Source organism: Oncorhynchus keta, chromosome 11 (assembly GCF_023373465.1).
Source record: "Oncorhynchus keta strain PuntledgeMale-10-30-2019 chromosome 11, Oket_V2, whole genome shotgun sequence".
Taxonomy (NCBI): Eukaryota; Metazoa; Chordata; class Actinopteri; order Salmoniformes; family Salmonidae; genus Oncorhynchus; species Oncorhynchus keta.
This window is the reverse complement of record NC_068431.1, coordinates 39,096,659-39,215,105: the sequence shown is the minus strand read 5'-3', so window position 1 is coordinate 39,215,105 and position 118,447 is coordinate 39,096,659. Positions and strand designations below refer to the sequence as shown.

At 43.5% G+C, this 118,447-nt stretch overlaps 9 protein-coding genes across 16 annotated transcripts; 7 read left to right on the top strand and 2 right to left on the bottom strand.

The window, feature by feature from the left end:
- Positions 1 to 732: 732 nt before the first annotated feature.
- LOC118390237 (centrosomal protein CCDC61-like) lies at positions 733 to 8,355 on the top strand. Of its 3 annotated transcripts, none has more exons than XM_035780592.2 (13): positions 733 to 1,394; positions 1,842 to 2,019; positions 2,111 to 2,193; positions 4,232 to 4,392; positions 4,491 to 4,643; positions 4,737 to 4,944; positions 5,191 to 5,291; positions 5,412 to 5,641; positions 5,857 to 5,935; positions 6,172 to 6,375; positions 6,506 to 6,539; positions 6,628 to 6,697; positions 6,864 to 8,355. In XM_035780592.2, the coding sequence occupies exons 2-13, from the start codon at positions 1,872 to 1,874 to the stop codon at positions 6,950 to 6,952; spliced, it is 1,560 nt and encodes a 519-aa protein (XP_035636485.1). In that variant the 5' UTR covers positions 733 to 1,394; positions 1,842 to 1,871; the 3' UTR covers positions 6,953 to 8,355. The 3 variants fall into 3 exon arrangements, with proteins under 3 accessions (XP_035636485.1, XP_035636484.1, XP_035636486.1); XM_035780591.2 differs by having other exon boundaries at positions 1,037 to 1,394; positions 6,861 to 8,355; XM_035780593.2 differs by having other exon boundaries at positions 1,185 to 1,394; positions 5,191 to 5,273; positions 6,861 to 8,355.
- A 1,748-nt stretch (positions 8,356 to 10,103) lies between these two features.
- On the top strand, positions 10,104 to 34,473 carry LOC118390236 (inositol-trisphosphate 3-kinase C-like). 2 transcript variants are annotated; one of them, XM_035780589.2, is made up of 7 exons: positions 10,104 to 10,848; positions 17,107 to 17,206; positions 17,622 to 17,835; positions 20,669 to 20,873; positions 31,150 to 31,251; positions 31,542 to 31,643; positions 31,751 to 34,473. In XM_035780589.2, the coding sequence occupies exons 1-7, from the start codon at positions 10,492 to 10,494 to the stop codon at positions 31,955 to 31,957; spliced, it is 1,287 nt and encodes a 428-aa protein (XP_035636482.1). In that variant the 5' UTR covers positions 10,104 to 10,491; the 3' UTR covers positions 31,958 to 34,473. The 2 variants fall into 2 exon arrangements, with proteins under 2 accessions (XP_035636482.1, XP_035636483.1); XM_035780590.2 differs by having other exon boundaries at positions 10,105 to 10,848; positions 31,572 to 31,643.
- A 1,417-nt stretch (positions 34,474 to 35,890) lies between these two features.
- Positions 35,891 to 43,498, top strand: LOC118390235 (signal-induced proliferation-associated 1-like protein 3). 2 transcript variants are annotated; one of them, XM_035780588.2, is made up of 8 exons: positions 35,891 to 35,995; positions 36,965 to 37,393; positions 37,916 to 38,275; positions 38,519 to 38,675; positions 40,391 to 40,619; positions 40,770 to 40,896; positions 41,134 to 41,209; positions 41,325 to 43,498. In XM_035780588.2, exons 2-8 carry the CDS (start codon positions 37,062 to 37,064, stop codon positions 41,481 to 41,483), a joined length of 1,440 nt encoding a protein of 479 aa, XP_035636481.1. In that variant the 5' UTR covers positions 35,891 to 35,995; positions 36,965 to 37,061; the 3' UTR covers positions 41,484 to 43,498. The 2 variants fall into 2 exon arrangements, with proteins under 2 accessions (XP_035636481.1, XP_035636480.1); XM_035780587.2 differs by lacking the exon at positions 35,891 to 35,995 and having other exon boundaries at positions 36,004 to 37,393.
- Positions 43,499 to 43,550: 52 nt separating this feature from the next.
- Positions 43,551 to 50,727, bottom strand: LOC118390233 (uncharacterized). 2 transcript variants are annotated; one of them, XM_035780581.2, is made up of 13 exons: positions 50,596 to 50,727; positions 50,444 to 50,474; positions 50,121 to 50,172; positions 49,901 to 50,003; positions 49,631 to 49,742; positions 49,424 to 49,537; positions 49,005 to 49,247; positions 48,766 to 48,916; positions 46,818 to 47,047; positions 46,401 to 46,483; positions 45,100 to 45,356; positions 44,906 to 44,995; positions 43,551 to 44,819 (listed from the first exon to the last, which is right to left on the bottom strand). In XM_035780581.2, the coding sequence occupies exons 3-13, from the start codon at positions 50,162 to 50,164 to the stop codon at positions 44,666 to 44,668; spliced, it is 1,581 nt and encodes a 526-aa protein (XP_035636474.1). In that variant the 5' UTR covers positions 50,165 to 50,172; positions 50,444 to 50,474; positions 50,596 to 50,727; the 3' UTR covers positions 43,551 to 44,665. The 2 variants fall into 2 exon arrangements, with proteins under 2 accessions (XP_035636474.1, XP_035636476.1); XM_035780583.2 differs by having other exon boundaries at positions 48,766 to 48,898.
- Positions 50,728 to 50,782: 55 nt separating this feature from the next.
- On the top strand, positions 50,783 to 67,580 carry LOC118390234 (glutaminyl-peptide cyclotransferase-like). Of its 2 annotated transcripts, none has more exons than XM_035780584.2 (7): positions 50,783 to 51,808; positions 52,102 to 52,248; positions 52,423 to 52,725; positions 53,220 to 53,381; positions 53,486 to 53,585; positions 53,983 to 54,099; positions 58,222 to 60,296. In XM_035780584.2, the coding sequence occupies exons 1-7, from the start codon at positions 51,575 to 51,577 to the stop codon at positions 58,365 to 58,367; spliced, it is 1,209 nt and encodes a 402-aa protein (XP_035636477.1). In that variant the 5' UTR covers positions 50,783 to 51,574; the 3' UTR covers positions 58,368 to 60,296. The 2 variants fall into 2 exon arrangements, with proteins under 2 accessions (XP_035636477.1, XP_035636478.1); XM_035780585.2 differs by lacking the exon at positions 58,222 to 60,296 and adding an exon at positions 65,091 to 67,580 and having other exon boundaries at positions 51,032 to 51,808.
- A 3,215-nt stretch (positions 67,581 to 70,795) lies between these two features.
- On the top strand, positions 70,796 to 73,835 carry kcnk12l (potassium channel, subfamily K, member 12 like). Its single transcript, XM_035780579.2, has 2 exons — positions 70,796 to 71,238; positions 71,865 to 73,835. The coding sequence occupies exons 1-2, from the start codon at positions 70,902 to 70,904 to the stop codon at positions 72,878 to 72,880; spliced, it is 1,353 nt and encodes a 450-aa protein (XP_035636472.1). The 5' UTR covers positions 70,796 to 70,901; the 3' UTR covers positions 72,881 to 73,835.
- A 415-nt stretch (positions 73,836 to 74,250) lies between these two features.
- ppm1nb (protein phosphatase, Mg2+/Mn2+ dependent, 1Nb (putative)) lies at positions 74,251 to 88,058 on the bottom strand. Its single transcript, XM_035780580.2, has 6 exons — positions 87,182 to 88,058; positions 84,553 to 85,124; positions 76,477 to 76,594; positions 75,385 to 75,499; positions 75,250 to 75,313; positions 74,251 to 75,134 (listed from the first exon to the last, which is right to left on the bottom strand). Exons 1-6 carry the CDS (start codon positions 87,576 to 87,578, stop codon positions 75,105 to 75,107), a joined length of 1,296 nt encoding a protein of 431 aa, XP_035636473.1. The 5' UTR covers positions 87,579 to 88,058; the 3' UTR covers positions 74,251 to 75,104.
- A 1,157-nt stretch (positions 88,059 to 89,215) lies between these two features.
- Positions 89,216 to 99,047, top strand: LOC118390733 (reticulon-1-A-like). The gene is made up of 7 exons (XM_035781449.2): positions 89,216 to 89,380; positions 96,693 to 96,903; positions 97,172 to 97,310; positions 97,606 to 97,675; positions 97,889 to 97,935; positions 98,053 to 98,111; positions 98,344 to 99,047. Exons 1-7 carry the CDS (start codon positions 89,368 to 89,370, stop codon positions 98,456 to 98,458), a joined length of 654 nt encoding a protein of 217 aa, XP_035637342.1. The 5' UTR covers positions 89,216 to 89,367; the 3' UTR covers positions 98,459 to 99,047.
- A 278-nt stretch (positions 99,048 to 99,325) lies between these two features.
- LOC118390229 (ras-related protein Rab-4B-like) lies at positions 99,326 to 110,168 on the top strand. Of its 2 annotated transcripts, XR_004826925.2 has the most exons (9): positions 99,326 to 99,480; positions 99,824 to 99,904; positions 101,610 to 101,724; positions 105,086 to 105,148; positions 105,254 to 105,408; positions 105,495 to 105,590; positions 105,712 to 105,878; positions 108,163 to 108,271; positions 108,348 to 110,168. XR_004826925.2 is itself a non-coding variant. In XM_035780578.2 (8 exons), exons 1-7 carry the CDS (start codon positions 99,459 to 99,461, stop codon positions 105,828 to 105,830), a joined length of 651 nt encoding a protein of 216 aa, XP_035636471.1. In that variant the 5' UTR covers positions 99,326 to 99,458; the 3' UTR covers positions 105,831 to 105,878; positions 108,163 to 110,168. The 2 variants fall into 2 exon arrangements, 1 of the variants encoding a protein (XP_035636471.1); XM_035780578.2 differs by having other exon boundaries at positions 108,163 to 110,168.
- Positions 110,169 to 118,447: the final 8,279 nt, after the last annotated feature.

Sequence of the window (118,447 nt, the reverse complement as noted above, 5' to 3'; positions counted from 1 at the left end):
AACTTGTTCTCAACTGGCCTACCTGGTGAAATAAAGGTGAAAAAAAAAAATAACAACGTTTTTTTTATTTATTATTGACCTGTAATTTCTGTCACTTGTGTAGTATTAAAAAAGATTCTGCTAATATGTAAAATTACGTGTAATAGCTAGAAAAAAATGTAAAGGCATTTTTTTTAATAAATCAAATTTACTTCCTTAGCATGCTGATGATTTCAAGTTGTATTGGATTTATTTTTTATCTGTTGACATTCAATTGTTTAGTACATTTAGTATTTTCTGTTTTCTCTGTGAGAAGCAAGTACATTAAAGTTTTAAGTGATATGGTTTATGTAGATACAATGTTAACACACAGTAACCAAAAAAACGGATCTAATTTGCATATTCATACTGAGTTTGCAGCAAACAGTAGAATGTTCTCCACTAGTTTCCCATAATTGTTTGCCAGAAGTTCACAAGTCGCTGCAAATCTGCCGCAACAGTTGGCAACACAACTCATTTGCATGTGATAATATGAACTCGCAGCAAATTGGCCAAAGGTTTGACACAACTGTTTGCCAGTCTCTGCTCTATGCCTACTTTAGTTCAAGGACAGCGTGCCTGCCTGGTGATCCAGATACACTCACTTTGGATGACTGACTCATTAAAATAAATAAATAATAATAATTTCACCTTTATTTAACCAGGTAGGCTAGTTGAGAACAAGTTCTCATTTACAACTGCGACCTGGCCAAGATAAAGCATAGCAGTGTGAACAGACAACACATTCTAGTTATGTGCTTGTATCACAGTATTAAACACACACAAACACAATAACAACTAAGACACTCGTGAATTATTAACATGTTTATTAATTCACTCTTCATTTCCCTGACATGGGCTGCAGGTATTACAGGGTTTTAATGAGTTCCGTGCGTGTTGCAATGAAATAATTCCTACTGGCCAAAAGTGCCCCAACCGCTAACTGCATATTTTCTTGTTGAACATACTACTACAGTTTAGCTCGTTGAGGATTTACATTTACAAAGCCGTGTCGTTACCATGGGGCTCAGCATCACTTCCACTGAAGGGCCTCGGAGCTGATGTTGAGCACCAGCGATACCGTCACAGCTTTTACATATTGACGGAAGCTCCACCCAATCAGACTTGCTTGTATCTTATTTTCGACCAATACATTCAGTTGACATTGTGTAGGGGGCGGTACTTATACGTTCTCGGTTATTGAACCGCTACATTCAACAGTGGCGGCGGCTTCCAATCTTGTCAGGTATCGAAGAGAGGTGTACTCGTTCATACCAGAGACGCGATTTGACCTCATTGGATATATTTTCATTTACGAATTATAATGCACTCCAAGGTGTAGGAATTGGGTTCCGTTTTCGAGCACATCACCACAGGTATGTCTCTAACCTTAGCAGAGTACTGTAAGCTAACCTTAACACGTTACTTAGCTAGCTACAAGATATAGAAGCTAGCTAGCTAACAAGCGTTTACCAACACAGAATAGCCAACGTGCCAGTTGTAGTGGAATTATACTATCATACGGTATGATAGTTAGCACTGCAGAAAACATCATTTTGTTTGCTAGCCATATCGCTAGCTAGTGTGTAGTTAACCAGATGTTGTTGGCTAGCTAAGTTCTGGCCGGCTAAACTAGCTAACGTTAATGCAAAGAGACACTCTTATCTTCATCTGTGGTTTCAGTACCTGAAGCGCACTGATTATTGCTCAAGTTAGTTACTCAGTACTTACTAGTCCGACATTTAGTTTTGTCGACATTGATGGCTGTGGTGTGCATGTGCAAGATGTTGTGATTAATGGACTGTCTCTTTCTTGTAACTTAGGTCTGTGGACATTGCGACCAAAGCAGAGAGATGGAGGCGGGTTCAGTGGTGCAGGAGGACATTACATTCCGAGGAGTGGAGTTTGCTGTGAAGATAGAACTAAAAGAAGGATTGCTAATAGTTGAGATCTCTGATGCAATGACAGCTGACCAGTGGAGGGGAGGGTTTGACCCAGCATGTAAGTGAAGCATTGTGAAATGACATAGTTAATTTACATGGATATTATAGACATCACTATTTATTATTATAATGTTTTCATTGTGTCCCAGACATCGAAGACCTATCCCGCAAAACAGGCAACTTCAAGCAGTTTCCCATCTTCTGCAGCATGTTGGAATCTGCTGTTAGTAAGGTTAGTCTGCGAGGCAGTAAAGGAAGCTAAAACATGTTTAAAAGTGTTCTGATTAGAGGTCGACCGATTAATCGGAATGGCCAATTAATTAGGGCCGATTTCAAGTTTTCATAACAATCGGAAATCAATATTTTTGGGCGCCGATTTCCGATTATTATTGAAATATTTAAAATGTTTAAAAAAAAATATATATATATATTTTATTTAACTAGGCAAGTCAGTTAAGAACACATTCTTATTTTCAATGACTGCCTAGGAACTGTGGGTTAACTGCCTTGTTCAGGGGCAGAACGACAGATTTTCGCCTTGTCAGTTCAGGGGTTTCAATCTTGCAACCGCACAGTTAACTAGTCCAACACTCTAACCATTGCACTCCACGAGTAGCCTGCCTGTTACGCAAATGCAGTAGAGGCCAAGGTAAATTGCTAGCTGGCATTAAACTTATCTTATAAAAAAACAATCAGTCATAATCACTAGTTATAACTACTAATCCAGTTTAGCAGGCAATATTAACCGGGTGAAATTGTGTCATTTCTCAGGGTATATGCAACAGATTGGGCTGCCGGGCTCATTGCGAACTAATTTGCCAGAATTTTACGTAATTATGACATACATTGGAGGTTGTGCAATGTAATAAGAATATTTAGACTTAGGGATGTTAGATAAAATACCGAACGGTTCTGTATTTCACTGAAATAATAAACGTTTTGTTTTCGAAATGATAGTTTCCGGATTCGATCATATTAATGACCAAAGGCTCGTATTTCTGTGTGTTATTATGTCATAATTAAGTCTGATTTGATAGAGCAGTCTGACTGAGCAGCAGCAGGCCCGTAATCATTAATTCAAACAGTACTTTCATGCGTTTTGCCAGCAGCTCTTCGCAAGCACAGTGCTATCTATGACTTCAAGCCTATCAGCCTAATGGCTGGTGTAACCAATGTGAAATGGCTAGCTAGTTAGCTGTGTGTGCGCTAATACCGTTTCAAACGTCACTCGCTTTTAGATTTGGAGTAGTTGTTCCCCTTGCACTGCAAGGGCCGCGGCTTTGTGGAGCGATGGGTAGCGATGCTTCGAGTGTGGCTGTTGTCGATGTGTTCCTGGTTCGAGCCCAGGTAGGGGCGAGGAGGGGGACGGAAGCTATACTGTTACACTGGCAATACTATAGTGCCTATAAGAACATCCAATAGTCAAAGGTATATGAAATACAAATGATATAGAGAGAAATAGTCCTATAAATACTATATTAACTACAACCTACAACCTCTAACCTTGGAATATTGAAGTCTCATGTTAAAAGGAACCACCAACTTTCATATGTTCTCATGTTCTGAGCAAGGAACTTAAACGTTAGCTTTTTTACATGGCACACATTTTTACATGGCACATATTACTTTCTTCTCCAACACTTTGTTTTTGCATTATTTAAACCAAATTGAACATGTTTCATTATTTATTTGAGGCTGAATAGATTTTATTGATGTTTTATATTAAGTTAAAATAAGTGTTAATTCATTATTGTTGTAATTGTCATTATTACAGATAATATATATATATCTATATCCCCCCAAAAATCGTCCAATTAATCGGTATCGGGTTTTTGGGTCCTCCATTAATCGGTATCGGCTGTGAAAAATCATAATCGGTCGGCCTCTAGTTCTGATTAGGGTGAGTATAATTTGTGGAACGTTCCAACAGGAATCGGTACCATAAACTTTGTAAAGTACAAGGTTGCCAACAAAATTCACCTAGCTAACTAGCTGCCAAATAGGCATCAACTCACCACGTAGCTTAATCTTGATGTTTGTCCATCGGCTACCAGAGTAAGGACAGACATTTTCTTGGGATAAACATTGGGAGTGAAGAAAGTTATTAAATAGCCCACGCCCTACCCGGTATCTTATTCTGCCCCTATACAACTTTGTATGCATGTTTGTTGGGAGCCTTGTTATTTACAATGTTTTTGCAACAGATTCCTTTTGGATCGTTCCACAAATTATACCCACCCTTCTGATTATGGTGCATGCTTTTTCTTCAGACTAGTGAGTCTGTTACCCTTGACCTCTTGACCTATGCTGACCTGGAGCTCTTGCGGAACCGGAAGGCTGGAGTCGTTGGTCGTCCCCGAGCCCAACAGCAATCTCCTAACCTCAGTGCCAAAAGATACCTAATTCTTATCTACACTGTGGAATTTGACAGGTTTGTCTATCTTTTAGTGATATCACTACCATAAGCTTGACTCAAACTCTGCTTGAATTGTACAACTGCGAAATTGCCATGTTAACCTTTCCCTATAGAATCCACTACCCCCTGCCCCTGCCCTACCATGGCAAGCCTGACCCTGCCGCCCTGCAGAAGGAGATCAGAGCCCTGAAGACTGAGCTAAACGCCCTGGCCAACCATGTAGGTCACAAACCAGCAGAGCCAGAGATACGCCGGCTACGGACAGAGTAAGTTATGACTTGTTACACTGTATTAATCAGGACAGTGTGTTGTTTTCTTCAGGTCAGAGGTTAAGGGCCCTGACTGTTCTTTGTTGTTAGACTCACATTGGTGAGAGAGGAGAAGGAGGCCCTGGCCAAGGCTTTGGAGCGTCTGCAGTTAGTGGGGTCTGCTTCCACCCCTGGAGGAGGGGCTCGGGGGCTGAGAGAGGTGGTCAGGAGTTTAGAGGACCAGCTCCTCAGAGAGAGGGCCAAGAGTCAGCACACAACCAGCAAGAGGGGCCAGGAGCAGCGCCTCCAACTGGAGCAGGTTGGTCCTTGTTTGCATCATATTTCAAATAAGCATGTACTCTGTAACTTTTATAACTTTGAATAATTTAGAATGCCTGGCCATCAGTTGATGCAAATAATGTAGTAACATAGATTCCTGCATATCAAAAAAATGTATTGTGTGCATGTCAACACTTGGAGTAGTCATTTTAGCGCCATTATAAGTAGGATTGCTTGGAGCTGATTCCATTGTTCAGCTAATTCTGATGTTTCCTGTCTCTCCTAGTTGGAGGAGCTAAGGGCATCAGAGCGAGCTCTACGGATTCGCGTTAAGAGTTTGACCAATGAACTGGCGTTGCTAAGACGAGGGTTAGTCAATCTAAGCATGTATGTCTTTCCTTTTTCTTTCTCTCTTTTACTTTCACTCACTCCCACCTACTTACTCACTCACTCCTTACGATACTCTCCCTGTGGCTAATGTTGTATACTATGTGTGTCTGTTTTTAGTAGGATGACCAGTGGGGTGACCCCTGCCCTCTCTGGGTGCAGTGCCTCGCGGGGTGATGGGGAGATCAGGCGTTCACTGTCTCGGGAACGTAGTTTGGGACGTGTTGTAGTTCGGGCTCGCTCAGGGTCCAGAGAGAGGACAGAAGAGAGGGGTCGGAGGTCAGAAGGCCAGAGGGCAGACTCCTCAGGGCCCCGCTCGTATGTCTCCAGACCCTCACCTTCTCCCACAGGTATCTTGTTTTTTCTGTCTCCCATAGGAGTTTGGAGTTGACTGGTAATTCAGCTTCAGGATACAATACAATTAAAGTTATCAGGGCTTGATTAACTGCTTGATCTGCTATCTTCAAGGAAAAATCCACTCAATCTTTTTGTAACAAAATATAGTTTGAGTGGATTTTCCCTTTAAGTATGAGCTCCCAGCCAATCCTGTCGTTCCTGTTTTCAGGTTCGCGGACGCCACGCTTTGACCCCACTGCATATATCCAGGACAGACAGCGCCGACTGAGAGAGGCGGAACTCAAAAAGTCAGTCTCATCTCCCTCTATCCATTTCACTCTCATAACTGTATCTGCAGTGCAAGCTTCTGCCAATTATAAGTGTATTTTGCATGTGAGACACAGGTATAGTGATTTTCATGTGTTGAAATGTTCAAGGATTTCAAATGGCAACCCATTTTTATCTTGTGCTAAACCAATACTGAGTGAAACGTTCCCTGTAATCATGACTTAACTTGGCCTCCTGTGTTCTCTCTCTCCGTCAGCCAGAGAAAGGTCAGAAGAGAAATGTTAGCGTCACCTGTTCTGGAGAGGGGCCTAGAGAGGGGGCGGTCTCGGTCCAGGGAGGCTTATCCCCAGCTGACCAGGGCAGGCAGTGGGAGCAGAGGGAGGAGCTTATCAATTGAGAGTAGGAGAAGCAGACAGTCCTCTGATAATTCATTGGTGGAGTTGGATGAGTTGACAATCAGGTAATTTATGCTTTACCATGCTATATCACATGGTATTACAGTCCAAACTGGGTTTGTTTAAGTAAGTGAGAGATATTCTATTGCTTTACTGCATGTCCCAGACAGTTCCTCATTTTGTTCTGTGTTTCAGAGGAAGGAAGCAGACCTACAATGGTCCAACCATGGTGAGTGTGGTGTGTTATTTTTTTTACAGCTTGTGATAGACCTTGATTTAACATATTTGTGTTGAGTGACAGTTATTTATTTTTGTAGCCCAGAGGAAGACATTTGACCAGGAAGCCCCATTGTAGCACTCCCACACACAGGGTACGATCAGACAAAGGTAACCGATCAATGCCTACTCTTCAATCTAAAGTTTAATCAGAGTCAGTTAGCTCAAAAAATGAATGTACTTTTAATATGAGCCCTGGTGACACATTCTGTGTGAGAACCTTGCTGAAACCAATGATTTACAATTGTCTGTGCATTGCTTGTCCTTTACCCAGAAGGCTCCATAGATGGGGCTGACCTGTCAGAGATCGATGCCCGGCTGCAGGCCCTACAGGACTACATGAGGGACCTGGACACGGGACACTAAACCCGAGGCAGGAAAAATGTGTTCATAGACTTTCCTGTGCTGCAAACTTAGACCAAGGTCGACTACTAATCGACATTACTAGTCGAACACTGTGACTAAACAAGATCACTGCACTACACTGTGATATTTTAGCACACATTATCAGCTGACAGGCTTATGCAAGTGCAAACACAGATGGATGCACACACTGCTTATTTTGTCACCCTCTGGGAGACGGTGCCTGATCTGTGGATAAAGATACCACTGTGAAGGCTGTTAAGCCACTGTTAGTGTATTGAACTAAAACTGAGGAGTATTTGGTTTTATACTACGGTTTTATAACTTATGCATTGTGTCTGTTGATGTGACCTTAATACCCCATTTCCCCCACCTTTTTTTAACGAGTGATTGATGAATGTGATTTGAGATGTTTTAGTCTGTAAATATAACTTTATTTGAAACATTCTGGAGGGGGTGGTTGCTTTTGGTGAGAAGTATCTTTTTTTTAATATAAATGAAATGTAGTTTCTCATTTAATTTTATGGAAGAAATGTCATCCCATGCTCTGTTATCATTACTTCCTGTCTAGCTGTGTTTGCTGAGTGTCTGTTCAAGTGTTTTGGCCCATTGGATCAGAGATGGATTTTCACCAAGTGCTGCATGAGGATTTATTGCTTTGTTTTTGTGCCATTACTTTTCTAATAGGTATTTAGCCAAAATATTTTTTTTTCTACTTTTACTAGACATATCTTCTCTATTAATAATCACTGCAGCAGCTTTGTCGCTCAGTAATGTGGTGTGAGTGAGTGCACTGGGTCCTCCCCCTCTGCAGTAGAGTTAGTTGGTTGGGTGGGCTGAAGGTTCTTCCCTAGGGCTTTACTTAAAGGGCTGCAGCTCCACTACAGCTGACCGAGTCACATTAATTAATAGCTAACCTACCCGGCCTGGACCCTTCCTCTCCGGGGTGAGCAACTGGGCCGCATGAACAGCTGCTTCCATCTGCACTACTGTAGGAGGATGAGAATAGTGGAGGGAGCTGAGAGACTTTTTGTGCTGTTTTTAGATTTGACCTCAGCTGCTAATAAAATGTAAGATGCTTTCCACTTAACCAAAACACCATCTATCAGAATTAAAACCAGGCACCAGAGGCTGAAATTAAATGTACCTATCAGTTTTGGGATCTGTTGGTATTTTTTTACATTAATATTAGTATTTCCAAAATGTAAAAAACTTCATGTATATTTTCTTTAGATTATCATACTACTGTCAACAGTTTTATGAATTATAACCACTTTAAAATGGACATGCATCAATACTTTCAAATCTGTTGAATTACACAATTTCAAAGTCCATTTCATAGAGAATTTACAAACTGGACCACATTTAGTAACTTATTCTGAATAAATTAGGATGTGTTTACATAAGCTTTTGCTGTTTGGAAGTCATAATTCAGTGTACTTGTCTTTAACTGCCATTTCCCAAAAGTCAGACTTCCCACAAGCCAACTAATTTTTCTCAGCTTCAGAAGCATTTGTTTTTACCAAATTTATATGGGGGGAACGTGTATCCAAAATCTGTGCTGGACAAGTCTGGTCCTGGAGCGTTAACAAAATTAAACAAAAATAGTTAGGCTGACTTCATCCAGTGTCCAGAACAATGCAGTTGTGTACAAATATGCACACATTTAATGAGATTGCCTCACTTGCGTATTTTAATAAACATTTTCTGAAATAGTATTATACAATGAAGTATTATACTTGTCTATATTCAATTGGGACACGTGTGTGATATGATTGAGAAAAAGTCCCTATCAGGGTTTCGTGCCTGGCCTTAAAAGGATCAAATCACAATTTGACACATTCAATCTCTTTCAATGGGTCATAGTGATGAAGGCAAAATTGTGTGGTTGTGTAGCACTTGCTAAATACTTTATATTGTAACCAAAGATATGCTAACCCATAGTTGATCTGTGTCGTTTCGAGCAAATTAAGCATAGTGGGCAGAACAAGCATGGAGGTGGGCAAAGCCAAGCACGAGTCAGCGAGATCCTATTGGCGCGTTGTAGCATTATAATCATATTTCCGTTTTAAAAACTTTGGAAAAGCGTCATGTATATAAAACTTAGCTGTGTTCGTAACAGATTTTAGTTTTGGGAACAGAACTTTTGAGATCCGATGTTTCATCGATGACAAAATTAGCAGAATCTCGGCCCAGTTTCGTACTCAACTACCCGCGACTGGACTTCCTCTCACTACCATATTTGGTGGTAAGAAAACGTTCTAAACTGATGTTTCAGTTTATAGCCCCTGTCTCTGGGTTTCCCTTTATGTCTGCTAAAATTGCTTCTTCAATAGAAATCCCCGATCACACTTGTCATGGCGAGGTGGGTTCGTTTAGCGCATGCGCAAAACATGTATTGCGGTCTTCATCTCGCGCCGAACTGCGCATGCGTAAACCAGAGGCACTTTCGATATCTTTTTTGACGAAAACCCCGAAATCGTTTTTAATTTAACAAATTAATGAGAGAAGTGACACATTCTTCCTTAGTTGTTAATTTTCTCGAAATCTTAAGGCACAACCTAGATTCGAGCAAATGTCTTGGTAGTTGAACATATTACTACTCCAACCTCATGAACGTGACAAATTGACACGTTCCTTTTCGTCAAAAACAACTATTGAAGGCCTTTGATTTGACGGCGTGCACACGCGCAGTTCGGCGCAAGACGATCGTTATACCCCATGACCTTTCTGCCCATGAGTTTTAGCTAGCCAACGTTGCCATGGCGTGATCAGGGATTTCTATTGGAAAAGCAGTTTCTGCCCATCTTCATACTGTACTGTCTTTTTTAAATTTTTATTTTATTAACAACAAATCAATACATAAAGCACATGAGGGAACACAAGCATACATAGATTACAAACAATGGACAATCGAGCTAGGGGGTACAATATCACATTACAATTACACAAGGACCTTAAGGGACATGCATATACTTACAATTTTAACAGCTTTTTTGTTAGTAGAGCATTTACATACTGTACTGTCTTTGCTACGGCTACTCCTCGACGATTGACATATACATATTGATTAACGGACAACAAATCATTGTCGTTTATGGGTGGGGCTAACAATAGCTAATGCAATTCTAGCCCCCCCATGTGGTGACGAAGTATTATTTCAAGCACCTGGTTGAAAATATTTGGTCGTGGTTTGGTGAATGGCGTTAGAAATGATAACTTCTCGGAGACTGGCATATCTGCATTATCGCACGTGTAAAAGATAATGTAACTAGCTATTGGTTACGTTGGTGGTTAAACTGGTTTGAACGGTTAAAAAGGTGCATCAAGCGGAGATCAACCAGTGTATTGTCCGTTCAATTATTGCTTCAATCCGAGATTAAAATGTACAGTGGGCGTGGCTCCCTATTTTCGTTTGGACTAGCTAACTAACATCGGCAGCAGCTAAATCAGGTGAGGCTGCACTCATTCACCACAACAAATCTGATGAGGATGAGTAAAACTCCAGTGACCACAGCTCGAGCCCGAGGAGCAAGGGGGATATGAACCACAGTTGCTCAAACGCTTCGGAGGAGCCAGTGTGGTCGGCGAACGGGAAAACAGACTCCACAAAATATGCTGATTTCCCCTCACATTGCGAAACCGTACACGAAAATGTTCCACAACTGGTGGTCACGTGTGACTCGAGCCGAATTGAATTGGAGGCCATGAGGATTAGCGGGCTCTCCGTTGGATCTCATCCCGACGAGGAGTCGTTTTGCTCGGACAGTGGGTTCGGGGGCTCCCCCGCGTCTCTTCTCCTCAGAAAACTGTCAAACGCCTCATCGTCTGTGTTGTCACCAGCCTCGTCTTTTGAAGAAAATGAGGACGACCGCGGCTGTCCTGATGAGGTCCCTCGGGTGAGTGTTGGTGGTCATGATAATGATTATAATGCTCTATCAGCTGCCATATGATTGGACCAATCGGCATGAGTCTATGTAACGTTCTGCTCAGGAAGATGCATGTGTCATTAGAATATATCATACCAAAACATCTTTGATTGTATGATTAGAACTGGTTTTGGTTCAACAGTTCTGCTTAGTTTAGTCTGAACTGATGGAAATGAGGGCAAAGTGTGACTTCTGCAGTCCCAGTAAATTTCCATCTGTCATGATGCCTGTAAATCTTATGCTTTAAAAACATTTTTTAAACTGCTGTGGAAGCACTAGTGCTGGGTGGATCTGTAAACATTGACACAGAAACTGTAAACACTTGTATCCTAGGTGCCCACTCTCCCTACCCCTCTCCTCATCCCTCTATACACAGACAGAGGCTCAACGCCTGAGACTGTATAGGCTGAGCTGGGGATAGGATAGGTTTATCACAGAACAAGGAGCCACGGGCCTCCCGAGTGGAGCAGCGTTCTAAGGCATTGCTAGAGGTGTCACTACAGACCCGGGTTCGACCCCAGGCTGTGTCGCAGCCTGCCGCGACCAGAGACCCATGAGGTGGCGCACAATTGACCCAGCATCGTCTAGGTTAGGGTAGGGTTTGGCCGGCCGAGATGTCCTTGTCCCATCTAGCGACTCCTTGTGGTGGGCCGGGCACATGCATGCTGACTTTGGTCGCCAGTTGTAGTGTTTCCTCCGACACATTGGTGCGGCTGGCTTCCGGGTTAAGCGAGCAGTGTCAAGAAGCAGTGCAGCGTTTTAGGGGACGCATGGCTCTTGGACCTTTGTACAGGAGTTGCAGCGATGGGACAAGACTGTAACTACCAATTTGGTATCACAAATTTCGTGATAAAAAGTGTTTTAAAAAAATAACAATGAGTCAGATATTTCACTGGATGTATAAGTGTGAAGCATCCGATTGGCGTTTCCACTCACTACTAAATATAGTGATGAGAGGAAGCCCAGTGGCGGCAGTGGGGGAAGATGGCGTGAGTGTAACGAAGTTCGTCTGTTGTTTGAAGAGAGTCAGACCGAAATGCAGCGTGTAGGTTACTCATGACTTTTACTCACGCCTGGTGCGTGGTGCTGGAACTGGTGGTACTGGCGCGAGGACACGCCCAGGAAGCCTGGTGCGGGGAGCTGCTACCGGAGGACTGGTGTGTGGAGGTGGCACAGGATGGGCTAGACCGTGAAGACGTACTGGAGATCTTGAGAGCAGTGTAGGCACAGGACGTGCAAGGCTAGGGATGTGCACAGGAGGCCTGGTGCGTGAGGCTGGCTCCAACTTCACCAGCTGACTAACACGCACCTCAGGTTGAGTATAGAGCGCTAACTCAGGTGCTATTAAATCCCTGACACGATCCGTCGGACGAATATTATATCTATAGCACCAAGCTAGCAACTCCCTCATTACTCTCCACTCCACTTTCCCCATTAACTCCTTCACAGTCTCTGCTTCGTTCACCTCTAACACTGGCTCTGGTTCAGGTCTCCTCCTTGGCTCCTCACGATGAACAAGGAGAGTTGGCTCAGGTTTATCTCCTGACTCAGCCATACTCTCCCTAAGCCCCCCCCCAATAAATTTTTTGGGGTGACTTTCCGGTTTCCTTGGGAAGGCGATATTCTCCCGGCTGCGCCCAGGGTCCTTTACCATCTAATATCATCTCCCAAGACCAGAAGTCCTCATATTGCTGCTCCTCACAATTAACAGGGAGAGTAGGCTCAGGTCTGACTCCTGACTCTGCCACTCTCTCTCTCTGCGCTTTCCCCCGTTACCTACGGTTTTCGCTCTGTAAAGCCGTGCTCTCCTTTTCGATTCCATACGTGTATAGCCCTCTTCGCATTGCTGTAGGGAATCCCAGGCGGGCTCCTGCACTCGCTCTGGGTCAGCCGCCCACCTGTCGATTTCTTCCCACGTCGTATAATCCCTGCTTCTGCCGTCCATAACGTCCTCCTTTAGATCCTGCCAGTTCACACGCTGCTCGGTCTGTGAATGGAGGTGGGTGATTCTGTAACGAAGTTCGTCTGTTGTTTGAAGAGAGTCAGACCGAAATGCAGCGTGTAGGTTACTCATGACTTTTAATGAAGATAATGCGGTACATGAAATAACTGAAAATACAAAAACAACAAACGAGTGAAACTAAGTACAGCCTATCTGGTGACTAACACAGAGACAGGTACAATCACCCACGAAATACAACGCGCACTCAGGCTGCCTAAATACGGTTCCCAATCCGAGACAACGAGAATCAGCTGACTCCAATTAGGAATCGCCTCAGGCAGCCAAGCCTAACTAGACACACCCCTAATAATACACACTCCCAATTAATACAAACCCCAATACGAAATACAACATATAAACCCATGTCACACCCTGGCCTACCCAAACATATAACAAAAACACAAGATACAATGACCAAGGCGTGACAGAACCCCCCCCCCCTAAGGTGCGGACTCCGGGACGCACCTCAAGAGCATAGGGAGGGTCCGGGTGGGCGTCTGTCCATGGTGGCGGTTCTGGCTCGGGACGTGGACCCCACTCCATAAATGTCCTAGTTCCTCCCCTTCGCGTCCTAGGATAATCCACCTTCTCCGCCGACCATGGCCTAATAGTCCTCACCCTGATCCCCACATAACTGAGGGGCAGCTCGGGACCGAGGGGCAGCTCGGGGACAGAGGGGCAGCTCGGGGACAGAGGGGCAGCTCGGGGACAGAGGGGCAGCTCGGGGACAGAGGGGCAGCTCGGGGACAGAGGGGCAGCTCGGGGACAGAGGGGCAGCTCGGGGACAGAGGGGCAGCTCGGGGACAGAGGGGCAGCCCGGGACAGAGGGGCAGCCCGGGACCGAAGAAGCCCGGTACTGAGAGGGAGCCCAGTATAGAGAGGAAGCTCAGTACTGAGAGGAAGCTCAGGGAGGTAGTAGGCTCTGGTAAATCCTGGCTGGCTGGCGGAACTGGAAGATTCAGGTTGACGGGCAGATCTGGAAGATTCAGGTTGACGGGCAGATCTGGAAGAGACTGGTTGTCTGGCAGATCTGGAAGAGACTGGTTGTCTGGCAGATCTGGAAGAGACTGGTTGTCTGGCAGATCTGGAAGAGACTGGTTGTCTGGCAGATCTGGAAGAGACTGGTTGTCTGGCAGATCTGGAAGAGACTGGTTGTCTGGCAGATCTGGAAGAGACTGGTTGTCTGGCAGATCTGGAAGAGACTGGTTGTCTGGCAGATCTGGAAGAGACTGGTTGTCTGGCAGATCTGGAAGAGACTGGTTGTCTGGCGGCGCTGGGCTGACTGGCGGCACTGGCGGCGCTGGGCAGACTGGGAGCACTAGCGGCGCTGGGCAGACTGGCGGCGCTGGGCTGACTGGGGGTGCTGGGCAGACTGGGAGCTCTGGCGGTGCTGGGCAGACTGGGAGTTCTGGCAGTGCTGGGCAGACTGGGAGCTCTGGCGGCGCTGGGCAGACTGGGAGCTCTGGCGGCGCTGGGCAGGCGAGGCGCACTGGAGGCCTGGTGCGTGGTGCTGGAACTGGTGGTACTGGCGCGAGGACACGCCCAGGAAGCCTGGTGCGGGGAGCTGCTACCGGAGGACTGGTGTGTGGAGGTGGCACAGGATGGGCTAGACCGTGAAGACGTACTGGAGATCTTGAGAGCAGTGTAGGCACAGGACGTGCAAGGCTAGGGATGTGCACAGGAGGCCTGGTGCGTGAGGCTGGCTCCAACTTCACCAGCTGACTAACACGCACCTCAGGTTGAGTATAGAGCGCTAACTCAGGTGCTATTAAATCCCTGACACGATCCGTCGGACGAATATTATATCTATAGCACCAAGCTAGCAACTCCCTCATTACTCTCCACTCCACTTTCCCCATTAACTCCTTCACAGTCTCTGCTTCGTTCACCTCTAACACTGGCTCTGGTTCAGGTCTCCTCCTTGGCTCCTCACGATGAACAAGGAGAGTTGGCTCAGGTTTATCTCCTGACTCAGCCATACTCTCCCTAAGCCCCCCAATAAATTTTTGGGGTGACTTTCCGGTTTCCTTGGGAAGGCGATATTCTCCCGGCTGCGCCCAGGGTCCTTTACCATCTAATATCATCTCCCAAGACCAGAAGTCCTCATATTGCTGCTCCTCACAATTAACAGGGAGAGTAGGCTCAGGTCTGACTCCTGACTCTGCCACTCTCTCTCTGCGCTTTCCCGTTACCTACGGTTCTCGCTCTGTAAAGCCGTGCTCTCCTTTTCGATTCCATATGTGTATAGCCCTCTTCGCATTGCTGTAGGGAATCCCAGGCGGGCTCCTGCAGTCGCTCTGGGTCAGCCGCCCACCTGTCGATTTCTTCCCACGTCCTATAATCCCTGCTTCTGCCCTCGGTCTGTGAATGGAGGTGGGTGATTCTGTAACGAAGTTCATCTGTTGTTTGAAGAGAGTCAGACCGAAATGCAGCGTGTAGGTTACTCATGACTTTTAATGAAGATAATGCGGTACATGAAATAACTGAAAATACAAAAACAACAAACGAGTGAAACTAAGTACAGCCTATCTGGTGACTAACACAGAGACAGGTACAATCACCCACGAAATACAACGCGCACTCAGGCTGCCTAAATACGGTTCCCAATCCGAGACAACGAGAATCAGCTGACTCCAATTAGGAATCGCCTCAGGCAGCCAAGCCTAACTAGACACACCCCTAATAATACACACTCCCAATTAATACAAACCCCAATACGAAATACAACATATAAACCCATGTCACACCCTGGCCTACCCAAACATATAACAAAAACACAAGATACAATGACCAAGGCGTGACAGAGAGATGGATTTTGGCTGACATGATTCTTTTTATCTCATTGATGAAACATTTGATCTCAGTTTTCTGTTCCCCAAGCTATGATCTACAAACAGAGTAAGTTTGTAGATTTTACCCATTGCCCCAAAAATGTAAAATGGCTTTGTTTAGAAGAAGCGCAAGGGCGAATTGAGTTCCTGTTCACTTCAGAGTAGGCACCAATAGGCTCTTGCTAGCTCGTGCTCGGCTCTGCCTTCCAACTTGCTTGTTCTTCTGCCCACTGACTAATGTGTTCCTATTGGTAATGACAGGCTGTGGTCTGTCTTGTTATAACACATCTTTGGTTTTGTCATGCTAGTAGGCCTTTTAGGGCATTAGAGTATTAGACTATATGGATAATATTAGAGACTGGACAAAGATGGGACAGGCATTCTTTGAAATCTCATTGTATTTATAATGGTAAACATGTAGTCTAGGCAACTAAGGTTTGAAGTACAATAAGGTTTGTTCAACTCAACTTGAGGTGTGGCCTCTCCTTGCCAGGGGGTTGTGTAATGTTTAGTTTCAGGTGTAGCTGCAGGCCACTGCATACATAGAGAACAGGTTGGGCAAGTATTTCCACAGATCCCCATCTGTACATATTTCCAGGGGACACGTTTAGAGTATTGTCAAACTACAGAGACTTAGAGCAGAAGAATAGAAACTCAATAAAATAGAGACATGTTAGCACCTTTTTTTATAAAAAAAAAATGTAATAAAAAAAATGAAAACGTTGATGTAAACAATGCCAGTGCTGCTGACAATTCCCTATGAAGTGACCTGCTGTAAAGAAGCAAAAAATAACAGCAAATTTAAGATGGGTTTTATTGATTAGCGTTTAGGATAATGTTAATCCAAGTCTGTTGTGGTGTCAACAGACTTGGATTCTCATGAAAACCATGAGAAATAAATAGCACAACGTGGAAGCGTCAATTATCACTTAGCAACGGCCATGGAGGAAAAAGTGACGCTCTCAGAACATTCAGACAGAAACAGCGTTGGCCGGTCTGTCCTGTTTGTCTGTCTGTGAATGACTCTGCACATACTCACTAGGCTACTTTAACGTGTGTTGTGGTCCAGAATTTTCTCAAGTTCATCACAGCTTTCAACAAAACAAGTCTAGCAGCCTGTAAATGATTGAATGTGTGCAGATGTTACACAAGATCCCAGCCCAACCCCTCTTACATGTCTTGGCTCAGTCTGATGGCCAATGGTTGTTTCCCTAGAGACACTCGGCCATAGGTCAAAGTTGTGTGATGGAGTTTGAGGTTGTCGCTCTCATGACAGTGTCTGTCAGTAAAGTCACAGGGGAGCAGGACAGACAGGAGTGAATGTAAGCTGGAGGTGTTGTACTGTACACTAAGGAATGAGGTGTAATTGCACGATTGATTGCTCTCCCCATGCAGAGTGTCACATGGAAGAAACCGAGAAGCACAGGGACCTCGTCTCCCCTCTCAGTGCCCCCCAAGAAGCCACAGCCCTGGGTGCAAGTAGTCGGACATGCAGGTTGGTTCTTTCTGTCTGACCTTTTCTTTAATTGATAAACCTTTTTAACCATTATTTAACTAGGCAAGTCAGTTAAGAACAAATTCCTATTTTACAATGACGGCCTACCCCGGCCAAACCCTCCCCTAACCCGGATGACGCTGGGCCAGTTGTGCGCCGCTCTATGGGACTCTAGATCATGGCAGGTTGTGATACAGTCCGGGATCGAACTAGGCTCTTTAGAGACGCCTCTAGCACTGAGATGCAGTGCCTTAGATTGCTGCGCCACTCGGGAGCTGACTTCTGCCTTTCTGTATAGTTAAGTTAGTCTTTCTTGCTGGCTTACTGCTAATAAGAGATGGCTGTGTAGTACCAATGTGTTTTGAGAGTATAACATGCCTCCCCCCCTTGCCCCCTCTCGTGGCTGGTGGTCCAGGGAGTTTCCATGCAGGGGACTATGGGATGCTGCTGAAGCGCTACACTGAGGGAGAGCAAAAGTGCCTGCAGAGGCTAATGGAGGACTCTCTGAGACCCTTTGTGCCAGGCTACCATGGAGTGGTGCAGCGTGCCGAGCAGGACTACAACATGATGGACGACCTGCTCACACACTTCAACTCCCCTGCCATCATGGATTGCAAGATGGGCACCCGGTGAGTGACTGTGATTTAGAGACACTGGGGGCTGGAAATATTTGCCAAAAAAAACAACTTATTTATGTAAGTTTTCAGACCCGTTGCTATGAGACTCGAAATTGAGCTCCGGTGCATCCTGTTTCCATTGATCATCCTTGAGATGTTTCTTCAACTTGATTGGAGTCCACCTGTGGTAAATTCAGTTGATTGGACATGATTAGGAAAGACACACACACAGGTCCCACAGCTGATAGTGCATGTCAGAGCAAAAACTGAGCCATGAGGTTGAAGGAATTGTCCGTAGAGCTCCGAGACAGGATTGTGTCTGCACAAATCTGGAGAAAAGTACAAAAAAATGTCTGCAGCATTTAAGGTCCCCAGGAACACAGTGGCCTCCATTCTTAAATTTAAGGAAGTTTGGAACAGAGAAGGTCCTTGATCAGCCAGGTGACCAAGTACCCGATGGTCACTCTGACAGAGCTCCTCTGTGGAGATGGAGAACCTTCCAGAAGGACAACCATCTCTGCAACACTCCCCCAATCAGGCCTTTTGGTAGAGTGGCCAGACAAGCCACTCTTCAGTAAAAGGCACAGGATTGCCCACTTGGAGTTTGCCTGAAGGACTGAGAAACCAGATTATCTGTTTTGATTAAATAAAAATTGAGCTCTTTGGCCTGAATGGGAAAAATGAATGTACAGAGAGATCCTTAATGAAAACCTGTTCCAGAGGGCTCATGACCTCAGACTGGGGTGAAGGTTCACCTTCCAACAGGACAACGACCCTAAGCACACAGCCAAGACAATGCAGAAGTGGCTTCTGGACAAGTCTCTGAATATACTTAAGTGGCCCAGCCAGAGCCTGGAATAGAACCCAATCGAACATCTCTGGAGAGACATGAAAATAGCTTTACAGCGACGCTCCCCATCCAACCTGACAGAGCTTGAGAGGATCTGCAGAGAAGAATGGGAGAAACTCCCCAAATACAGGTGTGCCAAGATTGTAGCGTCATACCCAAGGAGACTCGAGGCTGTAATCGCTGTCAAAGATGCTTCAACAAAGTACTGAGTAAAGGGTCTGAATACTTACGTAAATGTGATATATATGTTTAATTTGTCTCAACCAGTTTTTGCTTTGTTGTTATTGGGTATTGTGTGTAGATTGACTGAAGGGGGGGCAATTTAATCAATTTTATAATAAGGCTAAAATGTGGAAAAATTCAAGGTGTCTAAATACTTTCCGAATGCACTGTATAAACCAAAACATATGATATTTTTAGAACTATTGTTTGATTGCATTTTCATGCAGGTCTATAGGGAAGGCCTAATGTAATTTTTGGTAGTTAAAAATTACACAATGCACATCAGGTCACACTCAAATTAGTTCATTTCAACTGGACACTAGAAAAGTCCAGAAACATCGGACTTGGAGATGTTTTCTTTTAATTCATTTTCTTAGTGTCTCATGTGAGCTGCACTGCAACTCAGTTTCCTGTATTGTAAAGTGCACCAGTATATAGGCCCTTAGTTGACTATAACATGTAGACCACTAAACCCATTTAAAGAGAAACAAGTTATTAATGTGTTATTAACATTAAAGTCTCTCAGGGGACCCACATGGGTCCCTGACCCCAAGTTTGGGAACCACTGCAATAACCTCTCTGCTTGCTTCCTCTCTCTGTGTATCTCCTTTGCCTCCTGCATTGCAGCGCAGCCTGCCATTGGCTTTCTCACTACTCTGTAAAGAAAAGTTATTTTGTGAGAATTTATAGTAGCCTTTTTTTAAAAGATTATAGCTAGCTTAATTTCTGTCAACTGCTCCTGCTGAGGTCAGGCTCCGTTTAACGTTAACTTGTAACTTCATCCTTCTAGCCAGCTAGTTGTACAGTGAGCTATCTGGCTAACAGTAGCCAGGGCACCGTTAGCTAGCCGTCTGACTGAAATATCAGCAACTATTTACCAATTGTACACCCATTCCCTGAAGTCAGGTTTTTTGTTTGTTTGGGGGATGTCTGTTGACACGGCAGGAGTCAAGGGACGTTAAAAGAATCACCGTAGATCCCTGTGTTACTCAGGAGGCTTAACGTGCTTGAGGCGTCACTACAGACCCGGATTCGCAACCAGGAGATGGCACACAATTGGCCCAGCGTTGTCCGGGTTAGGGGAGGGTTTGTCCGTTTTGGGATGTCCTTGTCACATCGCTTTCTGGCGACTCCTGTGGCGGGTCGGGCGCATGCACGCTTCCAGGTTTAGCGAGCAGTGTGTCAAGAAGCAGTGCGACGTGGCAGCGTCGTGTTTCTGGGGACGCATGGCTCTCGACCTTCGCCTCTCCCGAGTCCCATCGCTGCAACTTCTGTACGGACAAGACTGTAACTACCAATTGGGGAGGAAAAAATCAAATGTATTTTTAAAAAATCCTTATGTCTGGCATTTCGCAAGACCATTGTCAGCAGCGTCTCTCTCTGCCACTTGCCAGCATTGGTCTGGCCAGAGGTAGTTTGTTTCACATCTCGGCTTGTACCTTGGGCATTGTTTGCCGTTGGGCAGAGTGGTAAATGAAATGTGCTGCTGACAAGGCACATGCCGGGGGAGCAGGCGACCATAACGAGCATACCTGAATGATGATTTCACTCGTTCGCAGAGGCAGGTGTGTCTAGAATATTAGCGTTCTGAGATTTGATCAATGCTGGGAATGCAATAAGTAGGTAAACTATAATTAACAGAATAATACGGTTAGTGAACACTTTCACAATTTTTTTAAAAAGTGCGGAAATGGTGATTATATGCGTTGACCCTTTAGTACATCCCTGCTTGTGTTGAGTATTTATGTGATATTAAGCTGTCTGCTCTGTTAGGACATACTTGGAAGAGGAGCTGGCGAAGGCTCGGGAGCGGCCCCAGCCTCGTCAGGACATGTATGAGAAGATGGTGGACGTGGACCCAGAGGCCCCCACTACAGAGGAGCGAGCACTACAGGCAGTACTCAAGACCAGATACATGCAGTGGAGAGAGACCCTAAGCTCCACCACCACTCTGGGCTTCCGCATCGAGGGACTCAAGGCACAGACACACAAACACAGACACACAAACACAGACACAGACACACAAACACAGGCAGTCTGGGGAAAGTGAACTGAGCAAGTTGAGCCTGCTCTGAGGTTGCCCAGGTGTAAAAATCCCCATTGTTTAAGTCACATGTGTCAAACACAAGGACACATTTCTATCAGGCAGCAAGCACTGCCAACTGTCTGTGTGCCAAATGGCAGCGCGTTGCCACACATGCCCCTCCTCCCAGACCCACACACATGAGCCAGCCAGTGTGCCATTCATATCATTACTATTGAGACTGACCGAATCTTCTACCAGCTAAAAGTCATTGCTAAGTTTAATTTCCGTGTGAATAAAGGATTTGCACGCTAGTATAAATTACTACTAAAGGACACACGCTAGTATAAATTACTACTAAAGGACACACGCTAGTATAAATTACTACTAAATGACACTAGGGCACACGCAAGTATTAAGGAGTCATAAATTGTCATCTACTTTATGTAATTACAGCCTGAATTCAATGTGGCTTTCACTCGCCGTGGAGTGAAAGTGCACAGACATGCCACAGTCCTAGGTTTCTAAAGCTTAACAATGAACAACCAAAAGAACAAACCTACAACAAAACACCATTGCGAAGGAGAAACATGTAGGCCTATTACAGCAACATTTGAGCAGTAGCCTCTGCTGACTACTCAACTGCAACAAGTTGAGCAGTACACAGTACACTGTACGGAACCTTATTCGCTGTCACTAGCCAGCTACCTCCCGGTACTCAACCCTGCTCCTTAGACTGCTTTGCCCTATTTATATAGTCATTGAACACTGGTCAATTTTAATAATGTTTACATTTTTACCCACTTCATATGTATATACTGTATTCTAGTCATGGCTCATCCTATATAACTCCTCCTGTACACACCTTTACTATTCATATACTATCTCTACAGTGCCGTCAAAGTATAAATACCCCTTGACTTATAGCACATCTTGTTGTTACAGCCTGAATTCAAAATTTATTAAAATAAAATAGCACCCATCTACACACAATACTCAAGAATGACAAAAGTGAAAATATGTTATTTCAAATTTGATAAACCAAATATAGAAATATTTAATTTACATAAGTATTCACACTGCCTGAGTCAATGCATGTAAGAATCACCTTTGGCAGCGGTTACAGCTGTGAGTCTTTCTGGGCAAATCTCTAAGTGCTTTGCACACCTGGACTGTACAATATTAGCCCATTTATCCTTTAAAAAAATTATTCCAGCTCTGTGAAGTTGCTTGTTGATCATTGCTAGACAGCCATTTTCAAGTTTTGCCATAGATTTTCAAGCAGATTTAAGTAAACTGTATCTAGGCCACGCAAACATTCAATGTTGTCTTGGTAAGCAACTTCAGTGTATATTTGGCCTTGTGTTTTAGGTTATTGTCCTGCTGAAAGGTGAAAATATATATTCAGACTGAACCAGGCTTTCCTCTAGGACTTTTCCTGTGCTTAGCTCTAATCCATTTATTTTTATCCTAAAAAAAACACCCTAGTCCTTGCCGATGACGATCATACCCATAACACGATGCAGCCACCAACCATGTATGAAAATATGAAGTGGTACTCAGTGGTGTTGGATATTCCTCAAACATAATGGTTTGTATTCAGGACATAATGTTTATTTCAGTGCCTTTATTGCAAACAGGATGCATGTTTTGGAATATTTTATTATTCTGTACAAGCTTCCTTTTAACTCTGTCGTTTAGGTTAGTATTGTGGAGTATTCTGTTGATCTATCCTCTGTTTTCTCCTATCGCAGCCTTTAAACTCTTAACTGTTTTAAATTCACCATTGGATTTGTGGTGAAATCCCTGAGTGGTTTCCTTCCTCTCGGGCAACTGACTTAGGAAGGAGGCCTGTATCTTTGTAGTGACTAGGTGTATTTATACACTATACAAAGTGTAATTAATAACTTCACCATGCTCAAAGGGATATTTATCTGCTTTTTTATTTTTACCCTTGGGTGTCCTTTGAGAAGGATTGGATTGGAAAACCTTGTGGTTGAATCTGTTAGAATTTCACTGCTAGATTGTGGGGTATTGTATGGTTGAAGGGGGAAACAATTATGTAATCAAATTTAGAATAAGGCTGTAACATATCAAAATGTGGAAAACAGAAGGGGTCTGAATACTTTCCACATTTTGTTGTCACTGGCCTACACACAATACCCCATGTTGTCAAAGTGGACTTGTGTCTTTAGAAAGAAAGAAAAATTAAAAGCTGGAATATCAAGTATTCAACCCCTTTGTTATGACAAGTCTAAATATGTTATGGAGAACAAATGTGCTTAACAAATCTCATAAGTTGCGTGGACTCACTCTGTGCAATATTACTGTTTAACATGATTTAAAAAAAATACCTCATCTCTGTACCCCAAACATATCTGTAAGTTCCCTCAGTCGAGCAGTGAATTTCAACCACAAAGACCAGTAAGATTTTCCAATGCCTCCCAAAGAAGGGAACCTATTGGTAGATGGGTAAAATAAAAAAGCAGACATTTGAATATCCTTTTGAGTATTGTGAAGTTATTAATTACACTTTGGATGGTGCATCAATATACCCAGTCACTACAAATATACAGGCGTCCTTCCTAACACGGTTCCCGGACAGAAAGGAAACCGCTCAGGGATTTCACCAGGAGGCCAATGGTGACAGATTTTGAGTGTATGAGCAATACTCCATCACCTATTCTGTCTTCCTCTTGTGATGATTTAGTTGAACTTTAGTAGCAAATTAAGGGCAACCATTGATGCCATATCCCAACGGAGAGGCCCTTGGATGAGTGAGGAAACTAATACATTGAAGAGCAATTGCAGAAAGGCAGAGATGAAGTGGAGAAAGGCAGAGATGAAGTGGAGAAAGGCAGAGATGAAGTGGAGAAAGGCAAAAGTTACAGGTCCGTTATGATATTCTGAGACAGCAACTTGGCATATATAACAGGAAAATGAGAAATGCCAGACGGGCTCATTTTCCTCACTTGATCACTAAATAATTAGAATAATATGAAAGTGCTTTTCTCGACCATTGGTCTGATAAATCCTACCCCTGCAAACCTATGTGAACTTTCCTCCACATCTGAATGTGATGAGTTTGCGGCATATTTCAGAGATAAGAAACATTAGGCTGGGTATCGGTCAAACAAGACCTGATGAGGAGTTTGACCTGTGCCCTAGCCTACCACGCAAAGGCACTATGGATTTATTTTCCCTGGTTGACACAGACATGCTCAGGAAAAACATATCACAATTTAAACCTTTTACCTGCCTTCTCAATCTTATCCCCACCACCTTCAAAAGTGTTTAATTGCATATCTGAAGAAATGCAAGCTATTATTAATCACTCCCTGTTCACAAGCACTATTCACAACAGCTATTGTGAAACCCCTTCTGAAGAAAATCTAGATTCTCCAGCCTTAATGTGGTAAATGATCTTAGAGCCAACACAGATGCCAAACAGCTCTGTCCTTGTACTCTTGAATTTAAGTTCTGCATTTGATACTGTTGACCACAATGTCCTTCTGGACAGACTGGAGAGGTGGGTTGGCCTCACCGGTCCAGTTCTAAATTGGTTTAGGACCTATTTAACTGGTCAAGAGTTTTCTTTGTCACCAACATAACTCAGAAAATACATATCATGTGGCTTTCCAAAAGGTTTGATTTTTGGTCCGGTACTGTTCAGTTTATATATGTTACTTCTTGACAGCGTTATCGGACAGCACAGCATTGATTTTCACTGCTACGCTGATACACAGCTTTACAGTTCTGTGTCACCAGAGGATTTTAGCTCCACAGATAAATGATTAGACTGTATTATTAGTGATTTAAATACTTGGATGGTTCAAAACTTCCTACAGCTAAATCAAGACCAGGCCGAGGTATATATTGTTGGAGCCAAAGCACAGCGAGATAATCTGTCCGCACATTTTAATTCACGGGCAATAAAGATAAAACCCCATGTAAAAATAAAAATAAAACCTAGGTGTGATAGAATTTACACGTTAGGAACGTGACCAAAATAGCTTTTTACCACCGGAGGAATGTTGCCAAGGTGTGTCTATTTCTCTCAGGCTGATACAGAGAGACTCATCCATGTTTTTATTACAAGCAGGCTTGACTACTGTAATGCTCTCCTGTCTGGTCTACCCAAGAAAGCCATTGGTCATCTCCAAAACATACAGAATGCTGCAGCACTGGTCCCAAGACCAGACGGAGAGCACACATCACACTGGTTTTAAGGTCTCTGTACTGACTGCCTGTGAGTTTTAGAATTAATTTTAAGATTCTTCTATTGGTTTTTAAATCAATCCACGATTGGGCCCCCCGATATGTCAGACAGGCTTTTAAGATATGTACCCAGTAAGTCCCTCGTCCTCCGGCACTGGCCTTTTAACTGTCCCAAAGCCTAGGACCAAGAGGCATGGAGAGGCAGCCTTTAGTTACCATGCCCCCAGCCTCTGGAATAGCCTGTCAGAGAACCTGAGGGGAGCTGAAACTGTAGACCTAGTTAAATGAGATCTTAAAACACACCTTTTCTGCTTTGTTTTTCCTTAGGGTGCTTTTAGATGTTCAGTTTGTATTATTCTTGTTTTCTTATCATGTTTGTTGTAGAGTAAATATTTCAGTGTATTTTCATTGTTTTGTATTTTTTTTCCTGTGACGCACCTTGTTGCATTCCATGTCTGAAATGTGCTGTGTAAATAAAGCTTGATTTTATTTGACTTTAAAACAGTTTAATAGCTGTGATGGGAGAATTTAGTTACTCCACAGTACTAACCTAAATGACTGACAAGAAGGACGCCTGTACAGAATACAAATATACCAAAATCTTGTTTTCAGTAAGACACTAAAGTAAAAACTGCAAAAAATGTGGTAAGGAAATTATTTTTAGGATAAAAATAAACTGAATAGAGCAAAGCACAGGAAAAATCCTAGAGGAAAACTTGGTTCAGTCTGCTTTCCACCAGCCACTGCGAGATGAATTTACCTTTCAGCAGGACAATAACCTAAAACACAAGGCCACGTGTTGCTTACCAAGATGACATTGAATGTTCCTGAGTGGCCTAGTTACAGTTGACTTAAATCATCTTGGAAAATCTGTCAAGACATGAAAATGGCTGTCGAGCAATGATCAACAAACAATAAGACAGAGCTTGGAGAATTTTAAAAGAATAGTGTGCAAATATTGCATAATCTAGGTGAGCAAAGCTCTTAGAGACTTCCCCAGAAAGAGCCACGGCTGTAAACCCTGCCAAAGGTGATTCTAACATGTATTGACTCAGGGGTGTGAATACTAATGTAAAGGATATATTTCTGCATTTGATCATTAAATTTGCAAAAATGTCTAAACATGTTTTCACTTTGTCATTATGGGGTGTTATGCGTAGATGGGTGAGAAAGAAATCTATATGAATCCGTTTTGAATTCTGTCCAACACAGCAAAATATGGATTAAGTCTAGGGGAAGGAATACTTTCTGAAGGCACTATAGAGATAATATGGACAGTATATTTATATAAAAGGTGTGCAGTAGTTTTTAGTGAGCCATGACTAGAATACAGTATATACATATAAAGTGGGTAAAATGGTATGTAAACATTTGTTGAAGTGACCAGTGTTCAATGACTATAAGGTATAGCCGTCTCTAAGGTGCAGGGTAAAGTACAGGGTGGTAGCAGGCTAGTAACAGTGACTAAGGTTCAGGGTACTGTACTGGGCGTAGGCCTGGCTTGTGGTCAATGTTTAACAGTTTAATCGCCTGGAGATAAAAGCTGTTTATCATTCTCTTGATCCCAACTTTGTAGATCCCAACATGTAGTCTCCTCCTTCCTAGATGATAGTGGGGTGAACAGGCCGTGGCTCTGGTGGCTGAGGTCTTTTGACGATCTTCTTGGCCTTCATGTGACACTGGGTGTTTTAGATGTCCTGGAGGGCAGGCAGTGTGCTTTGATGATGCTTTGGGCTGACCGCACCATCCTCTGGAGAGCCCTGCGGTTTAGGACGGTGCCATTTGTATTTTTTATTTAACTTGGCAAGACAGTTAGGAACAAATTCTTATTTACAATGACGGACTACGCTGGGCCAATGTTGCGCCGCCCTATGGGACTCCCAATCATGGCCGGTAGTGATACAGCCTGGAATCGAACCAGGATGTCTGTAGTGACGCCTCAAGATGCAGTGCCTTAGACCGCTGCGCCACTCGGGAGCTCCAATTGCTGTACCAGGCTGTGATACAGCCCGACATTATGCTCTCACGGGTGCCTACCTTCACCACTTGGGTGAACTGCAAATTTTTCCTAAGCTATAGTTTTATGAAAGAAGTTAAGCAAAGTTTCTATTCTTTAAAAAGGTTATTGGAAATGTTCTTGAAATATTTCTTATGTTTATCCTTAAGCAAGAAGTTACGAAATTAGGATCTTGAAAATAAAGTTATTGGATTTGTTCTTTATTTCAATATAGCTAAACCCTTAAACTCAGGGCAGTGAGAGAATAAGATCATGAAAGCAAATTAATTGTTTAATTCACCCACAAACTTTGTCTGAATGTTTCAGTATTGATTATTATAAACCCAAGAACATGTTTTAGAACAGTACTCTCAGTACAAATATGCTAAAATGATTGCCAGTGCTAGCTAAGAAGTTCATAAGAAAATTATTAAATCTTAGTTTAAGTGCAATTCATCAACAACATCCTATCTTTTTCTTAAGAAGCTTCTTAATTTTTTTTGCGTAAAAAGTGTTTTCTGTGAGTCTAGGCCCAGGACCCAGTTCCACAGGGATGTGTTCAGACCCAGGCCCCTGAGCTTAGTGATGAGCTTGGAGGGAACTATGGTGATGAAGGTTGAGCTGTAGTCAATGAACAGCATGATTACATAGGTATTTATATTGTCCAGGTGGGATAGGGCAGTGTGCTGTGCAGCGGCGATTGTGTCGTCCGTGGATCTGTTGAGGTGGAATCCTTAACTAGCCTCTTGAAGCACTTCGTGATGATAGAAGTGAGTGCTACGGGGCGATAGTCATTTAGTTCAGTTACCTTCACCTTCTTTGGTACAAGAACAATGGTGGACATCTTGAAGCAAGTGGGTACTACAGAATGGGATATGGAGATTTTGAATATGTCTGTAAACACTCCAGCCAGCTGGACTGCACGTGCTCTGAGGACGTGGCTTGAGAGGCCGTCTGGGCTGGCAGTCTTGCGAGGGTTAAAATGCTTAAATGACTTACTCACGTCGGGCAAGGAGAACGAGAGCACACCATCCTCGTTAGTGGAGGGGGCCCACGTTGGTGGCTCCATGTTTTCCTCGAAGCAGGCAAAGGTGTTTGTTTAGCTTATCCGGGAGCGCGGTGTCGGTGTCCGAGGTGGCTGGCTATCCCTTTATAATACATGATTGTCTGGAGTTCCTGCCACATTTCTCGTGTCGTTTTGCCTCTAGATGGAATGCTGCCGTCTGTCCAGGGTTGTTGGTTTGGATAAGTTGTAATCGTCACAGTGGCAACAACATCCTCTATGCACTTCCTGATGAACCCAGTGTATACGTCGATACTATTCTCAGAGGCGACCCGGGAAAATGTTCCGGTCCGCGTGATCAAAACAATCTTGAATCATAGATTCCAATTGGTCAGACCAATGTTAAACAGTCCTTACCACGGGTGCTTCCTGATGGAAGTTTCTGCCTATAGGTGTGATATGATTTTCCGAAGAGAGGGCGGGGGAGGGCCTTGTAGCTGTAGCAATGGTCATGAGTGTGTGAGTATAGCCCAGGAGATGTTGACAGAATTTCGGTAGCGTTTTCCTCAGATTTTCTTTGTTAAAGTCCCCATCTGCATTACATGCAGCCTCAGGATATGCGGTTTCCAGACCTAAATGTCATTCCCTGAGGATGTGTAGCCTAAAGACCGGTGTATATAGAGTTACCCGTTTGGGCTTGAATGTCTAATCCAGTTGGCACATAGTCCAGGGCAGTTCCTTGAGAGCTGTCGTGGTGTCTGCTTGGGGGGGAATATACACGACAGTGATGATGACCAAAGAAAATTATCTTTGGAGGTAATGAGGTCGGCATTTGATGGTGAGATATTACAGATCGGGAGAACAAAAGGACTTGAGTCCCTGTACGTTACCACAATGCTATTTGTCTTTCTCACTCATGATTCATGATTCATTCATGATTATCCGTAATCATGGTAGCATCCACATTAGTGTTGGTCTTCAGAAACATATTATATTCTTATATTCAATAAAATTAACTCCAAAATGTCACAATACATTATTTACCATTAATTTCTACTGGCACAACATAATCTGAATCACAACCAAATCAAACTGCAAATGCATCCAACAACTTTGTAGAGTCACAATCTTGATATAGTCATCACGTGCCAGGAATATGTGGCCAAAATATTAAACTTTTGACTACTTTAATATACATTTAAGTGAATTTGTCCAAATACTTATGACAAATTCAAAATGCATTCATTCCTAAATGGTAAAACGTATATGAAAATGCCCTCAAATAAAAAGTGACAATCTGTAATGTCGCCTCATATGAAACATTTGAAACAGCATCCAAAATGCTGTAGTATAGAGCTAAATTAAACTTTTTAGTTGCACTTGTCAAATAAATATGTAGGGGAGTGTATCACAGAAGTTTTACCTGCTGTACTGGAAGTGTAACTTTTGTTCAATGTGAGTCACTGTGTTATTGTTCTCCAGTGTGAGTCACTGTGTTATTGTTCTCTAGTGTGAGTCACTGTCTTAATGCTCTCCAGCGTGAGTCACTGTCTTATTGCTCTCCAGTGTGAGTCACTGTGTTATTGCTCTCCAGTGTGAGCCACTGTCTTATTGCTCTCCAGTGTGAGTCACTGTCTTATTGCTCTCCAGCGTGAGTCACTGTCTTATTGCTCTCCAGCGTGAGTCACTGTCTTAATGCTCTCCAGCGTGAGTCACTGTCTTATGGCTCTCCAGCGTGAGTCACTGTCTTATGGCTCTCCAGCGTGAGTCACTGTCTTATTGCTCTCCAGCGTGAGTCACACTGTCTTATTGCTCTCCACCGTGAGTCACTGTCTTAATGCTCTCCAGCCTGAGCCACTGTCTTATTGCTCTCCAGCGTGAGTCACTGTCTTAATGCTCTCCAGCGTGAGTCACTGTCTTATTGCTCTCCAGCGTTGAGACACTGTCTTATTGCTCTCCAGTGTGAGTCACTGTGTTATTGCTCTCCAGTGTGAGCCACTGTCTTATGGCTCTCCAGCGTGAGTCACTGTCTTATGGCTCTCCAGCGTGAGTCACTGTCTTATTGCTCTCCAGCGTGAGTCACTGTCTTAATGCTCTCCAGCCTGAGCCACTGTCTTATTGCTCTCCAGCGTGAGTCACTGTCTTAATGCTCTCCAGCGTGAGTCACTGTCTTATTGCTCTCCAGCGTGAGTCACTGTCTTATTGCTCTCCAGCGTGAGTCACTGTCTTATTGCTCTCCAGCGTGAGTCACTGTCTTAATGCTCTCCAGCGTGAGTCACTGTCTTATTGCTCTCCAGCGTGAGTCACTGTCTTAATGCTCTCCAGCGTGAGTCACTGTCTTATTGCTCTCCAGCGTGAGTCACTGTCTTTTGGCTCTCCAGCGTGAGTCACTGTCTTATTGCTCTCCAGCGTGAGTCACTGTGTTATTGCTCTCCAGTGTGAGTCACTGTCTTAATGCTCTCCAGCGTGAGTCACTGTCTTATTGCTCTCCAGCGTGAGTCACTGTGTTATTGCTCTCCAGCGTGAGTCACTTTCTTATTGCTCTCCAGCGTGAGTCACTGTCTTATTGCTCTCCAGTGTGAGTCACTGTCTTATTGCTCTCCAGTGTGAGTCACTGTGTTATTTCTCTCCAGCGTGAGTCACTGTGTTATTGCTCTCCAGCGTCTTGAAAATGGAACCAGAGTTTAGTTATATGTTCGGGCAGCGCAGGTATTTTAGGATTTTATGGAGCTGACCTGCTCACTTCCAGGTTTCGTTGAAATTAATAAAAGCATCTCATGCGCTGCAAAAGTTGGTCCAATGTTAGCAAGCCAGTAAAACTGTTTGCATGTGAACAACTATTTTCACATCTTGTGACTATAATCTTCGGCATCCCAAAAATACTCCGGACTTGCCCGTTGGGAAAGTGCCTTTCAGATGTAAATGTCCCTGAGGATGTGTAGCCAAAAGACTTGTGTATATAAAGTTACCCGTTTGTGCTCGCATGTCTAAACCATTGTTAAATCCTTGTGTAGAAGGCTGATGGTCTGTGCAACACAGACTTTAAAAGGACCAAGAGCAGAGAAGAGGTGATGCAGGCACTGCAGGACTTTGTGGGTTGCAACACCCTCATTCTGGTGAGTGTTTCTCTTTCTCTTAAAGCTGAAATTTGCTTAAGGTGAAACAGAGCCACTGTTAATTAAACAGAAGAGCAGAGCATCTAGCATTGTGATCAAAAATATTTTCAGTACCTTCTCTGTTCTATTGCGCATATAATGATGTGCAATGACGTCAACGGGGGGGGGGAGTGTTTGTTGTTTGGAGTAACTTCTTTTTTTGTAATATCGCAAATGGAACGTGGCAGTTTTAACAAGTATATATTCCAGCTTTAATCTTACCCCCTTTTACCTTTGTCTTCCTCTCTCAGGATTATAGATCTCTCTCTCTTCTCTTTCAGAAGGGATATCTGAGACGAATGAAGGATCTTCGACTGGTGTTGGAGACATCCATCTTCTTCAGAACACACGAGGTAAGCCATTTTCCACTGCTTTCAATGGTATAATGCATATGCTTTGCATGTCTTGATGCTGGTCTCTGAATGGCGAGGTGCACACTGACATCTGTTTCTCTCTACAGGTGGTGGGCAGCTCCCTACTATTTGTGCATGACAGTACAGGGAAGACAGGAGTATGGATGATTGATTTTGGGAGGACTGTCTCCCTGCCGCCGCCTCTCACCCTGGACCACCGCACCCCCTGGATAGAGGGCAACCGAGAGGATGGGTACCTGTGGGGGCTGGATAACCTCATTGATGTCCTGACCGATATGCTGCATCTCACCTGAACCTCACTCTTGAATGATTGACACAGGACCTCATCCCAACCAAAACACCCTTTCCCACATGAACCAAATCCGAATGGCCATTTCAACTTTTAACTGAGAGGGTTGACAAACGAGAGACTGTTCACATATTGGACTCGGATTCTGTGTTGGGCTTTAGGGGGTACTGGACTACCGTCTGTGGCTATAATGAAGGCAATGGGAGAGGAACAGAGGTGTATGTGGTGGACAAAGGAAAATAGTAGCACTAGTTCCTCAGAAGAATTATACTACAGCAATGCAAAATGAAACACTGCCCTTTTATCATCTTCCACATAATTCCCCCCCCCAAACAAATTCTGCCATTTTGTTCCATTACAATTGTTCTTAATACTCATTAGCTCTAAGTGTTTCTTACTCCAGGTTTGAGGGCTGTAGGACCTAAACAATTAATGTTGATACTATACTATTATACATAATGGAGTGGCCCTTAATAGAGGACTCGTAAAACCTCTTGAGAACTGTGTTAATGAACACTGCCTTCAAGTTTGTTTATTAGTCATATACTCATGATATACAGTGCATTCGGGAAGTATGCAGGCCCCTTGACCTTTTTCCACATTCTGTTACATTCCAGCCTTATTCTAAAATGGATTCAATATTTTTTTCCCTCAAATCTACACACAATACCCCCTAATGACAAAGCAAAAGCAGGTTTTTAGAATTATTTGCAAATGTATAAAAATTAAAACGTATATCACATTTACATGAGTATTCAGACCCTTTACTCAGTACTTTGAAGTACCTTTGGCAGCGATTACAGCCCTCGAGTCTTCTTGGGTATGACTCTACAAGCTTGGCACACCTGTATTTGGGGAGTTTCTCCCATCCTTCTCTGCAGATTACCTCAAGCGCTTGGGTTCAAGTCCGGGCTCTGGCTCGTCCACTCAAGGACATTCAGAGACTTTTCCCGAAGCCACTCCTGCGTTGTCTTGGCTGTGTGTTTCGGGTCGTTGTCCTGAACCTTCGCTCCCAGTCTGTGGTCCTGAGCGTTCTAGAGCAGGTTTTCATCAAGGATCTCTCTGTACTTTGCTCTGTTAATGTACCTGAGGATGTACCTGAGCTCTATTTCGAGTCTCCTAGCAAAGGGTCAGAATACTTATGTAAATAAGGTATTTATTTTTTATAATTTAATAAATGTGTCATCATGGGGTATAGCATGTAGATTAATGATGGAAAAACATTTTATTTAATACATTTTTGAATAATGCTGTAATGGAACAAAATGTGTGAAAAGGAAAGGGTTCTGAATACTTTATGAATGCACCGTACATAGTGCAACGAAATACTTACTTGCAGGTTCAGCTCATGACAATATAAATTAAGTGAATCATTTTTTGGGGGGCCATAAATATAATTCAAGGCGGCACTCTGACAAATTGTGAATTTACATGTGCCAGGGAATTGTGCAATAATAAATAGACATTGTGCAGTAATATAAATAGGTGTGCGTGTGTGTGTGAGTCCATGTGTGGTAGGGTGCAGGGAGTCTGTTGTTCCGGCAATCAGTCCCGGTTCAAGAATGAAGTAGTCTGTTGGCTTGTGGGTAAAAACTGTCTCTGAGATGGTGGTCCGGGAACAGACGGTAACGGAGTGAATAGTCCATGGCTGGGCTGAGCGGGGTTCTTGTCCTGTATGGAGGGGAGCACGGTTCCAGTGATGTACTGGGCAGTCTTCACCACCCTCTGAAGGGCCTTGCGGTCGTGAATGGAGCAGTTTCTGTACCAAGCCGGGATGCAGCCGGTCAGGATGCTGTCGATGTTGCTGCGGTAGAATTAGGAGAGGACCCGGGGGAGCGTGCCGATTTTCTTCAGCCACCTGAGAAATTAGAGACGCAGTTGCACCTTCTTGACCAGGGCTGTGGTGTTGTCTGTCACTGTGAGGTTCTCTGATGTGGACGCAGAGGAACCTGAAGCTGCTGACTCCACTGCAGTGTTGTTGAATCCCTGCTTCCTGAAGTCGGCAATCAACTCCTTTGTTTTGCACCACACATTTATCCGCTTGTTTGAGAGAGAAACAGCCTAGTTATCCTGTAAGAATGTGTGACTTTAGAGGGCAATGTAGGACCCAAATAACATGCTTCCAGGCGTAGAGCCTAGTGGGGTATCCTGCAGGCTGAAACAATGACAGCATTTGTGAATCTTAAATATCCAAAATATAATCCGACAAGGGGAGTTCTTCACTTGCACAAAGTGCCACTGCACAAATACTTTTCTATTGATGAGACTGTTATGCCCCCCCCACCTTTGCTATACAGTACAACTAAGATATGAAGGCAAAGGCCAAATGTACAACTATAAGTGTGTTGATGGATTTCGTAATATTATGTGAGTAGCAGTTTATCAAATTGGCAGATTGAGATGTCCTGGAACTGAGTTGAACAACTGTGATATTTTGAGCAATGTCTGCAACTGGTTTCTTAGACCAGGCTACCTAAATGGAAGCCATTAAAATGTGGACCAACTCTTGTCTTGCGGTAATTGCTGTCCTGTGTTATTTGTCAGGTTCACACCAGTTTCAGTCAGCTGCTATGACAAATGCATACTGAAGAGGTTGCTGTACAAAAATAATTTAGTTTGTAACTGGTTCTAAATGAAAAATAATGCTAGTTAACTTTGGTAAGAGATGAGGGCGTTGCTGCCGCTGAAGCCGGACAGGATGTCGCCCCACGCTTTAGCAAAACACTTGGCCAAGCCCAGTCTAATTTCCCTCAGCATGTTGTCACAGCAGTCCCAGATCTCCACGTTCCTCCCAGGGCCAGACCTTGATCAACAGCTTTCCCCCTCAGTTCCACTCCTTCACCCAGCCGCACACTGAAGACGTCAGCAAGCATGTTGGCGCAGCAGCTCGGACCTCATTGGCTGGGCGTCAAACTTATTTAGCAGGCTGCCTATGTCCCAGCTCCATGTCTACACGTAGCCTGTGGCATTACCTGTGTAGCAGTAGCGTTCGAGCCAGTCTGTTGATACAGTGCAGCATAGCCCGGCTGCAGCCAGTCTGTTGATACAGTGCAGCATAGCCCGGCTGCAGCCAGTCTGTTGATACAGTGCAGCATAGCCCGGCTGCAGCCAGTCTGTTGATACAGTGCAGCATAGCCCGGCTGCAGCCAGTCTGTTGATACAGTGCAGCATAGCCCGGCTGCAGTCTGTTGATACAGTGCAGCATAGCCCGGCTGCAGCCAGTCTGTTGATACAGTGCAGCATAGCCCGGCTGCAGCCAGTCTGTTGATACAGTGCAGCATAGCCCGGCTGCAGCCAGTCTGTTGATACAGTGCAGCATAGCCCGGCTGCAGCCAGTCTGTTGATACAGTGCAGCATAGCCCGGCTGCAGCCAGTCTGTTGATACAGTGCAGCATAGCCCGGCTGCAGCCAGTCTGTTGATACAGTGCAGCATAGCCCGGCTGCAGCCAGTCTGTTGATACAGTGCAGCATAGCCCGGCTGCAGCCGTGGAACTGTAGCAGCTCACGCTGGCCCGTGAACTCAAAGCTCTTGACGTGGTGGTTGCACAGGTCGTAGATGGAGGTCTGGCGCTATGTCACTAGGGCCCCACCAGGGTATCCATGTGCAGGGAGCAGCCGTTTCAGTCCCGCACTCTCACCAGCCCCAGGGGTGTCTGAGGGGACATCGGGGGCAGAAGTGTATGCCAACTCCAGAAGCAGGGCAGGTGGTTCTGTGAAACACGGTCATCTCCTGGGGGGGTGTCAGTGAAGACACACAGAGACAGATCACTGCAGGCCCCCACCAGAATACGCTGGGTCGGCACAAACATAGAAAATAGAAAATTATGTCAGCACACACACACACACACACACACACACACACACACACACACACACACACACACACACACACACACACACACACACACACACACACACACACACACACACACACACACACACACACACACACACACACACACACACACACACACACGAAAAGACAAAGAGCACTGTGAGCCCATTGAGGATATGTGAACTGGCTCATTGACACTTGGGAGAGGTAAGTATTCTTTTTTTCCTCTACAAGTTATACCCAGATTTCTTTAGAATGTGTTTTAGCATGTGCTGGTGAGGGCTGACAAATTGTCTGTTTTATTTTGTTGCCTTGCATTCAACCGCAGATCATCAGTGGTGACTGATTACATAGTCTATGTACTTGACAAAAGGGACTGATTACATAGTCTATGTACTTGACAAAAGGGACTGATTATTTAGTCTAAGTACTTGACAAAAGCTATCCTACTGTTTTGCGAGTGGTCATGATTGAGGGATGCTTTGGGGAATTTTGCTGGTAGTCTTGACCACCTGCTATTTGTTATGTGCTGCTATGAGGCCTGTGGGCACTAACCTGTGGGGGTGAGTCAATACACTTTGCAACAATAACGTTTTACAACCTGTTCACTAAAAATGACCAGAAGAATGGTCACTGATTTGGTTGATACATGCTTTGTGGTTGGGATGTTAAAATTGACTGGAAAATAATGGATTGATATTAATGCAAAATACAAGGTTAAGCAGAAAGAAAGCAATTGGTGACAATGTATGAACAAATTCCTTAAACATTGATTTGTTCAATCTGCTATTCAGTGCAATCCAGAGCTGTGAATCTAAGTGCAGTACAATGCAGCTTGGTGTGAACAAAGGGAGCACTGACTGACTACACTCACATGAACAATCAGCCCTTTATTCCTCAGGCCCAGAACATATAGCCGTGCCTTTTCTAGGGTGGCTCTGGACAGCCCCTCCTCTCATATAGCAAATGAGACGGCTATATGAGACTCCTAAAGACTGTACAAGGTTAGGGCTGAACAAGGCTGCTTCGTACTGCCACACACACACACACACACTGTTAGAGGTTATATTGTACATGCATGTTTTACATTTTACCGTTGGCTTTTGCTTATGTATTTCTCTTTCCCTCACTCTGTTTTACACTTTCAAACCAGTCTGGTCGTACATTCCCCCATAGGTGCTGTGGAACGTACCAACCATTACCTCTGTCAAACACTCACTCTTTCTCAGTTGGAGGTGCTGTACTACCCCCACCCAGCAGTGACTCTCTCTCCATGATGGCCTCCTATAGCCCTACCCACAAGGGCTGGTTTGGTGAGAGGGGGGTTCACCAGGGGATTGGGCTGGACATCCTCTTCAGTGGCAGAGACTTTGACACATCTAATCTGTACTCCCAAAATGACACTCAACAACTTCAGGAGGCCAAGTCCCATTATGCCTGTCCCAGGGCCCCCCAGAGGTCCCTGCATGGCTGGGGCTCATACAGCCCCCCTCCACAGAGACCCAGCACTGGGAGCAGAGGGGGGACCAACCAGTGTCAGAGCTACCACGCCCATACCCTGCCCCTGCCCTTGCCCTGCAGAGCACTGCCTGTCTTCAGACCCTGGTGAGTAACAGACAGGGGGAGTGAGGGTGGGACACCCTGGTGGGTGAGACATGGGGAGTGAGAGACGGGAAGAAGGGAGGAAAGGGACACCGGTGGGAGACAGGAGTAGTGAGACAGAGAGCCTAGTGGGAGGGACCTTGGTGGGGTATAGATTTATATGTGTGCAGATTCCGGGTCAGCTGAGAGCCGCAGGGTCCCAGGGAGGGGAGGATTAGGGGAAACGTGGGACACACCCTCCCCTCTACCATCACCATGTGACACATAACTTATAAAAACACACTGGGTGGGGCATCATGGCAGCAATAGACTATTGGATTAATGCTTGGGTAAGTCTCAATGGTGTTGAAATTTGATTAGAAAGTGTCTATGCATGCCGTGTGTGAGTTTGCACGTCACCACTGTGTGTGCATTTATTTGGTGTGTGTCTGTCTGCTGTGTTTGTGGTGTGTTTTTGTATGTGCTGCTCTGTGTGTCTGTGCTGTACCCGTGGATATGGTATGTGTGTGTTTGTTTTGCCTTCAGTGTCTACAGCAGCCCTCAGGGATATAACGCTACCACAGTGGACAAACCTCGCATGCTTAGAGCCACTATTACATCCAGCCCCTCGGATTCCAACCACCCTGTCCAGCACCAGAGCCAGCAACCCAAACCAAACCAGCAGCAGGTCATTAAACAGCAGCACCAGAGCCAGCAACCCAGACCAAACCAGCAGCAGGTCATTAAGCAGCAGCACCAGCCAAGTCGCAGTCAAAAGCCTGTCTACCAGCCAAGCTTCAGTCCCACTCCAATCTATAGGAGACTCACAACCTGGCAGCACAAGGACAACACCAATACAGACAACACCGTCAAGACTAACAGCCCTCACAGTAACAGAATCAAGAGGTGAGTGTTTGTGTGAGTTTGAGCATGAAGAGAGAGTTATTCTATATTAATGCAGTTGTTGTATAGTGCCTTTACCAAATACTTCATTAATGTGTAATTCATTGATTTAGAATCATTTTAGTTCTATAATATTTAGATATTTTAAGATCTGAGTTGACAGGAGTATTTCTATTGAGTTGATCCAGACAGGAGTTGCAGTGTGTTGAGATTGATTACTGAGTAACTGTACCACTCTGTAATCAGACAGGTGGACATGACGTCCCAGAACGTGTTGGGTCAGCCGCGTGTCCTGGCCTCTCTGCGCGGACCGCCCTCTCCACGACAGACCCACAAGACAACTAACCTAGAGGAGGAACTGAGGCTCATCATACTGGACACAGAGGACTCAGGGAGGGATGCAGTGAGTTAGGCACACATCAGCTGCGTTTACACAGGCTGCCCAATTCTGATATTTCTTCCACTAATTGGTCTCTTGACCAATCACGTCAGATCTTTTCACAGCAGATATTTTTCAGAGCTGACCTGATGGTCAAAAGACCAATTAGTGAAAAAGAGTGGAATTGTGCTGCCTGTGTAAAGGCTGCCATCTAGAAACATCATAGATGCACAAGTGAGGCGATAGAAAAATAAATGTAGCCAATTCTACACCACAGGTTTAGTTAAACAAGAGCATTGGGAGCTCTGCCTCCGATAAAGATGTCAACAGGTTTTATTTTCTCCCCCACCATTAGTCAAAACCACAGACTTCTCTTTAAAACTTAGTTAAAGGACAAGAAGCACACAATGAAATATACAAACAAAAACAGGTTCTGGGCCAGTGCAGGGTCGAGGGAAGAACTACCTAAACATTCATTCATAATTAAATCAAGAATAATCAAATATATTCTCTCAACGTAGTCAGACAGTAAAAACTAACAACCAGCCACATGAAAAGTCACACTCTTACCTGCACCTTCCCAGGTGGATGCACCTCAAACAAAAAAAGATAAACATATTAACAGCAACATTCACATACTAATGCTTACAAATGATATACAAACACACGCCTTCGGAAAGTTATGGGATCCCTAGACTTTTTCCACATTTTGTTACATTACAGCCTTATTCTAAAATTGATTTCAATAGTCCCCCCCATCAATCTACACATAATACCCCCTAATGACAAAGCAAAAACAGGTTTAGAAATGTTTGCCAATTCATTAAAAATAAAATACTTAAATATCACATTTGCGTACGTATTCAGGCACTTTACTAGGTACTTTGTTGAAGCACCTTTGGCAGTGATTACTGCCTCAAGTCTTCTTGGGTATGATGCTACAAGCTTGGCACAATCCTGTCTCTGAGCTCTACGGACAATGCCTTCGACCTCATGTCATGGTTTTTGCTCTGACATGCACTGTCAACTGTGGAACCTTATATAGACTGGTGTGTGCCTTTCCAAATCATGTGAAATCAATTGAATTTAGCACAGGTAGACTTCAATCAAGTTATAGAAACATCTCAAGGATGATCAATAGAAACAGGATGCACCTGAGCTCAAATTCGAGTCACATAGCAAAGGGTCTGAATACTTATGTAAATAAGGTATTTCTTCTTTTTATTTGAATAAATTTGCAAAAATGTATAAAAACCTGTTTTCACATTATATGGATATTGTGTGTAGATTGATGAGGAAAATGTTTATTTAATCAATTTTAGAATACGGCTGTAACGTAACAAAATGTGGAAAAAGTCAAGGTGTCTGAATACTTACCAAACGCACCATGAATGTGTATAATTATATATATACAAGATAAATGTAAGTCACAAAAATATATTTTCATTTATGAGCTGTGCTGATGATGGTACTAAACTTTTAGTGGCTCTTGCTTTTTGGAGGTGAAGACCTGAGTCTGTGCCCTCATTCAGCGAATGAAATTACAGGATCAATCATTCAATTAGTAGTTTTTTTCTCTCAAAGCAAGGTAGGGTGCACAAGAAAATAGAGGCTCATTGTCAGACCTGTAACACACAGATGTTGAATATTCTAACATACTCATATTCAATGAGTACTAACCTTAAAGTTACAGAGTATGTCCATGTACTCATTTAACTGACCACAGCTCTGTCCCCTAGTCCTGCCGTCATAGCCTCTCTACAGAGATCAGCCTCGGCAGTGGTCCCCTGGATTCCAGTCTGGCATGTTCCCCTGTCTCTGACTGCCCAGAGCTGGAGGGGCTTGAGGATCTGTCTGCCTCTGAGCTGTCTCTGACAGAGGGCTGGGACCCTGGGCACATCCCCCTACTGGCCCCTGCCTGGGGCATGGAGTGGAGCAAACTTGTCAATGCTGCCAAGGCCTATGAAGGTAGGAGACTGTGTGTGCAAGAAGCATGTCTATGTGCCTGAGTTTGCCTATGAATGTTTGTGAGGAGCAAGGCATTTTAGACCAAATTATAATATGCAATGATTTTTTTGTGATATCAGTGAATGTTGCGTTAATTTTTTATGCTTGTAGCAAAGAGGACAGTGGAGCCCATTCCTCCCAGCATGTCCAAGAAGCATGGATCAGAGGGTGGACCTGCTGCTTGCCCACCTAATCACTACCCTCCTCAGGGCTACAATGCCCAGCCCACATTAAGAAGGTACAGTACACACACTCTCTCTCTCTCTCTATGGTCCCATTCCCTTTACTGGACACACACCCATAATGGCTGTACTCCGACTTAATGACCCTAAGTCCTGTAAGATATTAATTCTCAAACAGACATGGATAAGTTTGGAGTGTGCATTTTAATTCAGCTTCAGCACATTTGTTTTTTCCCTCATGAAGTTTGTGTTGAAGTTATTCTTTATTAACAAGATGTTTTGCTTCTCTACAGTGAAGTGCCCAGTGATCTGTCAAGACTTCACCACCTGGAGGCGCTGCTGAGACACTTGGAGAGCAACCTGGAGAAGGTGCGACACGTCCGCCTCAGATACACAACCCCCATTTCTCATCATTAAATCAATTTCGACCACTTCACCATCTCTTTTTAAATAACCCCATGACCTCTCTCTCTATGACGGTCAGGAAAGGGAGGATAAAGTAGCCCTGATGGAGGAAGTGACAATTCTGAGAGAGACCAACCAGCGCCTGTGGGAGGAGTCTCTTTCATCCAACGAACAGCTCCGTAAACTCAGCCTGTTGTTCAACATGGCCCCAGGAATGATGCCTAGAGAGAGAGAATGACCAGCGACACTAAGAGGAGAGAGAGATTATTTGAAAAGAGGAGTAGAGGGAAGAAATGGTTTCAACAAAGATAGTACCTTGAAACAGAGTTTACAAATGTAAATTGTCTTCAAAATGTGATCAGAGAAAGAGGACAGATCACGACGAGTTAACAGAGTTTGCTTGTGGAGGTTACTTATGCTGGGACAGTGACATGTACAAGCTGGCTAAATGCTTGAGTTGTTAGCCAGTTCAGCTTTACACAGTTGGTACGTTTTAACTCCATGACATTGGAATATTTCAGTTGTGTAATTCTCATGTCCTCTCGCCTCTCCTGCTTGTCAAAGCCCATTGGATGAGAAAACCAGAGGTCCATCCCCTCTGACCTTCTCCACCAATGGGTACAATAAAATATTTAAGAAGGCACTGCTGAGATTTGAACTCAGGATCTCTTGTTTACTAGACAGGTACTTTAAACCAACTAAGCCACAGCACCCATAGCTGTAATTTCTATTGTGGGTATGAAAACCCACAACTATTTTGAATCAACCCAGTAATTTTAATTTAACCCATAACTCTGTCTGCAAAATTACATGTCAAAATAACAGATGTAATTTCCTAATATTGTAATCGATACGGACACCTTAAATTGACTAGCAAAAGTGTTTCTTAAACTATGGTTTGGGAACAAAAGTGGGCCCTGAGCATGTGAGAGGTGTGTAGCGAGTTATGAGTAAACATTTAGAACCATACCCTATTTCTTCTTCATTTGGGTTGTACGAGGACAGTACATTTCCCATTTGGGTCTTGATTTTAAAAATCATAAGAACTTTTGAAATAGCAGATTAATCAGTTTGTGTAAGTCATTAAGCTACCATGAGCTGGGGGACTTTATCAAATGGCAGAGTTTCTTAGTTTACACAGTAAGTTTAAACTCATTCAAAGGAAGGGCCTTTCGTCATGACATTCTGTATAGCAATGCCGTGACCGGGATTCGAACCAGGATTTCCGAGGCCACAATGCAGAGTACTGACCACTATAAGATCACAGCGAGCTACAGGAGTTTGCTTATAGGGGATATTTATGCTGGGAAAGTGACGTGTACAAGCTGGCTAAATGCTTGAGTTGTTTGCCAGTTCAACTTTACACAGTTGGTACGTTTTAACTCTTTCAAAAAGTGCCCCTTTTCGATGACATTGGAATATCTCAATCGCATATTCCTCACGTCCTCTCCCCTCGCCTACTTCTCAAAACTCAGTGGATGAGAAAACCAGAGATCCCTCCCCTCTGACCTTCTCCACCAATGGGTAAAAAAAAGGCACGAAAAGGCACACCTGCGATTTGAACTCAGGATCTCCTGTTTACTAGACCAGCTAAATCACAAACCCCACGCGTTGGAGATAATGTCATTTCTATCGCGGGTATGAAAATCTGTCTATTTTGAATCAAATCAGTCTCATTCATTTTACCCATATCTCTGTCTAGCGAAATAACATGTCACAAAACATATGTAATTTCCTAGTATTGTAATCGACACGATACCTTGAATGGACTAGCAGCAGGGTTTCTTAAACTATGGTTTGGTACCCAAAGTGGGCCCCGAGCAAAATAGTTGGGTCGCAAGTTATGAATAAACATTTATAATCGCACACTATTTCTTCTCAATTTAGGTCATTTGAGGACAGTACATTTATCATTTGGGTCTCGAGCTTAGAAATCTTAAGAACCCCTGGGCTAGAGACCTGCTGCTCTGTACCTTGATAGATTGCCTGTTCACATTATTTCTCGTTTAATACATTCGGCTATGAAAAAGGCTAAGTAATAACTACCTGATTGTATTACCAGGGCTTTGAATATACTGCAACCTGAGATTCCCAAAATCAAGCGATAATAACTTCTAAACGACTACCATGTAGTTTGAGGGCACAGTGGTCTTCACTTTAGATGAAAAACTGAGCCGTGCAATATGACTTTTATATGTTGTTTTGTTTAAAGAATGATTGTTATATTTGTAATAATCTAAAATAAAATAGTGTATGTTATTTCAGATGTTCACTTGTTTCATTTGTCTCAAATAACTCAAAGTAGTAACAATTGAATAACTTTAATTTACAGAACATCTTAACATATTTTGACACCACACATAGAAACACTTCAGCAAACTTCCAATTGACAATTTGAATAACTCAATACAATGGTAAGACTTCAGTTCTTACCTGCCTTGTAAAAAAAAGGAATTTACACAATGTGTAATAGAGAAACACAGACATTCCACACATATTAATAAATGCAGTGTGTATAAATAGGTAATAAATAAAATGGTCAGTCCATGGGGCAAGTGATTTATGTGCTGCATACTGTGTAGCCTGGAATTTCTTTGGCCCTTATGATCATAAATATAGACTGATTGATGAAATAAAGTTCAGGATGACATGACTAGTAAAACACTGCCTTGGCATTATAACCCACGGGAAGACATCACTTCATGTAAATACAAAACTTCCTACTAAAATGGTTCTCAATAATATCTGTAGAAAACCACGTTTGAACATGTTGTATAAATAACTTTAACATGAGTCAGAAAACAAAAAGTAACAGTTAAATGTGGTGTGCTATAGACCAGGGGTTCCCAAACCTTTTCACTCAGGCCCCCCTGTCAGCATTGGGGAACAGCTTATTTTTTGAAATTCTATACATTTTGTCATGGGGTGCAAAGAAAATGTTGCAGTTTTAAGACAAATTATCTTGCACTTCTATACATTTTGCCATGTATTGGAGTGACAAAAAATTACAACAAAATCTATGGGCTAAAAAACCTAAATAAAAAAACATTAGCTGACATGGGCTAGTTGATCTGGACATTTGACAAGTTATAAATAGCTCTATAAGGTATGCAATGACTGATATGACAAGAGGAACTGATGATTCACTACCTCATTTCAGTACCTAATTCTACTATTACAACTTCAAGAGTCAGTTTAAAGTTGGACTGACTTCCTTTAAAAAACGTATATAATTTGAGAACCAGTGTCTGCGTTTGAGAATATAATTTAAACTCCAAAGAACTTCATAATTAACTCATACGGTTTTCTTAAATAAACAATATTGTTGGTTTGAATATGGACAGATACAGTATAAATATGGACATCCAATGCTAGATGCATATGGTCAGTGAAGGGTCAGTGTGTGTGGAGGTAGCTACTCTAGGGGCCTCCTCTGGCTGCAGCACACAGGTCTCTCTGGGCCAGCAGCATGTGGAGGGGGCTGGGTACACAGTCCTCTTCCTCCCCGCCTCCCTCCACCAACTCACTCCTCACGTTACGGTTCTGCTGGCGGCTGAAGTGGCGAGCCTTCAGACTGAGAGAGATTACACAAGCTCCTCTGTAAAACTGAGAAATTCCAATTGTAAGTAAAGAGACAGACACAATAAGAAAGTTACTGACCAGTAGACGTGCCTCTCCTGCTTGGGCATGATGTGCCACAGGCTGGCCAGCTCCTTGGTAACCACGGTAGACGGGGTGCCAGGGTGGGTACTGTTCAAAGACATGGCATCCATCTTAGTTACAGACACACACAGAGGTACAGTACATCAAGCTGAAATACAGGGTTATGGGGATAAAGGTCAGGAGTCACTCACCGGAGGTAGGTCTTCCTGTTGATGCGGCAGAACATTATGAAGCCGTTGACACACTTCTTCTTCAGGTTAAGAGGTGTGCGAGGGGGGCCCTTGGTGGAGGCATTGGCTCTGCGGTGCCGTCCTGTGCTACTGGTCTTTGACTTCAGAGGGACTTGCTGTTGCTTGGGGGTCCAGGTGACGTCCCCTTCCTCCCCCTCACTCAGGGAGGACAGCCACCCTCCTCTGCCATGCCTGACTTCAGCTTCACCCTCCGACATCTAGGGGGAATAGTGGCTTTATCATTAAGCTGAACATACCCATTTCCTTAATTGTTTTGCACGATATACCGACACTTCTGGATAGTAGAACATGAAAAACAGTTCAGTAGTACAATGTTTATTACTTTCGGTACTGCTGTCAAATGTGTCTCACGGATTAAGCCTGTCTACTAGCACAGCCGACCCCTTATAGTGCGCACCGTACCTGATCCACCTACTCACTGCTAGCCTGCACTGAGAGTCTGGGCTGCATCATTTTAGCTCTGTTTGCAAAACAATGTCCATACAGGCAAGAACACTTTACAATGCAAGATACCTGTAGCTCCCAGCTTTGTAGACTAACTTTCCTGGCTAGCTGACAGCTAAAGGTAACATCAATTCATTACCCTTGTACTTTGTTTGTGATAATATAGAAACAATAACGCAAAAGCTGATTGCCACCAAAAACCTTATTCGGTCTCTCTCACGTCTCTCCCAAAGATGATCTATTGCCTCAGCAAACTGACTCTGCACCAAACCTCTTGCATTGTGAATGACGCCATTACTGGTTAAAGAGACAGCGCACATTTTTTAAATAAAATATGCTACTTCTATGCAAATGTTGTTGATCAGTATAATAAAATAAGTCCCAAATGGAAGGGAACCAAATTGTTTTTCATCTGTAGCCCCATGAAATCAGCAAAAACAACCTCAATAACTCAATGCATGCACACACTCCTATTGAATATGAATTCACCTGTATGGTGGATAGGCCTAGGTTACATCCTGATTTACCCAGTTTATCAATAGAGATGTATCATTTATTGTGATATTGACCTCAAAAGATGCCCAGCGATTGAACAGAGCAGTAGCTGAGTTTATCTGTCCGAATCAGGTGCCATTCTGTGACTTTGGCTAATATGTTGTTGTTTTTACACTGTTCTATCGTTTTGGTATCGAGTATTGTGATACTAAACCTGGTATTGATATTGAACACAACACTAGTACCTAACATACTATACACTCAACATTTGTGTTGTGGAAACATGATTCTATGAGGCTTACTGAGTCATTGGGGTCATGGCAGGGCAGGCAGGAGACTTTGGTGTGGGTCGTTTTAGGGGTGACCCAAACATCCTCGAATAGCACTGCAAAAAGATGAGTGTGTGTTGGCCTTTGGCTATGTTTCACTCTCTCTCTCTCGCACCAGGAACTGAAGACGTAAGTAGGAATTAATATGATTAATAGCTGGAGGAATCCTTCCAATCGAGTTACAATTAGGTTTTACAGACTGCACTACTTGGTAGACTACACACTACACCAAGCGTCCCGTAATCTATTTGAAGTCATACACTTCAAATATACTTCAATGGCAGGCAGGGTCTCTCTTGTATCCAACAAAATAAAGCAGCAATACCCTGGTCATTAAGATGATATTAAATCAGCTTAATATTGAGCGTGTGTTATTAAAAGGAGTGTTACCATGGAGCTCCTCCTGGCCCTCAGGCAAGAGGCAGTGGCTGAGGCCCCGGGCAGGGGATGTGAGGAGGGAGGGGCTGAGGTTCAGACTGTCCCCAGTCCCAAACAGAGGCAGCAGGGGGAGCAGGGTAGGGCGTTGGGGCGTGGCAGCAGGGCTGTGGAAGGGCTCCCTTCGCCCTCGCATGGGTGGGATTACCCCAAGCATTTGGTCCTTCAGGAAAAGTGATCCTGGCCTGGAAACACATAAAGTTGAAGTCGGAACTTTACATACACTTAGGTTGGAGTCATGAAAAGTCCTTTTCCAAACACTCAACAAATTTATTGTAAACAAAGTATAGTTTTGGAAAGTCCGTTAGGACATCTACTTTGTGCATGACACAAGTAATTTTTCCAACAATTGTTTACAGACAGATTATTTCACTGTATCACAATTCCAGTGGGTCAGAAGTTTACTAAATTGACTGTGCCTTTAAACAGCTTGGAAAATTCCAGAAAATGATGTCATGGCTTTAGAAGCTTCTGATAGGCTAATTGACATAATTTGAGTCAATTGGAGGTGTACCTGTGGATGTATTTCAAGGCCTACCTTCAAACCCAGTGCCTCTTTGTTTGACATCATGGGAAAATCATTAGAAATCAGCCAAGACCTCAGAAAAAAAAATGTAGTTCTCCACAAGTCTGGTTCATCCTTGGGAGCAATTTCCAAATGCCTGAAGGTACCACATTCATCTGTACAAACAATAGTACGCAAGTATAAACACCATGAGACCATGCAGCCGTCATACCGCTCAGGAAGGAGAAGCTTTCTGTCTCCTAGAGATGAACGTACTTTGGTGCAAAAAGTGCAAATCAATCCCATAACAACAGCAAAGGACCTTGTGAAGATGCTGGAGGAAACAGGTATAAAAGTATCTATATCCACAGTAAAACGAGTCCTATATCGACATAACCTGAAAGGCTGCTCAGCAAGGAAGAAGCCACTGCTCCAAAACCGCCATAAAAAAGCCAGACTATGGTTTCCAACTGCACATGGGGACAAAGATTGTACTTTTTTGGATAAATGTCCTCTGGTCTGATGAAACAAAAATAGAACTGTTTGGCCATAATGACCATCGTTATGGTTGGAGGAAAAAGGGGGAGGCTTGCAAGCCTAAAAACATCATCCCAACCGTGAAGCACAAGGGTGGCAGCATCATGTTGTGGGGGTGCATTGCTGCAGGAGGGACTGGTGCACTTCACAAAATAGATGGCATCACGAGGAAGGAAAATTATGTGGATATATTGAAGCAACATCTCAAGACATCAGTCCAGAAGTTAAAGCTTGATCACAAATGGGTCTTCCAAATGGACAATGACCACAAGCATACTTCCAAAGTTGTGGCAAAATGGCTTAAGGACAAAGTCAAGGTATTGGAGGGGCCATCACAAAGCCCTGACCTCAATCCTATAGATAATGTGTGGGCAGAACTAAAAAGGTGTGTGGGAGCAAGGAGTCCTACAAACCTGACTCAGTTACCCCAGCTCTGTCAGGAGGAATGGGCCAAAATTCACCCGACTTATTGCGTGAAGCTTGTGGAAGGCTAACCGAAACGTTTGACCCAAGTTAAACAATTTAAAGGCAATGCTACCAAATGCTAATTGAGTGTATGTAAACTTCTGACACACTGGGAATGTGATGAAAGAAATAAAAGCTGAAATAAATAATAATTTTATTATTCTGACATTTCACATTCTTTAAATAAAGTGGTAATCCTAACTGACATAAGACATGTAACTTTTTCTAGGATTAAATGTCAGGAATTGTGAAAAACTGAGTTTAAATGTATTTGGCTAAGGTGTATGCAAACTTCCGACTTCAACTGTATATATGGGTTGAAAACACATTCACATGAATACTATACTAAGTTACACTAAAAAGGGCAGGCATGCGGCTACAGGGATGTAAACCCACCCAGTAATTGGAGTAGTTGGAGTGTCTAGGACCCCGCTCCCTGATGGGATGCTCTCGTTGCCTGTGCGGTCCTCACAAACAAAGCAGTGGCCTCTCTCTGTTGGGGATGGAGTCCACAGAGTCCCACTGCTCCCTGTGGGAGACCAAAAGACTGAGGCATCAACTCAGTAACATTTGTCCCAAACACACCTGTCATGTATAGCCCAGAGAACACTTAAGGACCCTCCAGCCTAACTCACCCTCCAGAGGCGTGCTCAGGGGGAGCAGCTGATTTAGGCTGAAGCCTGAATCCAGGGAGCTCGGCTGGGAGTCGCTGTCATACACAGGCCACGCCCCATGGCTATCGCTAGCCTGGAGCTCTGACCAATCAGAATGCACACCCCACATGGGGACAGACACACCCTCCCCTGGGTAAACTATTTTTCCATTGGCTACAGCTTTGTACAATCTCCTTCTGTTCACCTGAAGCTCTGCCTTCACCTCTGAGTTAAGCAAACAGAAAAGCACCATTCTGGTTAGTGTGATGTTATTACACACAAAACTAGTTTGTAATCATACTTGAAGTAACTAACAGAACTACTCTCGTCACCTTACAACAGTCTTTGACAGTGTTGAACATAATGTCATGGGTAGTTGGGGGGAGGTGTGGGTCTGGTACCTGAGGTGGGGGCAGGTCTCTTGCGGGAACGGCTGAAAAAATATTTGCGCTTGGCCTTTAGAGTGTGAGGGGGGGTGCAGGGATCAGAGAGGGTGTTCTCTTCACTCTCAGACCCTGTACATGCACACACACATACAGTGTAAATGCATTGATATGAAAGTCAGGTACGTAGTCTGTACTTGTCTTGATGCTTGGCTGAGGTTGTACCTGTGTCGGGTTCCTGCTTGGGGATGCAGTGGGGGGGCAAGCGGCTCTGCAGGGTCTGGATCCTACTCTGAAGAAAGTCAAAATAGCGCAGCATGTGGACCAGAGTCTCCTTCTGAAGATAGATTAGAGGTGAGACACACACAGAAACACCCACCATAATGTAACCGTACTGTATTCAGACATACTGTAGCCATGCACCCACATACGGACACAAATACTCATACAGGGAATCCATTAATACAATTAAATCAAGATCGTCCTTGCACAAACCTTGGTGAGTCCTCGGCCATTCCTAGGCTTAGCTATGGGCAGGAGGCCTGCAATCTCTTTCAGACTGTTGCTCCAGCATGTGCTCCAGTCCAGCTGATCCTTACTGTAATATAATGTACCCATTACTTAGCTACAGTAGATCATTTTCATGTCTTCAAGTCTATTTTATCATTCTTATTGACAGTGACGTGCAACAGGCCATTTAAGTAGCTAAAAGTACCTTTTCCTGCGAGTCGCGTCTCTGCCTGCGGGTCCTTGTGCCATGCTCAAATCTGCCACAGGGGGCGTCAAAGACGCAAAATTAACGTTCAGTCCCTTGCGCGGTAATGTTCGTTTGCTGGCCAGTTAACTTAGCTAGCTGAAGTTTGCCATCCATCAGTCTAGCTAATTATTTTCACGCCTTTAACCAACGAGTGTCTATCTACATGCTTCGCCTCTTGCTCTCTGCTTTAACTAAAATATATTAACAAAGTTACGTTGAGCTAATTGCATAGCAAAATTGATATAACGTTAGCAATCCAGCTAACTTTAAGGGTAACTTACCCGTTTTTTGTTAGCGAGGGCGAGCCAATGACTGTATATGAAGGGTGAGCAGAGATAAGCAAGATAAATATACATTTGAATTTTTAGACACTATAAAAATATTAATATCTGTGGAAATAATTGTTAGTGACAATTTATGGCCAGTCACTTACCTAGAAGAAGTTTAGCAGCAAAGAGAATGTTGGCTATCTATTTTTTTAATGATTGTTCTCTAGCCAGCTAGTCATGTCACCTCATTGGTTAAGAAAGGACCAATCCCTTCGCACGAGGCAGGTCATTGGTTAGACACAGACCTATCCTAGCGGGTACATTGAATGTTCTTCAGACTTTTAAGAAATGTGATTCTAATGCTACCATGCGGAAATATTTTGCCGACAAGACAAACCAATCAGTGGTTTGGTTCACTAGATATCAATCAATAAATCAATAAATCAATAATTGATTAATTCGTTCAGCAATGTACATATATAGATGGAACAATACACACATAAATTCATATTTTTGGGTTAACGTGTGACTTTAAAAAAAATTCTAGTCTATTGTCATTTTTCGAATTTCTTCCAAATAAACAAGGCACATTTTCAGTCTCATTTTTCCATCAATTGATAGCCTTCTCCTGAATCATTTTCGCGTACAATTTTCACAGCAGGCGGTCGGAGCTCATGCACCAACTGCAGACACAGAACACCGCGTGTGCACTAAAAATGGGGCCATAACGAAACGACGACATGGCGGGGGTCAATATGCGATTAGTGCGGACGTTGATAGTTTATTATACCTCAGTGGTTGATAGATTTGATTGGACAGATCCGCCGCTGCATGTATGTCCCAACATGACTGCATGAGTGCTCCATTCGGGTAAAATAGCCTGTATCTTGTTGTTAAATTGTAGCCTATCCTGATGAAATTGTGTTAAATGAAAATCATAGATGTCATATATTGTTTCATGTTTATTTGCCCACGCTCGGCTCGAGTCTAAGCAGCCTGTGGCCTCATTAATTCAATCGGTCATGGACGTTATTCTCCATTGCCATACGCTAGCATGGAATCATAAGCACTACAACGCACATAGTTAAGAAAGGCTCTGTACCGGACTGAACTGTTGTGTGAATCTAACGGTTCTTCCAAGTTATGAGAACCACCCGGAAGCCCCGATCTTCTCCAGGCACCAAGCTGCTACTGGGACGCTGCTACCGGCTCCGGATGTCCCGAGTTCGGGTGCTTCTCGTATGCCTATGTGGGATGCTGGCTATAGCTCTGACACTTGGATTTTCTTTCTCGAGTAATGATACAAGCGATGATGATGACAGTATTCATATGGACGATAACACACAATTTCGTGTGCCAGACCTAATAAGGGACAAGGTAGGTGATGGCTCCTGCACTGTAGCCTCCGGTTTTCCAATATTGGACTAAGCCTAAGGAGTAGCCTACTTTTTAGGTGCTGCTGCCTACATACCCCAGCCAGCTGGAACACTTAACCCAGTATGTTCAACTATATACACTTCACTGATGGCAGACAATTTACCTCAAGTCAGATCTTTGATTGCTCAATAATAACAGTATTTTCTGCCTGGTGACTGACGGTTTTCAAAATGCATATGTGAAAAAAACTACTGCAACTGTCTCCTTTCTCCTGGTGTCCTCCCTTTCTGCAGTTGACCCATAACCCCCGTCGGGCAACTGTGGCCCAGATCAAGCGTCTGGTGGGCCAGGTGAATTCAGGTAGACTGTGGTACTCTCTCCTGAGGCCCATCCTGGTAGAGAGACTGCCAGGTACCAGGGGCAGCCGTAGGGTGCGTGAGGTTAGGATCTCTACTGACTCCAGGAAGAGACATCAGGGTAGAACGTCTGTAATTAAAGTGGAACTGGTGTCTCTTTATCCCAGTCTTACATGTTATTGTATCAATTTACATTTTGTTTTCTGAAATAATGTCCTTAGATTAAAATCACACATTTTTTTTCTGTGAATGCCACAGCATATCTACAGCCATCTAGAGTTCCTGTCAGCGGGTTGGTCGTTGGAGGTCGACTCCTTCAACTCTGCTACCCCAAAGGGAATAATCACCTTCTCCAACCTGCTGGCAGTCCTGGACCCCTCGGCCCCGCGCCGTCTGCTGCTGGCCTGCCACTACGACTCCAAGGCTATGCTCCCAGCTTCCAAAACCCCCGACGGGCCTCTCAGGAGGTTCCTAGGGGCCAGTGACGCGGCCGTCCCCTGTGCCATGATACTGGAGCTGGTGACTGCTCTGGACGTCCACCTGAAAGTGCTAAAACAACAGGTAAATACTGTCTGCTCTGCTACTGTAGGACAAGGCTACGCTTCAGAGGGCAAGGATGAAAGTGATGACTTGACAGATCCTTTTAAGTTCCTGGTTGCACTGGGAATATAAGTTGTTGGATTTGCAGAAAACTGATGACAGGATGAGGCTTTAGTGTGTGGTTGGGCTACCCTCTGACATGTTTGCCTCTCTCCCGGGATGTCAGACTATTTATAGATCTGGAGTCTGACCCATGCAAACACATCAATTATTCAAACATTTATATCCAAATTAAACTGCAGACATTTGTGGGTTGAGGCACAGACATCATTAACACTCACCGGACATCTCCCATGTTGGCATCAAAAGCAATGCATTTTAAAGGATATTGTATGATAGTCACATATTACTCGACCAATATATATTTTTCTAAGCATTTTTGTTATATTACAAGAATATGTATCACTCCAACCCCTGTATCAGTCTTTCTTTCTGTCTGTTTTTCTCTCTGGTAGAAGTCACAGGTGACTTTGCAGTTGGTCTTCTTTGATGGTAATGAGGCGTTTGATCAGCCGAGCCCCTCCGACTCTCTGTATGGCTCACGTTACCTTGCTGAACAAATGTCCCGTACACCTCACCCTCCAGGAGCTGAACATACCACCCTGTTACATGCTTTGGTGAGGCTTTGTTAGTGTTTGTTATAATGTTCCATTGCCACATGCCTTATGTAGTATGCAGTTAATTTTTTGCTTAGCTAAGTGTTCTGTATGTTGAATGGCAGGACCTGTTTGTTCTTTTGGATCTGATTGGTGCCCCTGACCCTATGTTTGTCAACCACTTTGACGACACTGTACGCTGGTTTGATGAGCTGATATATGCAGGTACGGCCCCCACCTCTCTTCTCAAAATGTATACTCCATATACTGTATCACAAAAATTGCCTATATTGCCAGGTAAATTAATTCATTATTATCACGCTCATTGCTCACTGTAATCGTAACGGGGCAAAAACATATTGTAATGGAGATAGTGAGGTAGAGGGACACTAGAATGACAGAAAGAGCCAGGGAGCAAGGCAGAGAGTTTTGTAGGTGGATGACTGACTCATGCTAATACAGGACCAGGCTCTGCAGTGCTGATCTGGCTATAATTCCACTCAGGCACAAGTAATAAGACACCTGAAATGAGCCTGTCTTCCTCCATAATTTTTTCTTTCCTCCCTGCTTACCCCTTCTCCACCCCCCATGGCCCGCGGTGGCTGTCATGTTCGTGTGCTAGAGAGGAGGCTCCATAAGCTGGGTCTGCTGTCCTCCCACCCCAGAGAGGTGAGCTACTTCAGGAAGGACATAAACCTGGGCCCTGTGGAGGACGACCATGTGCCATTCCTCCAGCAGGGTGAGAGAGCACACCCACATAGATAGGCAGATGGTTAGAGGGCACATTTACTGACTAACAAGGATGGACGTTTAACAGTACACCATGAATATATAAGTGGAGGCTCTTAAGAGGAGGAAGGGGAGGACCATCCTACTCAGTGAATTTAATTTAGTTTTCTAGTGAAATATTAAAGATGCACTATGCGGAAATCGCTTGGCTATTTCCTGGTTGCTAAAATTTGAATAGTTCGCCTAATTTCAGTTTATATAAAATCAAATGTATTTATATAGCCCTTCGTACATCAGCTGATATCTCAAAGTGCTGTACAGAAACCCAGCCTAAAACCCCAAACAGCAAGCAATGCAGGTGTAGAAGCACGGTGGCTAGGAAAAACTCCCTAGAAAGGCCAAAACCTAGGAAGAAACCTAGAGAGGAACCAGGCTATGTGGGGTGGCCAGTCCTCTTCTGGCTGTGCTGGGTGGAGATTATAACAGAACATGGCCAAGATCTTCAAATGTTCATAAATGACCAGCATGGTCGAATAATAATAAGGCAGAACAGTTGAAACTGGAGCAGCAGCACGGCCAGGTGGACTGGGGACAGCAAGGAGTCATCATGTCAGGTAGTCCTGGGGCATGGTCCTAGGGCTCAGGTCCTCCTGAGCCCTATGTGAAGTATAGTGTAGAGCCCTCAAACTCAACTCTGGACCTCAAAGCAATTTCCACTGCAATGTGCACTTAATTATCAGGTAGAACAGAAAACCAGCAGGTTTTACAACCCCTGGTGTAGAGAATCATTGTACCATATAAACTGTGGTGAAATATATTTTACATAAACAAAAATATTATATTTTCAGCTGTTTAAAGATGGTGTACAAAACCTAAAGTAAAAGATGCAAAAAGCATAGAAATTGTGCATATAGAACAGATCTACTGCTTCTTAGAGTATGACATATCTATAACTCACATTTCTATGAAATGTTTGTCAAGTCACCCAAATAGATACATATTGCAAGATCTCCTTTTTAGGTAAAACTATACTAAATATATTCACGTCACCAAATGACTGATTAAAACACAGTTTTGCAATGAAGGTCTACAGTAGCCTGTAGGGTAGCACCATAGTGTAACAGAACAGCTCGCTTCCATTCTCCTCTGGGTACCTTGACTTCAATACAAAACCTAGGAGGCTCATGGTGCTCACCCCCTTCATACACTTACACAGTAATTATGACGACTTCCGGGGGACGTCCTCCAACCTATCAGAGCTCTTGCAGGATGAACTGACATGTCCATCCAATCAAAGGATCAGAGAATGAATCTAGTAGTGAAAGCATAAGCTACAGCTAGCTAGCACTGCAGTGCATAAAATGTGGTGAGTAGTTGCCTCAAAGAGAGAGAAAGACAATAGTTGAACAGTTTTGAACAAATTCATTTTGTACAAAATTAAGGAGAAGCAGCAGAGCAAAATATTTTTTTTTCTTTCAGTTTCAGTTTGACTTACACTAGCCAATGCAGCTAATTTAGCGTCTTCAACAACCTGACTCAAACAGAGAGGAATGATATTTATGTTAGCTAGCTGGCTAAGGCTATCCGAACTGTCCAATTCAAGGTGAGCTTTCGGTTTTATAAGTGTATTGTCACTGGGCCCCGCCAGTGTAACTACTAAACTGCTCGTTGTACACTACTGCGTGATTGTACACATGGATTGGATTGTGGGTTTACTAATGCGTTAGTTATAGTAGCTATGTTGACTATGAAGTTAGATAATATGGTGACAACAATGTAGGCTGTGTGTAGCAGCTATGGTATGACAGCTGTTGTGTTGTGCACTGAACTCCACAAGTGAAGGGAAAATATGAGAAGAGAGCATGTAAATGTGATGATGCTGTTTGTGTGGCTGCTATGAAAGTGAACTGTGTGTGCTTATACGGGCACAAGGCGAGACCCAGATGCAGACACAGGAGGCAGATGGTTTAAGTCCTTGATATTTATTATATCCAATAGGGGAAGGCAAGAGAATGGTCGTGGAAAGGCAAAAAGTCAAAATCAGTTCAGAGTCCAGGACGTACAGTGTGGCAGGCTGGCTCGAGGTCAGGGCAGGCAGAATGGTCACGCAGGCGGGTACAGAGTCCAGAAAACAGGCAGAGGTCAAAACTGGGAGGACTAGTAAAAGAGAATAGAACAGGCAGGAGCATGGGAAAAACACACTGGTTGACTTGGAACATACAAGACGAACTGACACAGAGAGACAGGAAACACAGGGATATATACACCAGGGATAACAAGTGACACCTGAAGGAGGTGGAGACAATAACAAGGACAGGTGAAACTGATCAGGGTGTGACAGTGTGGCTGAACAGGGGTGTATTTATTCCGCCAATTCTGTTGCAAAATGTTTCTTAAATGGAAGAAAACGGAATGAAACGTGTACAGCACTTTGAGATATCAGCTGATGTACAAAGGGCTATATAAATACATTTGATTTGATTTTGATGATTTGATTTGGATGGATCTACCTGAATTTGTCCACTAGAAACTCTTGTTTTAGTTTTGCAACTGTTTGGACTAATGATTACACCCTAGATCAGCTATATGCAGGCAGTACTCCAATTTGTCTTTCGACCTTTGCACCTACGTTATAAACTTCATTTGTAGGCTAGGTTGTAACAACCTCATGATGGGTATAGGGCAAATATGAGTATCATGTAGTAGCCTAAACATATCAATGTTACATTGAACTGGGTGAATGGAATATGAAAGACAGACAGTCATCCAATATGCTGTAATAGAAATAAGGCCATGCTCATTAAAAAAAACCTGCCTCTGATATCTACACCGCTGATTAGACTATGACCTTATGACTGTACTATATCTGCAGAGAGTTCTCCCTCTGCTTTAGTTTTATCCCTGTAGAACTTAATCTACCATCTGCCTTTTTTTATCTCTCCGTCTATTAACCCCTGTCATCCCCTACACTCTACCCTATCTCATTTGTCTTCTCCCCTCCCCTGTCTCTCTGTCATCCCCTACACTCTACCCTATCTCATTTGTCTTCGCCCCTCCCCTCCCCTGTCTCTCTGTCATCCCCTACACTCTACCCTATCTCATTTGTCTCTCTGTCATCCCCTACACTCTACCCTATCTCATTTGTCTTCTCCCCTCCCCCCCTGTCTCTCTGTCATCCCCTACACTCTACCCTATCTCATTTGTCTTCTCCCCTCCCCTCCCCTGTCTCTCTGTCATCCCCTACACTCTACCCTATCTCATTTGTCTTCTCCCCTCCCCTCCCCTGTCTCTCTGTCATCCCCTACACTCTACCCTATCTCATTTGTCTTCTCCCCTCCCCTGTCTCTCTGTCATCCCCTACACTCTACCCTATCTCATTTGTCTTCTCCCCTACCTCCCCTCTCATTTGTCTTCTCCCCTCCCTCCCCTGTCCCTGTCTATCTCATTTGTCATCTCTGTCATCCCCTACACTCTACCCTATCTCATTTGTCTTCTCCCCTCCCCTCCCTGTCTCTCTGTCATCCCCTACACTCTACCCTATCTCATTTGTCTTCTCCCCTCCCCTGTCTCTCTGTCATCCCCTACACTCTACCCTATCTCATTTGTCTTCTCCCCTCCCCTGTCTCTCTGTCATCCCCTACACTCTACCCTACCTCATTTGTCTTCTCCCCTCCCTCCCCTGTCTCTCTGTCATCCCCCCTACCCCCTGTCTCTCTGTCATCCCCTACACTCTACCCTATCTCATTTGTCTCCCCTCCCCTCCCCTCCCCTGTCTCTCTGTCATCCCCTACACTCTACCCTATCTCATTTGTCTTCTCCCCTCCCCTCCCCTGTCTCTCTGTCATCCCCTACACTCTACCCTATCTCATTTGTCTTCCCCCCTCCCCTGTCTCTCTGTCATCCCCTACACTCTACCCTATCTCATTTGTCTGTCATCCCCTACACTCTACCCTATCTCATTTGTCTTCTCCCCTCCCCTGTCTCTCTGTCATCCCCTACACTCTACCCTATCTCATTTGTCTTCTCCCCTCCCCTGTCTCTCTGTCATCCCCTACACTCTACCCTATCTCATTTGTCTTCTCCCCTCCCCTGTCTCTCTGCCATTCCCACCCACTCCCCTCTATGCCCGCAGGGGTTCCAGTCCTACACATGATCACAACGCCCTTCCCCTCCTTTATGCACACTCTGGAGGACACTGCGGAACACATCCATTCTCAGACTATCGAGAACCTCACCAAGGTGCTAGTGGTGTTCCTTGCTGAATACATAGGACTCTGACTGACGTTTCCTCCCTTTACTGTTGCTCATAGACATGTATCCTTTAGACTTTATGCCACAATCACCCAGCTGCATTTTATAATACCAGCCAGTCTCCCTCATAATCAATTTACAATCATCAAAGTCCTATCATACCATGCCTTTTCTCTACATCACCTATATCTCTCGTTCTAGAATCTATACCCTAGTAGTCTTGTTGTTTTAAAAAGAAATCCATTCTGGAGCCATACTAGAAAACGGTTGAAATTAGGATTGTGATTATAGAGGCCTTTTATATACCCTGTCCCTCTCATTCCCATAATCCACGTGGAACTCAGACTTATGCAAAAACAGAATGACGAACTTGATTAGGTGCCTTTTCTCAATACGTTCAGTAAATGAGGTTGTGAACACTAGAGTATATAGTGTTTCCCAATGAGGGAAGTTCAAGCTAGATCATGTGGATAAAAAAATATTAAAATGCTAAATAAAGAGGTGATATACAGACATAACTGTACATATTTGTTCCCCAAAAATCACTTATATGTTTAGGACAGACAGTCCAGTAATAATATAGCAATAAATATGTGCTTTGGGAAGTGCTAGATTATATGGGATATAATTGTGTATTAACAGTGCCTTCAGAAAGTATTCACACCCCTTGACTTTATTCACATCTTGTTGTGTTACAGCCTGAATTTAAAATGGATTGTTGCCACTAGCCTACCTACAATACCCCATAATTTCAAAGTGGAATTAGATTTTTTGAAAATGTTGCAAATTAATTACAAATGAAAAGCTGAAATATCTTGAGTCAATAACTATTCAACCCTTTTATTATGGCATAAATACGTCGCATGGACACACTCTGTGTGCAATAATAGTGTTTTACATGATTGTTGAATGACTACCTCATCTCTGTGTCCCACACATACAATTATCTGTAAGGTCTCTCAGTCAAGCAGTGAATTTCAAACACAGATTCAACCACAAAGACAGGAGGTTTTCCAATGCCTCACAAAGAAGGGCACCTATTGATAGAAGGGAAAAATACAATTTAAAAAATACATTGAATATCCCTTTGAGCATGGTGAAGTTATTAATGACACTTTGGGTGGTGTATCAATACACCCAGTCACTGTAAAGATACGAGCTTCCTTCTTAACTCAGTTGCCAGAGAGGAAGGAAACCGCTCAGGGATTTCAACATAAGACCAATGGTGACTTTAAAACAGTTACAGAGTTTTTTGGGGCTGTGATAGGATAAAACTGAGGATGGATGTATCAACAACGCTGTAGTTACTCCACAATATTAACCTAATTGACAGAGTGAAAAGAAGGAAGCCTGTACAGAATAAAAATATTCCAAAACATGCATCCTGATTGCAACGAGGCACTAAAGTAATAATGCAATGAAATGTGGCAAAGCAATTAATTCCTTGTTCTGAATACAAAGTGTTTTGTTTGGGGCAAATCCAATATAACACATTACTGAGTACCACTCTCCATATTTTCAAGCATAGTGGTGTCTGCATCATGTTATGGGTATGCATGTAATTGTTAAGGACAGGGGAGTTTTTCAGGATAAAAAGAAACAGAATGTAGCTAAGCACAGGAAAAATCCTAGATGAAAACCTGTTTCAGTCTGCTTTCCACCAGACACTGGGAGATTAATTCACCTTTCAGCAGGACAATAACCTAAAACACAAGGCCAAATCTACACAGGAGTTGCTTACCAAGATGACAGTGAATGTTCCTGAGTGGCCGAGTTAAAGTCTTGACTTAACTTTACTTGGAAATCTATGGCAAGACTTGAAAATGGCTGTCTAGCCATGATCAACAACCAACTAGACAGAGCTTGAATATTTTTTTAAAGAATGTGAAAATATATAATACATATACAGTGGGGCAAAAAATATTTAGTCAGCCACCAATTGTGCAAGTTCTCCCACTTAAAAAGATGAGAGGCCTGTAATGTTCATCATAGGCACACTTCAACTATGACAGACAATATGAGAATAAAAAAAATCCAGAAAATCACATTGTAAGATTTTTAATTGATTTATTTGCAAATTATGGTGGATGAAAAGTATTTGGTCAATAACAAAAGTTTATCTCAATACTTTGTTATATACCCTTTGTTGGCAATGACAGAGGTCAAACGTTTTCTGTAAGTCTTCACGAGGTTTTCACACACTGTTGCTGGTATTTTGGCCCATTCCTCCATGCAGAACTCCTCTAGAGCACTCCTCTAGGACTTTCAACTCCCTCCAAAGATTTTCTATGGGGTTGAGATCTGGAGACTGGCTAGGCCACTCCAGGACCTTGAAATGATTCTTACAAAGCCACTCCTTCGTTGCCCGGGCGGTGTGTTTGGGATCATTGTCATGCTGAAAGACCCAGCCACGTTTAATCTTCAATGCCCTTGCTGATGGAAGGAGGTTTTCACTCAAAATCTCACGATACATGGCCCCATTCATTCTTTCCTTTACACAAATCAGTCGTCCTGGTCCCTTTGCAGAAAAACAGCCCCAAAGCATGATGTTTCCACCCCCATGCTTCACAGTAGGTATGGTGTTCTTTGGATGCAACTCAGCATTCTTTGTCCTCCAAACACGACGAGTTGAGTTTTTACCAAAAAGTTATATTTTGGTTTCATCTGACCATATGACATTCTCCCAATCTTCTTCTGGATCATCCAAATGCTCTCTAGCAAACTTCAGACGGGCCTGGACATGTACTGGCTTAAGCAGGGGGACACATCTGGCACTGCAGGATTTGAGTCCCTGGCAGCGTAGTGCGTTACTGATGGTAGGCTTTGTTACTTTGGTCCCAGCTCTCTGCAGGTCATTCACTAGGTCCCCCCGTGTGGTTCTGGGATTTTTGCTCACCGTTCTTGTGATCATTTTGACCCCACGGGGTGAGACCTTGCGTGGAGCCCCAGATCGAGGGAGATTATCAGTGGTCTTGTATGTCTTCCATTTCCTAATAATTGCTCCCACAGTTGATTTCTTCAAACCAAGCTGCTTACCTATTGCAAATTCAGTCTTCCCAGCCTGGTGCAGGTCTACAATTGGCCATAGTCTTGGCCATAGTCTTGGCCATAGTGGAGTTTGGAGTGTGACTGTTTGAGGTTGTGGACTGGTGTCTTTTATACTGATAACAAGTTCAAACAGGTGCCATTAATACAGGTAATGAATGGAGGACAGAGGAGCCTCTTAAAGAAGAAGCTCTCTGTGAGAGCCAGAAATCTTGCTTGTTTGTAGGTGACCAAATACTTATTTTCCACCATAATTTGCAAATAAATTCATTAAAAATCCTACAATGTGATTTTTCTGGATTCTTTTTCTAAATTTGTCTGTCATAGTTGAAGTGTACCTATGATGAAAATTACAGGCCTCTCATCTTTTTAAGTGGGAGAACTTGCACAATTGGTGGCTGACTAACTAAATACTTTTTTTGCCCCACTTTAAATATAATACAATCCATGAGTGCAAAGCTCTTAGAGACTTACCCAGAAAGACTGGGTAAGAAAGACAGCTGTTATCGCTGCCAAAGGTGCTTCTGCAAAGTATTGACTCGGGTGTGAATTCTTATGTAAATGAGATATTTCTGTATTTCATTTTCAATACATTTGCTCAAATTTGTCATTATGGGGTATTGTGTGTAGATGGGTGAGAAAATCCCTCGATTTAATCCATATTGAATTCAGGCTGTAACAGGACAAAATATGAAATAAGTCAAGGGGTATGAATACTTTCTGAAGTATCTTCTAGTAGCTTATGCAAGTAATACCAAGTTATGCTTCCGATTTTACATAGACCCAACAGTTCCAACTCTGTTTGTTGAAATACATGTACTATATATTAGGATGAAGATAAAGATTAATCAAATGTATTGGTATGACTTTGTATATTGAGCATTACGGTATGTAGAGATATTTATCTAGAAGTAATACTATGTTCAGTGCCAATGTGTCACATATTATTTGTATACTGAAAGAGTCGCATCCACCAGTTAACTGGTCAAAAAAATCACCCATTCATTATTATTATTAATAGATTATTGTGTACTGTATGCATCCACTATTGTAGCACAACAATGGCTTTCACATGATCTCAGCCAGCAGAATCTAATAATGCATAATAAGAAACTATTTTATGCGCAATACTTGCTACAGCGAACTCAGTGACAACATTATTATACTGAATTAACCAGACTGTGTGAATGGATGCTGTAACTGTCACAGTGTTGTTACATAGCCTGGCTGACAGTCTATTTCTGCTAGCCAACATGTCCTATAATTGTTTTGCCGAAAGAAACAAGACACTCAGAATGGTTCATGCACAACGGGCTTCCATTGGAGTCATGCCATCTTCTATGTGAAAGATTGATTGAGGCTATTCAGTACCTCAACCCTCAACCCAATATTTTATTGCACTACTTTCTGACATCGACTCATATTTTAATTATGTTTGTATTATTATTGAACTGTATGAAAAATGTATATGAAATGAATGATTGCTTGCATAGAATTCCACACAGAATGTTTTCCTAAATAAAGATTAGAAACTTGTTTGATTTGTTTAATTTAATGTGTGAGAAATTTGTTGAAACATGTTAAGTTCACCCGAACGTTTGAGCCTGTACTAAACTGACAACGTAATTGTGAGGTGAGATCCAAGCCAATAGAGGGCAGTGTAACTAGCACCCATCGCAACAGCTCCGTCGCCTTTGGCTTTCGTAACATAAACATTTAACCACAGAGTTTCTAAACTCAGAGGCGCAACATCGCGAAACTTCCGGGAACGCTTGCGAAACAGACTTGACCTGGGTTTCGCAAAGGTATCGTAGCAATAACCATCTTAATTCCATTGAAACTAAATAAACGAAAGATCATTTTAGTGCTACGATGCTTTTGGGAAAATCAGCCCAGGCCTGGGTTTGAGAAGTGAAAAATTAGTTGTTCCTTTTCTCGAAATCTAAAGGCACAACGTGGATTTGAGCCAATACCTCAACGAGTTTAACATGTTATTACGCCAACCTCGTGAAAGTAACAAACTGACACGTTTTCATCTTCATCAAAAACAACTTTATATGGACCTTTGATTTGACGGTCTGGGTCAGTCCTACTTTTCGGTACCTTTTCTGTCCCCAGGAAATATCAGTTCTTATTTAGTGTAATATGTGGATTCCAGAAGGTTTTAAATATAAGGCCAGGTGTCCTTAACCTTAAAAAACATACAAATATGGATCCTGAAAGGGAGTTTTATGCAAGTTTTTTTTGTCAGTGGATGTTGGCGTTTTTGCCATGTCCCCAGTTATCTACTTACACAATAAATATGCCATAAAATAATACACATTTTAAAATCGTTCTTCCTTATGTTATAGTCCTAGTTAAAGTCTCTTTCATCAATAAAGTATTTTTCATAATTATTTTATTTAAGATTTTCCTAATCACTTTCCCTGTTTGTTGAAATTCTCCATTTAAGAAAACAACCCCTTCCTACAATGACACCACATTTAGGAAGTGTCGTAATTTCTTTGGTGGGAAAACTATTTTGCAAAACTCAATAAATATAAATACTCAGTTGTTAGTCCGTATGTCCCACTCAAATGTCAACTATGTTAGGCTAAATTATGGAGAAAATGTAAATATGTTTGATAGAGAAGTTAAAATCCTGTTCATGTGTTCACCATTTTGCTTGCCAGCTCAATCTTGCTCACTCAGAGCTATGGCTAATTTAGGCTCAACATTCCCACCCAGTTAGGATTATGCGCCTAACAAATTGGAAAATGCACCCAATATTTTTGTAAGTGCCTGAGTTTGACCAATTTGTTTTTCTGAAAGTCAAACATGCTCATTTACCATTTAAAATATATATATTGGGGTTTTTTTCTCCAAAAGTTTTGAGGTCCACATGGCACCGCAAGAGAGGAATGACCCTCCTGCTTATTACGTGTTTAGCTAGCAAATGTCGCCGTGACATCGCCTAGAAGTCTGATATGGGGAAGCAGTTCTGGCCTATCTTCATACTATACTGTCTTTGATTACATAGCTAACATGAGTTATCATAAAGGTCGTGCTGTGTTAGCTAGCTAGTGTTTAAGCAATATGTTCCTCAAACGGTTTAAGTGGTAAATAGGTTATTAACGGGAGTTTCACACTTGATATGAAACGCATTTCACTATCAAATACAGGCAAAGTGACTATATTTTCGAAGTTGACACTGACTGTGAAGGTAGGTTAGTTTGCTGGTTAGCTAGCGAGCAGTTCTAGCCCAGTAAATTCGACTAGCTAGCTAGTATATAGCTACATGACTTTAAACCATATTGTGGTGTTTTAGTATCAGCCTGTATGTGGAATGTCTTGTAAAGTGTTCAACTTTGTGGTTTGTGTAGGTTAGGGACTAGCTATAAGTTTTATTGATGTGACTCACTAATATAATACTGTTCCTGTAACGTTACTGTCCACTGCCTGGGATGAGTTCGGGTCCCTGACTGTCCAATCTGAGTTTATTTATCATCTGGGATATTGGTTTCATAGGCTATCATCACGAGGCTAATCAAATCTTCAGAAACACACCTATAATCATAAGATAATATAATGACAACTAACATGGCCAGATATAATTGTTTCACCAGCCACTATGATGTCTTTCTCCCATAGGTGTAGGAGACACTTCATCTACACCCTGATGCATGTGTTGTGACTGAGGCTGCTTCATTCTCTGTCTTCTGGTAGGTCGTCTTCCCTGGTCATCTGTGTTGCTGTTGCCCTGTGTTCCACACCATGGCACGCCACAGTAAGCTGCAGAAACAGGTGTTGTCTCTGTTCCGCCAGTTCCTGCGTGCTGGCCAGGACAAGCCAGGCTTTCTACCCAGGATCCGGGATGAGTTCCGAGAGAACTCCAGCATCAAGAAGACTGATGTCATGCACATAGAATATCTTTACCGGCGCGGACAGAGACAGCTAGACCAGCTGAAAGATGTGAACACAAAGCAACTAGGAACTTTCTCCAAACCCAAAGCAGAGAGATGACCAAAACCATTTCCTTCTCTACCTCTAACTGGATACGTGGGCATGCGCTATGTAATTACATTAATCATTCACTAGTCAGATTACTACTCCTTTCAATCTGCAGCTGAGTAAGTGCAGTCATTGTCCTAAGCAATGGCCATGGATCTGAACTGTATGACATCACTATTGTCCTCTGTCAGAGAGGTGGACACCACTGATGAGGATGTACATTTGAAAACAGTCTCTGGCCAGTGAGTTTGTTGGGTTGAGCAGACCAGTTGCTCTGGTCATTGTTGTAAAATACTTTCATCTAGCTACATTAACCTGTTGAGTGTTTTGGATTTAAAGATGATATCATCAGTATGAGAAGTGAATTTTACTATTATTTTAAGTCTAGCTAATATTAGTATATGCTTACGTGTCACAAGAGGTCAAGTAATGACATTATATAATGCTTATGAAATGTACGGTAAATAAACATGTATTGTCACATATACCAGATAGGTGAAGTGAAATATGTTGTTTTATAGGGTCAGCCATAGTAGTATGGTGCCCCTGGAGCAAATTAGGGTTAAGTGCCTTGCTTAAGGGCACATCGACAGGTTTTTCACCCTGTTGTCTTGGGTATTCAAACCAGCGACGTTTCAGCAGCTGGCCCAACGCTCTAACTTCTAGTCTACCTTCCACTCACAGGTGGCATCACACAAATTAGAAATGCCTGAGTAATTTAGATATTGACTGTCAGAACCAGAAAGTAGCTCAAGCTAACAGCCCAATCCCAAATGGAACCCTTGACCCTACTCCCTATGCACTTGTGGAAATCTGAAATTATTTGGTTGGTATAAGCAATATGGTGAAACTTAGCATATGAGAGGGCAAGGTGCAGCTATTGGCATATTGGTTGCACCTGTTAAATCCTCTCAGATCTCAAGTGTGTAGGGTTTACTATAGGGGGATATCTCAATTGCATTTCCTTGACTCCTGTCCTCTCTCACCTCATTCTCAAAACCCATTGGAGGAGAAGGTCAGAGGGGTGTGAGGAGAGAGGACATGAGGAAGAAATGCAATTCATATTCTCCCTAGGGGTCCATTTGAGATTGGGTCATAATCTTGACAGCTCAATTATGTAAGGCTCTCGCTTTAGCCGCTAGGTGGCGGTAATATGGGTAGATCTCAGCACATGTACTAGAAGCAGAAGCAAAGATGGTGGACAAATGAAAGATGCCGTTTACCATTGAGAAAATGGTCAGTCCCGGTCTGGTTAACGGGTTGACTCTAGGCACCAATGCATTAGCAGCTGGCTCTGGTCTGTTTATTTCAGGGATGGGCAACTGGTGGCCCCTTTAATGTCCCCCAGATCAATCCCCCCCTCTAAACGTATCATGGTTGAATTACTTTGTTAGTAATTTCACTAAGATATCATATTAAAAACTGCAAACATTTCTCTCCACCCTATGGCAAAATGTGTAGAATTGCAGGAAATTAGCTGTAAAACTGTGGCACCTCATGATGAATTCAGATTTTTTTGTGGCCCCCCACCCCCATCAAAGTTTCCCATCCCTGGATTAGTTAATTGACTGTGTAACACTGTATAGGACCATCTGCTCTTTTCATGACATAGACTGACCAGGTGAATCCAGATGGAAGCTATGATCCCTTATTGATGTCACCTGTTAAATCCATTTCAATCAGTGTAGATGAAGGGGAGGAGACTTTTGAAATGAGGATGTTAAGCCTTGAGACAATGGATTGTGTTTGTGTGCCATTTAGAGGGTGAATGGGCAAGACAAAAGATTTAAGTGCCTTTGAACGGGGTATGATAGTAGGTGCACCGGTTTGAGTGTGTCAAGAATAGCAACGCTGCTTTGTTTTTCACACTCAACAGTTTCCTGTTTGTTTTAATAATCCAACCAACTTGACATAACTGTAGGAAGCATTGAGGTCAACATGGGCCAGTATTCCTGTGGAACGCTTGACACCTTGTAAAGTCCATGCCCTGACGAATTGAGGCTGTTGTGACTACAAAAGAGGGTGCAACTCAATATTAGGAAAGTGTTCATAATGTTTTGTACACTCAGTGTATATAGCCTTATTTAAGGTAGATATAATTGTTGTCTATCCATTGTATGTTGTCTTTGTCTATTTTCTAATATGATACATATTGCCTTTAATTATTGTAATGAATGTATATTAAAAGCAGTGGTGGAGAAAGTACCCAATTGTCATACTTGAGTAAAAGTAAAGATACCTTAATAGAAAATGACTCAAGGTAAAGTGAAACTCCCTCAGTAAAATACTACTTGAGTAAAAGTAAAAAAATATTTTGTTTTAAATATACTTACGTTTTAAAAGTAAATGTAAATGCTGAAATATACTTAATCAAAAGTAAACATAATGATTTTAAATTCCTTACAAGGTTTCACAAACTCTGTGCACGTTTTATTTTTTGCCCTAGCACTACACAGCTGATTAAAATAATCCACTAATCATCAAGCTTTGATCATTTGAATCAGCTGTGTTGTGTTAGGGAAAAAACAAAACGTGCACATTAAAAATGCTGTATTAAGCATACCAGACTACATGATTTTCTTGTGTTTTTTAATTTATGGATAGCCAGGGGCACACTGCAACACTCATCATTTACAAACGAAGCATTTGACCAGAGATGTTTTCTTGATAAGTGCATGATTTGGACCATTTTCCTGTCCTGCTAAGTATTCAAAATGTAATGATTACTGTTGGTTGTCAGGGAAAATGTATAGAGTAGAAAGTACATTATTTTCTTTAGGAATGTAGTGGAATAAAATTACAAGTTCTTAAGAATTTAAATAGTAAAGTAATGTACAGATACCCCAAAAAACTACTTAAGTAGTACTTAAGTATTTTTAAGTGCTTTACACCACTGGTTTAAAGGGAGACTGTTCTGATGCTTTTTAGGCAAATTATTGAACACAAGATAACTCATGTCTTCATTCATATGACCTAGACTTCATACATCAGGTTTTTGCCAAAAGATAGAGTGGGTTGTGATTTAGCGACATTGCCATGTTTCATTCTGTCCATAGCACAATGCATGATACGTGTGGTAAGTGCTACATGAAAAATTGAAGAGCAGCATGAACACAAGACTACAGCACTAAACATCATATGCTCTTAAAATAGTCTAATGAACACAAGACTACAGCACTAAACATCATATGCTCTTAAAATAGTCTAATGAACACAAGACTACAGCACTAAACATCATATGCTCTTAAAATAGTCTAATGAACACAAGACTACAGCACTAAACATCATATGCTCTTAAAAAAGGCTTGACTACACACACTTATATGTGATCTGAAATCACTAGAAGTGTATTTTGCAGGTGTAAATGCAGGTGTCACTCTTTCATGCATGGCCTCTTTCTTCTGCACCTGGACACTCAGTGCTCCAGTGTCCTTGCATGAAGCCATGCCCCTCTAGTACCCCTCAGCCCTCATCCAAGATTAAAGGCAGACAGACAAACACAAAAGAGAACAAAGCCCTCCTTCCCACACAACCTACAACAGAGAGGATTTATACCTGAGGCATTTGGGACAGAAACGAAGGAGAGAGGAGAACATACATTGTATGTTGGTTGTCTGAAAAATATACTTAGTTAATCACTTGGTAAACTCCTGATAAGAGTATCATCAATAAACTGTGAACCACTTCAAACGCCACATTTGCAATCAGATGTTGCAGGGATAAATACCATGCAAAACTTTCTCTAAAAGGAATTGAGCTGTTGAATAAGAAGTCGTTGTGTTTTAATCAGTTTACAGTCCAGATCCAGTGTTTTAATCAGTTTATATATTTGCATATCAATAATATATTGAAGACCACCAGTCTCACTGCCCAGTGAGGAGGAAATGCTAGATTGAATGTTGATTACAGGTTGGAGGACCTGAATAGAAAAGCTTCTAAAATCAAGAAATGATTATTACACCAATCAAGGTATGCTTGCACACATGGGTTTTATCCCTCTGATCTCACCCTGCCTCTCCCTGCCTCTTCCCTTCTCTCTCTCTCCATGCCTCTTTCTCTCTGCCCCCCCCCCTCTCTCTATCTCTCTCTCTCTCTCTCTCTCTCTCTCTCTCTCTCTCTCTCTCTCTCTCTCTCTCTCTCTCTCAATCTCTCTCTCTCTCTCTCTCTCTCTCTCTCTCTCTCTCTCTCTCTCTCTCTCTCTCTCTTCCTGCTTCTCTCTCTCACTCCCTGCCTCTCCCTCTCTCTCTCTCCATGCCTCTTCCCTTCTCTCTCTCTCCCTGCCTCTTCCCTTCTCTCTCTCTCCATGCCTCTTCCCTTCTCTCTCTCTCCATGCCTCTTTCTCTCTGCCTCCCCCCCCTCTCTCTATCTCTCTCTCTCTCTTCCTGCTTCTCTCTCTCTCTCTCTCTCTCTCTCTCTCTCTCTCTCTCTCTCTCTCTCTCTCTCTTCCTGCTTCTCTCTCTCTCTCTCTCTCTCTCTCTCTCTCTCTCTCTCTCTCTCTCTCTCTCTCTCTCTCTCTCTCTCTCTCTCTCTCTCTTCCTGCTTCTCTCTCTCACTCCCTGCCTCTCCCTCTCTCTCTCACACACACACACTTAAACAACGAATATATTTAAGTCTGTGATGGAAACATTTACGGATCAGATTGCTTCTCCACATCTCCATGGTCACTGATCATCAGATCCTCGGAAATGTGTACCCAGCGCAGGTAGGCTACCTGGAACCGCAGATCAAGTCTCACCATGACGATGGGCAAAAACTATTTGAATAAATTGTGGAATCATCGGATTAATCAAGATATATAAAATCAGGTATGTTTTTTCTAATATATGAAATTAATATATGATATTAATTATCAAAGAGCCTTATGAACATTTCATGTAACAAACAAAAAAATCAAAATTATGAGAAGTGTAGGCTTTTGTGATGTTTTTGATTTTCAGGCATAGTAAAGAGCTCTAGTGGTTCATGATGGTTTTACTTTACACGACAGATGTCAGTAAATGTATATACACATTTTGAGAAAAGATGGAAAAATGATTTGCACTTGTTGATTGGAAACAATGCCAATACCAAATGAATTGCCCACTGGTACCGATATCTTGTTCACAGACCAGTGCAGGATTCCAGAGTCTTACACAGTGACCAAACAGTCAGGAGTTCTCTTCTATCAGTGGGCACATCATCACACAGCTGACAATCTGTGAAACTGTTCATCAGATTCGGAACTCATAAGGAACGTGAATGACCACTCAGGACATTACACCACATTGAGAGCTCTGGATGGACCAACCATCAACGTCCTCTGGCCTTGGGGGCCAGCTGTGTGTAGGTTCTCTGTGTGGGTACCCAGTTTGCTTTAGCACATTAGGGCTTGTTAAGCGTGTGTGTGTGTGTGTGTGTGTGTGTAGTTTGTAGTTTGTGTGTAATGTATGTGTAGTGAGTGATCTGAGTGGTGTTAATAAGCAGGCTCAGACAGGCAGTGTATGTTAGTGCAGTGGTTCGTGTATCTGTGCCGGGCCAGCTGCACTCATGGCTCGTAAACGGGATGGTGGCTGCTGCCCCCTGCCCCTCAATGAGGACAATGCCCGCTTCTGCCTGCTGGCAGGGCTCATCTTGCTCTATCTGCTGTGTGGGGCAGCTGTGTTCTCCGCCCTAGAGCGTCCCTCTGAGCTCCGCGCCCGCCTCCTCTGGGACCAGCAGCTGGCCAACTTTACCCTGAGCCACCGGGTGAGCCTGGGAGCCCTGCACGCGCTGCTGCGTCAGTATGAAGAGGCCAACGGGGCCGGGATCAGAGTGGATGCTCTTAGGCCCCGCTGGGACTTCTCTGGAGCCTTCTACTTTGTCGGCACGGTGGTGTCCACCATCGGTGAGTTGGACAGCTGCTCTCATTGAGGGTCAGAGTCAGGCTATTTTAGATGCAGTTCTTTGTTGTCATGTAGATGCAAACATCCGAACACAACTGTCTCAACAGATACACAGTATAATGTAGAGGATGTATTGAGTAGATGATGGGGGTGAAGAGAGGAGGCTACGGGGATTAGCTGGATGATCGGTTCGACTCCGAGACACTATTGTCAAATTAGTTTAATTTCAATTAAATGTCAGCATGTGAGGTTGATGTGCTTTACTATGACTTTTTCAATGTGATCACTACTCATGACTGAACAATGCCCCCATTTTTAACAGACAACAGGATTGCCATCTCATCCCTTCTCTCCCTCAGCTCCTGTCTTCATGACTGATTCAGTCTCCCTTATTTTTAGTTTATGTTAACATAATTTGGAAGTACCCAGTACTGTGAAATGATTATCCCTCACTAATATCAGCTACATTCATAGCATGAAGCCAAAATGCTAATATCAATATCGATGCTAATATCTCCACGTCTTTTGTCATCTCGACATGTAGTGCTAATTAAGAACAACTGTAAGGGCACTTAATTGACAAACAATTTTCACATTGACCCTTCTCTTTTGTACTCTTTCCCACCAGGCTTTGGTATGAACACCCCAGCTACCATCCCTGGTAAGATATTCCTGATCTTCTACGGCCTCATCGGCTGTGCCGCCACCATCCTCTTCTTCAACCTCTTCCTGGAGAGGATCATCACCATGCTGGCCTACATCATGCGTTGGTGCCACGAGCGGAGGATGAGGCGCTCGGGGTTGGGGGCTGTGTCAGGGGCCGAGGAGCCCCGCAGTGAGGAGGACAGTCTGGAGGGCTGGAAGCCCTCTGTCTATTATGTGATGCTGATCCTGGGGGTGGCGTCTGTGCTGATCGCCTGCAGCGCCTCCTCTCTGTACTGCTCCATGGAGGACTGGAGCTACATGGACTCCCTGTACTTCTGCTTCGTGGCCTTCAGCACCATCGGCTTCGGGGACCTGGTGAGCAGCCAAAGGGAGCACTATGAGGCCCAGGAAGCCTATCGCCTGGGCAACTGCCTCTTCATCCTCATGGGCGTGTGCTGCATCTACTCGCTCTTCAACGTCATCTCCATCATCATCAAACAGACTCTTAACTGGATCCTGGCCCGGCTGGCTTGTCCAGGCCGACGCTGTCCCTGCTCGTGCCCTAAGAGAGGCCTCCGCAGGCGGGTCTGCTGCCCCTGCCTCCATAAAAAACACTCTGGCTTGAGGCCTCCACCTGCACGACTCCGCCAGCAGCACTTCAAACGCAACGCCGTGCAGCCCACCCCGTCCCAAGTCCCCACAGGGCGACATCGCTACACGGACGCCTCGGTGGAGACAGTGTGCGACAGCGAGACGGACGCCGGAGCGGGGGTGGACGGGGTCGCTGGGGGCCGGCGTCTCTCTGGGGAGATGATTTCGGTGAATGACTTCACAGCGTCCAATAAGGTGTCTTTGGCGCTGCTGCAGAAGCAGCTGTGTGAGACGGCCCAGCAGGGCCCCAGGCAGAGCCACGTTCCTCGCCACAATGGCTTCTCTGGGGGGGTGGGTGCATTTGCCATTATGAACAACCGCCTGCAGGAGACCAGTGTGGACAGGTAGTCCCACCTGACCCCAACCAAACCTATTCACACCAACTCAGAAATAGAGCACTGTTTGTGTGGGTTATTGAAATATGACTGCAGCTTGACTGGATGCTGGATCTTCTCCTGTTATGTCTAAAAAAAAACTAGCAACGTTTCATCCTCAGAATGAGCATTGTTTGTAGATCAAACAGTAGTGAAACAGAACAGTTGGATGCCACGGCTGGCCATACATATTTGCCAAATTTGTTTTCAATGTAAATCATATTGAGGTCAGCTAGATTTCTAGTTGTAGACATGATTATAGCCCACAGCATATCCCTGTTCTGTCTGACAGCTTCTCAGAATACCAGACATTCATGACAATCACTGATCTCCTATTGAGACAGAATGATCCCGTTTGGTTCTGTGGGGGAGATGCGGTGGACAGGCACCTTCCATTTCAACAGCATATGTCTGGAGAGGGTTTGAGAGGCTCAAGTGATTGGCAGGAATGCAATGCTGAACGCAATCAGGCTTTGTGTGGAGTATGGAGATGTGGAGGGGGTCTGGAGGAGACCCACTGATTTACGAGAGCCTTTCAGATGTGTCCTGAGCTCCTCCACAACACAATGGATTTGCGTGGGGTGGCATCAGTGAACATAGAAATGTACCCATATTCTGTATTTGTATCCTGTCACCTAATGTCTAGGGCTCTGCTAGAGAACCTGTTGAATATGTATCATGGTTCAATTGTGTTGCGTTAATTAGATAGAAAGCCCTCAGACACACAGTATGAGAGCTGTAAAAGGAAGATAAAACCTCTTCATCTTCTGAAGGCTGAGATGGAGGTCACATTAAAATGCAATGCAATCATCAAGATAACTCTGACAAATAGGATATTGAAATAAAGCACATTTAATCAAATATAGCATTTGGAAAGGTATTTATGTCAATAAATGGTGTGAGAGTGTGACTATCTCATCCAATTTTTATGGATTGCCAATTTTCTGTGTTCATTTTAACAGTGATCAGGGCCCCTCACGCGTATGCAGGTATTTCCCACAAGAGTCACCTTGATCATGCATACTTATCTCTTTACAACATGAACATCATGTACCATATTATCCTCACCAAGGTGTTTCATAGCACATTTTTAAACAGGGAAGTTCAAAAATAAGAAGGCTGAACACTTTTTTTATTTAGAGACAACTCCTCCTGGTGGACATACATGAAATGAAGTCTCTTCGTTGTCTGTGATTTACCATCCGGCAGTAATCATTTAAAACACAGTAAAACCTTTAATGATCTGGCATATCAAAATATTTGTCATTATAAATATGTAGTTGAAAGCTACTTGATGGAGATGTAAGTGGATGCTGTGGTGCTCTCTAGTAAAATCTCTGCAAGTTCTTATTCGGTCAAATCATCTTTATTTAGGCTGAAAACAGTCATAACTTTTAACATGTAGTGTCTATACACACACTACACAGTATGTAAGTAAAGTACATACTCATTTAAATCACATGTGACACGTTCATCAATCTACTGACCTTTCTTGGGTTTGTCTTGGTCATGTCACTGTAACAGGTTATTAAATCCACTGTCATCAAGGTCGGTAAGGCAGCACAGTACAGGTCATGCCAACCAGACCAAACACAGTACAGGTCATGCCAACCAGACCAAACACAGTACAGGTCATGCCAACCAGACCAAACACAGTACAGGTCATGCCAACCAGACCAAACACAGTACAGGTCATGCCAACCAGACCAAACACAGTACAGGTCATGCCAACCAGACCAAACACAGGACAGAGAGAGAGAGGTTTGATGACTCAACACTAAACATCAACCTGAAATCTATACCTATAGAAGTTGTGCAAAGAATACTGGTGCTAATTTTACCTCATTGAATTCCATTTTTAAAGAATATAACAATTCGAATTTGACATTATTATCTATATGGGATAAATATATGTCAGATGGGTTGTCAACTACTGGATCATATTGCTGAGCCAGAATCTCTGAGTTTAAAAGTGTCAGGTCCTATAAAATAAAATTTTCCCTATATTGTAGAAATATAAAATCTATAGTCCACAAATTGCATTATACTTGTCACATCAGGATGTTGCTTGGCAGGAGGGATGCGACAATATTCCTTCGTCAGCTTCCCCTTTGTGATCGATTGAATTGCCACATAATGAAAACAGTTTTTATTTTGTCATTGGTTGTGTTCCTGAGACGTTTCCCAGACAACAGAGCCTAGACGAGCTTCTCAGAAACACCAAGCCCCTGGAGAAAAATGTGGACTGCTGTTAAGTGATTGTGTATAAATACTGACCCGCTCAGAGATGACGTAGTATTGGTATAGTAACTGAGACAGTTTGATATAAATACAAACACTTACATTAGGTGTAGTAGGTTTGTGTGCCTCTTTCTTTTCGTAATAGGCAGAGATGATACAGTTCCTTCTGCAACACACAGGAAACAGGTTTGAGGACAAGCAGTGTCTCTCTACTCAGAGGATCCTTATTGCACTTACTTGCTCTGCAGACCGCCTCCAGGTGGTAAACCTGGGACATCAGTGTTTGCCAGAACAGTGAGGACAGACAGCAGGTCAGGATCCTCCCCCTGGGAACTCAGCTCCTCATAAATCTCTATCAAAAGGGAAGAGGGGAGTATTTGAAAGAAAAACAATGATTGAAATGATACATGTAGCGTACTTGACAATAGTGCACCTGTCCTCTCTGTATCAATGAACTGTTTCACTCCACAAAATGAGTGCCTTTTGCATTCCTTTGATATTTGAAGTAGAAATGGTGCACAGATATTGAATTTTAAAAGCCTGTTATATTCAATGAAGTTGCCTTTAATATAGACCACATGGACAATTCAATAAATCTGTTTTTTTTATATTAATAAAGACTTGCTAAAGTGCCCGACATTCAGCATTTGTACATGTCCTTTTAAGCATCCTCTGTGACTTATAGGACTATTTTAACCCCCTTAACCCCAACATTTCTCCAAGTTGTCACCATCATTGCAAAGCCCTAGTTATTTTGTTGCATTTTGTCAAAACTGTTACTTGAACTGAGCTCTTGTTTTAATATATTTTTCAAAAGAAACAGTGTAAAAGCAGGTGAGCTGGTTCTACTCCTTTTGGCTATTTTTTTATGCTTCGTGGTGGGAAACTGAGCTGGTCGATCACACCACGTCAACCCTGTTAGCTATGAACAGACAAGCTAGACATTTTTTTACAGAAATGTTTTGGGGTGAAGCTTGCATTCAATCGCCCCTCCTTGTTGTACACAACAAGCTTCTACTCCTTCTGTCACAAGGGGATTTATGGCTGATTTAAGAAGTCGTCAACCCTGTTACTTTATTTGCACTTAATAGGCACTTACTATAGTATTTCTTTTATTTAACCTCTTGAGATGGGAAAACATGTTTTTTTATTAAGTTTAACGTTCTCTTTATGACTGTTGGTGTTTTTAGGTACTCAAAATGTGACTAATTTGTGGAATGACCCAACTATAGTTGTGTAAATCTTGTTGAAAACTGATTTGGGGTTAAAATGGATAAACTGAAGTGAGTGAATATAATTATCCTCACAACGACCCCCACAATACTGCACCTGCCACTTTAGACTCCAGCAGATCTTCAAGTGCTGCCTCCTGGTGTAGGGCCTCTGCTGAGAGCTGGGGGGAGCCAGGGAAGCAGACCAAGATTATGCTGATGTTGTCCAGACTGCCCTGCAGAGGAGAACAAGCCAACCAGGGTTAGGACAGTCCCAGTACACAGAGATCCCCTCATGGTAGGATACAGTACAGACCTGACATAAGTACATCTTACATTTGTAAAGAGGGTTGACTGTTGTTAGCACATTTTTGTGATGTGCCCTCTGAACAGTGTGTGAGATAGGATAATCTTTCCCTCCATTATAATAATGGTGAAAATGTATTGAGCTGTAGATATTGTTGTTGGTCAAGTGCCAAATCAGGTGAGTGCCAAACAAGGCTTACTAGAAGGCTACTAGCAGGATTACAACAGCCCGCTAAGTAGTGACCTTTGACCTCCAACTACGACCACTTCTCTTCTGTGTTTGTCTGATCCTTACAAGATTAGGCCCCCTTTGTTCTAGAAGTTACCCCACTCTCAAATGATAGAGTACTGTCTGTCTTCCCTGTAGCCTACGTGGTGCATGAACTGCTGACTGTTAATAATTTACAGATGATTGTTGACACCTCAACCAGGATTAAGGGGCAGGGCAATTTGCGACTGTTGTTGTCTTTGTAATCAGTGGCTGTATTGGAGGGGGAGTGGTTTCTCCTCTCATAGGCAATCAGCAATTGGTATCATGGAGGTGTGCTCTTTACCTCTGCAAGGCAATTATTGCTAGCGCTTCAGTCTCCCATGTTTTCTCAGTGGCGGTCTGGTCTCAAATCTAAGACCATCGCTGAAACAAAGAAGGTGCTGTAGAGTTGTTCTGCTGAGTTATTTGAGGAAGGAAAGAGAGGAAGGCTCCACACCACTCTCTTACTTGAGTGTCTTACCTCCAACTATGACCACTTCTCTTCTGAAAAACAGCTTGTATCTCAAGGCCATCAGACTGTTAAATAGCCATCACTAGGCACCTTAGAGGCTGCTGCCACATATACATAGACTTGAAATGACTGGCCACTAATAATGGAACACTAGTCACTTTAATAATTTTTACATATTTTTGCTATACTGTACAGTACCAGTCAAACGTTTGGACACACCTACTCATTCAAAGGGTTTCTTTATTTGGACTATTTTCTACATTGCAGACTAATAGTGAAGACATCAAAACTATGAAATAACACATGGAATCATGTAGTAACCAAAAAAGTGTTAAACAAATCTAAATATATTTTAGATTTGAGATTCTTCAAAGTAGCCACCCTTTGAATTGATGACAGCTTTGCACAATCTTGGCATTCTCTCAACCAGCTTCATGAGGTAGTCACCTGGAATGCATTTCAATGGAATGCATTTGTATTTTATTTGATTTATTTCACCTTTATTTAACCAGGTAGGCCAGTTGAGAACAAGTTCTCATTTACAACTGCGACCTGGCCAAGATAAAGCAAAGCAGTGCGACAAAAACAACACAGAGTTACACATGGGATAAACAAACGTACAGTCAATAGTACAATAGAAAAAAATATATATACAGTGTGTGCAAATGTAGTAAGATTAGGGAGGTAAGACAATACATAGGCCATTGTGGCGAAATAATTTCAATTTAGCATTAACACTGAGGTGATAGATGTGCAGATGATGATGTGCAAGTAGAGATTCTGGAGTGCAAAAGAGCAAGCGGGTAAGTAATAATATGGGGACGAGGTAGTTGGGTGGGCTATTTACAGATTGGCTGTGTACAGGTACAGTGATCGGTAAGCTGCTCTGACAACTGATGCTTAAAGTTAGAGAGGGAGATATGACTCCAGCTTCAGAGATTTTTGCAGTTTGTTCCAGTCATTAGCAGCAGAGAACTGGAAGGAAAGGCAGCCAAAGGAAGTGTTGGCTTTGGGGATGACCAGTGAAATATACCTGCTGGAGTGCATGCTACGTGTGAGTGTTGCTATGGTGACCAGTGAGCTGAGATAAGGCGTGGCTTTACCTTGAAAATACTTATAGATGACCTGGAGCCAGTGGGTTTGGCGATGAATATGTAGTGAGGGCCAGCCAACGAGAGGACACAGGTCGCAGTGGTGGGTAGTATATGGGGCATTGGTGACAAAATGGCGCTGTGATTGACTACAAACAGTTTGCTGAGTAGTAGGTGTTGCAGGCTATATTGTAAATTACATCGCCAAAGTCAAGGATTGGTAGGATAGTCAGTTTTACGAGGGTTTTACGAGGAGGTTTGGCAGCATGAGTGAAGGAGGCTTTGTTGCGATTTAGGAAGCCGATTCTAGATTTAATTTTGGATTGGAGATGCTTAATGTGAGTCTGGAAGGTGAGTTTACAGTCTAACCAGACACCTAGGTATTTGTAGTTGTCCACATATTCTAAGTCAGAACCGTCCAGAGTAGTGATGCTAGTCGGGTGGGAGGGTACGGGCAGCAATCGGTTGAAGAGCATGCACTTAGTTTTACTAGAATGTAAAGCAGTTGTAGGCCACGGAAGGAGTGTTGTATGGCGTTGAAGCTTGTTTGGAGGTTTGTTAGTACAGTGTCCAAAGAAGGGCCAGATGTATACAGAATGGTGTCGTCTGCGTAGAGGTGGATCAGAAAATCACCAGCAGCAAGAGCGACATCATTGAAATATACAGAGAAAAAAGTTGCCCCAGAATTGAACCCTGTGGCACGTGAACCCCTAGAGACTGCCAGAAGTCTGGACAACAGGCCCTCCAATTTAACACACTGAACACTATCTGAGAAGTAGTTGGTGAACCAGGCGAGGCAGTCATTTGAGAAGCCAAATTTGAGATTTTTATTCCAACCGCCGTGTCTTTGTGAGATGCAGAGTACGTGAACGGATTATCTCAGCATGTGTGGTTCCCACAGTGAAGCATGGAGGAGGAGGTGTGATGGTGTGGGTTGCCTTGCTGGTGACACTGTCTGTGATTTATTTAGAATTCAAGGCCCACTTAACCAGCATGGCTACCAAAGCATTCCGCAGCGTTATGCCATCCCATCTAGTTTGCTCTTAGTTGGACTATCATTTGTTTTTCAACAGGACAATGACCCATAACACACCTCCAGGCTGTGTAAGGGCTATTTGACAAGTGGTCCTTCTGTGGCTCAGTTGGTAGAGCATGGCGCTTGTAACGCCAGGGTAGTGGGTTCGATTCCCGGGACCACCCATACGTAGAATGTATGCACACATGACTGTAAGTCGCTTTGGATAAAAGCGTCAGCTAAATGGCATATATTATTATTATTATATTATTATAAGGAGTGTGCTGCATCAGATGACCTGGCCCCCACAATCACCCGGCCTTAACCCAATTGAGATGGTTTGGGATGAGTTGGACCGCAGAGTGAAGGAAAAGCAGCCAACAAGTGCTCAGCATATGTGGGGACTCCTTCAAGACTGGTGGAAAATAATTCCTCGTGAAGCTGGTTGAGAGAATGCCAAGAGTATGCAAAGCTGTCATCAAGGCAAAGGGTGGCTACTTTGAAGAATCTCTAATATAAAATATATTTTGTGTTATTTTACAGTTTTTGTCTTCACTATTATTCTACAACATAGAAAATAGTAAAAGTATAGAAAAACCCTTGATTGAGTTGGTGTCCAAACATTTGACTGGTACTGTATATAATGTATTCTATTCTACTGTATTAGTCTATGACACTCTGACATTGCTCATCCTAATATATATATATTCCTAAATTCCATTATTTTACTTTTAGGTTGTGTGTATTGTGTGTATTGTTGTGAATTTGAGATACTACTGCAATGTTGGAGCTAGAAACACAAGCATTTCGCTACACCCGCAATAACATCTGCTAAATGTGTATGTGACAAATCAAATTTGATTTTATTGAGTTATTTTCAGATGATCTCATTTTGCTCTTTTGTAGCTTTGCCAACTATGTATGTGTTTTCTATACCTGTTTTCTCCTCTCCCTGTAGGCTTTACAGATGCTTCCCACACCTTGGCTGCAACCCTCCTAATTTAGTGTACCTTGCGCGCACAACAATGTGGGATTCCTGGTCTGTCTCTGGCAGTGTTTTGAACTATTTCTTCCCCTCCTTGCCTCTTTTGACCTCACCTGTTCCCAGTCTCCTCCCACTCACAAGGCAGGCAATACGCTTGACCTCATCTTCACCTACCTTCCATCACTGTAAATTTCAAGCTTCTGGCTCTTTTCGATCTTCACCGCCCTCCGTAGCCCTTTCCTGCAGTCAATGACCAAAACTACCCTCTTTGGCCTCATGGATGGAATGTTATTCATATTCATACAACTGTCAAACAGTTGTCATATTCTGTGATGTACAGTATATAAAGTGTAATGTTGGAATGTATTACATTTCAACTCTATTTGACACAGTACAGGTGTTTTCTTTTTTTAAAGCCAATAACCATATGTGTAAAGGTGTATACTTCTGTTTCAAGGTAAATGTGTTAAAGATGACCAAGATACACTCTTTGTGACCCTGATTGAGCCCATTGCAGTAAAAGATTAAACCTCCCCTCCTCTTCCCGTTCTGCGGATTACTTTGTCAAACACGTTGAAAAGAAGGTCGACGACATCTCCTCCTCATTCCCTCAGCCTTTTGAGTCCACTGGTCCCACTCACACAGAACTACCCTACATCTTGACCTCTTTCTACCTCTCTTTTCAGATCAAATCCTGCGATTAGTGTGGTCCGGCCGCCTGACAACCTGCTCTCTTTACTCCATCCCCTTCTCCAGACAATCTCTGGAGACCTCCCATTCCTCATAAACTCATCCCTGACCACTGGCTGTGTCCCCCCTGACTTTAAAATGGCCAGGGTCGTTTCCCTCAAGAAACCAACACTTGACCCCTCTGACGCCAAAAATTACAGACCGGTATACCTGTCTTTTGTTTCCAAAACTCTTGAGCGTGCTCTCTGACTAACTCTCTCTCTATCTCTTTCAGAACAATCTTCTTGACCCTAACCAGTCAGGCATCAAGACGGGTCACTCAACCGAGACTGCTCTTCTCTGTGTCACGAAGGCTCTCCTCACTGCTGAAACTGACACTCTCTCCTTTGTTCTCATCCTCCTAGATCTATCCACAACCTTCAACAATGTGAACCCTCAGATTCTCCTCTCCACGCTCTCAGGGCTGGGTGTCTCAGGCTCTGCACATTTTTGGATTGCATCCTACCTGGCAGGCCACTCCTACCTGGTGACGTGGAGTGGATCTGCACCACATACTTTCAATACAGGTGTCCCTCAGGGCTCAGTTCTAGGCCCTCTCTTCTTCTCTCTATACATCAAGCCACTTGGTTCTGTCATATCCTCGCATGGTCTCTCCTATTACTGCTATGCGGATGACACCCAGGTGGCGACACACATCTCTGCGTGCCTGGAAGATACACTACATGACCAAAAGTATGTGGACACCTGCTCGTCGAACATCTCATTCCCAAATCATGTGCATTTAACATGGAGTTGCTGCCTCCACTCTTCTGGTGAGGCTTTCCACTAGATGTTGGAACATTGCTGTGGGGACCTGCTTCCATTCAGTCACAAGAGCATTAGTGATGTCGGCACTGATGTTGGCCGATTAGGCCTGGTTTGCAGTCGGCATTGCAATTCATCCCAAAGGTATTCGATGTGGTTGAGGTCAAGGCTCTTTGCAGGCCAGTCAAGTTCTTCCACATCAATCTCGACAAACCATTTCTGTATGGATCTCGCTTTATGCACAGGGGCATTGTCATGCTGAAACAGGATAGGGCCTTCCTTAAACTGTTGCCACAAAGTTGGAAAAACAAAATAGTCTAGAATGTGATTGTATGCTGTAGCATTAAGATTTCCCTTCACTTGAACTGAGGTGCCTAGCCTGAGGTGCCTAGCCCGAACCATGAAAAACAGCCCCAGACCATTATTCCTCCTACACCAACTTCACAATTGGCACTATGCATTAGGGAAGGTAGCGTTCTCTTTGCATCCGCCAAACCCAGATTCGTCCGTCGGACTGCTAGATGGTGAATCGTGATTTATCACTCCAGAGAACGATATTCCACTGCTCCAGAGTCCAAAGGCAGCAAGCTTTACACCACTCCAGCTGATGCTTGACATTGCGCATGGTGATCTTAGGCTTGTGTAGGGCTGCTCGGTCATGGAAACCCATTTCAGGAAGCTCCTGACGAACAGTTATTGTGCTGACGTTGCATCCAGAGGCAGTTTGGAACTCGGTAGTGAGTGTTGCAAAACCCGAGAACAGACGATCTTTACAAGCTTTAGCACTCGGCGGTCCCGTTGTTTGAGCCATCACTTTGCGGCTGAGCCGTTGTTGCTCCTAGACGTTTCCACTTCACAATAACAGCACGTACAGTTGACTAGGGCAGCTCTAGCAGGGCAGAAATTTTACAAACTGACTTGTTGCAAAGGTGGCATCCTATGACGGTGCCACGTTGAAAATCACGGAGCTCTTCGGTAAGGCCATTCTACTGTCAATATTTGTCTGTGGGGGTTGCATGGCTGTGTGCTCGATTTTATAGACCTGTCAGCAACGGTTGTGGCTGAAATAGACTAATCTACTAATTTGAAGGGGTGTCCACATAATTTTGTATTATATAGTGTGCCTCAGCTTGGATGTAAGCCCACCACCTCAAGCTCAACCTGGACAAGATGGAGCTGCTCTTCCTCCCAGGGAAAGCTTGCCCACTCCAAGACCTCTCCATCAAGGTTGACAACTCGAGTGTCCCCCCCCAGAGTGCAAAGAACCTTGGCGTGACCCTGGACAACACCCTGTCGTTCTCTGTAAACATCAAAGCAGTGACCTGCTCTATAACATCCATAGAGTACGACCCTACCTCACACAGGAAGTGGCGCAGGTCCTAATACAGGCAGTTGTCATCTCCCGTCTGTATTCCTGCAACTTGCTGTTGGCTGGGCTCCCCGCTTGTGCCATCAAACCCCTGCAACTTATCCAGAATGCTGCAGTCTACCTGGTGTTTAACCGTCCCAAGTTCTCCCATGTCACCCCGCTCCTCCACACACTCCACTGGGTTCCAGTTGAAACTCGCATCCACTACAAGGCCATGGTTCTTACCTACTGAGCAGCAAGAGGATCTGCCCCTCCCTACCTTCAGGCTATGCTCAAACCCTACACCCCAACCCGAGTACTCCGCTCTGCCACCTGTGGTCTCTTGGCTCAGAACCAGCTTCCCCCTGAAGCTACGACAGCAGAATCCCTGCTCATCTTCCGAAAACTTTGAAATTCTACCTCTTCAAAGAGTATTTTAAATAATCTCCTCGCACCCCCCCCCCCCACGTCCGATCCTGATGTGACCTGGGTGGGCTAATAAAAGCAGAGTCTGATGTACAAATGCTGTACGCAACCTTGTCCTTTGTATAAGACTGACCCTCCACACAGCAAAGCTAAAGCACATTGTCTCCCTTCAGGAACATGAATAGCCTACTTCCTCCTTCATGCACAACTGAACTCACTCGTCGCGCCTTCATGCACAACTGAACTGACTATGACGGTGAAGTGTGTGAGAGCATTAGAAACTGTGACATTTTCAGGTCATTGAGCAGAATCTCTAAACTGGAACACTGTTATATAACCGCCAAGCCATACTAAAGTGAGGATATGGTAGTCAAAGCCAGCCCAGCTCTGCTCACAGAGTATGTTCAATAGGTGTGTGCTAGTGGGTGTGTGTTTGTAAAGGTATTGTGACGTCATACATTCTCATGTCCCAGTGGTCTGTCTAAGCCTTGCGAAGGTCAGAAGGTACTCTTTGAGTTCTGGTATATCCTCGATAATCATATTTCATGGGATTATTATTATGTAATGGAAAATAAATCCATAGCCTCTGCCAAAATAATATCACGTTTTATTAACTAATGTTCAGTCTGTGTGGCTCATGTTTAACCAGATCAGAACATTTTGCCCTGTCTACATGGAGGATAGTGCATCCACATGTTGACAGCGAACTGATACACTTATGCACCAACATGTACATGAAGGGACTATTTGAACAGATGACTGATGTGGTCCATATGTAATGATCTACAGGTGACCTTGGGTACTGACCTTATAGAGGCAGAGGTCAATGACCTGGGAGCAGACGTCCCTGAGGTCAGTGCAGACGCGCAGACGGCTGCGGATGAAAGCACACAGCTCCTCGTTGGAGACCGTGTCCCACACCCCGTCACAGGCCAGCACCAGGAACTCATCCCCGGGCGACCGTTCCACCACACACACCTCTGGCTCCGGAGACACCATCTGCTGGGTGGGTGGCCGGTTCTCTGCCCCCTTGTAGCTGAAGTCCCCCAGGGCTCGGGACACGGCTAAGGAGCCGTTGATGCGCTGCAGGGACACGGAGCCACCGGCGCTCTCAATGCGCTCCCTCTCCAGAGGGCTGTAGGGCTTGTGGTCCTCAGTGGAGAAGCACACTTGCCCTGCCCGGCACAGCATGGCACGCGAGTCTCCACAGTTGGCGAAGTAGAAGTATCGTGGTGAGATGAGAGTGGAAGTCACGGTGGTGCCACCCCGCTCCCAGCCCTCACGGCGGGCTGCAGTTAGCAGGTGTTTGTCTGTGTGTAGGAAGCCATCTGTGAAGCTCCCTCTCACCCGATCAGGGTGGTCCTCTGGCCCGATCCCTCCTACAGGACACACCCGTACAGTTAGTACACACATACCATACAGTTGGTACACACAGGCCATACAGTTGGTACACACAGGACATACAGTTGGTACACACATACCGTACAGTTGGTACACACATACCATACATTTAGTACACACATACCGTACAGTTGGTACACACAGGCCATACAGTTGGTACACACAGGCCATACAGTTGGTACACACATACCGTACAGTTGGTACACACATACGGTACAGTTGGTACACACATACCGTACAGTTGGTACACACAGGCCATACAGTTGGTACACACAGGCCATACAGTTGGTACACACATACACAGTTGGTACACACATACGGTACAGTTGGTACACACATACCGTACAGTACATTTGGTACACACATACCAGGCCATACAGTTGGTACACACATACCGTACACACATACAGTTGTTACACACATACCGTACATTTGGTACACACACCGTACATTTGGTACACACAGTTGGTACACACACACACCATACAGTTGGTACACACAGGCCATACAGTTGGTACACACAGGACATACAGTTGGTACACACATACCGTACAGTTGGTACACACAGTTGGTACACAGGCCATACAGTTGGTACACACATACCATACATTTAGTACACACATACCGTACAGTTGGTACACACAGACCATACAGTTGGTACACACAGGCCATACAGTTGGTACACACATACCGTACAGTTGGTACACACATACGGTACAGTTGGTACAGTTGGTACACACATACCGTACAGTTGGTACACACATACCGTACATTTGGTACACACATACAGTTGGTACACATACCGTACAGTTGGTACACACAGGCCATACAGTTGGTACACACATACCGTACACACAGGCCATACAGTTGGTACACACAGGACATACAGTTGGTACACACATATACCATACAGTTGGTACACACAGGCCATACAGTTGGTACACACAGGCCATACAGTTGGTACACACATACCGTACAGTTGGTACACACATACCATACATTTAGTACACACATACCGTACAGTTGGTACACAGGCCATACAGTTGGTACACACAGGCCATACAGTTGGTACACACAGGCCATACAGTTGGTACACACATAGTACATTTGGCCATACAGTACACACAGGCCATACACATACCGTACAGTTGGTACACACAGGCCATACAGTTGGTACACACATACCGTACAGTTGGTACACACAGGCCATACAGTTGGTACACACAGGCCATACAGTTGGTACACACATACCGTACAGTTGGTACACACATACCGTACAGTTGGTACACACAGGCCATACAGTTGGTACACACATACCGTACAGTTGGTACACACATACCGTACAGTTGGTACACACATACCGTACAGATGGTACACACAGGCCATACAGTTGGTACACACATACCGTACAGTTGGTACACACATACCGTACAGTTGGTACACACATACCGTACAGTTGGTACACACAGGCCATACAGTTGGTACACACATACCGTACAGTTGGTACACACAGGCCATACAGTTGGTACACACAGGCCATACAGTTGGTACACACATACCGTACAGTTGGTACACACATGCCGTACAGTTGGTACACACAGGCCATACAGTACACAAGCAGTAAGTACACATAGGAAGTCAGTACACACTGCACACAGGCAGTAAAAGCAGTGGCTAAAATGATTGGTGTTATTGGTCAGCTACGTATTTATTTTACCACAACACTGCTACTTTATCTTGCTAATCTCCAGGAACCTAAAATGTAGTGATCATTTATAGTTATTAACAGGTATACACCTCTCTAACATAGGCTATTCAATACATCACTGAGGAGTCACATGCTTTACCTCGATGAGCTTAATGTTACATATAAATATCTGCTCTCGAATGAGTCATCAACTCAATATATGAAGATCTGTTCACGCATCTCTTTTGTATCAAGCATCTATTTAAACTATGAGATGAAACAGGCTGTTAAGTAACATGAGAAGTATGTCAAACACAGATGATAACATTTTGTCTAAGTTTGTCTCACCTGTAGCTAGGACCTGATCCAGCAGGTGTTGTGAGGCATACTGTGCCACTTGGTTGCCCGCATGCCCATCAAACACAGCAAAGAAGCTCCAGTCTGCCAGCCCTGCGCCCAGCTGAGGCACACAGTTGTGGTAGTCCTCCATGTTGGCCCTCCAGCCCTGCATGCTGCCCAGGGCGTAGGTCAGGCCCCAGCGGGAGCAGCCCTCCTCAGTCAGCTTGTCCAGGACGGGACGGTCCAGGTAGGGGCTGGGGATCACCTCCTCCTCCTCCCCCTGCATGTGCTCTGCCCCTCCACGGCCCCCTCCCTTGAAGAAGGAGCTGACCCTCTTCTCTGTCTCCTTCACCAGCTGCCGGACAAATGCAGGCATCTCCACACTCCCCTTCCGTGTTGTCCTCATGGCTACAGCAGCTGACAGTGTGTTTCTGGGTGTCTTCTTTCCCTCTCCCCCCCGCTGTGGGCCTGTGGGCCTGTGGGCCAGTGGGCTGTTGGCTAGGCCTGTGCCGCGCCGTGTGGTGCCTGCGTAGCCCCGCTTCTCCAAGCCTTTCAGAGCATGGCTTCCCAGGCTGATGCTATTGGTCTGGCTGATTGATTTTCTCTGTGCTGCTGCTTGCTGTTTACACCCCTCTCTCTGCCCATATCCTTCCTTTCAGTCCTCTCTTCTCTCTTCCTGTTCTCTCTGGAGATCTCACTGATCTGCAGTCTCTCCTGTATTCATCGCTGCTCTGTGTTTGTTAGCTTTCCTCTGTAGTCCTGTGATTTCACCTTCTCCCTCTCTTTTTCATAGCACTTCCCTCTTTCTCCAGCTGTCCCCTAGTCTTTCTGTTTGCCTCATCTGTGATTGGTTGGCTATTTATGTAGACCAATCCCTGAGCAGCATAGCTCATCCCTATCATGCAAGCGCTGTCACTTCTCCCTCCCTCCCGGTCTTCCTATCTGTGCCTCTGTTTTCCATCCCTCCCCATCCAGCTCTCTGCTAATCTCGACCTTTGATGAGTCTGGATTATCAGGCTTCTAGCCTGCAGATTAGAGGAGCCAGAAGCATCAGTCTTTTATAACAGCAGCACAGACTACTGCATGTGAGAGGAATGGACTGGGAGAGAGGGAAGGAGGGAGGGAGTAAAGGAGGGAGGGAGGGTGTAATGGAGGGATGGAGTAAAGGGAGGGAGGGAGTAAAGGGCGGGAGGGAGGGCGGGAGGGAGGGACAGGAAGAGAGAGAGAAGGCTCATCTATATTATGCACACTGATGCTCCCTTTTAAATCCACTATGAGTCATGTGATGGTGCATTTGTAGTGTTTTACTTTGCCTTGAGCTGAATATGTGTATGACGCACTTAGCTCTGGCCATGGCCAGTCTATATTTAGAACAACCTGCCCGACACTATTTATACTCATAATTCATATGCAAATAAAAACGGAACAGATTTGAATGACTAGTTACAGTGATTTTAAGTGATTAGACTGTACTCAGCAGTAATTAGAGTTTTAAACTGACCTAAATCTACAGCGCAACAATTTTTTGATTTGTGAGATTTATGTGAAAACGCATGATGATTTGTAATAGAACACAGTAATGATGGAGAACCTTATTTTGTGTCTTCATGCGAGTGCTTTTCTATATGAATGTAACACGAGGGATTTGTATTATTTGGGCTATGTATTCTTCAAATCCTAATCCATCAACCTGTAAGTCCTATAAGGATTAAATGCCTATACATAAATACTAACCTCTGGTGTGATCTAATAGAGTGGTAGGCCTACTTTGAAAACCTGTTCCTTTGATTGACTGAGGTTTTTTTTTTTTGCATAACAGACAGGCCAATGAACCAAGGATCTCTCTGGAGACCAAGGAACTGTCTGCACTAAAACACATACTGACGTCTCAGGTTCCCCAAGTTACGTGAATGTGGGTTTGTGTGTTAGTGTGTGTGGGAGTTTTCATGTCTCTGTGTGTGTCTGTGTGTGTGTGTGCGTGTGCGCGTGCGCGTGTGCGCGTGCGCGTGCGCCCTCAAAGAGGGGGTATCCAATTGGCAGGATAAAAGTAGGCCAGCCGGGCCCTGTACTGCTGACAGGGATGGTAAGGACAAAAAAAGATCCTAGCGAGGGCCATAGGAGTGCAGGGGGTCTAGGAGATTAGTGAGCAGCAGAGTAAGCTAGTGGGGTGGTTTGCAGAGTGATCCGCTGCCGAAATGGCCACCAAAGGTAAGACGGTGTAAATGTGTGACTTTTCCTTAGGTGGCCTCTGTGTATGGGCTGATGTGACCAGGTGGCTGTGGGACCAGTGAGAGGGGAGAAGGACTCCTCTGTGATCCCATGCCCACCTCAGGGGCTCTACTAATGGGCAGGTGGGCAGGAAGATTAGTTCTAATCAGGTCACTGATATTAGGCAAAGAGACCTACAGTTAGTGGAGAGAGGCACAGACAACAAAAACAAAACAAGTTGCTGACAGAATGGTGCTGAGCAAGCCTCTTTCTCCTGATCTGTCTTTGAGGAGTGATTACTCGTCAAATATTTGATCTGTTTTGGCCATGTTGGTGAATTATTATGGGCACAGCTGCTGGGTATTTAGGGTTAAGGGTTGGGGTGTAGGAGGGAACTCGGCTCTATCTGTGAGCCTGGATGTTAGTTTGAATCAGATCATTTCCCCTCTAAATTTACACTGGTTAGTGTTAGTGGGCTCATTGGGAGTTTCAGCTGCTGCCGAAAGGACTCTTCAGCATTACTGCAGATCTGCTGTGCGTTTGCACAATCTACTTAATGCATTGTGTGTGTGTGTGTGTGTGTGTGTGTGTGTGTGTGTGTGTGTGTGTGTGTGTGTGTGTGTGTGTGTGTGTGTGTGTGTGTGTGTGTGTGTGTGTGTGTGTGTGTGTGTGTGTGTGTGTGTGTGTGTGTGTGTGATACCCTAAGAGGTCATGTGTTGTGAACAGAACCATAAATACAGTACATGTCTCTGTAAGCTATGTGTTGTGTACGTGTGGCATATGGAGTGGAGACCATATATCTTCAACTCGCCTGTTGACGTTTGTTAATTCAAGAAGCATATAGGCTACTGGTACTGTAGGCATTAGACACACAATAAACAAGCCATAAGTTCAAGTTCAAGTTTGTTTCTTCGTCATATACAGTGGGGCAAAAAAGTATTTAGTCAGCCACCAATTGTGCAAGTTCTCCCACTTAAAAAGATGAGAAGCCTGTAATTTTCATCATAGGTACACTTCAACTATGACAGACAAAATGAGAAAAAAAATCCAGAAAATCACATTGTAGGATTTTTAATTAATTTATTTGCAAATTATGGTGGAAAATAAGTATTCGGTCACCGACAAACAAGGACGATTTCTGGCTCTCACAGACCTGTAACTTCTTCTTTAAGAGGCTCCTCTGTCCTCCACTGTATTACTGGCACCTGTTTGAACTTGTTATCAGTATAAAAGACACCTGTCCACAACCTCAAACAGTCACACTCCAAACTCCACTATGGCCAAGACCAACGAGCTGTCAAAGGACACCAGAAACAAAATTGTAGACCTGCACCAGGCTGGGAAGACTGAATCTGCAATAGGTAAGCAGCTTGGTTTGAAAAAATCAACTGTGGGAGCAATTATTCGGAAATGGAAGACATACAAGACCACTGATAATCTCCCTCGATCTGGGGCTCCACGCAAGATCTCACCCCGTGGGGTCAAAATGATCACAAGGACGGTGAGCAAAAATCCCAGAACCACACGGGGGGACCTAGTGAATGATCTGCAGAGAGCTGGGACCAAAGTAACAAAGCCTACCATCAGTAACACACTACGCCGCCAGGGACTCAAATCCTGCAGTGCCAGACGTGTCCCCCTGCCAGTACATGTCCAGGCCCATTTGAAGTTTGCTAGAGAGCATTTGGATGATCCAGAAGAAGATTGGGAGAATGTCATATGGTCAGATGAAACCAAAATATAACTTTTTGGTAAAAACTCAACTCGTCGTGTTTGGAAGACAAAGAATGCTGAGTTTGCATCCAAATAACACCATACCTACTGTGAAGCATGGGGGTGGAAACATCATGCTTTGGGGCTGTTTTTCTGCAAAGGGACCAGGCAACTGATCCGTGTAAAGGAAAGAATGAATGGGGCCATGTATCGTGAGATTTTGAGTGAAAACCTCCTTCCATCAGCAAGGGCATTGAAGATGAAACGTTGCTGGGTCTTTCAGCATGACAATGATCCCAAACACATCGCCTGGGGCAATGAAGGAGTGGCTTTGTAAGAAGCATTTCAAGGTCCTGGAGTGGCCTAGCCAGTCTCCAGATCTCAACCTGATAGAAAATCTTTGGAGGGAGTTGAAAGTCCTAGAGGAGTGCTCTAGAGGAGCTCTGCATGGAGGAATGGGCCAAAATACCAGCAACAGTGTGTGAAAACCTCGTGAAGACTTACAGAAAACGTTTGACCTCTGTCATTGCCAACAAAGGGTATATAACAAAGTATTGAGATAAACTTTTGTTATTGACCAAATACTTATTTTCCACCATAATTTGCAAATAAATTCATTAAAAATCCTACAATGTGATTTTTCTGGATTCTTTTTCTAAATTTGTCTGTCATAGTTGAAGTGTACCTATGATGGAAATGACAGGCCTCTCTCATCTTTTTAAGTGGGCGAACTTGCACAATTGGTGGCTGACTAAATACTTTTTTGCCCCACAAAAGTACACAGTGGAGTTCACAGTGCAATGATTTACACAACGAGTAACGATAACTTGGCTATATACACAGAATACCTGTACCGAGTCAACTTGCAGGGGTACAAGGTAATTGAGGTAGATTTGTACATACAGTGCCTTCAGAAAGTATTCAGACGCCTTGACATTTTTTGTTAGGTTACAGCCTTATTCTAAAATTGATTAAATAGTTTTTTCCCCCCTCATCAATCTACACACAATACCTCATAATGGCAAAACAAAAACTGTTTTTAGAAATCTTTGCTCATTTATAAAAAACAAAAATCACATTTACATAAGTATTCAGACCTTTTACTCAGTACTTTGCTGAAGCACCTTTGGCAGCAAATACAGCCTTGAGTCTTCTTGTGTATGACGCTACAAGCTTGGCAAACCTGTATTTGGGGAGTTTCTCTCATTCTTCTCTGCAAATCCTCTCAAGCTCTGTCAGGTTGGATGGGGAGCGTCGCTGCACAGCTATTTTCAGGTCTCTCCAGAGATTTTCGATTGGGTTCAAGTCCGGGCTCTGGCTGGGCCACTCAAGGACATTCAGAAACTTGTCCCGAAGCCGCTTCTGCATTGTCTTGGCTGTGTGCTTAGGGTTGTTGTCCTATTGGAAGATTAACTTTCTTCCCAGTCTGAGGTCCTGAGTGCTCTGGAGCAGGTTTTCATCAAGTATCTCTTTGTACTTTGCTCCGTTCATCTTTTCCTCAATCCTGACTTGTCTCCCAGTCCCTGACGCTGAAAACCATCCCCACAGCATGATGCTGCCACCACCATGCTTCACCGTAGGGATGAGGTCAGGTTTACTTCCAGACATGATGCTTGGCATTCAGGCCAAATAGTTCAATCTTGGTTTCATCAGACCAGAGAATCTTGGTTGTCATGGTCTGAGCGTCTTTAGGTGCCTTTTGGCAAACTGCATATCGGCTGTCGTGCGCCTTTTACTGAGGAGTGGCTTCTATCTGGCCACTCTACTGTAAAGGCCTGATTGGTGGAGTGCTGAAGAGATGGTTGTCCTTCTGGAAGGTTCTCCCATCTCCGCAGAGGAACTCTAGAGCTCTGTCAGAGTGACCATCGGGTTCTTAGTCACCTCCCTGACTAAGGCCCTTCTCACCCGATTGCTCAGTTTAGTAGGCCGGACAGCTCTAGGAAGAGTCTTGTGTTCTTGGGGACCTTCAATGCTGCAGAAATACTTTGGTACCCTTCCCCAGATCTGTGCCACGACACAATCCTGCCACAAGTCTTCTTTGGTATGACTCTACAAGCTTGGCACAATCCTGTTTCTGAGCTCTACAGACAATTCCTTTGAAGGTCAACTGTTGGACCTTAAATAGACAGACTCCAATTAAGTTGTAGAAACATCTCAAGGATGATCAATGGAAACAGGATGCACCTGAGCTCAATTTTGAGTTTCATAACAAAGGGTTTGAATATTTATATAGATAAATTAGTAGATTACCGAGGATTGTTTTCTTTCATCCATTTTAGAATAAGGCTAAATCGTATGAAAATGTGGGAAAAGTCAAGAGATATTTGTCTTGCTGACGTTGAGGGAGGGGCTGTCTGATCGTTGTCGGTGATCAGGCCTACCACCGTTGTGTCCTTAGCAAACATAATGATGGTGTTGGAGTCGTGTGCAGCCACACAGTCGTGGGTGAACAGGGAGTACAGGATGGGACTAAGAACGCACCCCTGAGGGGCCCCCCCATGTCAGCGTGGCGGATGTGTTGTTGCCTAACCTCACCACCTGGGGGAGGTCCATCAGGAACTCCAAGATCCAATTGCAGAGGGAGGTGTTTAGTCCCAGGGTCCTTACCTTAGTGATGAGCTTGGAGGGCATTATGGTGTTGAACACTGAGCTGTAGTCAATGAACAGCATTCTCACATAGGTGTTCCTCTTGTCCAGGTGGGAAAGGGCAGTGTGGAGTGCAATAGATATTGTGTTATCTGTGGATGTGTTGGGGTGGTTTGCGAATTGGAGTGGCTCCAGGGTGTTTGGGATGATAGTGTTGATGTGAGCCATGACCAGCCTTTCAAATAATTTCATGGCTACAGATGTGAGTGCTACGCTAGGCGTTCTTGGGCACAGAGACTATGGTGGTCTGCTTGAAACACGTAGGTATTACAGACTGGTTCAGGGAGGTTGAAAATGTTAGTGAAGACACTTGCCAGCTGGGTACGCATGCTCTGAGTACACGTCCTGGTAACCTATCTGGCCCTGCGGTCTTGTGAATGTTAACCTATTTACAGGACTTACTCACATCGGCTACAGAGATCACACAGTCGTCCGGAACAGCTGGTGATCTCATGCATGGTTCAGTGTTGCTTGCCTCGAAGCAAGTATAGAAGGCATTTAGCTTGTCTGGTAGGCTAGCGTCAATGGGAAGCTAGCGACTGTGTTTCCATTTGTAATTCGTAATAGTTTACAAGCCCTGCCACATCCGACAAGCGTCAGCTGGTGTAGTAAGTTTTGATCTTAGTACTGTATTGATGCTTTGCCTGTTTGATGGTTCGTCGGAGGGTGAAGCGGGATTTCTTATAAGCGTCCAGATCAGTGTCCTAGTCCTTGAAAGAGGCAACTCTAGCCTTTAGCTCAGTACAGATGTTGCTCGGAATCCATGGGTTCTGATTGGATATGGTATGCACTGTCACTGTGGGGATGACTTTGTTGATGCACTTATTAATGAAGCCGGTGGCTGATGTGGTAAACTCCTGAATGCCTTCGGATGAATCACGGAACATATTTCAGTCTACGCCAGCGAAATAGTCCTGTAGCTTATTGTGTGCATCACTGGTAAGTCCTGTTTGAGTTTCTGCTTGTAAGCAGGAATCATGAGGATAGAGAAATATATGATAAAATAAAAACTCAGTGACATCAAATAGAACAGAATATAATTAATCAATAAGGCCCGAGGGGGTATGGAGTATGGCCAGTATACTACGGCTAAGGGCTGTTCTTACGCACGATGCAATGCGGAATGCTTGGATACAGCCCATAGTCGTGCTTTATTGGCTCTACTGTATACCACAAAGCACTGAGGTGCCGTATTGCTTAATTATATTATTGCTAAATTACTATTCTATTTGATCTCATTGAGTTTTATTTGTTCAAATAAACAGGTTACCAACATAATTAGAACAGTAAACAAGCGTTTTGCGTTATACCAATGGTATATTTAAGCAATAAGACCCGAGTAGGTCTGGTACATGGCCAATATATTACGGTCTTCAACTAATCAGCATTCAGGGCTCGAACCAACGAGTTTATAGTTATAGTTATAAAGTGGGTGGTTCGAGTCCTGAAGGATGATTGGCTGAAAGCTGTGGTATATCAGACCGTATACCACAGGTGACAAAACATTTATTTTTACTGCTCTAATTACATTGGTAACCAGTTTATAATAGCAATAGGGCACATCGGGATTTATGGTATATGGCTAATATACCACGGCTAAGGGCTGTGTACAGGCACTCCGCGCTGTGTCGTGCTTAAGAACAGTCCTTAGCCGATGTATATTGGCCATATACCACACCCCCTCGGGCCTTATTGCTTAAATATGCCATAGCTTTCAGACAATCAGCATCCAGGAGCCAAACTAAATAATATAATATAATACAAGAAGGCACTCAATGAATTAAGATGGCTATTAACAAAATGTGCTGGGGATATCTCCTTTGTAACTCCCTTGTTGTCCTCTTTTAATCCACACTTTCAGTGTTCAACTAATGTAATTGACATATTTCAAACTTGTATTGCCAACAGTCAGGGCTGAGGCAATGGTATCACTGCCCAATGATGTAACTTGTTACTTAATTATCAAAGACTTGTTGCATGTATCCCTTGTTTGACCACAGCATTCACCACAGTTCCAATATTACAAATGTAGGATCTTAATTTGAACCAGTTTGCTACAGCCGGAAAAGAGTCCTGCAGTATTAGGAAACGTGAATTATTATGTGGATTATAATTAATGGACATTTTTGTAGGTGTTGATACATTTTCTGTGAGGGAAAATCAAGTCTGAAATTTCAAAGTGGAAATTACAAACTTCAGAAGCCTTTTTAAACCTCAAATAAACTACAAGTTTGACATTTCCTGCATTGCGGAAAAGTTCATCTGCAACAGGGTGGTCAAATTAAGATCCTACATTTGTAGATCACCACCAATCTGGAATAGATATCTAACAAATTAAGACAGCCCAGCTGAAAACAAACACATGAAATATCTAAGATAGACCACTTCTCTTTCCATCTATCTCTGTACATAATTCTATATTAAGAGTGGTTTGAACTTCTCTGTCACTTTTCCTTCCAGACATCAGATGAGCTCAATTGCTCTCCATACAATTGTATGATCTTAATTTGAGCACTCTTTAGTTGCTGAGAATTTATCTGCACAGCAGGAAATACAAACGTGTAGTGTATTCAAAGTTTAAAAAGGCTTCTAAAGTTTATAATTTCCACTTTAAAATATCAGACTTGATTTGCCCTAACGAAAAATGCCTCAACCCCTACAAAATATGTTCATTAAGTATAATCCACATAATAATGAACATTTTCCTGTTGCTGCAAGATTATTTTCCTGCTGTTGCAAACTAGCTCAAATTAAGCTCCAACATCTGTAAATCGCTCATCCAGATCAGTCTGAGTACCAGCCCCGACATCCACACTTATTCATCTGTACAACTCATCTATCTCTCCCTTCCATCCACTTGTTGTCCTCCACCACTTACTAATGAATGAATGAATTAATTAATGGATGAATGAATGATCTATACAAACTCCATCCTCTCTCTGTCTCTCTGCAGTAGTGGATCTGATCTACTGGCGGGATGTGGGGAAGACAGGGCTGGTGTTCACAGGGCTGGTGATAGGCCTGGCCAGCCTGTTCCAGCTCAGTGCCATCACCGTGCTGTCCTACCTGTGTATGGCCATCATGTGTCTCACCTTCCCCCTACGCCTCTACTACAAACTCCTAGAGCTGATACGTAAGAACCCTGAAGGAGTGCACCCCTTCCAGTGAGTACAGTTTACAGCAGTTACCATGCTCTAGTTTATATATAGAGAGACATATCATATCACCCTAACAGCCATCTGTGTACACGCACACACGCAGGCACGCACTCAAGCACACACACAGACACACACACACACACACACACAAACAGCCATCTGTGTATGGCTCTGTGCATCTGTTGGTAGAAAATTCTTCTTAAACTAGAGATGTGTGTGTGTGTGTGTGTGTGTGTGTGTGTGTGTGTGTGTGTGTGTGTGTGTGTGTTACCAGGTCTTATATAGGAGACGACAGCTCTCTGACAGATGAGGAGACGGTGTTGGTGGTGGAGGAAGTGGTGCTGATGATTGCCTTCGCCATCACAGAGATCAAACGCCTGCTCTTCATCGGCAGCATCATGGACTCCATCAAGGTCAGGGGCCACTGTCAATGTCCCTCTGAAAATGCAAAAAACCTCTGTGTATTACTGTAATTATGTACTATAAAATATGTGTAGGGATTGGGGAAGAAGCTAGAGGTTGAAGTCACACAATCACCAGCACTTGAGTCAGACAACATAACTGGTCATCCTGAGGGCTTACATCAGCAAGTGGACAGATGCAATATATACAATACATCAACAAAACATACATTGCTTCGTAAACTCACATGCTATCTCTACCTATTCCAAACAATGACAATCTAAACACATGTTTTTCTGTTGTCAGTTTGTGTTGCTGCTGTGCGTGTTGGTCTATGTGGGCATCATGACCAACGGACTGACCCTGGTGATAGTTGGTGAGACCATTCTGATCCACCTCTCTATCTTAGTATCTTACACCACACCGTCCTACAGCACTACCCTCATACATGATTATGCTCTAAATACCATAACATGCTACATTGCTCTCTTTGTTTCATTCATACTTCACTTTCCGCCATCACCTCTGATCTGTCATAAAGTTATATGTAAATAATGTCTGTAACATAGTTTGTTGATCTCTTCTGCAGGTGTCATCTGTGTTTTCTCTCTTCCTCTATTCTACAAACAAATGCAGGTGAGGCAGAGAGCTCCTGCTGTTCACAGACTCTGCTTGTAGATAATTATAATGTAATCCACATCACAGCAGCAACCAAAGGACTGTGTTTAATATGCACTTGTGTTTCGGTGACAGGGTCGGATGAAGAGGATTGGCAAAGTGGTCAACGGCCTCCTGAGGAAAATCAAAAGCTTGTAAGTGCTGAACAAGCCTGTTAAAATGACTGATATGACTGTTTTCAATTTTCATATGGCTAATTTCCTTACTAAACCCTACAGGGACATTTAATATTATGTTCTTTAAAACATTCAGGTCACAATAACCCAGCAACTATGCTCAACACATTATACATATTTTTCGTAATTTAAGATGCAGTATAAAGTAACTGATTTCCCTCTTTTGACACTCTCATTTTTGTCTTTGCAGGTTTAAGAGGTTGTGCAGTACACTGAGATCCTCTACTGCGGCTAAACCTGCTCCAACCACTACCCTGACCCCGGTGCCAGCCCTGGCCCCAAAACACAAACAAAAGTCAAAGTGATAAGAAAGAGAAAGGGGGATCTATGGGAAAAGAGGGGGGTCATTCATACATCTTATCAGACCACCTGGGATTAGGGGCTGGGAAACTCTGACAAGGGGGGAGGGGTACAAGGACCTCATGGGGGTGTGACGGGAGGGGGTACAAGAACCTCATGGGAGTGTGAGTGTTCTTTGGAAGGCTACTGGTGTTTTATATTTCCATTTTCCCATTGTGGTGTCTGTGAATGGGAACAAGATTTCAAATCCAGTATTTGGTGTTGGTACACTAAAGATGTTTATAGACAAATGCAATGTTTATATGGGAGGGAATTTTCAGTCAAATCTAAAAGACAACTAGTTCACCTTAGGGGGGGGGGGGTATATATACCACAGAACACTTGCCATCTTAAGACCACACAGGGTGAACACTGGCCATCTGACCACATGCCTTATAATTTACTTTGGAAGTGCACTCAAAGCGTAAGAATGGGTGAATGGGTGCATATTCAATGATTGGAGCTTACTGAAAAGTGTCATTAAACTGCATTGTTCCCTTTTTCTTGATTTTTGCTTAAATTGTTGAATAAATGTTGAGTACATGTTTGAACCTTTCTAAATTGCTCCCATCAATTAATATTTTTTGACATCTCAGTATATTACTTTCAGACATACACACAAACACACATTACACTGATTATTCATCAAATTAAATAATTCTACAATTATATGCCTAAATAATTATCAGAAACATAACATTCATGTTATCATCTCACTGAGAGTAAAATATTGATCCAACATGCAACAAGCGACAAAGCCTACAGTCCATGAAGCGTCCCCCGTCTTCTACAAATAATTGTACGTAGCTAGAACGTCGCAATTGTCGTCATCACGTACGTCTGTCTTGGATGGCAAAACAATTTATGTGGATGAATCCTTCTGATTAAACGGGATTTGTGGCAATTTTTGAAACGCCAATAAGTTATTTATTGACATTTCAGCACTCGAAGACCTTGAATCCATCAATGGAAATGACAGAAACATATGGTAAGCAAAGCAATATTTGGCGTCACTATATGCTATGCGGTTTGTTCTTTTGTCTGGGATAAGAAACAAGATGAAGCTTGTAGGCTAGACAGCCGCCAATAGCAAGCAACTTAGTAAACATTACTTACATTACTTGTCAGTCTATAAGATAGTTAGCTAGTTCTCTAGATCTGTAACACTCGTCGTCAGTAACCGTAACCACTGCTTCTGTTTGATTTGTGAGAAAAAGACATCGCGGCTTTCAACGTCTCTGCTCTTGGCTGCTTCCATGTGGTCAGTCTGTTGTAGTCGTGTGATGAAGTAAATGTGTTATCATAATTTCTTCTCCTTCGTTCTTTTCCAGATTTCCTTTTTAAATTCTTGGTGATTGGAAGTGCGGGATCAGGGAAGTCCTGTCTTCTCCATCAATTTATAGAAAACAAGTGTAAGTGAAATTGTTATTAAATGGATAACTTTCAGAAACAGTATATGCACGTCTTAAATATCACTGGCCTCATGGAGATGGCACTGTAATGTTATATTATGGCACTGTAATGTTATAGTAGGGCACTGTAATGTTATATTATGGCACTGTAATGTTATAGTAGGGGACTGTAATGTTATGGTAATGTTATAGTGGGGTACTGTAATGTTATAGTAGGGTACCATAATGTTATAGTAGGGCACTGTAATGTTATAGTAGGGGACTGTAATGTTATGATACTAATGTTATAGTAGGGTACTGTAATGTTATGGTAATGTACTGTTATGGTAATGTTATAGTAGGGTACTGTAATGTTATATTAAGGTACTGTAATGTTATGATGGTACTGTAATGTTATAGTAGGGCACTGTAATGTTATAGTAGGGGACTGTAATGTTATAGTAGGGGACTGTAATGTTATAGTAGGGGACTGTAATGTTATGGTAATGTTATAGTAGGTTACTGTAATGTTATAGTAAGGTACTGTAATGTTATAGTAGGGCACTGTAATGTTATAGTAGGGCACTAATGTTATAGTAGGGCACTGTAATGTTATAGTAGGGGACTGTAATGTTAAAGTAGGGTACTGTAATTTTATATTATGGTACTGTAATTTTCTATAATGGTAATGTTATAGTAGGGTACTGTAATGTTATGGTACTGTATTGTTATGGTACTGTAATGTGTTATTATGGTACTGTGCTGTTATATTATGGTACTGTAATGTTATGGTACTGTAATGTTATTATGGTACTGTAATGTGTTATTATGGTACTGTAATGTTATATTATGGTACTGTAATATTATAATAGGGTACTGTAATGTTATAGTAGGGTAATGTTATATTACGGTACTGTAATGTGTTATTATGGTACTGTAATGTGTTATTATGGTACTGTAATGTTATATTATGGTACTGTATTGTTATATTATGGTACTGTATTGTTATATTATGGTACTGTAATGTTATATTATGGTACTGTAATGTTATGATGGTACTGTAATGTTATAGTAGGGCACTAATGGTATAGTAGGGCACATTAATGTTATAGTAGGGTACTGTAATGTTATATTATGGTACTGTAATGTTATATTATGGTACTGTAATGTTATATTATGGTACTGTAATGTTATATTATGGTACTGTAATGTGTTATTATGGTACTGTAATGTGTTATGATGGTACTGTAATGTTATGATGGTACTGTAATGTTATAGTAGGGCACTAATGGTATAGTAGGGCACATTAATGTTATAGTAGGGGACTGTAATGTTATAGTAGGGCACTAATGTTATAGTAGGGGACTGTAATGCTATGGTAATGTTATAGTAGGGTACTGTAATGTTATATTATGGTACTGTATTGTTATAGTAGGGTACTGTAATGTGTTATTATGGTACTGTAAAGTTATATTATGGTACTGTAATATTATGGCAGGGTACTGTAATGTGTTATTATGGTACTGGAATGTTATGGTACTGGAATGTGTTATTATGGTACTGGAATGTTATAGTAGGGTACTGATTGGTATATTCACTGGTATCACTATCAAGTTTTTGGATATGTTTACTCTACATTTACATTAGGCTCTATAAGACAACATGACATATGCCAGCAAAGCTTCACTACGACCGTGTGCAACAGAGTCTGTTCTGTCCCATGTAGTCAAGCAGGACTCCAGCCACACCATCGGGGTGGAGTTTGGCTCCCGGGTGGTAATGGTCGCTGGCAAGACGGTCAAGTTGCAGATCTGGGACACAGCTGGACAGGAGCGATTCCGGTAGGTAGCTCTAATTAACAGGATGCTTGTTATCTGATATCTCAGCAGGATGTTCATTTGATCAAATCAAATGTTATTAGTCACATGCGCCGAATACAACCTTACAGTGACATGCTTACTTACGAGCCCCTAAACCCAAAAAAATAATACAGCCTGGTATAGAGGTCCTGGATGGCAGGAGGCTTTGCCCCAGTGGTAGACTGGGCAGTACGCACTACCCTCTGTAGTGGCTTGCGGTCAGAGGCTGAGCAGTTGCCATACCAGGCGGTGACGCAATCATTCAGGATGCTCTCGATGGTGCAGCTGTAGAACCTTTTGAGGATCTGAGGACCCATGCCAAATCTTTTCAGTCTCCTGGGGGGAAATGGTTTTGTCATGCCCTCTTCACTACGGTCTTGGTGTGCTTGGACCATGTTAGTTTGTCGGTGCCCCTGTGTTGAGGATCAATGTGGCCACCTGGAGGCGGCCTGTCAAAGTCCAGGATCCAGTTGCAGAGGGAGGTGTTTAGTCCCAGGGTCCTTAGCTTATTGATGAGCTTTGAGAGCACTATGGTGTTGAACGCTGAGCTGTAGTCAATGAATAGCATTCTCACATAGGTGTACTTTTTGTCCAGGTGGGAAAGGGCAGTGTGGAGTGCAATATAAATTGCATCATCTGTGGATCTGTTAGGACAGTATGCAAGTTGGAGTGGGTCTCTGGGATAATGGTGTTCATGTGAGCCATGACCAGCCTTTCAAAGCACTTCATGGCTACAGAAGTGCTACGGGTCAGTAGTAATTTAGGCAGGTTACCTTAGTGTTCTTGGGCACAGGGACTATGGTGGTCTGCTTAAAACATGTTGGTATTACAGACTCGGACCAGGGGACGTTGAAAATGTCATTGAAGACACCTGCCAGTTGGTCAGCGAATGCTCGCAGTACACGTCCTGGTAATCTGTCTGGCCCTGCGGCCTTGTGAATGTTGACCTGTTTAAAGGTCTTACTCACATCGGCTGCGGAGAGCGTGATCACACGCTCTTCCAGAACAGCTGGTGCTCTCATGGATGTTTCAGTGTTATTTGCCTCGAAGCAAGCATAGAAGTTGTTTAGCTCTTCTGGTAGGCTCGTGTCACTGGGCAGTTCTCAGCTGTGCATCCCTTTGTAGTCTGTAATGGTTTGCAAGCCCTGCCACATCCGACGAGCGTTGGAGCCGGTGTAGTACGATTCGATCTTAGTCCTGTATTGACAATTTGCCTGTTTGATGGTTCGTCGGACGGCATAGCGGGATTTCTTATAAGCTTCTGGGCTTGAGTCCTGCTCCTTGAAAGCGGCAGCTCTAGCCTTTAGCTCAGTGCGGATATTGCCTGTAATCCATGGTTTCTGGTTGGGATATGTACGTACGGTCACTGTGGGGACAACGTCATCGATGCACTTATTGATGAAGCCAATGACTAATGTGGTGTACTCCTCAATGCAATCGAAGGAATCCCGGAACATATTCCAGTCTGTGCTAGCAAATCAAGCCTGTCGTTTAGCATCTGCTTCATCTGACCACTTTTTAAAATTAATTGAGTCACTGGTGCTTCATGCTTTAATTCACACATCTAAAAGTAAAAGGGATTTAATTTCTATATTAGGACGAGCAATGTCGAATTCCGGAGTATAATGAATATATATATATATACAGTGCTTTCGGAAATTATTCCGATCCCTTGACCTTTTCCACATTTTGTTACGTTACAGCCTTATTTTAAAATGGATTAAATTGCTTTTTTTACCCTCAATCTGTACACAATACCCCAGAAATGTTTTCTAATTTATTAAAAAATAAAAATGGAAATATCACATTTACTTAAGTATTCAGACCTTTTACTCAGTACTTTGTTGAACCACCTTTGGCAGCGATTACAGCCTAGTCTTCTTGGGTATGACGCTACTAGCTTGGTTCAACTGTATTTGGGGAGTTTCTCCCATTCTTCTCTGCAGATCCTCTCAAGCTCTGTCAGGTTGGAGCGTTGCTGCACAGCTATTTTAAGGTCTATTCAGAGATGTTCGATCTGGTTCCAATCCGGGCTCTGGCCGGGCCACTCAAGGACATCCCAAAGTCACTCCTACGTTGTCTTGGCTGTGTGCTTAGGGTCGTTGGCCTTTTGGAATGTGAACCTTCACCCCAATCTGGAGGTCCCGAGCGCTCTGGAGCAGTTTTTCATCAGGATCTCTCTTTGCTCCGTTCATCTTTGCCTCAATCCTGACTAGTCACCCAGTCCCTGCCGCTGAAAAACAACCCCACAGCATGATGCTACCACCACCATGCTTCAAGGCAGGGGTGGTGCCAGGTTTCCTCCAGATGTGATGCTTGGCATTCAGGCCAAAGAGCTCATGTGCCTTTTACTGAGGAGTGACTTCCGTCTGGCCACTCTACCATAAAGGCCTGATTTGGTGGAGTGCTGCAGGAATGGTTGTCCTTATGGAAGGTTCTCCTATCTCCACAGAGGAGCTCTGCCAGAGTAACCATCAGGTTTTTCAGTCTCTCGCTTCCAGCTTTGATGCACCTGTACTGACCTCGCCTTCTGGATGATAGTGGGTTGAACAGGCCGTGGCTCGGGTGGTTGTAGTCTTTGATGATCTTTTTGGCCTTCCTGTGACTTCGAGTATTGTAGGTGTCCTGGGGGGCAGGTAGTGTGCCCCCTGTGATGCGTTTGGCAGACCGCACCACCCTCTGGAGATCCCTGCGGTTGCGGGCGGTGCAGTTGCTGTACCGAGCGGTGAAATAGCCCGGCAGGATGCTCTCAATGGTGTATCTGTAAAAGTTTGAGGGTCTTAAGAGCCAAATGTATTCTTCCTCCTGAGGTTGAAGATACACTGTTGCGGAGCCTTCACCACACTGTCTGTGTGGGTGGACCATTTCAGATTTTCAGTGATGTGTACGCCGAGGAACTTGAAGCTTTCCACCTTCTCCTCTGCGGCTCTGTGGATGGGGGCGTGCTCCCTCTGCTGTCTCCTGAAGTCCACAATCAGCTCCATTACTTTGTTGGCATTGAGGGAGAGGTTATTTTCCTTGCACCACTCCACCAGGGCCCTCACCTCCTCCCTTTCTTGTCATTATTGGTAATCAGGCCTACTACTGTTGTGTCGACTGCAAACTTGACGATTGAGTTGGAAGCCTGCATGGCCACGCAAGTCATGGGAGAACAAGGAGTACAGGAGGGGGCTAAGCATGCACCCTTGTGGGGCCCCTGTGTTGAGGATCAGCGTAATGGAGTTGTTGTTTCCGACTTTTCCCTTTGACGTAAGTATTAGTGGATGCTACATTATGTTCTACATCATGATGTTGGAAAGAGACGGCTCCTCTGTCTGACACTCTTGTTTCCCCCTGACCTCAGATCAGTGACTCGCAGTTATTACAGAGGGGCAGCAGGGGCTCTCCTGGTTTATGACATCACCAGGTAAGACCCTGATTTACACTAATCCCAAATTAACCCCATATTAGATGACAGTGGACCAATTTAATATTTTACTTGAATATACTTCTGTGTCTCTGGGTATCCAAGTCGGGAAACTTACAATTCCCTGACCAACTGGTTGACAGACGCTCGGACACTGGCCAGTCCAAACATCGTCATTATCCTCTGTGGGAACAAGAAGGACCTAGAAGCTGACAGAGAGGTCACTTTCCTTGAGGCATCCCGTTTTGCCCAGGAGAATGGTAATGACCCTGCATACTGAGTGATGGTTGTGACTATAGATAAAGGATATTGATTACTTAATTAGTCCATGTTGTTATAAAAACAGAAGTGATGTTCCTGGAGACGAGCGCCCTCACCGGAGAAAACGTGGAGGAGGCCTTCCTCAAATGTGGTCGCACCATCATCAACAAGATAGAGTCGGGTAATAACGCAGAGCAATGTAGTGCACTAGTGATATATAGGCATCCACATTCGCTGAAGTGCTAACTGTATATTTGGATGAGTTTTCTCATGTTTAATACGTCGATGTGTCTCCTCTGTAGGTGAGTTAGACCCAGAGCGGATGGGCTCAGGGATCCAGTATGGTGACACGACGGTGAGGCAGCTTCGCCAGTCGCCACAGGCTGGCTCAGAACAGGGCAGAGATCAGTGCAACTGTTAAAGGCTAATGCTAACCCAGCTCTAAGACACACAAATCCCATGTCTCCAGGTAAGTAAGCTTGTATTAAACCTACACTGATAAGTATGGCTCCTTACAAGTGTTTTGTATTTCTTCAATTGATAATCTATTAGTGTGAAAATTTTAGGGCTGTCCCCAATTATTCGACTGGTCGATAGGCTGTTGTTCGACCAACATTTTCTTTCGAAAACTACAACAACAAAAAATCCTATTTCCTGAATGGATTTTCTCAGGTTTTCGCCTGCCAAATCAGTTCTGTTATACTCACAGACATTATTTGAACTGTTCTGGAAACATTAGTGTGTTTTCTATCCAAATATACTCATTATATGCATATCCTTTCTTCTGGGCCTGAGTAGAAGGCAGTTTGGGCATGCTTTTCATCCAAAATTCCAAATGCTGCACCCTACCCTAGAGAAGTTAATGAAGCTGCCAGTTGAGGACTTGTGAGGCGTCTGTTTCTCAAACTAGACATTCTAATGTACTTGTCCTCGTGCTCAGTTGTGCAATGGGGCCTCCCACTCCTCTTTCTATTCTGGTTAGAGCCAGTTTGCGCTGTCCTCTGAAGGGAGTAGTACACAGCGTTGTATGAGAACTTCAGTTTTTTGGCAATTTCTCGCATGAAATAGCCATCATTTCACAGAACAAGAATAGACTGACGAGTTTCAGAAGAAAGTTCTTTGTTTCTGGCCATTTTGAGCCTGTAATCGAACACACAAATGCTGATACTCCAGATACTTAACGAGTCTAAAGAAGGCCAGTTTTATTGCTTCTTTAATCATCTTTAAACAGTTTGTTGTGCTTACATATTTGCAAAAGGGTTTTCTAATGATCAATTAGCCTTTTAAAATGATAAACTTGGATTAGCTAACACAACGTGCCATTGGAACACAGGAGGGATGGTTGCTGATAATGGGCCTCTGTACACCTATGTAGATATTCCATTAAAAATGAGCAGTTTACAGCTACAATAGTCAATGACAACATTAACAATGTCTACACTATATTTCTGATCAATTTCATGTCATTTTAATGGACAAAAAAATCAGCTTTTCTATCAAAAACAAGAACTTTTCTAAGTGACCCCAAACTTTTGAACGTTAGTGTGTGTGATTATAATAATTTATTTGATGGCACACGAGACACCGGTCTTATTCGCGGCCATCTCAGTGAACTAATCCATTGCGCCGACCACAGGGATGGCACAGTCAAAGGGGAGTGTGGCTGCACAATGCATTTCTCTCTCCAGAAATCCAATTTGTGCATATTCATTGTTTCATAACTTAATTGTGATTTTTTGTTTGTTTTTGCGTTTGATTGTTAGTGTCTATCAATTCCCCATTACATACAGCACCAGTCAAAAGTTGGGACACACCTACTCATTCCAGGGTTTTTCTTTATTTGTACTATTTTCTACATTGTAGATTAATAGTGAAGACCTGAAAACTATGAAATCATGTAGTAATCAATTCTAAATATATTTGAGATTCTTCTAAGTAGCCACCTTTTGCCTTGATGACAGCTTTGCACACTCTTGACATTCTCCCAACAATGTATTTGAAAATATTTCCAGTGCTCTCCCTTTCGATAACCACTCAGAGTGAAAGGGAAAAATGTAATTCTCTGATCATAAAATAGTTATACCGATTACTTCTTCTTCCTTGCTAAATAGCCTACAGCTGTGTCTGTCCCGAGCTCACTGGCTCTGGAAACTCTGAGAGCCCAGAATATTTTATACAATGTTGCAAGGACAGTTTGTTGCAGACAGGCAATGCGTGGCCAATGTGATTTATAGGATATTTATTTTTAATTAGGATATTTTCTACCTGCAGGCTGCAATATTTTTATTTGTTAGCTTTATAGGCTATTTTTACATATTTGGCGATGGCAGTAGAAGTAACTTTTTAGGTTTATCATTTCCATTTAGATTTGGATAGAATTTTGATTAACCACATGACAATGATTTTGAGATATGAAAAAGTTATTATAAATTAAATTAAACTGTTTTACGAAAACGTGCATATGAACTGCCGGTAGAATTGGTCAAATAAATTGCCATTCCACATGAGAAGGTTTGCAGACTCCTCGTGTAGCCTATTACTGACAACTTCAGGAGAGTAATGGCAAAATTTATGAAAGCCAGTAGCAGAGGGAGGATGGTCAAGTTTTTTCTTCTTCTGGTTATCTTGATCTCTGTCTCCTTTAGTCGGCCCTAGATCAGTTAAATTATTGGTATTTAGCGAACTGGGCTGAATTTGTACACCGGGCAGAGAGATATTTAACATCTTTCCTTTAACCGTCTCTGCACACTCAGGCTTTTAGAGGACTGCCCTGTGACTTTTGACACCTGCTCCTGGAAAATTGCTGGAGAGACCCTGTGTGGAACTTAAGGCTGGGTTAGCGTCTTGATCAGGAACTGTGATGTGAGTATCTGCATCCAGTCATTGAGCTACTCTTCTCCAGGCCTGTCTCTCTCTGACTACTGCTCCGCATCGCCAGGGACTACAAGTGACATCAGCAGAGAGACCTGACCAATCAGAGCCAGGGCCATGGACACACATCAGGATGTTTGTTTTCAATGTCTTTATTCAGAAGCAACAGCCACAGCAGCTCATACACCTCTCACTGTTCACTCTATTGATATAAAGCTGGTGAAAGTCAGGTCAAAGCTTGTAGACAGTGATGGGACTGACATGGTGTAAGGAGAACACAACACCAGACATTTGTGTTCGATCTCTATAAAAGTTTAGCCTATTTATTGGTTGTGTTGAAAAATGTTGTGAATATATCAAAAGGAAATAACATTTGTGACATTGGTGTACAATGTTTTGAGACTGTAAAAAGCAGGGAACTTCTATGGTAGTCACAGTGTACACATACAGTACTGTGTGAGTACAATTTTGACAATGTTAATACACATATATACATACACACACAAAGTATGTGGACCCCCTCAAATTAGTAGATTCAGCTATTTCAGACATAGGTGTATAAAGTCGAGCACACCGCCATGCAATCTCCATAGACAAACAGCAAGAGAATGGCCTTACTGAAGAGCTCAGTGACTTTCAACGTGATGCCACCTTACCAACAAGTCAGTTCATCATATTTCTGCCCTGCTACAGCTGCCCCGGTCATTTGTAAGTACTGTTATTGTGAAGTGGCAACAACTGCTCAGCCGCAAAGTTTTAGGCCACACAAGCTCACAGAATGGGACCACCGAGTGTTGAAGTGCGTAAAAAGAATCTGTCCTCGGGTTGCAACACTCACTACCTAGTTCCAAACTGCCTCTGGAAGCAACGTCAGCACAAAAACTGTTCGTCGGGAGCTTCATGCTCTCCATAGCCGTGCAGCCACACAAGCCTAAGATCACAATGCCAGGCGTCGGCTGGAGTGGTGTAAAGCTCGCTGTTGGACTCTGGAGCAGTGGAAACGCGTTCTCTGGAGTGATGAACCACGCTTCACCATCTGGCAGTCCGACAAACGAATCTGGGTTTGGCAGATGCCAGGAGAATGCTAACTGCCCCAATGCATAGTACCAACTGTAAAGTTGTTTCAGCATGACAATGGCACCAAGCACAAAGTGAGGTCCATACAGAAATGTTTTGTTGAGATCGCAGTGGAAGAACTTGACTGACTTGCACAGAGCCCTGACCTCAACCCCATTGAACAACTTTGGGATGTTTTGGAACGCCAACTGTGAGCCAGGCCTAATCGCCCAACATCAGTGCCCGACCTCACTAATGCTCTTGTGGCTGAATGGAAGCAAGTCCCCACAGCAATGTCCCAACATCAATGGAAAGCATTCCCTGAAGAGTGGAGGCTATTATAGCAGCAAAGGGGGGACCAACTCCATATTAATGCCCATGATTTCGGAATGAGATGTTTGACGAGCAGGTGTCCACATACTTTTGTTCATGTGTTTAGGAGTTGGAGGGAAGCCCAACAGTCGTTTGTTTGTATGTATGTATGAATGAATGAAGACAGTGTGCATTGGATCTGGATGACTCATAAACGTCAGGTTAGGGGGAAAACAAATATGTATTTTACATGTGAGGTATTGTGCAATGATTATGAAAGGGTTGAGGCCATATCTAAATCCACTCAAACCAGATTGTCATTGATGGGCCGAAGTAAAGCACAAACGTGAGTATCTCCATTTTTAAAGTTGTTTGTGTGATTGGTTTTAGTAGATGCATATATCTGGACTATGAACTTACATGTGACATTTGTGTGCTAGATAATTATTGAACTGAAGCACTGCCATCCCTTTGCAAAGCCTGTATGATCTTAAATTAATAAATAATTAAACCAAATGAATTACACTTTCTCTATCACTTCCCATTGGTATGACTGTGGCTGACACACATTTTACACACCCCTGTTCCGGAGTCAGATCCTACACAGGATGAATCATCTTCAGTGGTTAAATTGAGCCAGAGCTACCTGGCTCCTGCACCTTGGGTTAAAGGGAGAGCCACGCTCCTGCACCTTGGGTTAAAGGGAGAGCCACGCTCCTGCACCTTGGGTTAAAGGGAGAGCCACGCTCCAGCACCTTGGGTTAAAGGGAGAGCCACGCTCCTGCACCTTGGGTTAAAGGGAGAGCCACGCTCCAGCACCTTGGGTTAAAGGGAGAGCCATGCTCCTGCACCTTGGGTTAAAGGGAGAGCCACGCTCCAGCACCTTGGGTTAAAGGGAGAGCCATGCTCCTGCACCTTGGGTTAAAGGGAGAGCCACGCTCCTGCACCTTGGGTTAAAGGGAGAGCCACGCTCCAGCACCTTGGGTTAAAGGGAGAGCCACGCTCCAGCACCTTGGGTTAAAGGGAGAGCCACGCTCCTGCACCTTGGGTTAAAGGGAGAGCCACGCTCCAGCACCTTGGGTTAAAGGGAGAGCCACGCTCCTGCACCTTGGGTTAAAGGGAGAGCCAAGCTCCAGCACCTTTCATGATCAAAGAGAAAAGTTGAATAAAAAGTCAGATAAAAGTAGCATAAACTAACATTAGGGTTGTGGTTGAAGAGTTTTTTTCAAAATGCTATATATACACACATTTTTCACGAGAAACGAATGCTTATACGTACCTTTTTGTGTTTAAAATATTACTGTTCTCGGATTTTAAATTAATAGAATCATAGGTGTGTATTAAAATGCGTTGTTGCGAAACGCTATAAGTATCGTATCCTGTATATTTAACAAATTCAATCCATTATAAATTCAGTCTCATGCTATAGTGTTTGGTTAGAGTTAGGCCTTGTCCCGAATGGCACTACTTTTGACCAGAGAACAGATGTCATTGTTTTTTCGTTTTGCAACTAAATGTGATTATTTGTCTCTCTAAAATTACGTCCATTTAGTGATAGGTTTCAAACAAATGTAACAGGGTTGGTTGTTTCCACTTGCCTCTAAAGAACGGGATATTTAATGTTCAAGCATTCTTATTGGTTGGTTCATCTCTGATGACTAAGGCGTGTTGTGATTGGCCCCGCTTGCAGAGAGGGGGAGATCGCGAACATCAAGTCTTCCCAGTATGAAAATGTGATGCAAGGTGTAGGTCACGTTCTGAATACTGTTTTCTATTTTACAATGTGTACATGATTGATTTTTACATGTGTGGGTATATGGTAGGGATTGAGGGGCTTTGGCATATGATTGCTGTAAATAAGTGTTAGTTAGCATACACCGATTTCATGTTCACATAAGCCCACTGCTAACACAGTTGTCTTCATGCTACAGATTTTGCCATCAACAGCCATCAATACCGTTAAGCCCTGCACAACTAACGTGCCGTTTCCTTTTTAACACCATAAATAAATTATGCTCAACTGGGACCACTGGCTGATGCGTTGTGTTTTGTCCAAATAAATCACAAGGAGAGTACGATGTACATCTGTTACACTGGTGCCGTGACCCGGATCACTGGTTGCTGCGGAAAAGGGGGGGTGTAACCGATGTGAGATGGCTAGCTAATAGCGTTTCAATCGGTGACGTCACTTTATCTGCAAGGGCAGCGTTTTTTTTGTGGAGTGATGGGTAACGATGCTTTGTGGGTGACGTATTCAATACCATGATTGAATAGTGAAACACCAATCTCAAATTCATTAAACAATAAAAGTAAATTTACCAACATTTCTGAAAATTGTAGTGTTTTGGAATGAAACTCCAGTTGAACCGGATGTGGACATGATACTACAGTTGTTGGGGTTGAACCAGATGTGGACAAGATACTACAGTTGTTGGGGTTGAACCAGATGTGGACATGATACTACAGTTGTTGGGGTTGAACCAGATGTGGACATGATACTACAGTTGTTGGGGTTGAACCAGATGTGGACATGATACTACAGTTGTTGGGGTTGAACCAGATGTGGACATGATACTACAGTTGTTGGGGTTGAACCAGATGTGGACATGATACTACAGTTGTTGGGGTTGAACCAGATGTGGACATGATATTACAGTTAGGGTTGGGGTTGAACCAGATGTGAACATGATATTACAGTTAGGGTTGAACCAGATGTGGTCATGATACTACAGTTGTTGGGGTTGAACCAGATGTGGACATGATACTACAGTTGTTGGGGTTGAACCAGATGTGGACATGATATTACAGTTAGGGTTGGGGTTGAACCAGATGTGAACATGATACTACAGTTGTTGGGGTTGAACCAGATGTGGACATGATATTACAGTTAGGGTTGGGGTTGAACCAGATGTGAACATGATACTACAGTTGTTGGGGTTGAACCAGATGTGGACATGATACTACGGTTGGGGTTGAACCAGATGTGAACATGATACTACGGTTGGGGTTGAACCAGATGTGGACATGATACTACAGTTGGGGTTGAACCAGATGTGAACATGATACTACAGTTAGGGTTGGGGTTGAACCAGATGTGGACATGATACTACAGTTGTTGGGGTTGAACCAGATGTGGACATGATATTACAGTTAGGGTTGGGGTTGAACCAGATGTGGACATGATACTACAGTTGTTGGGGTTGAACCAGATGTGGACATGATACTACAGTTGTTGGGGTTGAACCAGATGTGGACATGATATTACAGTTAGGGTTGGGGTTGAACCAGATGTGGACATGATATTACAGTTAGGGTTGGGGTTGAACCAGATGTGGACATGATACTACAGTTGTTGGGGTTGAACCAGATGTGAACATGATATTACAGTTAGGGTTGGGGTTGAACCAGATGTGAACATGATACTACAGTTGTTGGGGTTGAACCAGATGTGGTCATGATACTACAGTTGGGGTTGAACCAGATGTGGACATGATATTACAGTTAGGGTTGGGGTTGAACCAGATGTGAACATGATACTACGGTTGGGGTTGAACCAGATGTGAACATGATACTACAGTTGGGGTTGAACCAGATGTGAACATGATACTACAGTTGGGGTTGAACCAGATGTGGACATGATACTACAGTTGGGGTTGAACCAGATGTGAACATGATACTACAGTTGGGGTTGAACCAGATGTGAACATGATACTACAGTTGGGGTTGAACCAGATGTGAACATGATACTACAGTTGGGGTTGAACCAGATGTGGACATGATACTACAGTTGGGGTTGAACCAGATGTGGACATGATACTACAGTTGGGCTTGAACCAGATGTGGACATGATACTACAGTTGGGCTTGAACCAGATGTGGACATGATACTACAGTTGGGGTTGAACCAGATGTGGACATGATACTACAGTTGGGGTTGAACCAGATGTGGACATGATACTACAGTTGGGGTTGAACCAGATGTGGACATGATACTACAGTTGGGGTTGAACCAGATGTGGACATGATACTACAGTTGGGGTTGAACCAGATGTGGACATGATACTACAGTTGGTTGAACCAGATGTGGACATGATATTACAGTTGTTGGGGTTGAACCAGATGTGGACATGATACTACAGTTGGGGTTGAACCAGGATGTGGATATGATACTACAGTTGGGGTTGAACCAGATGTGAACATGATACTACAGTTGTTGGGGTTGAACCAGATGTGGACATGATACTACAGTTGGGGTTGAACCAGGATGTGGATATGATACTACAGTTGGGGTTGAACCAGATGTGGACATGATACTACAGTTGGTTGAACCAGATGTGGACATGATATTACAGTTGTTGGGGTTGAACCAGATGTGGACATGATACTACAGTTGGGGTTGAACCAGGATGTGGACATGATACTACAGTTGGGGTTGAACCAGATGTGGATATGATACTACAGTTGGGGTTGAACCAGGATGTGGATATGATACTACAGTTGGGGTTGAACCAGATGTGAACATGATACTACAGTTGTTGGGGTTGAACCAGATGTGGACATGATACTACAGTTGGGGTTGAACCAGGATGTGGATATGATACTACAGTTGGGGTTGAACCAGATGTGAACATGATACTACAGTTGGGGTTGAACCAGATGTGAACATGATACTACAGTTGGGGTTGAACCAGATGTGAACATGATACTACAGTTGGGGTTGAACCAGATGTGGACATGATACTACAGTTGTTGGGGTTGAACCAGATGTGGACATGATATTACAGTTAGGGTTGGGGTTGAACCAGATGTGAACATGATACTACAGTTGTTGGGGTTGAACCAGATGTGAACATGATACTACAGTTGGGGTTGAACCAGGATGTGGATATGATACTACAGTTGGGGTTGAACCAGATGTGAACATGATACTACAGTTGGGGTTGAACCAGATGTGGACATGATATTACAGTTAGGGTTGGGGTTGAACCAGATGTGAACATGATACTACAGTTGGGGTTGAACCAGATGTGGACATGATACTACAGTTGGGGTTGAACCAGATGTGGACATGATACTACAGTTGGGGTTGAACCAGATGTGGACATGATACTACAGTTGGGGTTGAACCAGATGTGACATGATACTACAGTTGGGGTTGAACCAGATGTGAACATGATACTACAGTTAGGGTTGAACCAGATGTGGACATGATACTACAGTTAGGGTTGAACCAGATGGACATGATACTACAGTTGGGGTTGAACCAGATGTGAACATGATACTACAGTTAGGGTTGAACCAGATGTGAACATGATACTACAGTTGTTGGGGTTGAACCAGATGTGAACATGATACTACAGTTAGGGTTGGGGTTGAACCAGATGTGGACATGATACTACAGTTGTTGGGGTTGAACCAGATGTGAACATGATACTACAGTTAGGGTTGGGGTTGAACCAGATGTGAACATGATACTACAGTTAGGGTTGGGGTTGAACCAGATGTGAACATGATACTACAGTTAGGGTTGGGGTTGAACCAGATGTGAACATGATACTACAGTTAGGGTTGGGGTTGAACCAGATGTGAACATGATACTACAGTTGTTGGGGTTGAACCAGATGTGAACATGATACTACAGTTGTTGGGGTTGAACCAGATGTGGACACGATACTACAGTTGGGGTTGAACCAGGATGTGGATATGATACTACAGTTGGGGTTGAACCAGATGTGGACATGATATTACAGTTGGGGTTGAACCAGGATGTGGATATGATACTACAGTTAGGGTTGGGGTTGAACCAGATGTGGATATGATATTACAGTTGGGGTTGAACCAGATGTGAACATGATACTACAGTTAGGGTTGGGGTTGAACCAGATGTGGATATGATATTACAGTTGGGGTTGAACCAGGATGTGGATATGATACTACAGTTAGGGTTTGGGTTGAACCAGATGTGGACATGATATTACAGTTGGGGTTGAACCAGGATGTGGATATGATACTACAGTTGGGGTTGAACCAGATGTGGACATGATATTACAGTTAGGGTTGGGGTTGAACCAGGATGTGGATATGATACTACAGTTAGGGTTAGTTACTACCCTAACCCTAGACTGGTAGGTAACACATTGTAATTACAGCAGTAGCCCTAACCTGAGTTTAATGTCCACATCCCGGGTTCAACCTGAGGTTAGGTTTATGGTTGAGGCTAAGTAATGTTCAAACCTATACCTCACCCTAAATAGGGCTCCCATTCCCAAATTAACCACTTGTCATATTGTTACACTTCTATATCACCACAAGGTGGTGCTGTGGAACCACAAATATTAATATCATGTCAGTCAGCAAGCAACAGGTAAACAAAGCCTTATTCAGATGACATTGGTGTTACATTTTGGAACAAATAATTTTTTGTATCAAGTATAATAAGTAGATTATAGAGTAAATAGTAATACCTACTAATGCTTTTAGCCTCTTGCAGGGTCAAGCCAAACAACAATGTATGTATGTCCCCTTGAAGGGTACGGCCCAATGGGAGAGCACAGGGCTGATATTATGACCTCTGACCTCTAGTGTTACAGATGAATGGGCCCGGCGTGTGACCAGGCGACAGCTGGGCCACTGTTCTGCTGAGTCAGCCTCTGCTTCACAGACATACGCGTGAGCACACAGATGGAACAGGGCCATTTACTAAGATACGTGTCCCCTTCAAGGCCTTATATTATCATCATATTAAATTACATGGATGTGGCCTTGTCTTTATGACTTGCTCACTCCTGGTTGAAATTAACATGTTTACACCAGCTGTGTGCAAATGCACAGATCTCAAGTCGCTGTGTTTGTATAGTATATGTGTCTCCTTATGTGACCAATGACAGCTGCTCAGAATAAGGCTGAGTGTGTGTGTATCAGAAACATGCAAACCTTAATTGGGAAAACATTTGATAGAAGCAGAAAAAAAAACATAACTATTTCAGCGTTAAAGTTAAGGGCATGGCCGAGTTTCTAACACTTCACAGGCAGAAATGCATTCAAGCTTTCATGAACAACATATGTTGTCTGAATATATTAGAAAACCAAGACCAGATCATTTTACTAGTAGGTTTATCCACCCTCTTTCAGACCTTGACATCTCTCCATGAGCCTGGTTTTCCTCTGCTGTCCCCAGCCAGTCAGACACAGCTGGAAGCCACATTAGTACTAAGGTTGGATGGATACCTACTAAACAAACAGAGGATGAGACCCTAGACCTGTTAGTTAGTTTCTGGGTGTACAGTAGGTCTGGCAACATGGACACAGACAACCAGGCTTGCTTTTGTTTCATAGTTTATGTGCAGTTTTCATTAGAAATGTTTCAATGAAATTGAGAAGATTTGCGTGTTGGATTTGTCGATTCATTTTCATGGTTGTGTCTCGGTTGATCTAGCCAGCGTTCATCATGCAGGCCCTGGGTCTCCTCTGTTGGAGGAATGTTGGCTCGGACCCAGACATGTCCCATAGAGAAACACTAATGATCAAAGAAGCTGTTCTGTGTTTATTTTCACTTTGTGAATGAGTTGGATTGCATTATGAAACACAGAACAGAATAAATACTGTCTGAAGTGCGTCAGTCTTGGCCACAAACATGCATATCCCGGATGAAGTGATACACCCTGCTTCACTCTCTACCTTTACATTCACGCACTAAAGAAACGTGCAAATCAATAGACCGTCATCCACACCCCTCTTTAAACATGCACGCAGGCACCCACACACACAAGACACTCCAGTGACATTGCTCAGATGGAGGCCTGGCAGACAGACACTCCTTCGTTGTGATGTATGGAGATGTCTGAACAGAGCACCACCAATCGTGCTTTAATTGCCACACCACCACAAAGAAGAGGAAAAATGACAGCAGGCTGGCCGGCGCAGTTCAGGCCTTTGTAGTGTGGCTAGCCGCTCTGGCCCAGACGAAGAGATCGGCTCAACAGTCATATAAGCCCTCAAGAAAGAACAAATGGGTTGAGAAGGCAAGGATCCACATTCAGTATCTCCTCTATATTCTCTGGACTATGTGGATGAGTACATTGAGTATAGGAACAGTGCAGCACAAGGCAAATAAAGAAGCACAGCCAACAACAGAAATGACCAAAATACATTGGCTACAAAAGAAAGCAAATGGGGCCTTGTTTAAAGCGGTTTTTCAATGTTTGTGAGAATACTTGGAATATCACTGGTGGGTGGGTTAGACCTGTGGAAGGGTAACTGGGGAATAGGGCAGTATGAGAAAGACAGAAGGGGAGAGAAGAGGGAACTGGGCTGGGAGAGAAAATGGTTCAAGGGAAACAGAGATAATGATCAGATGAAGGTGATCAGATGGAAGGGGTCAGTCCTTCATAGAGGCCATTTTGTCACCCTGACACGCACACACACGCAAACATGTATAGATACAATCACAGGGCCTTAAAAGGGTGCGCTTAGTGCTGGCAAATGTCTAGACATACATTAACAAAGAATAATGGCTGCCATTTTTGTACGCTTGCAAAACTGCACTTTTTTCTCACTGTACAGAATGAGACTGGGCTGAAACTCAGAAATAATTATTACATTTACATTTAAGTCATTTAGCAGACGCTCTTATCCAGAGCGACTTACAAATTGGTGCATACACCTTATGACATCCAGTGGAACAGCCACTTGCATCTAAATCTTTTTTTGGGGGAGAAGGATTACTTACCCTATCCTAGGTATTCCATGAAGAGGTGGGGTTTCAGGTGTCTCCGGAAGGTGGTGATTGACTCCGCTGTCC

What these genes read in the sequence shown, in the direction of transcription:
- LOC118390237 (XM_035780591.2), top strand. Translation starts at nt 1,872, where the DNA reads ATGGAGGCGGGTTCAGTGGTGCAGGAGGACATTACATTCCGAGGAGTG. An exon ending in TGGAATCTGCTGTTAGTAAG is followed by an intron (nt 2,194 to 4,231) that starts GTTAGTCTGCGA and finishes CTTTTTCTTCAG; the next exon opens with ACTAGTGAGTCTGTTACCCT. An exon ending in ATACGCCGGCTACGGACAGA is followed by an intron (nt 4,644 to 4,736) that starts GTAAGTTATGAC and finishes CTTTGTTGTTAG; the next exon opens with ACTCACATTGGTGAGAGAGG.
- LOC118390236 (XM_035780589.2), top strand. Translation starts at nt 10,492, where the DNA reads ATGAACCACAGTTGCTCAAACGCTTCGGAGGAGCCAGTGTGGTCGGCG. An exon ending in TCCGCATCGAGGGACTCAAG is followed by an intron (nt 20,874 to 31,149) that starts GCACAGACACAC and finishes ATCCTTGTGTAG; the next exon opens with AAGGCTGATGGTCTGTGCAA. An exon ending in GTTGCAACACCCTCATTCTG is followed by an intron (nt 31,252 to 31,541) that starts GTGAGTGTTTCT and finishes TTCCTCTCTCAG; the next exon opens with GATTATAGATCTCTCTCTCT.
- LOC118390235 (XM_035780587.2), top strand. Translation starts at nt 36,867, where the DNA reads ATGTTTTACATTTTACCGTTGGCTTTTGCTTATGTATTTCTCTTTCCC. An exon ending in CTGCCTGTCTTCAGACCCTG is followed by an intron (nt 37,394 to 37,915) that starts GTGAGTAACAGA and finishes TTTTGCCTTCAG; the next exon opens with TGTCTACAGCAGCCCTCAGG. An exon ending in TGGAGAGCAACCTGGAGAAG is followed by an intron (nt 41,210 to 41,324) that starts GTGCGACACGTC and finishes TATGACGGTCAG; the next exon opens with GAAAGGGAGGATAAAGTAGC.
- LOC118390233 (XM_035780581.2), bottom strand. Translation starts at nt 50,164, where the DNA reads ATGGCACAAGGACCCGCAGGCAGAGACGCGACTCGCAGGAAAAG. An exon ending in CCTGAGCACGCCTCTGGAGG is followed by an intron (nt 48,917 to 49,004) that starts GTGAGTTAGGCT and finishes TTGATGCCTCAG; the next exon opens with TCTTTTGGTCTCCCACAGGG. An exon ending in GGGCCAGGAGGAGCTCCATG is followed by an intron (nt 46,484 to 46,817) that starts GTAACACTCCTT and finishes ATCTTTTTGCAG; the next exon opens with TGCTATTCGAGGATGTTTGG.
- LOC118390234 (XM_035780584.2), top strand. Translation starts at nt 51,575, where the DNA reads ATGAGAACCACCCGGAAGCCCCGATCTTCTCCAGGCACCAAGCTGCTA. An exon ending in TGAAAGTGCTAAAACAACAG is followed by an intron (nt 52,726 to 53,219) that starts GTAAATACTGTC and finishes TCTCTCTGGTAG; the next exon opens with AAGTCACAGGTGACTTTGCA. An exon ending in TGTGCCATTCCTCCAGCAGG is followed by an intron (nt 54,100 to 58,221) that starts GTGAGAGAGCAC and finishes CTATGCCCGCAG; the next exon opens with GGGTTCCAGTCCTACACATG.
- kcnk12l (XM_035780579.2), top strand. Translation starts at nt 70,902, where the DNA reads ATGGCTCGTAAACGGGATGGTGGCTGCTGCCCCCTGCCCCTCAATGAG. An exon ending in CACGGTGGTGTCCACCATCG is followed by an intron (nt 71,239 to 71,864) that starts GTGAGTTGGACA and finishes CTTTCCCACCAG; the next exon opens with GCTTTGGTATGAACACCCCA.
- ppm1nb (XM_035780580.2), bottom strand. Translation starts at nt 87,578, where the DNA reads ATGAGGACAACACGGAAGGGGAGTGTGGAGATGCCTGCATTTGTCCGG. An exon ending in GCTGGAGTCTAAAGTGGCAG is followed by an intron (nt 75,500 to 76,476) that starts GTGCAGTATTGT and finishes CCCTTTTGATAG; the next exon opens with AGATTTATGAGGAGCTGAGT. An exon ending in ACAAACCTACTACACCTAAT is followed by an intron (nt 75,135 to 75,249) that starts GTAAGTGTTTGT and finishes ATTTTTCTCCAG; the next exon opens with GGGCTTGGTGTTTCTGAGAA.
- LOC118390733 (XM_035781449.2), top strand. An exon ending in TATTCTACAAACAAATGCAG is followed by an intron (nt 97,936 to 98,052) that starts GTGAGGCAGAGA and finishes TTTCGGTGACAG; the next exon opens with GGTCGGATGAAGAGGATTGG. An exon ending in CTGAGGAAAATCAAAAGCTT is followed by an intron (nt 98,112 to 98,343) that starts GTAAGTGCTGAA and finishes TTGTCTTTGCAG; the next exon opens with GTTTAAGAGGTTGTGCAGTA.
- LOC118390229 (XM_035780578.2), top strand. Translation starts at nt 99,459, where the DNA reads ATGGAAATGACAGAAACATATG. An exon ending in TCAATTTATAGAAAACAAGT is followed by an intron (nt 99,905 to 101,609) that starts GTAAGTGAAATT and finishes TGTCCCATGTAG; the next exon opens with TCAAGCAGGACTCCAGCCAC. An exon ending in CCGTTTTGCCCAGGAGAATG is followed by an intron (nt 105,409 to 105,494) that starts GTAATGACCCTG and finishes TTATAAAAACAG; the next exon opens with AAGTGATGTTCCTGGAGACG.